Source organism: Hypomesus nipponensis, chromosome 1, assembly GCF_054491055.1.
Source record: "Hypomesus nipponensis isolate SF chromosome 1, ASM5449105v1, whole genome shotgun sequence".
Taxonomy (NCBI): domain Eukaryota; kingdom Metazoa; phylum Chordata; class Actinopteri; order Osmeriformes; family Osmeridae; genus Hypomesus; species Hypomesus nipponensis.
This window is the reverse complement of record NC_140361.1, coordinates 7,590,087-7,734,265: the sequence shown is the minus strand read 5'-3', so window position 1 is coordinate 7,734,265 and position 144,179 is coordinate 7,590,087. Positions and strand designations below refer to the sequence as shown.

General features: G+C 43.7%; 6 protein-coding genes across 13 annotated transcripts; 2 read left to right on the top strand and 4 right to left on the bottom strand.

Annotated features, from left to right (window-relative positions):
• The first annotated feature begins 41,663 nt into the window (after positions 1 to 41,663).
• dele1 (DAP3 binding cell death enhancer 1) lies at positions 41,664 to 47,086 on the top strand. 4 transcript variants are annotated; one of them, XM_084677803.1, is made up of 12 exons: positions 41,664 to 41,858; positions 42,277 to 42,385; positions 42,751 to 42,853; positions 43,022 to 43,175; positions 43,296 to 43,499; positions 43,632 to 43,711; positions 43,907 to 44,000; positions 44,151 to 44,293; positions 44,973 to 45,131; positions 45,377 to 45,451; positions 45,712 to 45,865; positions 45,995 to 47,086. In XM_084677803.1, exons 1-12 carry the CDS (start codon positions 41,828 to 41,830, stop codon positions 46,240 to 46,242), a joined length of 1,554 nt encoding a protein of 517 aa, XP_084533929.1. In that variant the 5' UTR covers positions 41,664 to 41,827; the 3' UTR covers positions 46,243 to 47,086. The 4 variants fall into 4 exon arrangements, with proteins under 4 accessions (XP_084533929.1, XP_084533771.1, XP_084533842.1 ...); XM_084677645.1 differs by having other exon boundaries at positions 41,680 to 41,858; positions 42,012 to 42,385; XM_084677716.1 differs by having other exon boundaries at positions 41,693 to 41,858; positions 45,992 to 47,086.
• Positions 47,087 to 47,406: 320 nt separating this feature from the next.
• Positions 47,407 to 73,645, top strand: LOC146302312 (amyloid beta precursor protein binding family B member 2-like). 3 transcript variants are annotated; one of them, XM_084677074.1, is made up of 15 exons: positions 47,407 to 47,658; positions 50,163 to 51,411; positions 52,513 to 52,694; positions 53,083 to 53,223; positions 53,358 to 53,443; positions 53,775 to 53,835; positions 55,226 to 55,372; positions 55,674 to 55,801; positions 67,743 to 67,857; positions 68,611 to 68,649; positions 69,183 to 69,258; positions 70,349 to 70,429; positions 70,675 to 70,790; positions 71,545 to 71,727; positions 72,038 to 73,645. In XM_084677074.1, exons 2-15 carry the CDS (start codon positions 50,187 to 50,189, stop codon positions 72,209 to 72,211), a joined length of 2,754 nt encoding a protein of 917 aa, XP_084533200.1. In that variant the 5' UTR covers positions 47,407 to 47,658; positions 50,163 to 50,186; the 3' UTR covers positions 72,212 to 73,645. The 3 variants fall into 3 exon arrangements, with proteins under 3 accessions (XP_084533200.1, XP_084533278.1, XP_084533119.1); XM_084676993.1 differs by lacking the exon at positions 47,407 to 47,658 and adding an exon at positions 49,555 to 50,044 and having other exon boundaries at positions 72,026 to 73,645; XM_084677152.1 differs by lacking the exon at positions 68,611 to 68,649 and having other exon boundaries at positions 72,026 to 73,645.
• Positions 73,646 to 94,606, bottom strand: LOC146302311 (putative methyltransferase NSUN7). 3 transcript variants are annotated; one of them, XM_084677350.1, is made up of 13 exons: positions 94,115 to 94,606; positions 93,051 to 93,448; positions 87,945 to 88,003; positions 85,173 to 85,300; positions 84,817 to 84,969; positions 83,853 to 84,036; positions 82,623 to 82,854; positions 82,269 to 82,412; positions 82,055 to 82,156; positions 80,403 to 80,532; positions 79,753 to 79,885; positions 74,593 to 74,881; positions 73,646 to 74,489 (listed from the first exon to the last, which is right to left on the bottom strand). In XM_084677350.1, exons 2-13 carry the CDS (start codon positions 93,382 to 93,384, stop codon positions 74,002 to 74,004), a joined length of 2,376 nt encoding a protein of 791 aa, XP_084533476.1. In that variant the 5' UTR covers positions 93,385 to 93,448; positions 94,115 to 94,606; the 3' UTR covers positions 73,646 to 74,001. The 3 variants fall into 3 exon arrangements, with proteins under 3 accessions (XP_084533476.1, XP_084533566.1, XP_084533393.1); XM_084677440.1 differs by having other exon boundaries at positions 93,051 to 93,416; positions 94,115 to 94,603; XM_084677267.1 differs by having other exon boundaries at positions 93,051 to 93,419; positions 94,115 to 94,602.
• Positions 94,607 to 96,306: 1,700 nt separating this feature from the next.
• LOC146302310 (neuronal acetylcholine receptor subunit alpha-9-II) lies at positions 96,307 to 100,702 on the bottom strand. The gene is made up of 6 exons (XM_084699032.1): positions 100,654 to 100,702; positions 100,218 to 100,363; positions 98,657 to 98,811; positions 98,319 to 98,499; positions 97,333 to 97,684; positions 96,307 to 97,079 (listed from the first exon to the last, which is right to left on the bottom strand). Exons 1-6 carry the CDS (start codon positions 100,700 to 100,702, stop codon positions 96,307 to 96,309), a joined length of 1,656 nt encoding a protein of 551 aa, XP_084555158.1.
• A 2,760-nt stretch (positions 100,703 to 103,462) lies between these two features.
• On the bottom strand, positions 103,463 to 107,040 carry LOC146302309 (ubiquitin-conjugating enzyme E2 K). The gene is made up of 7 exons (XM_084699031.1): positions 106,663 to 107,040; positions 105,617 to 105,710; positions 105,302 to 105,360; positions 105,048 to 105,130; positions 104,747 to 104,846; positions 104,250 to 104,378; positions 103,463 to 103,885 (listed from the first exon to the last, which is right to left on the bottom strand). The coding sequence occupies exons 1-7, from the start codon at positions 106,723 to 106,725 to the stop codon at positions 103,811 to 103,813; spliced, it is 603 nt and encodes a 200-aa protein (XP_084555157.1). The 5' UTR covers positions 106,726 to 107,040; the 3' UTR covers positions 103,463 to 103,810.
• A 10,028-nt stretch (positions 107,041 to 117,068) lies between these two features.
• LOC146302308 (neuronal acetylcholine receptor subunit alpha-7-like) lies at positions 117,069 to 141,194 on the bottom strand. The gene is made up of 10 exons (XM_084676785.1): positions 141,012 to 141,194; positions 137,566 to 137,720; positions 129,833 to 129,972; positions 128,019 to 128,063; positions 127,120 to 127,229; positions 121,733 to 121,980; positions 120,639 to 120,833; positions 120,076 to 120,162; positions 117,949 to 118,058; positions 117,069 to 117,684 (listed from the first exon to the last, which is right to left on the bottom strand). The coding sequence occupies exons 2-10, from the start codon at positions 137,624 to 137,626 to the stop codon at positions 117,085 to 117,087; spliced, it is 1,596 nt and encodes a 531-aa protein (XP_084532911.1). The 5' UTR covers positions 137,627 to 137,720; positions 141,012 to 141,194; the 3' UTR covers positions 117,069 to 117,084.
• Between the last annotated feature and the right edge of the window lie 2,985 nt (positions 141,195 to 144,179).

The following is a 144,179-nucleotide window of genomic DNA, read 5'->3' as shown; positions in this document are numbered from 1 at the left end:
AATTAAAACGATTTTGTAAGAATGTGTGTTCCCACCGTAACTAATTCCCAAATTTATTAATACTTCGAAAGATGGTTTGGGGTAGTTATTTATTCAATTTAACACTAATCTGGAGCCATTTTTTTTCCGATTTAGAGTCTTCATAGAGCCATTACCACATAGGTCACCATTTCTGACGGCCGTCAGAATGTGTGACCCACCAAAAATTAAAACGATTTTGTAAGAATGTGTGTTCCCACCGTAACTAATTCCCAATTGTATTAGTACTTCGAAATATGGTTTGGGGTAGTTATTTAATCAATTTAACACTAATCTGGAGCCATTTTTTTCCGATTTAGAGTCATCATAGAGCCATTACAACATAGGTCACCATTTCTGACGGCCGTCAGAATGTGTGACCCACCCAAAAAATAAAAAATAAATTTAAGAATGTGTGTTCCCTCCATAACTAATTTCCAAATGTATTAATACTTCGAAAGATGGTTTGGGGTTGTTATTTTGTCAATTTAACACTAATCTGGAGCCATTTTGTCCGATTTAGAGACATCATAGAGCTATTACCACATAGGTCACCATTTCTGAAGGCCGTCAGAATGTGTGACCCACCCAAAAAATAAATCGATTTTGTAAGAATGTGTGTTCCCTCCGTAACTGCTTCCCAAAGATATTCAAACTTCGAAAGATGGTATGGGGTAGTTATTTCAACAATTTAACACTCATCTGGAGAAATGTTTTACGATTTAGAGTCATCATAGAGCCATTACAACATAGGTCACCATTTCTGACGGCCGTCAGAATGTGTGACCCACCCAAAAAATAAAAAATACATTTAAGAATGTGTGTTCCCTCCATAACTAATTTCCAAATGTATTAATAATTCGAAAGATGGTTTGGGGTTGTTATTTTGTCAATTTAACACTAATCTGGAGCCATTTTGTCCGATTTAGAGACATCATAGAGCTATTACCACATAGGTCACCATTTCTGAAGGCCGTCAGAATGTGTGACCCACCCAAAAAATAAAACGATTTTGTAAGAATGTGTGTTCCCTCCGTAAATAATTCCCAAATGTATTAATACTTCGAAAGATGGTTTGGGGTTGCTATTTTATCTATTTAACACTAATCTGGAGCCATTTTTTTCCGATTTAGAGTCATCATAGAGCCATTACAACATAGGTCACCATTTCTGACGGCTGTCAGAATGTGTGACCTACCAAAAAAATAAATCGATTTTGTAAGAATGTGTGTTCCCTCCGTAACTGCTTCCCAAAGATATTCAAACTTCGAAAGATGGTATGGGGTAGTTATTTCAACAATTTAACACTCATCTGGAGAAATGTTTTACGATTTAGAGTCATCATAGAGCCATTACCACATAGGTCACCATTTCTGACGGCCGTCAGAATGTGTGACCCACCAAAAATTAAAACGATTTTGTAAGAATGTGTGTTCCCTCCGTAACTGCTTCCCAAAGATATTCAAACTTCGAAAGATGGTATGGGGTAGTTATTTAATCAATTTAACACTCATCTGGAGAAATGTTTTACGATTTAGAGTCATCATAGAGCCATTACCACATAGGTCACCATTTCTGACGGCCGTCAGAATGTGTGACCCACCAAAAATTAAAACGATTTTGTAAGAATGTGTGTTCCCACCGTAACTAATTCCAAAATGTATTAATACTTCGAAGGATGGTTTGGGGTAGTTATTTAATCAATTTAACACTAATCTGGAGCCATTTTTTTCCGATTTAGAGTCATCATAGAGCCATTACAACATAGGTCACCATTTCTGACGGCTGTCAGAATGTGTGACCCACCAAAAAAATAAATCGATTTTGTAAGAATGTGTGTTCCCTCCGTAACTGCTTCCCAAAGATATTCAAACTTCGAAAGATGGTATGGGGTAGTAATTTCAACAATTTAACACTCATCTGGAGAAATGTTTTACGATTTAGAGTCATCATAGATTCATTACCACATAGGTCACCATTTCTGACGGCTGTCAGAATGTGTGACCCCCCCAAAAATTAAAACGATTTTGTAAGAATGTGTGTTCCCACCATAACTAATTCCCAAATGTATTAATACTTCGAAAGATGGTTTGGGGTAGTTATTTAATCAATTTAACACTAATCTGGAGCCATTTTTTCCGATTTAGAGTCATCAGAGAGCCATTACCACATAGGTCACCATTTCTGACGGCCGTCAGAATGTGTGACCCACCAAAAATTAAAACGATTTTGTAAGAATGTGTGTTCCCACCGTAACTAATTCCCAAATGTAGTAATACTTCGAAAGATGGTTTGGGGTAGTTATTTAATCAATTTAACACTAATCTGGAGCCATTTTTTTCCGATTTAGAGTCATCATAGAGCCATTACAACATAGGTCACCATTTCTGACGGCTGTCAGAATGTGTGACCCACCCAAAAAATAAATCGATTTTGTAAGAATGTGTGTTCCCTCCGTAACTGCTTCCCAAAGATATTCAAACTTCGAAAGATGGTATGGGGTAGTTATCTCAACAATTTAACACTCATCTGGAGAAATGTTTTACGATTTAGAGTCATCATAGATTCATTACCACATAGGTCACCATTTCTGACGGCTGTCAGAATGTGTGACCCACCAAAAATTAAAACGATTTTGTAAGAATGTGTGTTCCCACCGTAACTAATTCCCAAATTTATTAATACTTCGAAAGATGGTTTGGGGTAGTTATTTAATCAATTTAACACTAATCTGGAGCCATTTTTTTCCGATTTAGAGTCATCATAGAGCCATTACAATATAGGTCACCATTTCTGACGGCTGTCAGAATGTGTGACCCACCAAAAATTAAAACGATTTTGTAAGAATGTGTGTTCCCACCGTAACTAATTCCCAAATTTATTAATACTTCGAAAGATGGTTTGGGGTAGTTATTTAATCAATTTAACACTAATCTGGAGCCATTTTTTTCCGATTTAGAGTCATCATAGAGCCATTACAATATAGGTCACCATTTCTGACGGCCGTCAGAATGTGTGACCCACCAAAAATTAAAACGATTTTGTAAGAATGTGTGTTCCCACCGTAACTAATTCCCAAATGTATTAATACTTCGAAAGATGGTTTGGGGTAGTTATTTAATCAATTTAACACTAATCTGGAGCCATTTTTTTCCGATTTAGAGTCATCATAGAGCCATTACCACATAGGTCACCATTTCTGACGGCCGTCAGAATGTGTGACCCACCAAAAATTAAAACGATTTTGTAAGAATGTGTGTTCCCACCGTAACTAATTCCCAAATGTATTAGTACTTCGAAAGATGGTTTGGGGTAGTTATTTAATCAATTTAACACTAATCTGGAGCCATTTTTTTCCGATTTAGAGTCATCATAGAGCCATTACCACATAAGTCACCATTTCTGACGGCCGTCAGAATGTGTGACCCACCAAAAATTAAAACGATTTTGTAAGAATGTGTGTTCCCACCATAACTAATTCCCAAATGTATTAATACTTCGAAAGATGGTTTGGGGTAGTTATTTAATCAATTTAACACTAATCTGGAGCCATTTTTTTCCGATTTAGAGTCATCATAGAGCCATTACCACATAGGTCACCATTTCTGACGGCCGTCAGAATGTGTGACCCACCAAAAAAATAAAACGATTTTGCAAGAGTTTATGTTCCCTCCGTAACTGCTTCCCAAAGATATTCAAATTTCGAAAGATGGTATGGGGTAGTTTTTTCAAGAATTTAACACTCATCTGGAGCCATGTTTTCCGATTTAGAGTCATCATAGCGTAATTGAAGTGGTTTTACAAGCTCCGTCATAGGTATGCAGGCAACCGTCCGCTCCCACCGGGAGTCGAACTCATCACCTTTGACTTCCCAAGCGCCACCACTAACTACTAAGCCAACGAAAAACCTAGTCATCAATGACGCGGGTGACCTATTACATACTTGAGGAGTGAGTTTCAACACACCGGCTACATTAGCACCATTATCAAATAGGTCACCATTTCTGACGGCCGTCAGAATGTGTGACCCACCGAAAAAATAAAAATATTTTTTAAGAATGTTTATTTTCCCGTAACTGCTTCCCAAAGATATTCAAACTTCGAAAGATGGTAGGGGGTAGTTATTTCAACAATTTAACACTCATCTGGAGAAATGTTTTACGATTTAGAGTAATCATAGAGCCATTACCACATAGGTCACCATTTCTGACGGCCGTCAGAATGTGTGACCCACCAAAAATTAAAACGATTTTGTAAGAATGTGTGTTCTCACCGTAACTAATTCCAAAATGTATTAATACTTCGAAAGATGGTTTGGGGTAGTTATTTAATCAATTTAACACTAATCTGGAGCCATTTTTTTCCGATTTAGAGTCTTCATAGAGCCATTACCACATAGGTCACCATTTCTGACGGCCGTCAGAATGTGTGACCCACCAAAAATTAAAACGATTTTGTAAGAATGTGTGTTCCCACCGTAACTAATTCCCAAATTTATTAATACTTCGAAAGATGGTTTGGGGTAGTTATTTAATCAATTTAACACTAATCTGGAGCCATTTTTTTCCGATTTAGAGTCATCATAGAGCCATTACCACATAGGTCACCATTTCTGACGGCCGTCAGAATGTGTGACCCACCAAAAATTAAAACGATTTTGTAAGAATGTGTGTTCCCACCGTAACTAATTCCCAAATGTATTAGTACTTCGAAAGATGGTTTGGGGTAGTTATTTAATCAATTTAACACTAATCTGGAGCCATTTTTTCCGATTTAGAGTCATCAGAGAGCCATTACCACATAGGTCACCATTTCTGACGGCCGTCAGAATGTGTGACCCACCAAAAATTAAAACGATTTTGTAAGAATGTGTGTTCCCACCGTAACTAATTCCCAAATTTATTAATACTTCGAAAGATGGTTTGGGGTAGTTATTTAATCAATTTAACACTAATCTGGAGCCATTTTTTTCCGATTTAGAGTCATCATAGAGCCATTACAATATAGGTCACCATTTCTGACGGCTGTCAGAATGTGTGACCCACCAAAAAAATAAATCGATTTTGTAAGAATGTGTGTTCCCTCCGTAACTGCTTCCGAAAGATATTCAAACTTCGAAAGATGGTATGGGGTAGTTATTTCAACAATTTAACACTCATCTGGAGAAATGTTTTACGATTTAGAGTCATCATAGAGCCATTACCACATAGGTCACCATTTCTGACGGCCGTCAGAATGTGTGACGCACCCAAAAATTAAAACGATTTTGTAAGAATGTGTGTTCCCACCGTAACTAATTCCCAAATGTATTAATACTTCGAAAGATGGTTTGGGGTAGTTATTTAATCAATTTAACACTAATCTGGAGCCATTTTTTCCGATTTAGAGTCATCAGAGAGCCATTACCACATAGGTCACCATTTCTGACGGCCGTCAGAATGTGTGACCCACCAAAAATTAAAACGATTTTGTAAGAATGTGTGTTCCCACCGTAACTAATTCCCAAATGTATTAGTACTTCGAAAGATGGTTTGGGGTAGTTATTTAATCAATTTAACACTAATCTGGAGCCATTTTTTTCCGATTTAGAGTCATCATAGAGCCATTACCACATAGGTCACCATTTCTGACGGCCGTCAGAATGTGTGACCCACCAAAAATTAAAACGATTTTGTAAGAATGTGTGTTCCCACCGTAACTAATTCCCAAATGTATTAGTACTTCGAAAGATGGTTTGGGGTAGTTATTTAATCAATTTAACACTAATCTGGAGCCATTTTTTCCGATTTAGAGTCATCAGAGAGCCATTACCACATAGGTCACCATTTCTGACGGCCGTCAGAATGTGTGACCCACCAAAAATTAAAACGATTTTGTAAGAATGTGTGTTCCCACCGTAACTAATTCCCAAATTTATTAATACTTCGAAAGATGGTTTGGGGTAGTTATTTAATCAATTTAACACTAATCTGGAGCCATTTTTTTTCCGATTTAGAGTCATCATAGAGCCATTACAATATAGGTCACCATTTCTGACGGCTGTCAGAATGTGTGACCCACCAAAAAAATAAATCGATTTTGTAAGAATGTGTGTTCCCTCCGTAACTGCTTCCGAAAGATATTCAAACTTCGAAAGATGGTATGGGGTAGTTATTTCAACAATTTAACACTCATCTGGAGAAATGTTTTACGATTTAGAGTCATCATAGAGCCATTACCACATAGGTCACCATTTCTGACGGCCGTCAGAATGTGTGACGCACCCAAAAATTAAAACGATTTTGTAAGAATGTGTGTTCCCACCGTAACTAATTCCCAAATGTATTAATACTTCGAAAGATGGTTTGGGGTAGTTATTTAATCAATTTAACACTAATCTGGAGCCATTTTTTCCGATTTAGAGTCATCAGAGAGCCATTACCACATAGGTCACCATTTCTGACGGCCGTCAGAATGTGTGACCCACCAAAAATTAAAACGATTTTGTAAGAATGTGTGTTCCCACCGTAACTAATTCCCAAATTTATTAATACTTCGAAAGATGGTTTGGGGTAGTTATTTAATCAATTTAACACTAATCTGGAGCCATTTTTTTCCGATTTAGAGTCATCATAGAGCCATTACCACATAGGTCACCATTTCTGACGGCCGTCAGAATGTGTGACCCACCAAAAATTAAAACGATTTTGTAAGAATGTGTGTTCCCACCGTAACTAATTCCCAAATGTATTAATACTTCGAAAGATGGTTTGGGGTAGTTATTTAATCAATTTAACACTAATCTGGAGCCATTTTTTTCCGATTTAGAGTCATCATAGAGCCATTACCACATAGGTCACCATTTCTGACGGCCGTCAGAATGTGTGACCCACCAAAAAAATAAAACGATTTTGCAAGAGTTTATGTTCCCTCCGTAACTGCTTCCCAAAGATATTCAAATTTCGAAAGATGGTATGGGGTAGTTTTTTCAAGAATTTAACACTCATCTGGAGCCATGTTTTCCGATTTAGAGTCATCATAGCGTAATTGAAGTGGTTTTACAAGCTCCGTCATAGGTATGCAGGCAACCGTCCGCTCCCACCGGGAGTCGAACTCATCACCTTTGACTTCCCAAGCGCCACCACTAACTACTAAGCCAACGAAAAACCTAGTCATCAATGACGCGGGTGACCTATTACATACTTGAGGAGTGAGTTTCAACACACCGGCTACATTAGCACCATTATCAAATAGGTCACCATTTCTGACGGCCGTCAGAATGTGTGACCCACCGAAAAAATAAAAATATTTTTTAAGAATGTTTATTTTCCCGTAACTGCTTCCCAAAGATATTCAAACTTCGAAAGATGGTAGGGGGTAGTTATTTCAACAATTTAACACTCATCTGGAGAAATGTTTTACGATTTAGAGTAATCATAGAGCCATTACCACATAGGTCACCATTTCTGACGGCCGTCAGAATGTGTGACGCACCCAAAAATTAAAACGATTTTGTAAGAATGTGTGTTCCCACCGTAACTAATTCCCAAATGTATTAATACTTCGAAAGATGGTTTGGGGTAGTTATTTAATCAATTTAACACTAATCTGGAGCCATTTTTTCCGATTTAGAGTCATCAGAGAGCCATTACCACATAGGTCACCATTTCTGACGGCCGTCAGAATGTGTGACCCACCAAAAATTAAAACGATTTTGTAAGAATGTGTGTTCCCACCGTAACTAATTCCCAAATTTATTAATACTTCGAAAGATGGTTTGGGGTAGTTATTTAATCAATTTAACACTAATCTGGAGCCATTTTTTTCCGATTTAGAGTCATCATAGAGCCATTACCACATAGGTCACCATTTCTGACGGCCGTCAGAATGTGTGACCCACCAAAAATTAAAACGATTTTGTAAGAATGTGTGTTCCCACCGTAACTAATTCCCAAATGTATTAGTACTTCGAAAGATGGTTTGGGGTAGTTATTTAATCAATTTAACACTAATCTGGAGCCATTTTTTCCGATTTAGAGTCATCAGAGAGCCATTACCACATAGGTCACCATTTCTGACGGCCGTCAGAATGTGTGACCCACCAAAAATTAAAACGATTTTGTAAGAATGTGTGTTCCCACCGTAACTAATTCCCAAATTTATTAATACTTCGAAAGATGGTTTGGGGTAGTTATTTAATCAATTTAACACTAATCTGGAGCCATTTTTTTCCGATTTAGAGTCATCATAGAGCCATTACAATATAGGTCACCATTTCTGACGGCTGTCAGAATGTGTGACCCACCAAAAAAATAAATCGATTTTGTAAGAATGTGTGTTCCCTCCGTAACTGCTTCCGAAAGATATTCAAACTTTGAAAGATGGTATGGGGTAGTTATTTCAACAATTTAACACTCATCTGGAGAAATGTTTTACGATTTAGAGTCATCATAGAGCCATTACCACATAGGTCACCATTTCTGACGGCCGTCAGAATGTGTGACCCACCCAAAAATTAAAACGATTTTGTAAGAATGTGTGTTCCCACCGTAACTAATTCCCAAATGTATTAATACTTCGAAAGATGGTTTGGGGTAGTTATTTAATCAATTTAACACTAATCTGGAGCCATTTTTTCCGATTTAGAGTCATCAGAGAGCCATTACCACATAGGTCACCATTTCTGACGGCCGTCAGAATGTGTGACCCACCAAAAATTAAAACGATTTTGTAAGAATGTGTGTTCCCACCGTAACTAATTCCCAAATTTATTAATACTTCGAAAGATGGTTTGGGGTAGTTATTTAATCAATTTAACACTAATCTGGAGCCATTTTTTTCCGATTTAGAGTCATCATAGAGCCATTACCACATAGGTCACCATTTCTGACGGCCGTCAGAATGTGTGACCCACCAAAAATTAAAACGATTTTGTAAGAATGTGTGTTCCCACCGTAACTAATTCCCAAATGTATTAATACTTCGAAAGATGGTTTGGGGTAGTTATTTAATCAATTTAACACTAATCTGGAGCCATTTTTTTCCGATTTAGAGTCATCATAGAGCCATTACCACATAGGTCACCATTTCTGACGGCCGTCAGAATGTGTGACCCACCCAAAAAATAAAAAATAAATTTAAGAATGTGTGTTCCCTCCATAACTAATTTCCAAATGTATTAATACTTCGAAAGATGGTTTGGGGTTGTTATTTTGTCAATTTAACACTAATCTGGAGCCATTTTGTCCGATTTAGAGACATCATAGAGCTATTACCACATAGGTCACCATTTCTGAAGGCCGTCAGAATGTGTGACCCACCCAAAAAATAAATCGATTTTGTAAGAATGTGTGTTCCCTCCGTAACTGCTTCCCAAAGATATTCAAACTTCGAAAGATGGTATGGGGTAGTTATTTCAACAATTTAACACTCATCTGGAGAAATGTTTTACGATTTAGAGTCATCATAGAGCCATTACAACATAGGTCACCATTTCTGACGGCCGTCAGAATGTGTGACCCACCCAAAAAATAAAAAATACATTTAAGAATGTGTGTTCCCTCCATAACTAATTTCCAAATGTATTAATACTTCGAAAGATGGTTTGGGGTTGTTATTTTGTCAATTTAACACTAATCTGGAGCCATTTTGTCCGATTTAGAGACATCATAGAGCTATTACCACATAGGTCACCATTTCTGAAGGCCGTCAGAATGTGTGACCCACCCAAAAAATAAAACGATTTTGTAAGAATGTGTGTTCCCTCCGTAAATAATTCCCAAATGTATTAATACTTCGAAAGATGGTTTGGGGTTGCTATTTTATCTATTTAACACTAATCTGGAGCCATTTTTTTCCGATTTAGAGTCATCATAGAGCCATTACAACATAGGTCACCATTTCTGACGGCTGTCAGAATGTGTGACCTACCAAAAAAATAAATCGATTTTGTAAGAATGTGTGTTCCCTCCGTAACTGCTTCCCAAAGATATTCAAACTTCGAAAGATGGTATGGGGTAGTTATTTCAACAATTTAACACTCATCTGGAGAAATGTTTTACGATTTAGAGTCATCATAGAGCCATTACCACATATGTCACCATTTCTGACGGCCGTCAGAATGTGTGACCCACCAAAAATTAAAACGATTTTGTAAGAATGTGTGTTCCCTCCGTAACTGCTTCCCAAAGATATTCAAACTTCGAAAGATGGTATGGGGTAGTTATTTAATCAATTTAACACTCATCTGGAGAAATGTTTTACGATTTAGAGTCATCATAGATTCATTACCACATAGGTCACCATTTCTGACGGCTGTCAGAATGTGTGACCCCCCCAAAAATTAAAACGATTTTGTAAGAATGTGTGTTCCCACCATAACTAATTCCCAAATGTATTAATACTTCGAAAGATGGTTTGGGGTAGTTATTTAATCAATTTAACACTAATCTGGAGCCATTTTTTCCGATTTAGAGTCATCAGAGAGCCATTACCACATAGGTCACCATTTCTGACGGCCGTCAGAATGTGTGACCCACCAAAAATTAAAACGATTTTGTAAGAATGTGTGTTCCCACCGTAACTAATTCCCAAATGTATTAATACTTCGAAAGATGGTTTGGGGTAGTTATTTAATCAATTTAACACTAATCTGGAGCCATTTTTTTCCGATTTAGAGTCATCATAGAGCCATTACAACATAGGTCACCATTTCTGACGGCTGTCAGAATGTGTGACCCACCCAAAAAATAAATCGATTTTGTAAGAATGTGTGTTCCCTCCGTAACTGCTTCCCAAAGATATTCAAACTTCGAAAGATGGTATGGGGTAGTTATTTCAACAATTTAACACTCATCTGGAGAAATGTTTTACGATTTAGAGTCATCATAGATTCATTACCACATAGGTCACCATTTCTGACGGCTGTCAGAATGTGTGACCCACCCAAAAATTAAAACGATTTTGTAAGAATGTGTGTTCCCACCATAACTAATTCCCAAATGTATTAATACTTCGAAAGATGGTTTGGGGTAGTTATTTAATCAATTTAACACTAATCTGGAGCCATTTTTTCCGATTTAGAGTCATCAGAGAGCCATTACCACATAGGTCACCATTTCTGACGGCCGTCAGAATGTGTGACCCACCAAAAATTAAAACGATTTTGTTAGAATGTGTGTTCCCACCGTAACTAATTCCCAAATGTATTAGTACTTCGAAAGATGGTTTGGGGTAGTTATTTAATCAATTTAACACTAATCTGGAGCCATTTTTTCCGATTTAGAGTCATCAGAGAGCCATTACCACATAGGTCACCATTTCTGACGGCCGTCAGAATGTGTGACCCACCAAAAATTAAAACGATTTTGTAAGAATGTGTGTTCCCACCGTAACTAATTCCCAAATGTATTAATACTTCGAAAGATGGTTTGGGGTAGTTATTTAATCAATTTAACACTAATCTGGAGCCATTTTTTTTCCGATTTAGAGTCATCATAGAGCCATTACAACATAGGTCACCATTTCTGACGGCTGTCAGAATGTGTGACCCACCAAAAAAATAAATCGATTTTGTAAGAATGTGTGTTCCCTCCGTAACTGCTTCCCAAAGATATTCAAACTTCGAAAGATGGTATGGGGTAGTAATTTCAACAATTTAACACTCATCTGGAGAAATGTTTTACGATTTAGAGTCATCATAGATTCATTACCACATAGGTCACCATTTCTGACGGCTGTCAGAATGTGTGACCCCCCCAAAAATTAAAACGATTTTGTAAGAATGTGTGTTCCCACCATAACTAATTCCCAAATGTATTAATACTTCGAAAGATGGTTTGGGGTAGTTATTTAATCAATTTAACACTAATCTGGAGCCATTTTTTCCGATTTAGAGTCATCAGAGAGCCATTACCACATAGGTCACCATTTCTGACGGCCGTCAGAATGTGTGACCCACCAAAAATTAAAACGATTTTGTAAGAATGTGTGTTCCCACCGTAACTAATTCCCAAATGTATTAATACTTCGAAAGATGGTTTGGGGTAGTTATTTAATCAATTTAACACTAATCTGGAGCCATTTTTTTCCGATTTAGAGTCATCATAGAGCCATTACAACATAGGTCACCATTTCTGACGGCTGTCAGAATGTGTGACCCACCCAAAAAATAAATCGATTTTGTAAGAATGTGTGTTCCCTCCGTAACTGCTTCCCAAAGATATTCAAACTTCGAAAGATGGTATGGGGTAGTTATTTCAACAATTTAACACTCATCTGGAGAAATGTTTTACGATTTAGAGTCATCATAGATTCATTACCACATAGGTCACCATTTCTGACGGCTGTCAGAATGTGTGACCCACCCAAAAATTAAAACGATTTTGTAAGAATGTGTGTTCCCACCATAACTAATTCCCAAATGTATTAATACTTCGAAAGATGGTTTGGGGTAGTTATTTAATCAATTTAACACTAATCTGGAGCCATTTTTTCCGATTTAGAGTCATCAGAGAGCCATTACCACATAGGTCACCATTTCTGACGGCCGTCAGAATGTGTGACCCACCAAAAATTAAAAAGATTTTGTTAGAATGTGTGTTCCCACCGTAACTAATTCCCAAATGTATTAGTACTTCGAAAGATGGTTTGGGGTAGTTATTTAATCAATTTAACACTAATCTGGAGCCATTTTTTCCGATTTAGAGTCATCAGAGAGCCATTACCACATAGGTCACCATTTCTGACGGCCGTCAGAATGTGTGACCCACCAAAAATTAAAACGATTTTGTAAGAATGTGTGTTCCCACCGTAACTAATTCCCAAATGTATTAATACTTCGAAAGATGGTTTGGGGTAGTTATTTAATCAATTTAACACTAATCTGGAGCCATTTTTTTTCCGATTTAGAGTCATCATAGAGCCATTACAACATAGGTCACCATTTCTGACGGCTGTCAGAATGTGTGACCCACCAAAAAAATAAATCGATTTTGTAAGAATGTGTGTTCCCTCCGTAACTGCTTCCCAAAGATATTCAAACTTCGAAAGATGGTATGGGGTAGTTATTTCAACAATTTAACACTCATCTGGAGAAATGTTTTACGATTTAGAGTCATCATAGATTCATTACCACATAGGTCACCATTTCTGACGGCTGTCAGAATGTGTGACCCACCCAAAAATTAAAACGATTTTGTAAGAATGTGTGTTCCCACCGTAACTAATTCCCAAATGTATTAATACTTCGAAAGATGGTTTGGGGTAGTTATTTAATCAATTTAACACTAATCTGGAGCCATTTTTTCCGATTTAGAGTCATCAGAGAGCCATTACCACATAGGTCACCATTTCTGACGGCCGTCAGAATGTGTGACCCACCAAAAATTAAAACGATTTTGTTAGAATGTGTGTTCCCACCGTAACTAATTCCCAAATGTATTAGTACTTCGAAAGATGGTTTGGGGTAGTTATTTAATCAATTTAACACTCATCTGGAGAAATGTTTTACGATTTAGAGTCATCATAGAGCCATTACCACATAGGTCACCATTTCTGACGGCTGTCAGAATGTGTGACCCACCCAAAAATTAAAACGATTTTGTAAGAATGTGTGTTCCCACCGTAACTAATTCCCAAATGTATTAATACGTCGAAAGATGGTTTGGGGTAGTTATTTAATCAATTTAACACTAATCTGGAGCCATTTATTCAGATTTAGAGTCATCATAGAGCCATTACCACATATAGGTCACCATTTCTGACGGCTGTCAGAATGTGTGACCCACCCAAAAAATAAATCGATTTTGTAAGAATGTGTGTTCCCTCCGTAACTGCTTCCCAAAGATATTCAAACTTCGAAAGATGGTATGGGGTAGTTATTTCAACAATTTAACACTCATCTGGAGAAATGTTTTACGATTTAGAGTCATCATAGAGCCATTACAACATAGGTCACCATTTCTGACGGCCGTCAGAATGTGTGACCCACCCAAAAAATAAAACGATTTTGTAAGAATGTGTGTTCCCTCCGTAAATAATTCCCAAATGTATTAATACCTCCAAGATGGTTTGGGGTTGCTATTTTATCTATTTAACACTAATCTGGAGCCATGTTTTCTGATTTAGAGTCATCATAGAGCCATTACCACATAGGTCACCATTTCTGACGGCCGTCAGAATGTGTGACCCACCCAAAAAATAAAAAATAAATTTAAGAATGTGTGTTCCCTCTGTAACTGCTACCCAAATGTATAAAAACTTCCAAAGATGGCTTGGGGTAGTTAGTTCATTAATTCACACTAATCTGGAGAAATTGTTTCCGATTTAGAGTCATCATAGAGCCATTACCACATAGGTCACCAATTTTTGACGGCCGTCAGAATGTGTGACCCACCAAAAAATAAAACGATTTTGTAAGAATGTGTGTTCCCTCCATAACTAATTTCCAAATGTATTAATACTTCGAAAGATGGTTTGGGGTTGTTATTTTGTCAATTGAACACTTATCTGGAGCCAATTTTCCGATTTAGAGACATCATAGAGCCATTACCACATAGGTCACCATTTCTGACGGCCGTCAGAATGCGTGACCCACCCAAAAAATAAAAAATAAATTTAAGAATGTGTGTTCCCTCCATAACTAATTTCCAAATGTATTAATACTTCGAAAGATGGTTTGGGGTTGTTATTTTGTCAATTTAACACTAATCTGGAGCCATTTTGTCCGATTTAGAGACATCATAGAGCTATTACCACATAGGTCACCATTTCTGACGGCCGTCAGAATGTGTGACCCACCCAAAAAATAAAACGATTTTGTAAGAATGTGTGTTCCCTCCGTAAATAATTCCCAAATGTATTAATACTTCGAAAGATGGTTTGGGGTTGCTATTTTATCTATTTAACACTAATCTGGAGCCATGTTTTCTGATTTAGAGTCATCATAGAGCCATTACCACATAGGTCACCATTTCTGACGGCCGTCAGAATGTGTGACCCAGCCAAAAAATAAAAAATAAATTTAAGAATGTTTGTTCCCTCCATAACTAATTTCCAAGATGGTTTGGGGTTGTTATTTTGTCAATTTAACACTAATCTGGAGCCATTTTGTCCGATTTAGAGACATCATAGAGCTATTACCACATAGGTCACCATTTCTGACGGCCGTCAGAATGTGTGACCCACCAAAAAAATAAAACGATTTTGTAAGAATGTGTGTTCCCTCCGTAAATAATTCCCAAATGTATTAATACTTCGAAAGATGGTTTGGGGTTGCTATTTTATCTATTTAACACTCATCTGGAGCCATGTTTTCTGATTTAGAGTCATCATAGAGCCATTACCACATAGGTCACCATTTCTGACGGCCGTCAGAATGTGTGACCCACCCAAAAAATAAAAAAATTATTTAAGAATGTGTGTTCCCTCTGTAACTGCTACCCAAATGTATTAAAACTTCGAAAGATGGCTTGGGGTAGTTAGTTAATTAATTCACACTAATTTGGAGAAATTGTTTCCGATTTAGAGTCATCATAGAGCCATTACCACATAGGTCACCATTTCTGACGGCCGTCAGAATGTGTGACCCACCCAAAGAATAAAAAATAAATTTAAGAATGTGTGTTCCCTCTGTAACTGCTACCCAAATGTATAAAAACTTCCAAAGATGGCTTGGGGTAGTTAGTTCATTAATTCACACTAATCTGGAGAAATTCTTTCCGATTTAGTGTCATTATAGAGCCATTACCACATAGGTCACCATTTCTGACGGCCGTCAGAATGTGTGACCCACCAAAAAATAAAACGATTTTGTAAGAATGTGTGTTCCCTCTGTAACTGGTACCCAAATGTATTAAAACTTCGAAAGATGGTTTGGGGTAGTTAGTTCATTAATTCACACTAATTTGGAGAAATTGTTTCCGATTTAGAGTCATCATAGAGCCATTACCACATAGGTCACCATTTCTGACGGCCGTCAGAATGTGTGACCCACCAAAAAATAAAACGATTTTGTAAGAATGTGTGTTCCCTCTGTAACTAATTCCCAAATGTATTAATACTTCGAAAGATGGTTTGGGGTTGCTATTTTATCTATTTAACACTAATCTGGAGCCATGTTTTCTGATTTAGAGTCATCATAGAGCCATTACAACATAGGTCACCATTTCGACGGCCGTCAGAATGTGTGACCCACCCAAAAAATAAAAAATAAATTTAAGAATGTGTGTTCCCTCCATAACTAATTTCCAAATGTATTAATACTTCGAAAGATGGTTTGGGGTTGTTATTTTGTCAATTTAACACTAATCTGGAGCCATTTTGTCCGATTTAGAGACATCATAGAGCTATTACCACATAGGTCACCATTTCTGACGGCCGTCAGAATGTGTGACCCACCCAAAAAATAAAACGATTTTGTAAGAATGTGTGTTCCCTCCGTAAATAATTCCCAAATGTATTAATACTTCGAAAGATGGTTTGGGGTTGCTATTTTATCTATTTAACACTAATCTGGAGCCATGTTTTCTGATTTAGAGTCATCATAGAGCCATTACCACATAGGTCACCATTTCTGACGGCCGTCAGAATGTGTGACCCAGCCAAAAAATAAAAAATAAATTTAAGAATGTTTGTTCCCTCCATAACTAATTTCCAAGATGGTTTGGGGTTGTTATTTTGTCAATTTAACACTAATCTGGAGCCATTTTGTCCGATTTAGAGACATCATAGAGCTATTACCACATAGGTCACCATTTCTGACGGCCGTCAGAATGTGTGACCCACCAAAAAAATAAAACGATTTTGTAAGAATGTGTGTTCCCTCCGTAAATAATTCCCAAATGTATTAATACTTCGAAAGATGGTTTGGGGTTGCTATTTTATCTATTTAACACTCATCTGGAGCCATGTTTTCTGATTTAGAGTCATCATAGAGCCATTACCACATAGGTCACCATTTCTGACGGCCGTCAGAATGTGTGACCCACCCAAAAAATAAAAAAATTATTTAAGAATGTGTGTTCCCTCTGTAACTGCTACCCAAATGTATTAAAACTTCGAAAGATGGCTTGGGGTAGTTAGTTAATTAATTCACACTAATTTGGAGAAATTGTTTCCGATTTAGAGTCATCATAGAGCCATTACCACATAGGTCACCATTTCTGACGGCCGTCAGAATGTGTGACCCACCCAAAGAATAAAAAATAAATTTAAGAATGTGTGTTCCCTCTGTAACTGCTACCCAAATGTATAAAAACTTCCAAAGATGGCTTGGGGTAGTTAGTTCATTAATTCACACTAATCTGGAGAAATTCTTTCCGATTTAGTGTCATTATAGAGCCATTACCACATAGGTCACCATTTCTGACGGCCGTCAGAATGTGTGACCCACCAAAAAATAAAACGATTTTGTAAGAATGTGTGTTCCCTCTGTAACTGGTACCCAAATGTATTAAAACTTCGAAAGATGGTTTGGGGTAGTTAGTTCATTAATTCACACTAATTTGGAGAAATTGTTTCCGATTTAGAGTCATCATAGAGCCATTACCACATAGGTCACCATTTCTGACGGCCGTCAGAATGTGTGACCCACCAAAAAATAAAACGATTTTGTAAGAATGTGTGTTCCCTCTGTAACTAATTCCCAAATGTATTAATACTTCGAAAGATGGTTTGGGGTTGCTATTTTATCTATTTAACACTAATCTGGAGCCATGTTTTCTGATTTAGAGTCATCATAGAGCCATTACAACATAGGTCACCATTTCGACGGCCGTCAGAATGTGTGACCCACCCAAAAAATAAAAAATAAATTTAAGAATGTGTGTTCCCTCTGTAACTGCTACCCAAATGTATAAAAACTTCCAAAGATGGCTTGGGGTAGTTAGTTCATTAATTCACACTAATCTGGAGAAATTCTTTCCGATTTAGAGTCATTATAGAGCCATTACCACATAGGTCACCATTTCTGACGGCCGTCAGAATGTGTGACCCACCAAAAAATAAAACGATTTTGTAAGAATGTGTGTTCCCTCCATAACTAATTTCCAAATGTATTAATACTTCGAAAGATGGTTTGGGGTTGTTATTTTGTCAATTGAACACTTATCTGGAGCCAATTTTCCGATTTAGAGACATCATAGAGCCATTACCACATAGGTCACCATTTCTGACGGCCGTCAGAATGTGTGACCCACCCAAAAAATAAAAAAATAATTTAAGAATGTGTGTTCCCTCTGTAACTGCTACCCAAATGTATTAAAACTTCGAAAGATGGCTTGGGGTAGTTAGTTAATTAATTCACACTAATTTGGAGAAATTGTTTCCGATTTAGAGTCATCATAGAGCCATTACCACATAGGTCACCATTTCTGACGGCCGTCAGAATGTGTGACCCACCCAAAGAATAAAAAATAAATTTAAGAATGTGTGTTCCCTCTGTAACTGCTACCCAAATGTATAAAAACTTCCAAAGATGGCTTGGGGTAGTTAGTTCATTAATTCACACTAATCTGGAGAAATTCTTTCCGATTTAGTGTCATTATAGAGCCATTACCACATAGGTCACCATTTCTGACGGCCGTCAGAATGTGTGACCCACCAAAAAATAAAACGATTTTGTAAGAATGTGTGTTCCCTCTGTAACTGGTACCCAAATGTATTAAAACTTCGAAAGATGGTTTGGGGTAGTTAGTTCATTAATTCACACTAATTTGGAGAAATTGTTTCCGATTTAGAGTCATCATAGAGCCATTACCACATAGGTCACCATTTCTGACGGCCGTCAGAATGTGTGACCCACCAAAAAATAAAACTATTTTGTAAGAATGTGTGTTCCCTCTGTAACTAATTCCCAAATGTATTAATACTTCGAAAGATGGTTTGGGGTTGCTATTTTATCTATTTAACACTAATCTGGAGCCATGTTTTCTGATTTAGAGTCATCATAGAGCCATTACAACATAGGTCACCATTTCGACGGCCGTCAGAATGTTTGACCCACCCAAAAAATAAAAAATAAATTTAAGAATGTGTGTTCCCTCTGTAACTGCTACCCAAATGTATAAAAACTTCCAAAGATGGCTTGGGGTAGTTAGTTCATTAATTCACACTAATCTGGAGAAATTCTTTCCGATTTAGAGTCATTATAGAGCCATTACCACATAGGTCACCATTTCTGACGGCCGTCAGAATGTGTGACCCACCAAAAAATAAAACGATTTTGTAAGAATGTGTGTTCCCTCCATAACTAATTTCCAAATGTATTAATACTTCGAAAGATGGTTTGGGGTTGTTATTTTGTCAATTGAACACTTATCTGGAGCCAATTTTCCGATTTAGAGACATCATAGAGCCATTACCACATAGGTCACCATTTCTGACGGCCGTCAGAATGCGTGACCCACCCAAAAAATAAAAAATAAATTTAAGAATGTGTGTTCCCTCCATAACTAATTTCCAAATGTATTAATACTTCGAAAGATGGTTTGGGGTTGTTATTTTGTCAATTGAACACTTATCTGGAGCCAATTTTCCGATTTAGAGACATCATAGAGCCATTACCACATAGGTCACCATTTCTGACGGCCGTCAGAATGTGTGACCTACCCAAAAAATAAAAAATAAATTTAAGAATGTGTGTTCCCTCCATAACTAATTTCCAAATGTATTAATACTTCGAAAGATGGTTTGGGGTTGTTATTTTGTCAATTTAACACTAATCTGGAGCCATTTTGTCCGATTTAGAGACATCATAGAGCTATTACCACATAGGTCACCATTTCTGACGGCCGTCAGAATGTGTGACCCACCCAAAAAATAAAACGATTTTGTAAGAATGTGTGTTCCCTCCGTAAATAATTCCCAAATGTATTAATACTTCGAAAGATGGTTTGGGGTTGCTATTTTATCTATTTAACACTAATCTGGAGCCATGTTTTCTGATTTAGAGTCATCATAGAGCCATTACCACATAGGTCACCATTTCTGACGGCCGTCAGAATGTGTGACCCACCCAAAAAATAAAAAATAAATTTAAGAATGTTTGTTCCCTCCATAACTAATTTCCAAATGTATTAATACTTCGAAAGATGGTTTGGGGTTGTTATTTTGTCAATTTAACACTAATCTGGAGCCATTTTGTCCGATTTAGAGACATCATAGAGCTATTACCACATAGGTCACCATTTCTGACGGCCGTCAGAATGTGTGACCCACCAAAAAAATAAAACGATTTTGTAAGAATGTGTGTTCCCTCCGTAAATAATTCCCAAATGTATTAATACTTCGAAAGATGGTTTGGGGTTGCTATTTTATCTATTTAACACTCATCTGGAGCCATGTTTTCTGATTTAGAGTCATCATAGAGCCATTACCACATAGGTCACCATTTCTGACGGCCGTCAGAATGTGTGACCCACCCAAAAAATAAAAAAATAATTTAAGAATGTGTGTTCCCTCTGTAACTGCTACCCAAATGTATTAAAACTTCGAAAGATGGCTTGGGGTAGTTAGTTCATTAATTCACACTAATTTGGAGAAATTGTTTCCGATTTAGAGTCATCATAGAGCCATTACCACATAGGTCACCATTTCTGACGGCCGTCAGAATGTGTGACCCACCCAAAGAATAAAAAATAAATTTAAGAATGTGTGTTCCCTCTGTAACTGCTACCCAAATGTATAAAAACTTCCAAAGATGGCTTGGGGTAGTTAGTTCATTAATTCACACTAATCTGGAGAAATTCTTTCCGATTTAGTGTCATTATAGAGCCATTACCACATAGGTCACCATTTCTGACGGCCGTCAGAATGTGTGACCCACCAAAAAATAAAACGATTTTGTAAGAATGTGTGTTCCCTCTGTAACTGGTACCCAAATGTATTAAAACTTCGAAAGATGGTTTGGGGTAGTTAGTTCATTAATTCACACTAATTTGGAGAAATTGTTTCCGATTTAGAGTCATCATAGAGCCATTACCACATAGGTCACCATTTCTGACGGCCGTCAGAATGTGTGACCCACCCAAAAAATAAAAAATAAATTTAAGAATGTGTGTTCCCTCTGTAACTGCTACCCAAATGTATAAAAACTTCCAAAGATGGCTTGGGGTAGTTAGTTCATTAATTCACACTAATCTGGAGAAATTCTTTCCGATTTAGTGTCATTATAGAGCCATTACCACATAGGTCACCATTTCTGACGGCCGTCAGAATGTGTGACCCACCAAAAAATAAAACGATTTTGTAAGAATGTGTGTTCCCTCTGTAACTGGTACCCAAATGTATTAAAACTTCGAAAGATGGTTTGGGGTAGTTAGTTCATTAATTCACACTAATCTGGAGAAATTGTTTCCGATTTAGAGTCATCATAGAGCCATTACCACATAGGTCACCATTTCTGACGGCTGTCAGAATATGTGACCCATCAAAAAATAAAACGATTTTGTAAGAATGTGTGTTCCCTCCATAACTAATTTCCAAATGTATTAATACTTGGAAAGATGGTTTGGGGTTGTTATTTTGTCAATTGAACACTAATCTGGAGCCATTTTTCCGATTTAGAGACATCATAGAGCCATTACCACATAGGTCACCATTTCTGACGGCCGTCAGAATGTGTGACCCACCCAAAAAATAAAAACATAATTTAAGAATGTGTGTTCCCTCTGTAACTGCTACCCAAATGTATTAATACTTCGAAAGATGGCTTGGGGTAGTTAGTTCATTAATTCACACTAATCTGGAGAAATTGTTTCCGATTTAGAGTCATCATAGAGCCATTACCAAATAGGTCACCATTTCTGACGGCCGTCAGAATGTGTGACCCACCAAAAAATAAAACGATTTTGTAAGAATGTGTGTTCCCTCTGTAACTAATTCCCAAATGTATTAATACTTCGAAAGATGGTTTGGGGTTGCTATTTTATCTATTTAACACTAATCTGGAGCCATGTTTTCTGATTTAGAGTCATCATAGAGCCATTACAACATAGGTCACCATTTCGACGGCCGTCAGAATGTGTGACCCACCCAAAAAATAAAAAATAAATTTAAGAATGTGTGTTCCCTCTGTAACTGCTACCCAAATGTATAAAAACTTCCAAAGATGGCTTGGGGTAGTTAGTTCATTAATTCACACTAATCTGGAGAAATTCTTTCCGATTTAGAGTCATTATAGAGCCATTACCACATAGGTCACCATTTCTGACGGCCGTCAGAATGTGTGACCCACCACAAAATAAAACGATTTTGTAAGAATGTGTGTTCCCTCCATAACTAATTTCCAAATGTATTAATACTTCGAAGATGGTTTGGGGTTGTTATTTTGTCAATTGAACACTAATCTGGAGCCATTTTTCCGATTTAGAGACATCATAGAGCCATTACAACATAGGTCACCATTTCTGACGGCCGTCAGAAAGTGTGACCCACCCAAAAAATAAAAAATAAATTTAAGAATGTGTGTTCCCTCCATAACTTATTTCCAAATGTATTAATACTTCGAAAGATGGTTTGGGGTTGTTATTTTGTCAATTTAACACTAATCTGGAGCCATTTTTTCCGATTTAGAGTCATCAGAGAGCCATTACCACATAGGTCACCATTTCTGACGGCCGTCAGAATGTGTGACCCACCAAAAATTAAAACGATTTTGTAAGAATGTGTGTTCCCACCGTAACTAATTCCCAAATGTATTAATACTTCGAAAGATGGTTTGGGGTAGTTATTTAATCAATTTAACACTAATCTGGAGCCATTTTTTCCGATTTAGAGTCATCATAGAGCCATTACAACATAGGTCACCATTTCTGACGGCTGTCAGAATGTGTGACCCACCAAAAAAATAAATCGATTTTGTAAGAATGTGTATTCCCTCCGTAACTGCTTCCCAAAGATATTCAAACTTCGAAAGATGGTATGGGGTAGTTATTTCAACAATTTAACACTCATCTGGAGAAATGTTTTACGATTTAGAGTCATCATAGATTCATTACCACATAGGTCACCATTTCTGACGGCTGTCAGAATGTGTGACCCACCCAAAAATTAAAACGATTTTGTAAGAATGTGTGTTCCCACCATAACTAATTCCCAAATGTATTAATACTTCGAAAGATGGTTTGGGGTAGTTATTTAATCAATTTAACACTAATCTGGAGCCATTTTTTCCGATTTAGAGTAATCAGAGAGCCATTACCACATAGGTCACCATTTCTGACGGCCGTCAGAATGTGTGACCCACCAAAAATTAAAACGATTTTGTTAGAATGTGTGTTCCCACCGTAACAAATTCCAAAATGTATTAATACTTCGAAAGATGGTTTGGGGTAGTTATTTAATCAATTTAACACTAATCTGGAGCCATTTTTTTCCGATTTAGAGTCATCATAGAGCCATTACAACATAGGTCACCATTTCTGACGGCCGTCAGAATGTGTGACCCACCAAAAAATAAAACGATTTTGTAAGAATGTGTGTTCCCTCTGTAACTGGTACCCAAATGTATTAAAACTTCGAAAGATGGTTTGGGGTAGTTAGTTCATTAATTCACACTAATTTGGAGAAATTGTTTCCGATTTAGAGTCATCATAGAGCCATTACCACATAGGTCACCATTTCTGACGGCCGTCAGAATGTGTGACCCACCCAAAAAATAAAAAATAAATTTAAGAATGTGTGTTCCCTCTGTAACTGCTACCCAAATATATAAAAACTTCCAAAGATGGCTTGGGGTAGTTAGTTCATTAATTCACACTAATCTGGAGAAATTATTTCCGATTTAGTGTCATTATAGAGCCATTACCACATAGGTCACCATTTCTGACGGCCGTCAGAATGTGTGACCCACCAAAAAATAAAACGATTTTGTAAGAATGTGTGTTCCCTCTGTAACTGGTACCCAAATGTATTAAAACTTCGAAAGATGGTTTGGGGTAGTTAGTTCATTAATTCACACTAATCTGGAGAAATTGTTTCCGATTTAGAGTCATCATAGAGCCATTACCACATAGGTCACCATTTCTGACGGCCGTCAGAATATGTGACCCATCAAAAAATAAAACGATTTTGTAAGAATGTGTGTTCCCTCCATAACTAATTTCCAAATGTATTAATACTTGGAAAGATGGTTTGGGGTTGTTATTTTGTCAATTGAACACTAATCTGGAGCCATTTTTCCGATTTACAGACATCAGAGAGCCATTACCACATAGGTCACCATTTCTGACGGCCGTCAGAATGTGTGACCCACCCAAAAAATAAAAAAATAATTTAAGAATGTGTGTTCCCTCTGTAACTGCTACCCAAATGTATTAATACTTCGAAAGATGGCTTGGGGTAGGTAGTTCATTAATTCACACTAATCTGGAGAAATTGTTTCCGATTTACAGTCATCATAGAGCCATTACCAAATAGGTCACCATTTCTGACGGCCGTCAGAATGTGTGACCCACCAAAAAATAAAACGATTTTGTAAGAATGTGTGTTCCCTCTGTAACTAATTCCCAAATGTATTAATACTTCGAAAGATGGTTTGGGGTTGCTATTTTATCTATTTAACACTAATCTGGAGCCATGTTTACTGATTTAGAGTCATCATAGAGCCATTACAACATAGGTCACCATTTCGACGGCCGTCAGAATGTGTGACCCACCCAAAAAATAAAAAATAAATTTAAGAATGTGTGTTCCCTCTGTAACTGCTACCCAAATGTATAAAAACTTCCAAAGATGGCTTGGGGTAGTTAGTTCATTAATTCACACTAATCTGGAGAAATTCTTTCCGATTTAGAGTCATTATAGAGCCATTACCACATAGGTCACCATTTCTGACGGCCGTCAGAATGTGTGACCCACCAAAAAATAAAACGATTTTGTAAGAATGTGTGTTCCCTCCATAACTAATTTCCAAATGTATTAATACTTCGAAGATGGTTTGGGGTTGTTATTTTGTCAATTGAACACTAATCTGGAGCCATTTTTCCGATTTAGAGACATCATAGAGCCATTACAACATAGGTCACCATTTCTGACGGCCGTCAGAAAGTGTGACCCACCCAAAAAATAAAAAATAAATTTAAGAATGTGTGTTCCCTCCATAACTAATTTCCAAATGTATTAATACTTCGAAAGATGGTTTGGGGTTGTTATTTTGTCAATTTAACACTAATCTGGAGCCATTTTTTCCGATTTAGAGTCATCAGAGAGCCATTACCACATATGTCACCATTTCTGACGGCCGTCAGAATGTGTGACCCACCAAAAATTAAAACGATTTTGTAAGAATGTGTGTTCCCACCGTAACTAATTCCCAAATGTATTAATACTTCGAAAGATGGTTTGGGGTAGTTATTTAATCAATTTAACACTAATCTGGAGCCATTTTTTTCCGATTTAGAGTCATCATAGAGCCATTACAACATAGGTCACCATTTCTGACGGCTGTCAGAATGTGTGACCCACCAAAAAAATAAATCGATTTTGTAAGAATGTGTGTTCCCTCCGTAACTGCTTCCCAAAGATATTCAAACTTCGAAAGATGGTATGGGGTAGTTATTTCAACAATTTAACACTCATCTGGAGAAATGTTTTACGATTTAGAGTCATCATAGATTCATTACCACATAGGTCACCATTTCTGACGGCTGTCAGAATGTGTGACCCACCCAAAAATTAAAACGATTTTGTAAGAATGTGTGTTCCCACCATAACTAATTCCCAAATGTATTAATACTTCGAAAGATGGTTTGGGGTAGTTATTTAATCAATTTAACACTAATCTGGAGCCATTTTTTCCGATTTAGAGTCATCAGAGAGCCATTACCACATTGGTCACCATTTCTGACGGCCGTCAGAATGTGTGACCCACCAAAAATTAAAACGATTTTGTTAGAATGTGTGTTCCCACCGTAACAAATTCCATTATGTATTAATACTTCGAAAGATGGTTTGGGGTAGTTATTTAATCAATTTAACACTAATCTGGAGCCATTTTTTTCCGATTTAGAGTCATCATAGAGCCATTACAACATAGGTCACCATTTCTGACGGCCGTCAGAATGTGTGACCCACCAAAAATTAAAACGATTTTGTAAGAATGTGTGTTCCCACCGTAACTAATTCCCAAATGTATTAGTACTTCGAAAGATGGTTTGGGGTAGTTATTTAATCAATTTAACACTAATCTGGAGCCATTTTTTCCGATTTAGAGTCATCATAGAGCCATTACCACATAGGTCACCATTTCTGACGGCCGTCAGAATGTGTGACCCACCAAAAATTAAAACGATTTTGTAAGAATGTGTGTTCCCACCATAACTAATTCCCAAATGTATTAATACTTCGAAAGATGGTTTGGGGTAGTTATTTAATCAATTTAACACTAATCTGGAGCCATTTTTTCCGATTTAGAGTCATCAGAGAGCCATTACCACATAGGTCACCATTTCTGACGGCCGTCAGAATGTGTGACCCACCAAAAATTAAAACGATTTTGTAAGAATGTGTGTTCCCACCGTAACTAATTCCCAAATGTATTAATACGTCGAAAGATGGTTTGGGGTAGTTATTTAATCAATTTAACACTAATCTGGAGCCATTTTTTCCGATTTAGAGTCATCAGAGAGCCATTACCACATAGGTCACCATTTCTGACGGCCGTCAGAATGTGTGACCCACCAAAAATTAAAACGATTTTGTAAGAATGTGTGTTCCCACCGTAACTAATTCCCAAATTTATTAATACTTCGAAAGATGGTTTGGGGTAGTTATTTAATCAATTTAACACTCATCTGGAGAAATGTTTTAGGATTTAGAGTCATCATAGAGCCATTACCACATAGGTCACCATTTCTGACGGCTGTCAGAATGTGTGACCCACCCAAAAATTAAAACGATTTTGTAAGAATGTGTGTTCCCACCGTAACTAATTCCCAAATGTATTAATACGTCGAAAGATGGTTTGGGGTAGTTATTTAATCAATTTAACACTAATCTGGAGCCATTTTTTCAGATTTAGAGTCATCATAGAGCCATTACAATATAGGTCACCATTTCTGACGGCTGTCAGAATGTGTGACCCACCCAAAAAATAAATCGATTTTGTAAGAATGTGTGTTCCCTCCGTAACTGCTTCCCAAAGATATTCAAACTTCGAAAGATGGTATGGGGTAGTTATTTCAACAATTTAACACTCATCTGGAGAAATGTTTTACGATTTAGAGTCATCATAGAGCCATTACAACATAGGTCACCATTTCTGACGGCCGTCAGAATGTGTGACCCACCCAAAAAATACAACGATTTTGTAAGAATGTGTGTTCCCTCCGTAAATAATTCCCAAATGTATTAATACTTCCAAGATGGTTTGGGGTTGCTATTTTATCTATTTAACACTAATCTGGAGCCATGTTTTCTGATTTAGAGTCATCATAGAGCCATTACCACATAGGTCACCATTTCTGACGGCCGTCAGAATGTTTGACCCACCCAAAAAATAAAAAATAAATTTAAGAATGTGTGTTCCCTCCATAACTAATTTCCAAATGTATTAATACTTCGAAAGATGGTTTGGGGTTGTTATTTTGTCAATTTAACACTAATCTGGAGCCATTTTGTCCGATTTAGAGACATCATAGAGCTATTACCACATAGGTCACCATTTCTGACGGCCGTCAGAATGTGTGACCCACCCAAAAAATAAAACGATTTTGTAAGAATGTGTGTTCCCTCCGTAAATAATTCCCAAATGTATTAATACTTCGAAAGATGGTTTGGGGTTGCTATTTTATCTATTTAACACTAATCTGGAGCCATGTTTTCTGATTTAGAGTCATCATAGAGCCATTAACACATAGGTCACAATTTCTGACGGCCGTCAGAATGTGTGACCCACCCAAAAAATAAAAAATAAATTTAAGAATGTGTGTTCCCTCTGTAACTGCTACCCAAATGTATAAAAACTTCCAAAGATGGCTTGGGGTAGTTAGTTCATTAATTCACACTAATCTGGAGAAATTGTTTCCGATTTAGAGTCATCATAGAGCCATTACCACATAGGTCACCATTTCTGACGGCCGTCAGAATGTGTGACCCACCAAAAAATAAAACGATTTTGTAAGAATGTGTGTTCCCTCCATAACTAATTTCCAAATGTATTAATACTTCGAAAGATGGTTTGGGGTTGTTATTTTGTCAATTGAACACTTATCTGGAGCCAATTTTCCAATTTAGAGACATCATAGAGCCATTACCACATAGGTCACCATTTCTGACGGCCGTCAGAATGCGTGACCCACCCAAAAAATAAAAAATAAATTTAAGAATGTGTGTTCCCTCCATAACTAATTTCCAAATGTATTAATACTTCGAAAGATGGTTTGGTGTTGTTATTTTGTCAATTTATCACTAATCTGGAGCCATTTTGTCCGATTTAGAGACATCATAGAGCCATTACCACATAGGTCACCATTTCTGACGGCCGTCAGAATGTGTGACCCACCCAAAAAATAAAAAATAAATTTAAGAATGTTTGTTCCCTCCATAACTAATTTCCAAATGTATTAATACTTCGAAAGATGGTTTGGGGTTGTTATTTTGTCAATTTAACACTAATCTGGAGCCATTTTGTCCGATTTAGAGACATCATAGAGCTATTACCACATAGGTCACCATTTCTGACGGCCGTCAGAATGTGTGACCCACCAAAAAAATAAAACGATTTTGTAAGAATGTGTGTTCCCTCCGTAAATAATTCCCAAATGTATTAATACTTCGAAAGATGGTTTGGGGTAGTTATTTTATCTATTTAACACTCATCTGGAGCCATGTTTTCTGATTTAGAGTCATCATAGAGCCATTACCACATAGGTCACCATTTCTGACGGCCGTCAGAATGTGTGACCCACCAAAAATTAAAACGATTTTGTTAGAATGTGTGTTCCCACCGTAACAAATTCCAAAATGTATTAATACTTCGAAATATGGTTTGGGGTAGTTATTTAATCAATTTAACACTAATCTGGAGCCATTTTTTTCCGATTTAGAGTCATCATAGAGCCATTACAACATAGGTCACCATTTCTGACGGCCGTCAGAATGTGTGACCCACCAAAAATTAAAACGATTTTGTAAGAATGTGTGTTCCCACCGTAACTAATTCCCAAATGTATTAGTACTTCGAAAGATGGTTTGGGGTAGTTATTTAATCAATTTAACACTAATCTGGAGCCATTTTTTTCCGATTTAGAGTCATCATAGAGCCATTACCACATAGGTCACCATTTCTGACGGCCGTCAGAATGTGTGACCCACCAAAAATTAAAACGATTTTGTAAGAATGTGTGTTCCCACCATAACTAATTCCCAAATGTATTAATACTTCGAAAGATGGTTTGGGGTAGTTATTTAATCAATTTAACACTAATCTGGAGCCATTTTTTCCGATTTAGAGTCATCAGAGAGCCATTACCACATAGGTCACCATTTCTGACGGCCGTCAGAATGTGTGACCCACCAAAAATTAAAACGATTTTGTAAGAATGTGTGTTCCCACCGTAACTAATTCCCAAATTTATTAATACTTCGAAAGATGGTTTGGGGTAGTTATTTAATCAATTTAACACTCATCTGGAGAAATGTTTTACGATTTAGAGTCATCATAGAGCCATTACCACATAGGTCACCATTTCTGACGGCTGTCAGAATGTGTGACCCACCCAAAAATTAAAACGATTTTGTAAGAATGTGTGTTCCCACCGTAACTAATTCCCAAATGTATTAATACGTCGAAAGATGGTTTGGGGTAGTTATTTAATCAATTTAACACTAATCTGGAGCCATTTTTTCAGATTTAGAGTCATCATAGAGCCATTACAACATAGGTCACCATTTCTGACGGCTGTCAGAATGTTTGACCCACCCAAAAAATAAATCGATTTTGTAAGAATGTGTGTTCCCTCCGTAACTGCTTCCCAAAGATATTCAAACTTCGAAAGATGGTATGGGGTAGTTATTTCAACAATTTAACACTCATCTGGAGAAATGTTTTACGATTTAGAGTCATCATAGAGCCATTACCACATAGGTCACCATTTCTGACGGCTGTCAGAATGTGTGACCCACCCAAAAATTAAAACGATTTTGTAAGAATGTGTGTTCCCACCGTAACTAATTCCCAAATGTATTAATACGTCGAAAGATGGTTTGGGGTAGTTATTTAATCAATTTAACACTAATTTGGAGCCATTTTTTCAGATTTAGAGTCATCATAGAGCCATTACAACATAGGTCACCATTTCTGACGGCTGTCAGAATGTTTGACCCACCCAAAAAATAAATCGATTTTGTAAGAATGTGTGTTCCCTCCATAACTAATTTCCAAATGTATTAATACTTCGAAAGATGGTTTGGTGTTGTTATTTTGTCAATTTATCACTAATCTGGAGCCATTTTGTCCGATTTAGAGACATCATAGAGCCATTACCACATAGGTCACCATTTCTGACGGCCGTCAGAATGTGTGACCCACCCAAAAAATAAAAAATAAATTTAAGAATGTTTGTTCCCTCCATAACTAATTTCCAAATGTATTAATACTTCGAAAGATGGTTTGGGGTTGTTATTTTGTCAATTTAACACTAATCTGGAGCCATTTTGTCCGATTTAGAGACATCATAGAGCTATTACCACATAGGTCACCATTTCTGACGGCCGTCAGAATGTGTGACCCACCAAAAAAATAAAACGATTTTGTAAGAATGTGTGTTCCCTCCGTAAATAATTCCCAAATGTATTAATACTTCGAAAGATGGTTTGGGGTAGTTATTTTATCTATTTAACACTCATCTGGAGCCATGTTTTCTGATTTAGAGTCATCATAGAGCCATTACCACATAGGTCACCATTTCTGACGGCCGTCAGAATGTGTGACCCACCAAAAATTAAAACGATTTTGTTAGAATGTGTGTTCCCACCGTAACAAATTCCAAAATGTATTAATACTTCGAAATATGGTTTGGGGTAGTTATTTAATCAATTTAACACTAATCTGGAGCCATTTTTTTCCGATTTAGAGTCATCATAGAGCCATTACCACATAGGTCACCATTTCTGACGGCCGTCAGAATGTGTGACCCACCAAAAATTAAAACGATTTTGTAAGAATGTGTGTTCCCACCGTAACTAATTCCCAAATGTATTAGTACTTCGAAAGATGGTTTGGGGTAGTTATTTAATCAATTTAACACTAATCTGGAGCCATTTTTTTCCGATTTAGAGTCATCATAGAGCCATTACCACATAGGTCACCATTTCTGACGGCCGTCAGAATGTGTGACCCACCAAAAATTAAAACGATTTTGTAAGAATGTGTGTTCCCACCATAACTAATTCCCAAATGTATTAATACTTCGAAAGATGGTTTGGGGTAGTTATTTAATCAATTTAACACTAATCTGGAGCCATTTTTTCCGATTTAGAGTCATCAGAGAGCCATTACCACATAGGTCACCATTTCTGACGGCCGTCAGAATGTGTGACCCACCAAAAATTAAAACGATTTTGTAAGAATGTGTGTTCCCACCGTAACTAATTCCCAAATTTATTAATACTTCGAAAGATGGTTTGGGGTAGTTATTTAATCAATTTAACACTCATCTGGAGAAATGTTTTACGATTTAGAGTCATCATAGAGCCATTACCACATAGGTCACCATTTCTGACGGCTGTCAGAATGTGTGACCCACCCAAAAAATAAATCGATTTTGTAAGAATGTGTGTTCCCTCCGTAACTGCTTCCCAAAGATATTCAAACTTCGAAAGATGTTATGGGGTAGTTATTTCAACAATTTAACACTCATCTGGAGAAATGTTTTACGATTTAGAGTCATCATAGAGCCATTACCACATAGGTCACCATTTCTGACGGCTGTCAGAATGTGTGACCCACCCAAAAATTAAAACGATTTTGTAAGAATGTGTGTTCCCACCGTAACTAATTCCCAAATGTATTAATACGTCGAAAGATGGTTTGGGGTAGTTATTTAATCAATTTAACACTAATCTGGAGCCATTTTTTCAGATTTAGAGTCATCATAGAGCCATTACAACATAGGTCACCATTTCTGACGGCTGTCAGAATGTTTGACCCACCCAAAAAATAAATCGATTTTGTAAGAATGTGTGTTCCCTCCGTAACTGCTTCCCAAAGATATTCAAACTTCGAAAGATGGTATGGGGTAGTTATTTCAACAATTTAACACTCATCTGGAGAAATGTTTTACGATTTAGAGTCATCATAGAGCCATTACAACATAGGTCACCATTTCTGACGGCCGTCAGAATGTGTGACCCACCCAAAAAATAAAACGATTTTGTAAGAATGTGTGTTCCCTCCGTAAATAATTCCCAAATGTATTAATACTTCCAAGATGGTTTGGGGTTGCTATTTTATCTATTTAACACTAATCTGGAGCCATGTTTTCTGATTTAGAGTCATCATAGAGCCATTACCACATAGGTCACCATTTCTGACGGCCGTCAGAATGTTTGACCCACCCAAAAAATAAAAAATAAATTTAAGAATGTGTGTTCCCTCCATAACTAATTTCCAAATGTATTAATACTTCGAAAGATGGTTTGGGGTTGTTATTTTGTCAATTTAACACTAATCTGGAGCCATTTTGTCCGATTTAGAGACATCATAGAGCTATTACCACATAGGTCACCATTTCTGACGGCCGTCAGAATGTGTGACCCACCCAAAAAATAAAACGATTTTGTAAGAATGTGTGTTCCCTCCGTAAATAATTCCCAAATGTATTAATACTTCGAAAGATGGTTTGGGGTTGCTATTTTATCTATTTAACACTAATCTGGAGCCATGTTTTCTGATTTAGAGTCATCATAGAGCCATTAACACATAGGTCACCATTTCTGACGGCCGTCAGAATGTGTGACCCACCCAAAAAATAAAAAATAAATTTAAGAATGTGTGTTCCCTCTGTAACTGCTACCCAAATGTATAAAAACTTCCAAAGATGGCTTGGGGTAGTTAGTTCATTAATTCACACTAATCTGGAGAAATTGTTTCCGATTTAGAGTCATCATAGAGCCATTACCACATAGGTCACCATTTCTGACGGCCGTCAGAATGTGTGACCCACCAAAAATTAAAACGATTTTGTAAGAATGTGTGTTCCCACCATAACTAATTCCCAAATGTATTAATACTTCGAAAGATGGTTTGGGGTAGTTATTTAATCAATTTAACACTAATCTGGAGCCATTTTTTCCGATTTAGAGTCATCAGAGAGCCATTACCACATAGGTCACCATTTCTGACGGCCGTCAGAATGTGTGACCCACCAAAAATTAAAACGATTTTGTAAGAATGTGTGTTCCCACCGTAACTAATTCCCAAATTTATTAATACTTCGAAAGATGGTTTGGGGTAGTTATTTAATCAATTTAACACACATCTGGAGAAATGTTTTACGATTTAGAGTCATCATAGAGCCATTACCACATAGGTCACCATTTCTGACGGCTGTCAGAATGTGTGACCCACCCAAAAATTAAAACGATTTTGTAAGAATGTGTGTTCCCACCGTAACTAATTCCCAAATGTATTAATACGTCGAAAGATGGGTTGGGGTAGTTATTTAATCAATTTAACACTAATCTGGAGCCATTTTTTCAGATTTAGAGTCATCATAGAGCCATTACAACATAGGTCACCATTTCTGACGGCTGTCAGAATGTGTGACCCACCCAAAAAATAAATCGATTTTGTAAGAATGTGTGTTCCCTCCGTAACTGCTTCCCAAAGATATTCAAACTTCGAAAGATGGTTTGGGGTTGCTATTTTATCTATTTAACACTAATCTGGAGCCATGTTTTCTGATTTAGAGTCATCATAGAGCCATTAACACATAGGTCACCATTTCTGACGGCCGTCAGAATGTGTGACCCACCCAAAAAATAAAAAATAAATTTAAGAATGTGTGTTCCCTCTGTAACTGCTACCCAAATGTATAAAAACTTCCAAAGATGGCTTGGGGTAGTTAGTTCATTAATTCACACTAATCTGGAGAAATTGTTTCCGATTTAGAGTCATCATAGAGCCATTACCACATAGGTCACCATTTCTGACGGCCGTCAGAATGTGTGACCCACCAAAAAATAAAACGATTTTGTAAGAATGTGTGTTCCCTCCATAACTAATTTCCAAATGTATTAATACTTAGAAAGATGGTTTGGGGTTGTTATTTTGTCAATTGAACACTTATCTGGAGCCAATTTTCCGATTTAGAGACATCATAGAGCCATTACCACATAGGTCACCATTTCTGACGGCCGTCAGAATGTGTGACCTACCCAAAAAATAAAAAATAAATTTAAGAATGTGTGTTCCCTCCATAACTAATTTCCAAATGTATTAATACTTCGAAAGATGGTTTGGGGTTGTTATTTTGTCAATTTAACACTAATCTGGAGCCATTTTGTCCGATTTAGAGACATCATAGAGCTATTACCACATAGGTCACCATTTCTGACGGCCGTCAGAATGTGTGACCCACCCAAAAAATAAAACGATTTTGTAAGAATGTGTGTTCCCTCCGTAAATAATTCCCAAATGTATTAATACTTCGAAAGATGGTTTGGGGTTGCTATTTTATCTATTTAACACTAATCTGGAGCCATGTTTTCTGATTTAGAGTCATCATAGAGCCATTACCACATAGGTCACCATTTCTGACGGCCGTCAGAATGTGTGACCCACCCAAAAAATAAAAAATAAATTTAAGAATGTTTGTTCCCTCCATAACTAATTTCCAAATGTATTAATACTTCGAAAGACGGTTTGGGGTTGTTATTTTGTCAATTTAACACTAATCTGGAGCCATTTTGTCCGATTTAGAGACATCATAGAGCTATTACCACATAGGTCACCATTTCTGACGGCCGTCAGAATGTGTGACCCACCAAAAAAATAAAACGATTTTGTAAGAATGTGTGTTCCCTCCGTAAATAATTCCCAAATGTATTAATACTTCGAAAGATGGTTTGGGGTTGCTATTTTATCTATTTAACACTCATCTGGAGCCATGTTTTCTGATTTAGAGTCATCATAGAGCCATTACCACATAGGTCACCATTTCTGACGGCCGTCAGAATGTGTGACCCACCCCAAAAATAAAAAAATAATTTAAGAATGTGTGTTCCCTCTGTAACTGCTACCCAAATGTATTAAAACTTCGAAAGATGGCTTGGGGTAGTTAGTTCATTAATTCACACTAATTTGGAGAAATTGTTTCCGATTTAGAGTCATCATAGAGCCATTACCACATAGGTCACCATTTCTGACGGCCGTCAGAATGTGTGACCCACCCAAAAAATAAAAAATAAATTTAAGAATGTGTGTTCCCTCTGTAACTGCTACCCAAATGTATAAAAACTTCCAAAGATGGCTTGGGGTAGTTAGTTCATTAATTCACACTAATCTGGAGAAATTCTTTCCGATTTAGAGTCATTATAGAGCCATTACAACATAGGTCACCATTTCTGACGGCCGTCAGAATGTGTGACCCACCAAAAAATAAAACGATTTTGTAAGAATGTGTGTTCCCTCTGTAACTGGTACCCAAATGTATTAAAACTTCGAAAGATGGTTTGGGGTAGTTAGTTCATTAATTCACACTAATTTGGAGAAATTGTTTCCGATTTAGAGTAATCATAGAGCCATTACCACATAGGTCACCATTTCTGACGGCCGTCAGAATGTGTGACCCACCCAAAAAATAAAAAATAAATTTAAGAATGTGTGTTCCCTCTGTAACTGCTACCCAAATGTATAAAAACTTCCAAAGATGGCTTGGGGTAGTTAGTTCATTAATTCACACTAATCTGGAGAAATTCTTTCCGATTTAGTGTCATTATAGAGCCATTACCACATAGGTCACCATTTCTGACGGCCGTCAGAATGTGTGACCCACCAAAAAATAAAACGATTTTGTAAGAATGTGTGTTCCCTCTGTAACTGGTACCCAAATGTATTAAAACTTCGAAAGATGGTTTGGGGTAGTTAGTTCATTAATTCACACTAATCTGGAGAAATTGTTTCCGATTTAGAGTCATCATAGAGCCATTACCACATAGGTCACCATTTCTGACGGCCGTCAGAATATGTGACCCATCAAAAAATAAAACGATTTTGTAAGAATGTGTGTTCCCTCCATAACTAATTTCCAAATGTATTAATACTTGGAAAGATGGTTTGGGGTTGTTATTTTGTCAATTGAACACTAATCTGGAGCCATTTGTCCGATTTAGAGACATCATAGAGCCATTACCACATAGGTCACCATTTCTGACGGCCGTCAGAATGTGTGACCCACCCAAAAAATAAAAAAATAATTTAAGAATGTGTGTTCCCTCTGTAACTGCTACCCAAATGTATTAATACTTCGAAAGATGGCTTGGGGTAGTTAGTTCATTAATTCACACTAATCTGGAGAAATTGTTTCCGATTTAGAGTCATCATAGAGCCATTACCAAATAGGTCACCATTTCTGACGGCCGTCAGAATGTGTGACCCACCAAAAAATAAAACGATTTTGTAAGAATGTGTGTTCCCTCTGTAACTAATTCCCAAATGTATTAATACTTCGAAAGATGGTTTGGGGTTGCTATTTTATCTATTTAACACTAATCTGGAGCCATGTTTTCTGATTTAGAGTCATCATAGAGCCATTACAACATAGGTCACCATTTCGACGGCCGTCAGAATGTGTGACCCACCCAAAAAATATAAAATAAATTTAAGAATGTGTGTTCCCTCTGTAACTGCTACTCAAATGTATAAAAACTTCCAAAGATGGCTTGGGGTAGTTAGTTCATTAATTCACACTAATCTGGAGAAATTCTTTCCGATTTAGAGTCATTATAGAGCCATTACCACATAGGTCACCATTTCTGACGGCCGTCAGAATGTGTGACCCACCACAAAATAAAACGATTTTGTAAGAATGTGTGTTCCCTCCATAACTAATTTCCAAATGTATTAATACTTCGAAGATGGTTTGGGGTTGTTATTTTGTCAATTGAACACTAATCTGGAGCCATTTTTCCGATTTAGAGACATCATAGAGCCATTACAACATAGGTCACCATTTCTGACGGCCGTCAGAAACTGTGACCCACCCAAAAAATAAAAAATAAATTTAAGAATGTGTGTTCCCTCCATAACTAATTCCCAAATTTATTAATACTTCGAAAGATGGTTTGGGGTAGTTATTTAATCAATTTAACACACATCTGGAGAAATGTTTTACGATTTAGAGTCATCATAGAGCCATTACCACATAGGTCACCATTTCTGACGGCTGTCAGAATGTGTGACCCACCCAAAAATTAAAACGATTTTGTAAGAATGTGTGTTCCCACCGTAACTAATTCCCAAATGTATTAATACGTCGAAAGATGGGTTGGGGTAGTTATTTAATCAATTTAACACTAATCTGGAGCCATTTTTTCAGATTTAGAGTCATCATAGAGCCATTACAACATAGGTCACCATTTCTGACGGCTGTCAGAATGTGTGACCCACCCAAAAAATAAATCGATTTTGTAAGAATGTGTGTTCCCTCCGTAACTGCTTCCCAAAGATATTCAAACTTCGAAAGATGGTATGGGGTAGTTATTTCAACAATTTAACACTCATCTGGAGAAATGTTTTACGATTTAGAGTCATCATAGAGCCATTACAACATAGGTCACCATTTCTGACGGCCGTCAGAATGTGTGACCCACCCAAAAAATAAAACGATTTTGTAAGAATGTGTGTTCCCTCCGTAAATAATTCCCAAATGTATTAATACTTCCAAGATGGTTTGGGGTTGCTATTTTATCTATTTAACACTAATCTGGAGCCATGTTTTCTGATTTAGAGTCATCATAGAGCCATTACCACATAGGTCACCATTTCTGACGGCCGTCAGAATGTTTGACCCACCCAAAAAATAAAAAATAAATTTAAGAATGTGTGTTCCCTCCATAACTAATTTCCAAATGTATTAATACTTCGAAAGATGGTTTGGGGTTGTTATTTTGTCAATTTAACACTAATCTGGAGCCATTTTGTCCGATTTAGAGACATCATAGAGCTATTACCACATAGGTCACCATTTCTGACGGCCGTCAGAATGTGTGACCCACCCAAAAAATAAAACGATTATTTAAGAATGTTTGTTCCCTCCGTAACTGCTTCCCAAATGTATTAACTTCGAAATAGGGTTAAGGGTTGTTATTTCAACAATTTAACACTCATCTGGAGCCATGATTTCCGATTTAGAGTCATCATAGAGCCATTATCACATAGGTCACCATTTCTGACGGCCGTCAGAATGTGTGACCCACAAAAACTACATAAAATAAGAGTTGTAAGAATGTTTTTCCCACCTTAACTGCTTCCAAAATGTATAAACATTTCGAAAGATGGTCTGGGGTAGTTATTTCATCGATTCAAACTAATTTGGATCCATTTTTTTTTATTTAGAGTCGTAATAGAGCCATTACCATAGAGGACACCATTTCTGACGACCGTCAGAATGAGTGACCCACCAAAAAAATAAAACGATTTTGTAAGAATGTGTGTTCCCTCCGTAACTAATTCCCAAATACTTCGAAAGAGGGTTAAGGGTTGTTATTTCAACAATTTAACACTCATCTGGAGCCATGTTTTCCGATTTAGAGTCATCATAGCGCCATTATCACAGAAGTCAACATTTCTGACGGTCGTCAGAATGTGTGACCCACCAAAAAAATACAACGATTTTGTAAGAATGTGCGTTCCCCCCGTAACTACTTCCCAAATGTATTAATACTTCGAAAGATGGTTTGGGGTTGTTATTTTATCCTTATAACACTAATTTGGAGCCATTTTGTCGATTTAGAGAAATCATAGAGCCATTACCACATATAGGTCACCATTTCTGACGGCTGTCAGAATGTGTGACCCACCCAAAAAATATAAACGATTATTTAAGAATGTTTGTTCCCCCCGTAACTACTTCCCAAATGTATTAATACTTCGAAAGATGGTTTGGGGTTGTTATTTTATCCATATAACACTAATGTGGAGCCATTTTTGGGATTTAGAGTTATCATAGAGCCATTAGCACATATAGGTCACCATTTCTGACGGCCGTCAGAATGTGTGACCCACCCAAAAAATAAAACGATTATTTAAGAATGTTTGTTCCCTCCGTAACTGCTTCCCAAATGTATTAACTTCAAAAGAGGGTTAAGGGTTGTTATTTCAACAATTTAACACTCATCTGGAGCCATGTTTTCCGATTTAGAGGTATCATAGTGCCATTATCACAGAGGTCACCATTTCTGACGGCCGTCAGAATGTGTGACCCACAAAAACTACATAAAATAAGAGTTGTAAGAATGTTTTTCCCACCTTTGCTGCTTCCAAAATGTATAAAAATGTGTGTACCCCCAAACCCCAAACCACCTTTCGAAGTATTAATACATTCGGGAATTAGTTACTGAGGGAACAAACATTCTTAAATAATCGTTTTATTTTTTTGGTGGGTCACACATTCTGACGGCCGTCAGAAATTGTGACCTATATGGTAATGGCTCGATGACTCTAAATCAGAAACAATGGCTCCAAATTAGTGTGAACTGATAAAATAACTACCCCAAACCATCTTTCGAAGTTGTAATACCTTTGGGAAGCAGCTACGGTGGAAACACACATTCTTAAATCCTTTTTTTTAATGTATTTTTTTTGTGGCTATGTGGTAATGGCTCTATTACGACTCTAAATTTTAAAAAATGACTCCAAATTAGTTTGAATCGATGAAATAACTACCCCAGACCATCTTTCGAAATTTTAATGCATTTTTGAAGCAGTTAAAGTGGGAAAAACATTCTTAAATCTTTTATTTTATGTAGTTTTTGTGGGTCACACATTCTGCCGACCGTCAGAAATGGTGACCTCTGTGGTAATGGCTCTATGATGACTCTAAATCGGAAAACATGGCTCCAGATGAGTGTTAAATTGTTGAAATAACAACCCTTAACCCTCTTTCGAAGTTAATACTTTTGGGAAGCAGTTTCGGAGGGAACAAACATTCTTAAATAATCGTTTTATTTTTTTGGTGGGTCACACATTCTGACGGCCGTCAGAAATGGTGACCTATGTGGTAATGGCTCTATTACGACTCTAAATTTAAAAAAATTGCTCCAAATTATGAAATAACTACCCCAGACCATCTTTCGAAATTTTAATACATTTTGGAAGCAGTTAAGGTGGGAAAAACATTCTTAAATCTATTATTTTATGTAGTTTTTGTGGGTCACACATTCTGACGGCCGTCAGAAATGGTGACCTATATGTGGTAATGGCTCTATGATGAGTCTAAATCGGAAAAATGGCTCCACATTAGTGTTAAATTGATAAAATAACAACCCCAAACCATCTTTCGAAGTATTAATACATTTGGAAATTAGTTACGGAGGGAACACACATTCTTACAAAATAATAGATAAAATAAAAATTGTGGGTCACACATTCTGACGCCCGTCAGAAATGGTGACCTGTGTGGTAGTGGCTTTATGGTGACTCTAAATCGCAAAAAAAGTCTCCAGATTAGTGTAAATTGATTAAATAACAACCCAAACAATCTTTCGATGTTTTAAACATGCTCCCTAACACGATTCTGCAAACTAGCATTTCCCCTATTTGAGACGAATGTTGAATGTCGAAGATGAATCTAACTTTACCTTTGCTCATGCACAACAGTATTGACTTGATTATTTAAGTTATAACTTAGTCTTTGGTTAGGCAATCTAGTAAATTGGAAATCTGAATTGGTTTATCTGATCAATAAACAAAATACATAAGGGATAATTTATAGAACTCCAGTCATCATCAGGAAAATAACCCCCGACAGGGGGTTACAGCTTTGTTCTGAAGGGGCTTATTTCTTATTGAATGACCGGGGACGAAATCTGCTGGGGAGTCTGAGGGTAACCCCTTAAAACATTTCCGTACAGAACACCAGTATCAGTAAAATTTAATTATGAGTATGATAAGATTTTGTATGGTAATTTTGGACAGCGTGGCTGCCTTTTTTAGCGTAGAATATCTATATTTTTAAATCAATATATTGAGGGGGGACATTTTGACTACATTTGAATATTGGGGGGGATGTGTCCCCCTCGGTTTGGGAAAAACTATGTCCGAACATGAGTTGTTCGGACCAATGAAATTGTAAAGGCGGGCTTTCTACGAAGATGGACAGATGATCAACAGTAACGTAATCAACTACGTCACCAAAGAGTGCTTGGGTTGAATTCGTTGTCAACAAACAACATATTACGTTGCTCTGATTGGTTGTAGGTGTATCAAATTGAGCGAAGAGGCGTTTGTTTTACGGGTTTGGTTGAAACACACCCCATACTCACAGCGCAACGGAGAGTTAGCAGACTCATTCTGACTAGAATTATGAGTATGACAACGTCAGGCTGTGTATTTTCATTACATTAGTGTAATCTTTGGCCACTAGATGTCACTGCAGAGTAAATGACCTTCTATTTTCACCTTACGAGATTTCCTCATTTCCGGGTGTTGCCTCAAAATATCTCGTGACGCTTTATTTTCGTACAGAAGTGGTGAAGTCTGGCTCTCGGTGGGATGGGGACTAAACTCCACAGTAAAGAGTCGAGAAAACGTCCAAGAATTTACTAAAATGCTTAACTTGGACCGCCTAGGAAACATTTCGTCTCAAGCCTCGCTGTAGCTACAGGAAACATGTGGAGAGTGCAATGGTTTGTTGGAAGAAGTGAGTAAATTATGTGTGTGTTGGCTAATGCGGCTAGCTACTTTCAAGCTTGCTAGCACCAGAGAGTCAGCCTTTGTTTTTAGTTTTTTCTTGTATACTCAGTTATAATTTCTGATGTACCACAATACCCAACACAATGCTTTCACTTTCTAGCCCATTGCCAACCGGTCTGTTCTGGTTTAAGATGTATGGAAGGTTGACACAACAGAAGTTGCGACACAACTTGAAGGACAACTCTTAGTATACTAGGTTCACAATACGTAACGGTTACAGTAACGTGATCCATCAGGAGACACTAGACAATGTGCACCCCAGAGATAATGCATACAATTACATCTGCAAAATCACATCTTTGTCATGTGTGTACTCTGCCAACGCTTTCGGTTGCAACTGTCTCTTTCACCTCCCAACCCCACAGTTCTAAGCCGCAATGCCCCCCTGCGCCTCTCTCAGAACCACCATGTGGAGGACGAGGTCATCAACACCTCCACTCTCCTGTCCACCTCTCGGCACAACTCTGACCCCAGGTAGCTCCACATCTGACTGTTGTATCCTCTGTGTGTATGCTGCCAAAGAGTGCTTAGTGATAAACTGCATGCATATAGCTCACAAAAAAACAAGTGAGGAAACTCTTGTCGCTTAACTCCCTCCTTCCAAGCCCCAGAGCCTACTTTTTACAGGAGGTTGCATCATCCCCCAGTCCACTGCATAACATGCTAACCGTGCTGTTTGGGGAATAGAGGACAAACCCTCTCCCTAATTCAAACCCCTGTTCTGAGGGCTCAGTATTAACAGCTGACTTAGTCACAGGCTGTAAACTGCTGGGCGTGAAAGTGTTTTGAATCGTACTTCTTTTCTATCTCGTTTTATAATCTCTATCTGTATCTGTCAGTTCTCAGAAAGGAGAGGATGGAGAGAAACAGAAGAAGAGGAAGACCTCTCAGTTCTGCAGTGCCGGGCTCCCCCGTTACACAGCGCTGGACGCCGTGGGCTTTGTAAGACCCCGCTCCTCTATGCCCCTCCTACTCCAATACTTCGGATTTAGCTCAAGAGTATCAAAACAGTCGACAACATCTTTATTACTTCCAAACAGTCTATAATCATTTTACACATACGTATTTTGCACATGTGTATTTGATGATGATGATGATGATGTCGTTCAGGGAGCCGCTGCGGTGCTGGTGCTGCAGATCTGCAGGAGGATCCACTCCCAGTTCTCCTCGCGTGCTGAGCCCGGACATGGCCCTGCCCCTGCAATTAGTCAGCCAGTAACAGCTACCCTCCAGAAGTGTGGCTACCGCGTTCTACTGGAGATCCGTAAGTCTACCTTTACCTTCCAATCTCGAGTCACGAGCCACCTGGCATCTCTGGTGTACACTAAAAAAACAACACTTGCAACTTAATCCAGAGGTCCGATCTTCCCTACTCTGTGTTCAGTGTCTAGACGCGATGTCCTGCCCAGAGGGAGGAGTGTACGCTGCCTGTGGGGGGCACCAGAGACACAGATTCAGACCCAAGCCCAGACGCAGGGTATCAGCAATGAGGCCAGCAGTAGCTTGGACCACAACCTGGACCTGGATCATCTGACATCTCATAGTTCCTCATCTCACCAGCAGCTGAGTCAGGAGTCTTCAGCATCAGGTATGTCTTCAGTGAAGGTACATTTGGTTTTGAGATTGCGTCAGGGTTCATCTCCATCACTCATCATTCCTTTGTAATCATATGACAGACTAAGTTGTTTTAAACTAACTTGGTATTTATTCATGTCTTCAGAAGAGTCTTCTTTGTCCGAGTCATCCCTTCCTGAACACCAACCAGGAGACAGGAAACAGCCTGAGCAGGAGGATGACCAGGTTAGTTTTCAGCATAATGACTGCTCCTTTCTTTGCTTTGTTCTTTTAATAGTATGGTATTTACTTTGCTTTGATATTTTCAGATCTGAACTTCAGTTGTATATAATCCAAAACCTTAAACATGGAAACTTGGATCATCAAACCTTAAACTTAGTCATGTGAAAGTGTTTCCTGTCATGTGTTTGTGTTGTTCAGGACTTCCTGTCGCCAGAGGAGAAGGTTGCGGGGGCAGCGCTGGACTTCAGACAGGTGGCTGACTCCAGCGTCCCTGTTGTCCTTAACATAATCGGTAATCACAGCGAGAACATAAACCACTAACTTTGTCAGGGGGTTAGAAGGGAGCCTTGACTTAAGTCTGTCATTGGTGTGCCAAAGATGACTTCCTGGTTGTGTGAGGTCACTTCCGGTGTGGAACTTCCTTTTCCTGTGGCTGCTGCAGGTCTGGAGAGCGCTAAGAGTGGCGACTATGAGGCAGCCTTCACGTGTTTCCTGGCTGCAGCTCGCCACGGCTACAGTAAAGCCCAGTTCAACACGGGGGTCTGCTATGAGAGAGGGCGTGGAGTAGGGAAGGACAAGGGGCAGGTAAGAACACACACACACACACACACACACAAATACAGCCAAACACGCACACAACAGATTATAAATACACACTCATAGGTATACATTCATGGACACTACCCCCAGTTCTCACATACAAATGCTTAAGCATGCATTGCCTAACCTACTTTGTGTATTAATGCTGATTCTTGTTGTGTTCATCTTCTCCCCTGTATCTCTCCCTTCACCCTCTCTCCCTACACCCTCTCTCTCCCTACACCCTCTCTCTCCCTACACCCTCTCTCTCCCTACACCCTCTCTCTCCCTACACCCTCTCTCTCCCTACACCCTCTCTCTCCCTACACCCTCTCTCTCCCTACACCCTCTCTCTCCCTACACCCTCTCTCTCCCTTCACCCTCTCTCTCCCTTCACCCTCTCTCTCCCTTCACCCTCTCTCTCCCTACACCCTCTCTCTCCCTACACCCTCTCTCTCCCTACACCCTCTCTCTCCCTACACCCTCTCTCTTTCTATATCCTCTCCCTTTCTACACCCTCTCTCTCCCTACACCCTCTCTCTCCCTACACCCTCTCTCTCCCTTCACCCTCTTTTTCCCTACACCCTCTTTCTCCCTACACCCTCTCTGTCCCTTCACCCTCTCTCTCCCTACACCCTCTCTGTCCCTACACCCTCTCTCTCCCTCTCTTCCTTTGCCTCTCCAGGCGCTCAACTTTTACAGCCAGGCAGCAGCAGGGGGACACAGCCAGGCTCAATACCGATACGCCAGACTCCTCCTGAGCTGCAGGGGGCAGCAGAGTGCAGAGGATCTGGACAAAGCCATCCATCTGCTGGAACAGGCTGCCGTTGCAGGACTCACACAGGTGAGAGTTCAGAGATCAGTTGGAGGTGTTGAAATCAAAGCCACATGAATTTTGCCCCCACTGACTCTTTCCTCTGGTTCCTTATTCTGTCGTTGCTCTCTCTGCTCATGTTCCCTACTCATCTCCTCTTTCCCGTCTTTTTCTTCCTCTTCTCTCTTTCGCCGTATCTTCCCTTCCTATTGCTTTACGTCTCTTTTTTTATTTGTATTTTTTCTCTCTCTTTCCATCCTCCCATCTTTCCTTAGGCTCAGGTGTACCTAGGTTCAGTCAGAGATGGCTGCATGTCTGTCCACTACCTGAGGATGGCAGCGGAGACAGGGGCAAGTGCTTTCTTGGTCCAGTTGGAAGACTACAATTATCCACTCAGTGTTGATCATTTTAATGTTTACTATCTCTAGAGAAGTATTAGACTATACATTTCACTTTAGAGCAGTTTATTATATTGACTGACTTACACCTCTTTTGAGAATGTTATTGACTTGTGTCCAGAAAATATTACACATCCTGATAATATCCTGATGATAATCAGAGATAAGCTGAATGATTGCTCATTGTCACCGGGTCTATGTTGTCTGTGCAGGACAGTGACGCTCTGCTGTTCCTGGGCCAGTGTTATGAGACAGGCTTCGGGGTGCAGAAGTGTCCAAGGACAGCTATGAATTTCTACAGGAAGGCTGCCCGGGCCGGGAACAGGCCGGCTCAGAGACTGCTGGTGCCCCCTGGTGGAGCAGAGGGTGACGACACATATTTACAGACATGATGGCCAACATAACTCGTGCAAATCATGCACTGCATGGAAACACTGATTCTCCGCTCTCTCTCCCCCTCTCTGTCTCTTTTTTTACTCACTTTCTCTCCAGCAGAAGAAGTCCTGCGCTCCATCCAGTCTGCCCCGTCTTTCCCTGTGGCCGGCGTCCTCCTCCAGCCCCTCTCCACCCTCGCCAGTCCCCCCTGCCCCTCTGCCTCACCCACCCTGCCTCTCACCCTTCCACACTCCTGGAGCACGGGGAGCATGGCCCCTCTGCCTCGCCTCTCTTCTCTCCCCCTCCACCTGCACACCCTCCCCCCTGGCATGGAGAGCAGCCCCTGCAGGTGGACCATCGGGGTGTGATAAACAAGCTAGCACTTAGCCAGCCCAAAGTGATCTAACCCACACTTAATGTAACAAAGAGGCTCAGATATCCACAGTGTGCGTTATTTTAGTATAGCCGTTTAAAGATATATATGTGGTTTTTGTAAGAGTGAAATTTGACCTCCTGTGACAACCAGTTAGGTGTCAAGTTCAGACTGTCGAGAGAAAACATGCTAAATGTTTGTCACAGATTTGAGCGTTAAACTTGTCTGGTTTTGGCTGTTGTGTCTGAGTCAGTTGAGGCTGGATAAAGGAGGATAAGGAATAAATAATGGTCAACGTGTGTAAATACCATGCTAGTTACAGGATAAGCTCAAGTTTTTTGTTTTGTTTTTCGGTTTACTGACAAATGTAGGGGTGAAGATATGCATGTATATGTAAGTGTGGGTGATTTTGTTTTGTTTGTGTGTCCAGAAGGCTTGTGTCAAATGACTAGCTCTCTTCAGCTATAGTGTTTTTGTACTTCTTGTTTTTGTATTACTTGCTGCCTAATCATAGCCAGCAGTCATCCCGTTTTATATGGTCAGCTTCCCTAATAGGAAGACATGTTTCTTAAAGCTAGAAAGACGAGTTTGGGACATAATGTGCCTTTGATATAGCTTTCTTAAGGTCTCCTTTACCATCCCTTTGTGTCAGCTGAACAATATGCATACCTGTCTGCAACTTTGCGAAAGCGTTGTGTTAGTTGACAAAATTTCACTTGTAAAATCAAAGTATAAAGGCCAAAGGAAATGAACACATTTTATGATGTGAATGTTGAGGAAACACTACTGTTGTGAAACGCACAAGTTGCTCACTATCATTAAAGCCATTTTAATACTTATTTTGCTGATTCATGCATTATTCAATACATGGCAGCGTTCCTTTTATTTTAAATGTGTACTTTTTGGAAACTATTATGGCACATTTAAAAAGGTAATTAGGTCGATACAAGTTCGATTGAAAATACATTATAATGGTTTGCTCTTTCGGCAGAGGTGGAATTAAAAGATTCGATCACTTGTGAGAGCGCTAAAAACGTATGTTACATGACGTAATCGAGTATTAGAAGTGGAATAAATAGGACTCAACATATTTATTATACTGTAGCCTACCTCTCATAGGCTTAATGTTAAGGGTAACTCTGCGTCTGCTGCAAGCGGGCTTGTGTTTTCAGTGTGTCCTGTTCGCTGATTGGGTTGTTGGAGCGCCGGAACGACGCGACGCTTCGGGAGGCAGTGGCGCAGAGAGAAAGCGGTACCAGCACGGGAGGAGACCGGAGAGGGTGATGTGATGTGATCTTATACGGGTAGATACGGGAGGACTGGCGCTTAAAAGCGGTTGTCACTCCGTTGTCCTCTAAAACAGTGTCGTCGTTGGAACAGTGAACCTTCAGAGACCCGGGTTTCCAACGCGGTGAGTACATTCATATTAGGTGTGTTTGCGTCCTAGTGCGGTGATGTGTGACGTTACCAGGCATAGACATAGAGGAGATTTATTGCGTCTGTTCGATATCGACAGTTCCTTAGCTTGTTTCCTGTATTGACAACTCCTGTCACCTTCATCTGCAATATGTAGCCTATATTGCGTTTAGATTAATTTGATATCGTTAATAGTCTACTGTCGAGGGAAAGGTTCCTTAACGTGACAGTGTGGAAAAGAAAGATGCAAACATACTCCACCCATGTCAACACGATAGACATCGCCGACTGTCGACCACACTTTGTTAAGTTGACTTGTTCTAGTTTGTCACTGTCTTTAAACATCCAGATGTATCAGGGGTATATATACGCAGTAATACTAGGTTGCCCTATAAAGAGTGTCTCAAGTTCATAGAAAATTGTGATTGATGTAGGCTATTATTGTTGTTTCTTTTAGGCCAGGCCTGTTGCAGTGATGAGTGATACCGTACAGTTTAGGGCGCAGCTGTACTTTGAGTAATCAATGAATCATTTATAGACAACTTTTACTTCTCATCCCATAACATTAGCTCTAAATAAACTAAAATAATTGTACTTTCCATCATGATCCGAGACCGAGATTGTGTTCCTGTTCAGCTCGTTCACCTTATTGAGTATTTGCCTTCGGGCTACCTGTTGGCAGGTGAAGATATCTGAGTGCCGTTGAAAAGACCTGAGTGAAAACAAACACAAACAAACCTGTTATATAGTACTTGCTGTGAGAATATTGATTAAACTCCTTTTGCCAACATCATAGAGATAAATGATTAGCCCTCTCGCCCTTGCAGTTGCACTCTGAGTACACTATGTACCAGTCACAACAATGGGTTACTTTTACATTATAATTATATAGATGTCAGAGGTTCAACACTGTAACATCCTGTGCTGTAGCATGCAGGGTCTCGTGAATGACCTCCAGTGAAGGCGACAACAACAGATTTATTGAAGACAGCGGTTTAATTGCGTCCATGTACCCAATGCCCTGGTGGAAACTGCTGTGTCATTGTCGACTCTTCTCCATTATTACAAATACATCCTCTTTTTCTATCCATCTCTCTACCTTTTTCTCGTCATCTCTTTATCTCTTTCTCTCCTCTCTCCCTATCTCTCTCTTTCTTTCTCTTTCTCTGTTGGTAGTGTCTGGATGTATATAACTAAGATTTAGTTGCACAGTCAGGGGGAAAAACTTGCTATCTCAGTTTGGATCAAGCATCTAACTCTGAGAGTCAGTAAGTCCATAAAGATTTCTGACATCTGATAGCATGTTTTGGGGGATTACTTGTAACTGTTGCTAAGCAGGACCTGTCACCAGGTCTTGATGTGAACCCAGTTAACCTTCTTGATCTTAGAGTCAACCTTGCTTATGTTATCTACAAGTTGTTGAGGGGGTGGAGGGTGAGGGAGGGTGAGGGGCAAACACATGAGGGTCCCTCATGAACCAACCCAGGGATTCTGCTTATCTCACAGGTCCTCTCTTTCCCAAGGCCTTGTCTCCTTTTCAGATCTGCTGTGCTTGTGTTCTCCATCTTTCCATGACCCAGACTGGCAGCAATGTGCTTGTCTATGTATCTGTTACACTGTGTATGAACATGTATGGCCAGGCAATGTTTGTGTACATGGGTGTGGTGAGTTAGTGTGTTTGTATTTGTATCGAATGACACAAGGTATAATAAAACATAATTGACAAGAACTACAACTCCCAACAGTCCAGAATCAACAACAGCTCTTGGTGGCATCAGAACTGACATCAATCCCTTTATCCTTCCTCTTATTTCTCTCACTCCCCATCTCTCTTTTTGTCTCTCCCTTGATCTCTCTTTTTCTCTCTGTTTTCTCCAATAGATATGTACATTAGTGATAATGACATAGATTAAAGCCCCCTATCCTCAGCACTGGCAGGCCCCAGCAGTACTGGACAGGGATGTCAAACCTTCAGTCTGGAGTCTGCCATGAAATAGTAACATCAAAAGAGGCATCGGCCAAGTTTTGACTCAATGCTTTAAAACTGTGTGATATTCTCAGCAGAATGCGTGTTAGCCTGCACACATGGTTCTACAGAGAACCTCTTAATGCGCCAATAGAACCTTCTACCATTGGTTGATCGGATGTCAGAAAGGGCGACAGTCAGAACTTTTGAAGGCATGTGAGTGCCATGGCATCAGGTCATAGACCAGTGAATGATACCAGGTCTAGTGTGCGTTTACAGATCTTTGTACTGTATATACACTAAACAGGCTATACACTGTGTATGTGCATGTTATATAACTTGCCTTGGTGACCAAGGAAAATTATCTGATGATCCCGACTCATCACACACAGGAAGATGACTCATACTGAGCCTGGTAAGGAAGTACTGGATGAATAGATGATGTCATCAGTATCAGATATTAGAAGACTGTGTGTGTGTGAGTGTGAGTACCCCTGCCTGCTCTCTGAACAAGGCCTCCCTCTCCTCCTTAGGTCTTTTTGTACCTCTAGTCAGCCATGATGTCCATCCAAACCCCTCCCCTCTCACGAAGTGGCTCCTCCCCCTCCTCTGTTGGACTGGCCAATCGCAGTGCCCCCTCGGCCGCCCCACCCACCTCCCTAAGCCTGCGCTCCTCCTATAACCAGCTGCTTGGGCGTGATGTCATCAAAGAGTCGGTCGGCATGGAGACGGGAAGCTCTGCTACATTGCCGAAGAGTCGGCATAGATACGCCATGACCAGTGTGCGTAGTGCCATGGGACTGAGCGACCCACTTGCCAGCCAGCAGGCCCGGAACCAAGCCCCCACCCGGGGTAGGGGCCTCCCCACCAAGTCCTCCTCCTCATCAGCCCTCTACTCCTCTTGTTCATCCTCCTCCGCCTTCTCCTCCAACAACAACCCCAAACTGGCCAAGAACGGAGCCAACCTGCAGCGTCGGGCCGAGAGCCAGCAACAGGAACTCAACAAGGCCCACACAGAGGTCAAGGGTCAAGAAGACGACTTCAACCTTACCTCTGATTGGCCAGAGTTCGGAAAAGATAACTCCCAAGCCCCGGCCCCCTTTCGCAGGAGGACCAAAAGCTTCCTGGAGTACCATGAGAAGGACCTGGGGAGGCTGGATATGTCTGGCTGGGGGATCAAAGAGAAGGGGAGGGGGGAGAAGAATAAGCAGACCAGCCCAGAGAAGGAGCAGGCCAGCCCAGACAAGGAGAGGGACACCCAGGAGGAGGAGAAAAAGAGGAGCAAGCAGGACGTGAAAGAGGAGGAGAAGGAGGAAGAGGGTGATGGGGAGGCAACCCCCACCCCGTCACTGCCTCTGCTGCCGCTGATTGAGAGCCCCCCCTCTTCCCCCCAAAACTACTGTCGCCCCGTGGAGTACAACATCCAGGCTCCATGCCCTCCCCAGGCCCGGGAGGAGGTCACAACCCAGGTCCAGGGTCACCCTCCTGGGCTGGAAACTCCCCCCAAGCCCCCCCGGAACTCCCAGGCCCCCAGGGTGGTCAAGGTGGAGATGCACCCCAACAATGAGAATGTGTACCTCAAACGCCCCCTAGCCACCCCCTCTCACCAGGCCAGGGGTGAAGATGGCATCCCTCTCCTGTCCCAGGCCCCTCTTGGCCCCTCAGACCCAGATGGAAAGAGAGAGGGTCCTGACGTGCCGGAGCCCCCCTCAGAGGACGAGGACTCCAGCTGGACCACCCTGTCCCAGGAGACCCCCTCCCCTCAGACCCCCAAAGACACTGGTGAGTGTGTTTGTATGTGTGTGTGTGTGTTTCTTGTATGGGTCTGTGTGTGTTTGTTGCTCTGTCCGCTTTGAGCTCTGTTTCTCTCTGACACCCCACCCCCACTTGCTCTCTAAATGTCCCTCTGAATGTGTCTCTCCTATTTCTCTGTTTCTGTTTATTTGCACCTCTCTCTCTCTCTCTCTCTCTCTCTCTCTCTCTCTCTCTCTCTCTCTCTCTCTCTCTCTCTCTCTCTCTCTCTCTCTCTCTCTCTCTCTCTCTCTCTCTCTCTCTCTCTCTCTCTCTCACAGTGAGAGCTCTTGTCTAGCACACTTTGTCTTGTCTGGAAATCTCCCAAAAGCCTCTCCTTCAGCAGACGGGGGTCACTGCAGCAAAGCGTTTTCTGCCCCCTGTGGACCACTGTAGTCAGCAGGCTGGACAGGAGAGGGGGAGTCAAAAGATAGCAGAGGAGGACGGCAGGCAGGGGGTACTAAGAAAAGGATTGTAAGAGATACAGGCAGGTTTAGTTCAGAGGGAGAAGATGAGAAAGGAGAAGGAGGAGAGAACAAGATGTCAGGGGAGTGGAAGGGAAAGATGGCAAAAGAGAAGTGAACAAGATAGATAGCAGAGAAGATAAAGACAACAAGGAGAAATAGATAGGGAAATATAGCAAAGGAGGAAAAGGAAGAGGGAGAAGGAGTGACGTACATAGCAGGGGAGAAGAGGCAGAGAGGACCCTGTCCTTTGGGTGCTACAACAGATGAGCCTGGGGTTGCTATGACAACAGAACCTAAGTAGGGAAAGAATGACCATTGCGGAAATGGACCACTGAGTGTGTGTGTGTGTGATTATGTGTGTATGCTTTTGTCCTGTGTGTGTGTGTGTATGCAGGGCCGGTCCTTCCTACAGGCGACATAGGGGGTGCTGCAGCTGGGGGTGCTGTTGATACATTTGGCCTAGGGCACCAGATGTGCTAGGACCAGTACTGTGTGTATGTGTGTGCCTGTCTGTATTTTATATGTGTATGTCTAATAAAATGTAAGTATGAATACACTATGTGTGTGTTTGTGCTTGTTACTGTGTGTGTGTGTGTGAATGTGTTAACGTGTGCATCCTGTGCAGCAGATGTGTGGTCTGATGGGGACCTCCCCCCAGGCTGGCGTGAGGTCACTGATGTGTCGGAGGTCTACTTTTGGCACATCCCCACCGGAACCACTCAGTATGACCGACCTGTTGCCCAGGGCAACGAACACACACACCCCAACCCTGACTCCCAGTTGGACACACTGAGACCCCCGAATGAGGTGAGACCACTCCTGACACAAGCCACATTATGCTGTGTGTGGCTGATACTAACATATACAAAACCTTGTTTTCCTTGTTTAATTGTATCTCTCTCTCTGGTGTAAACAAGGAAAACCTTGCTTTCCTTGTTTAATTTTATCTCTCTGTCTTCCATCCTCACTTTTCTTCCCTCATTCCCATCCTCTCAAGATCCTCACTTTTCTTCCCTCATTCCCATCCTCTCAACAAATCACTTCAACACTTATTGAGGATGAATAAATAAGCACTAGTACCAAAACCAGATAAGAACAAAGTGTATAAATAATAAGTATATGCATTATAAGGGCACCTTTACAATAATTGCTAAATATCTCTCTCGCTCTCTCTCTGCCCCCCAAACCTCCACAGCGTCCCAGCAGCTTGGTATCAGACAGCTCTGTGGAGCCCGTCCCCTCTCCCTCTCCCTCTCCCTCCCCCTCCTCCCCCTCCTCCCCCTCTGATGTCATTGTGGCCAACCGCGGCTTCGACAACACCACCTATACAGCCAGTGTAAGCCACGCCCCCCCTCTATCCGCCACCTCAAAAGGGAGGCATCCATGATAGTAAATTGATGATTGACAGCAACTGACAGCCTATGAAATAAGTGACAGAAGATCAGACCTGAACTGTCTGTGTGTGTTCAGGAGCTGAAAGACTACCCCGTCTACCCTGACCCTAGCCTGAAGGCCTTTGAGGGAGCGACTCTCCGTTATGCTTCCCTGAGACTGAAGTAAGACACGCGCACACTGGGCATTATCCTCTCCAGAACCTGAACAGGTGTCATTGAAACATAACATGTATTCTCCAACATGCTGCAGTTTTACAAAAAGGGGAGAAACAGTGAACACCCAACATGTTGAAAAAACCTTTGTTACCTAAGTTAGCGACAAAGCAATGAGCAGCTTATTTACTTGAATCTTCAAAATAAAAGCAGGTACGTCTGTAGCTAGGGTGTCCATTTATTACATAAGGAAATGTTCAGTTTAAACTGGCATATGTATATCATGTAATGTACTCCATGTACAGTATTTAAAGTAATCCTCTCATGTCTCTCTCTCCAGCCCAGCAGCAGAGTTTGTACCAGTAGACCTGAACAGTAACAGCACTGACCCAGAGGTGCAGGTGAGACCTGTTATACATTTATTTGTCTCCCAATTATAGGTAAAGTCTACACATTTTCAAAAAGATCTGCATACATATTTTAGCATCTGTAATCAGGAATCAAAAAGTGAAAGAAATGTCATTATCGGGTCCGAACGAATCTGTAATGCCGTGCTAGAGCATGGACTATTGTTCCTACACAGTAGCCTATTGGCATGTGGCACAACATACATGTAGTACCACGCCCACCTTGTGTGTGGAGGTCCGTGACAGTAGGCTGCAGTGTGAACTGTAGGGTGTCTGTGTTCTCACCAGCTCATTGTGGTAAGCTGTGTACTGTAGGCTCAATGCAACCGAGTACAGCACATCTACCCAAGACATTATCACAGAGCAAGGAGGCATGGAAACGTATTTGAACCAGACCTGGGACTTCAGGGAGCTGCAGTGTTTGGCATGACGTAATGTCCCTGCCCACCTCTCTCACTGTGATACTGCCTTCCTGTGGCGGCTTGGAGATTTACTGCTTCTTGTTAGTTCAGATTAAGGTTTTGCTGCCCTCTGCTGGAATAAAAGTGTACATCCATACTCTGTCCTCATGGTGGTAAGTAAGGAAGGGCGGGAGAGAGAGAGAGGTATTCTGGGATGACGTAATCACCTGTAAAAGTTGGATGAGGAGTGCTCGGGAGGTCTATAAAAACAGAAAGGGAGGAGAGGAGCCGAGGAAAGAAAAGGAACATGGGGAGAATGCAGAAGAAAAAAACATGGAAGAGGCCATGTTGGGATGCCTGTATGAACAAACACTGACTATCACTTTGGGAGTATCTCCTGTGAACATCACACAGTGCCCCAGGGACACCTTAATACACAGACACTCGTACATGCCTGTTAGTCTCACTGTGTTGTTTGCTCAAGATGGCTTGTGAGGGAGCGTGAGAACACAGCTCTAAAGGGAGTCATGTGATCCCTCATGCTGTGGAGGAGGGAAAAAGAGATGGAGGGATGTTGTCCTGGGGAAAGATGGAAAAACAAAATGGAAAGTGAGGATGTGAAAGAGGGGGGATAGAGGTGTGAGGGAGGAAGGGAGGGAGGGAGAATATTTGAGGAAGAAGGGATGGCTGCAGGCCATAGATGTAACCAAGGAAGCTTTATTTGTGGTTCTGAGCCTTGAGCGGTTCATATGCCTGCAGCACTACACACACACACACACACACACTCACACAAACACACACGCACACACACACACCCTTATAAGTAATACATACTGTACTCAACACGTATTCTCACTCTGTGCTTTGATGACTTTATGCTGGCCTGTCCCCCTACAGACGTTTTACCAAAAAAGACTTCAAGACGAAATCCCTCTGAAAATGTGTGTGTGATACATTCCAGCGTTTGTGTGTGTGTGTCCTAGTCGTTCCCGGTGCGTTCGCTGGGCTGGGTGGAAATGGCGGAGACGGACCTGTGTGAGGGGCGGAGCAGCCTGGCGGTGCACCACTGCATCAGACAGCTGTCCTACTGCAGGAGGGACATCCGAGACTCTGCTGGGGTCTGGGGAGAGGTGAGAGCACCGGGAGAGGACGGGAGGCATGGGTGGGTGGGTGGGGGATGACAGGATGCATGATTGGGTGGACAGGCAGACAGACAGACAGACAGACAGACAGACAGACAGGCAGGCAGGCAGGCAGGCAGGCAGGCAGGCAGGCAGGCAGGCAGGCAGACAGACTTATAACACTGTGTCAGATGAGTGGATGGGTCATTTGAATGCACAAATAGATGAATGACCGATTGCTGGTCCCAGTTGCGTTTGTCGTTAGTGAAACAGGCGTGTCCATTGATGGGGTTGGTTTGTGTGCAAACAGGGAAAGGGCATGCTGCTGGTGCTAGAGGACCGCACGTTGACCCTGGTTGACCCAGATGACCATAGCCTCCTACACTCCCAGCCAATCAGCAGCATCCGCGTGTGGGGTGTCGGCCGTGACCACGACAGGTAAGGGGAGGGGCCAGAGTGTCATCACTACTTGTAGATTATACACATATAAAAACTGTTCAAGATGGAATATGTGTAAACATCACTGTTTCACAGGAAGGCCCAGGAATTCTTCCCAAACATACAGCACTTTGTTAGCTACCATGTTTACAGGCAGTATATTAGAGTGTGCGAGTGTGCAGGCTCAAACACTTGTCCACTCGGGGAGGTTTTGTCTAAAGGGAGTGGCCCTTCACCTTGTCACACAGTATTAACCTGTCAACACTGATAGATGAATTAAGCAAAAAGGTGTTTTTGTGTGGGAGCTGGGAAAAGATTTGTTACCGAGCTATTTTAACCAAGACTGTTTTGTGCTGTTTCAGACTCTAAGGGCATACTAGACAGTAATTTGATTTTTGGTGTGTGTGAGTGTGTGTGTGTGAGAGAGAGAGAGAGAGAGAGAGAGAGAGAGAGAGAGAGAGAGAGAGAGAGAGAGAGAGAGAGAGAGAGAGAGAGAGAGAGAGAGAGAGAGAGAGAGAAAGAGAGAGAGAGAGAGACCTCATTGTGGGTGTTGAGTCATGGTGGTATTAGATCTTCTGCTCTGTGTTAGAGAGGATTGACCCATGTGAGAAAATCGAACAAAAGATGTCTGGCTTTTCTGATCTTTTTCTTCATCCCTCCTCTTTCGCCCTCTGCCTTTTTCTGTTTTTTTTAAAATATGGAATACTACAGAACTTTCTCTCTCTTTTGTTCGCTCAAGCACACTCAGACACACTTACTTTCTCTCTTATTCAGTATCACCCTTTCTCTGTCTCACACATTTTTATCCCTCCCTCTCTGTCTCTCTCTCTCTCTCTCTCTCTCTCTCTCTCTCTCTCTCTCTCTCTCTCTCTCTCTCTCTCTCTCTCTCTCTCTCTCTCACTCACTCTCAGGGTTATAAAACTTTCAGGAACTGCTGTCTCTATGGTAATGGCAAAAGCATGTAGCTGATGTGATATGTGAAGGGGTTGACCCAGCCTAGCTATTCCATGTCACGATTTCCTCCCTCTGTCCTTCTCTCCGTTCTCATGGCTCGGTGCTTTCTCTACCCGTATCCCTCCCTCCATCTCTGATACCTCTCCCTGTTTGTCTTCCTCTTAGTACATAGAAAACATTACCATGCCTGCCTAATTTACATACAACAGTGATATGTACTTATGCAGAGTGGTTCCTACACTGATTTCTGTATCCATTCACAGCGATTCTCCTTCCACTAAGAGCATTTTTGATGGTGTTGTCAAAATGCTAAGTGTACCATGTTTTAAACATAATGTTCAAAACATCTCTGTGACGATAAATCTATATTGCTGTTGCCTTTTACCTTTGTGCCCATCTCAAGCTACCCTGAATGTGTTTTCTTCAAAGACAGTTGAGTTTTTTTCCCCCTTGCTTTGTGCTGTCAAAATGCACAACATTCAGCTTTTCAGTCTACCTTTGGGAAACATCAGTGAGTGTGTTTACTTTTACTGAAGTGAAATGTAGTTTGGTTTTGGGATTATCTTGAGTTCACAGTCACAATGCACTACTTGATTTGGTCACTGGAGTGCGCTGTAAGCACAGATGATTTACTAGACAGTCCACTATGGTCACAGAAAGAGGGATAGGTGGTTGGTGTTGGAATGTGAGCTTGGAAGACATAGGTCTATTATTTAGTGAGTCTGGGGGATCTAATGGTGAATGTACTGGGATGCAACTGGAAGTGTGTGTGTGTGTGTTCTGAGCAGATCACAGCCCAGATGTGAGGTGATTGGACCAGTGAGATAACAGGTGCGGGAGAAAGTGCTGTTCTCAACATTTTTCTTGTCCTTTTAATTACATTAGAGTCTCAGAGACTCTAAAAGAAAATGAGAAATTAAGAAAGAAAGATGGGAAGAGGGCAAGAGAAATGGTGATGGATAGAGAACAGGTAAAGAGATGTTGTATGTTTTCCTTTGTTGTGTACAAGGACTTTGCAGAGTCAAGCAAGGAGACAAGACTGGACCTCCCAGTAACTCCCCCCCGATCCCTGCTGTGTGTGTGTGTGTGTCCCTGCTGTGTGTGCATGTCCCTGTGTTTGGGACTGGAATATCCCCTCTTCTGTACTGAATGTTCCCTGTCTCTTTCTCTCTCTCTCTCTCTCTCTCTCTCTCTCTCTCTCTCTCTCTCTCTCTCTCCTTCTCTCTCTCTCTCTCTCTCTCTCTCTCTCCTCTCTCTCTCTCTCTCTCTCTCTCTCTCTCTCTCTCTCTCTCTCTCCCTCCTTCTCTCTCTCCACCCATTCTCTCAGTTTGATTCAATATGAATGAGCCCCCCTGTCTCCTGGGGGGAGGAGAGGGGGGGTGAAGTCATGAGGCTATATCTAGATCACTCAGCAAGTCTGAGTATGTGCATGTACACATGCACGCCTGCATGTGTGTGTGTGTTTGTGTGTGAACACGTGGGTCTGAACAGATGAAGTCATACGTCTATATATGGAACACGGTGTGTGTGGGTCCCCAGTTCTCTTGCCCTATCCCCGTCTTCCTTGCTCTAGCGCTATTTCCACCCTTTGTCTCTACTGCTCTTTCTGACTGTCTCTCCTGCCATTGGCTGCCCCTCTCTCTGTCTTCTTCTCCCTCTTTTTCACCCTCTCTCCCTTTGTTGGTCTCCTCAACATTCTCCGACTGTGCGTGCGCGCGCGTGTATGAGGGTGTGTGCGAACACAACCCTTCCCCTCCCTGCAGCAGAGGAAGAAAGAGGTAGAAACACAAGGGTGCGAGGTGGTGGAGAGGACGAGAAACAGGAAAGGGTGACCAAGAAAGAGAACGGGACAGGAGCAGAACTCCTGGTGCTTGAGCGAGGGAGGGATAGAGAGTTAGGGAGAGAGGGGGTGGGGACAGTGAGAGACAGAGGTAGAACCTTGCGGAGGACTCTGCCTGCGTGAGAAGGAAAGAGAGGGAGGGAAAAAGGGAGAGAGGGAGAGGCAGGGGCAGTGGAAGGAGTGCCAGAACGCGGAGAGGAGGAAAGGGAATCTGAAGGATTTTAAAGAAAAGAGAGAAGAAGAAAAAAAAACGAGGATTGGAGGGCGGGGGGCCGGAACGGCGACAACGAGGAGAAGGTTTTCCTCCGGGTGCCATGGCGATGGGGGTGTAGCAATGTCACTGTGGCGACGGAGCTAACGACCCGGGAAAGTACTCAGCACTAGCGGAGAGGATGTCTGAAAGCGTGAGTGAGCCCTCCTCCCCATCCCTTCCTTCTCCACCGTTTTTTTCTGTTTCTCTATCCATCTTCTTCTTCCCCTCTTTTTAAACTCTTTGGTTGCCTCTCTGTCCTTCTATCCCAGCTTCCTTGTTTTACTCTCAATCCCTCTCTTTGTTATCTGCCTGGGTGTGAACATTTTACTCTGCTCTGCTCTTGGTCTTCAAAGGTTCCTACCCTCTCATCTTTATCTCTGGCGTTCTCTGTCTTTCTTTCTCTCTCTTGGCGGTCAGCATTGGCAGCTCCATCCATACCTCTCCTTCCTCTTGGTTTCTCCTCTCTCCTTCTCTCCGCTGTAGCTGGGAGCTATGGGAGCAGTGTCTGTGGCTGCTAGCGTAGATATGTAGAAACTGAGTCAGGATAAGATCAGAACAAAATAAATGGACAGAGTGAATAAAAGAAGGATTGGGTGAAGAGGAAGGCGAGAAAGATCAGGAAAGGAAGATAAATAAGAGAGAAAGAAATAAACTTGGTTGTTTGAAGGGATTTGTAGTCTGAATTGATAGCTGTTTGTTGATTTTTAAACTGAACTGGTATTTTTTCTGTTCTACAAACTGTATCTTGTTTTGCAAAGTAACTTGGAAAGGTGTGTGTAGAGAACATATCCTGTGTGGATGAAGTGTGTTTTGCAGAATAGCGAAGTTTGTTGTTTAAAGTGTTTTGCAAGGAAGTGTGTGCTTCTCTTTCTACTGAGTGTCCTGAAAGGAGTGAAAGATGAAGAGAGTAATCTCTCTCTCTCTCTCCCTCCCCCTCCCCTCCCCCCCCTCTCTCTTTCTCTCTGTCTCTCTCTCTCTGTCTCTTTATCTCTCTCTCTCTCCATCTCTATCTATCTATCTCTCTCTCCCCCCCCCTCTTTCTCTCTCTCTCTCTTTCTCTCTCTCTCTCTCTCCCCCCCTCTTCTCTCTCTCTCTCTCTCTCTCTCTCTCTCTCTCTCTCTCTCTCTCACTCTCTCCCTCTCTCTCTCTCTGTCAGACTCTGCAGAGGTTGTTCATGTTCAACCAGTAACCATATGTTTCCCTATCTTCAGTCTCTCCTGCTAGCTCAGTAACCCTACCCCACTGGTGATTGATGGCTTATACCGTGTCAGTGGGTGTGTGGGTGTGTATGTGACTGAGTGCGTGTACGCCTAATGTTTTCACTCATTAGGTATTAAACTCCATTATTTTCCCCCATTCTTTCTAATGGTTCATAAGATCAGCTTGTTTAGCCAGAGGACACTCCTCAGTCTTGTCCAGACAGTCATGTCATCCATATTCATTTGTGGGCAGCAAGGGTAGGGTGTGTGTGTGTGTGTGTGTGTGTGTGTGTGTGTGTGTGTGTGCATGTGTGTGCGTGTGTGTGTGTGTGTCTGTGTGTGTGTGTGTGTGTGTGTGTGTGTGTGTAGGATGGAGACGCTGCTTGTTGATTCCACCCGCCTCTCGACACCTGACTTTCCATGGACAGGGGTTTGACGTGGTGAGGAAAGGTGGTGGAGGGGGGATTAGGTGCTGATGTGTTCTGGCAGATATGATTGACCTTCTACTATAGGGCTGGGAAAAGCTCAGTGCGTAGAGCACTTTCCTGCAGATCAAGCGGTCACATGTTCAAAGTCCCCCTGCACTGTTTGTAGCTTTGAATACAAGCATCTCTTAAAGGAATAACACCCTGTTTTCAGTTAATCAGCAAACAGCTTTGGCTTCATGTGTGTGCAACACGTGTTACAGCTGTCACCCCTCCCCTACTTGCTGAGTTCCGATGTCCCACTTGGCCATAGCTCATTGGCCGGTCAAACCCTCCTACCTTAATTAACATGCGAGTGCCTTAAACAGTCCAAAGGGACGATGGTAGAACACCCAGACCCACTCAATAGATGCCAGAGTGATGGATGCTGTTTCCTTTCCACTCAGGCTCTGGTCAGAGCCCCTCTGAAACATCTCTCTTTACCCAGAAGTCATCACTCTGCCACGGCAGCTCCCTCCATTTACCCACAATTCATCACTTCCACAGGGCCCTCGTCCTGCTGTGAGATGAGTCTCTGTCCGCCCTCAACGCACCACTCTCATCCTCTAAAGAGTCATTATACAGGGGGAAGCTCTCGCTCTCCAGTCTACAATCATAACTCACACACACACACTCACATACAAATATGTTCAGTCCACACCCAGACAACCTGATTTCACTTTTTTCATCTATGATCTCTCTTGCCTTTTTTCTCTCCTTCAATCCATTCCCTCCCTCCCTCCCTCCCTCCCTCCCTCCCTCCCTCCCTCCCTCCCTCCCTCCCTCCCTCCCTCCCTCCCTCCCTCCCTCCCTCCCTCCCTCCCTCCCTCCCTCCCTCCCTCCCTCCCTCCCTCCCTCGTTCTCTCGTTCTCTCTCTCTCTCTCTCTCTCTCTCTCTCTCTCTCTCTCTCTCTCTCTCTCTCTCTCTCTCTCTCCCTCCCCCCTCCCCTCTCTCATTCTCCCTTAATATTGCTATTTATCTCTAACTCTATCTACTCCCTCCCTCTCTTTCCATTTCTTTCTTTCTGCCCCCCATCATTAGCATGATTAGGCACACCTGCTGTAATCCCTGTCTCTCTGACAGATTACAGCTTCTGTCCCTTGTGTGGATCCGTAACCCCCCTCCAGCCTCCCTCACCCCACAAGCCAATAAATCTCTACATCCTCACGGCTGCATGGCTGGCTGGCTGGCTGGTTGACTAGTTGACTGGCTGGCTTACTAGCTGGCTTTTTGTGGATGATTTGCTGGGTGGCTCTTTGGATGGCAGGTTGGTTGGGTTCAGTCACCTTCCTATGTGGTAGCATAACTGCTCACACTCACTCACACACACATACACACACAAACACACACACACACACACATCACACATTAGGCCACAGTCATGTAAGGTAAGAGTACAGTGACATGTCAAAGGGGACTTCAACTTTTAGTCATATAGCACACATGTACACACACTCAAACACACAAACACATATATACCCAAACAGTGCATGCGTACACACACACACACAGCCCAGGGCAGTGTGATGTATAAATGATCAGAGACCAGAGAACTGCAGGACATCTTCCTCTGGCTCTCATCTTGTTCTTCTCTTCTGCCCCCTGCTTCTTTCTTCAGCCCACCCACCAACCCTATCTCTCTCTCTCCCTCTCCCTCTCCCTCTCCCTCTCCCTCTCCCTCTCCCTCTCCCTCTCCCTCTCCCTCTCCCTCTCCCTCTCCCTCTCCCTCTCCCTCTCCCTCTCCCTCTCCCTCTCCCTCTCTCTCTCTCTCTCTCTCTCTCTCTCTCTCTCTCTCTCTCTCTCTCTCTCTCTCTCTCTCTCTCTCTCTGTATGTGGGTTTTCTCTATGTTCTCTTTTGCTCCATCCCCCCTCTCCCTACCCACTCCCCTCGCCAACCAACCAACCAACCAACCAACCAACCACCCACCTAGCCCTGCTCTTAAATATGTAATGGTTTCTGAAGCATTTTGACACACAGGTTCCTTGTTACCCCTTCCACTCCTGCTCTCCTCATCTTCCAACTTCCACCCCCCTTTCTCCTCCCACCACCTCATCCCCCACCCCACTTCTCTCTCTATCTTTACAGAACTGGGTCAAATCCATGTATGCTCAGAACAGAGGGCTGTAGATGTTTTCTCATAAGACATATTTTCATCTTTGCAAGCCCCCCCCCCCCCCATCCTCCCCTCTCTTTCTTTCTCTCGCTCTCTGTCGTAAGTTGTAAGACCTCTCAGCTTCTGTGAGGTGGACCCAGCTACATGCCGCTGGCTGCGTGGTGTGTGTAACACTCCAGTGACATATGCACAGGTCCCTCTCTCCAAGCCTCTACTGACAGCTTTATTTTTACTCTGACTTAATTTCGTCCCACTTCTCTGCCGCCTCAGGCTACAGTATATTGATGATTGGGTGTCTGTGTGCGTTTCAGAGAGATAGAGAGAGGTTGAGCGTGCATGCTGTTTTTTGATAGAGTGTGTGTGCTTGCATGAGTGTACAGTATATTAGAGAGACAGAGTGTGAGTGTATGCCATTTGTATATTGTGTTAGAGAGAGCCAGAGGGATAGTGTGTGTGGTAGACCAAACAAGAGTGTATGTATATTGTGATGCAGTGTATGCCAACCCACATACACCCCCTTAGCCCAGGGTAGAGACAAGTCTCGTTACAAAGTGTGTATCATTGCTGTAAACAACTTGATGGTGCACAAAGGTAATTAAGCTCAGGCATTAGACATTAGCGCTAATTGCCGTGGGCCTTGACTAATTCTCCAGGATGGAACCTCTGTCTTTCTGACAGCATTTCTGGGCCTGCACGCATACACAAACACACCAACACCAATGCTATCAAGTAGGTATGTACAAATCCACACTTGCACAAACCCATGTGCGCACATAAACACAGTTTGCCAGAACATCAGGCGTATTCTAGGACACTGCAATAGTACATTAGGTGTATTTTAGAACACTGCAAGACTAGAACTAAAAGTCTAAAACTAGAACACTGGAACAGAAATCCAGCTGAGTTCTAGAAAACGGCTAAAATACTTTGGCCTTGCCTTGAAAATGTCAACAAAACATGAACTGTATTTCAGAACACAGCAATTTATTTACAAAACATAATTTTTCCAAACATCATTCAGACACATTCCATTGTGTAAGGAAATTGGGCCAGATCTTTGTTCCATTTTCAGAGATGGTATCCATCCTTTTCCCACCTGTCCACCGACCCAGCAGTTGTTGGTTATTCTCTTTAAAGTGTCAGAGGGCTGGAAGGGACTGATTAATTTATTATGATTTATTCACCAGGGGGTTTCTCCCCCCTTTGTTGATAGAGTTCAGTGCTCGTCCTCTTGTTAAACCTGGAGCGATGCCAAACCTGCACCGGGCAAAGCAGAGTCAAACTGGAGTCAAACTGGAGTCAAACTGGAGTCAAACTGGAGTCAATTTGGTGTCAATCTACAATCAAGGGATCTATGTCTGGTGTTGAAATACCTTTCCACTTCTTTCAACAACTCTGGCCAAACACACCTCAGTGCCTGTGTCATTCCAAGAGTCAGAACACCCCCTGATTCATTTACATAACCTACATTTGCATGGTCATCATTAGCATATGTAACGTCATTTGCATATGTGCTGGCACTTTGGAAACGCCATGTAAAGCTGTTTGATAATTGCAGTCTCTGTGAAGTGTGAGTGTGCGCATGTGTGTGCAATGGCTCGTGGCTGTGCTCCCTCAGTAGTGTGTGTGCGTGACAGATGGCGGAGAGGACACGTCTCTTCTGAATAATACAAAGTTACAGAGCTTGTGGAGTGGGGAGAAAACCGATAGAACAGTTGGAAAGGAGCTCTGTGATCATTGCCCAAAGAGAGAGAACCCACGACTGCAACCAGTCACCCCTCATTTCATTCTGCTTGGCTCATTAGACTAGATTTCAGTCATCGTCCATCCCCCTCCCCTCCCATTTGTGCCTCACATATACCATCTCACAATATGCCCTCCCCTCCTCCTTTTACAGTCACCTTCTGGAGGGGGGGGGGGGGGGGGGGGCTCAGCCAACTTAGAGAGAGAGAGCAATAGAGAGTGGGAGGGAGGGAGGGAGGGAGGGAGGGAGGGAGGGAGGGAGGGAGGGAGGGAGGGAGGGAGGGAGGGAGGGAGGGAGGGAGGGAGGGAGGGAGGGAGGGAGGGAGGTGAAAGAAAAGAACAGGATAAAAGGTGAAAGGATGGTAATAGACGGGTAGAGGGGACTGGTGAGATGTCTTTCCCTACCTAAGTGGTGTTTGTCCAGGGTGCCGTTAGCTCTCTGGGATGGGGGTCAATGTGACAGGGAATCATGGAGAAGCTATTTGTGGGTGGGCATCAGGTGTGCTGGTGGGACACACTGGCAGCTAATGACCTCTCACATCTCTCCACTCCTCACCGTATTAAATTGACATTTCGGTGTGTGCATGTGTAAGAGACAGAGAGAAGATGAGCAAACGGAGCGAGTAATGGACAAGTACTTCATACCTACATCGTCTTTGTGTCTGGTGTTTCTGTTCTGCCTGTACACAGTCTTCCCGTGTGTAGTGTTTCTGTTCTGCCTGTACACAGTCTTCCCGTGTGTAGTGTTTCTGTTCTGCCTGTACACAGTCTTCCCGTGTGTAGTGTTTCTGTTCTGCCTGTACACAGTCTTCCCGTGTGTAGTGTTTCTGTTCTGCCTGTACACAGTCTTCCCGTGTGTGGTGTTTCTGTTCTGCCTGTACACAGTCTTCCCGTGTGTAGTGTTTCTGTTCTGCCTGTACACAGTCTTCCTGTGTGTGGTGTTTCTGTTCCGCCTGTACACAGTCTTCCTGTGCGTGGTGTTTCTGTTCTGCCTGTACACAGTCTTCCTGTGTGTGGTGTTTCTGTTCTGCCTGTACACAGTCTTCCTGTGTGTGGTGTTTCTGTTCTGCCTGTACACAGTCTTCCTGTGCGTGGTGTTTCTGTTCTGCCTGTACACAGTCTTCCTGTGTGTGGTGTTTCTGTTCCGCCTGTACACAGTCTTCCTGTGTGTGGTGTTTCTGTTCCGCCTGTACACAGTCTTCCTGTGTGTGGTGTTTCTGTTCTGCCTGTACACAGTCTTCCTGTGTGTGTTTGAGATTCCACCCCATGCTGGGAGGAGACCTGGCAGCAGTAACACTTGTGTGATGTCTGTCTCTGTACAGGCCTGTTTAAACCAGCCAGCTGTCTGTCCTGCTGCCTGTTCCTCTCTGTTCTCTGCTAAGTGGAGCATCAAAGACGAGAGATGTTTGAATTAACCCTCCTCTCAGCGCCCTGGGGACTGATCACTCACTGTCTTTTTGGAGGGTCGCTTTTCTTTTCTGTTCTGTTCTTTCAGTTTATTTTGGACTATTCTGGTAAATGCTAATTATGTGTTCTCTGTTCTATTTTGTTCTCCTCTTCTATACGAGATTCTGCCCTACTCTATATACAGACATACAGACTACTCTATATACTGGGATTCAGGGAAACTCAATCTTAAAATGTTATTCTCGTCATTCTGTTCTATTCTGTAAATGTAGTAAACGTCGTACCTCCTCACCGCTCCTCACCTTCCCCTCTGAATACTGCTGGGGAGGACGGGAGAAGCAGTGGAGGAGAGAGGGAGGGAGGGGGGATGAAAAAGAGGAATGGAAGATTAAAGGCAGAAAGCAGAGAGAGGGATGAAAGGGTAGGGGGGAAAAGGTGGAGGGAAATAGGGAATTGGGGAGGATGGAGGTAGATGGAAAACAGACAGAGAGTGGTGTGTGGTTGTCGTAGCTGCAGCTTGTGTGTGTGGTGAAGATAGGAAAAGAGAGAGAGGGGGAAGGAAGGAAGTCGGCGACATTTAGTTGCATAGGGGGACAGGTTTAGTGCCAGTATCAGAGTGTGTGTGTGTGTGTGTGCACGTGTAGCAGGCATCCTATTGCATGTGAGGACAGATTTAGTGTGTGTGTGAGAGTGAGACAGGTTTAGTTTCAGTGTGTATTCTGGCATGTCAAACAGCAGAGGTGTGCAGTGTCATCATGGACTGGAACACTAAGCTCTTCCTGTGGAATGAAAAGCACACAAAGCTGAGGCTTCACACACAACACACACACACACAGGGCCAAGGTGGATTCTGTGTCATTGTGTCTATAGAAATAAGCCTGACTTATTCCCTCTACATATATTATGTATTAATACTGCTTTTACTTCCTCCCTCTGTCCCTTTCCTCATTCCTTCCTACATCCTTTCTTCCTCCTCTTTCTTTCCATGTCAATCCCTCCTTTGTTCCCTCTGCTTCTCTGGACCCAGAGAGAGGTAAATGGTGGTTCCTTGCTTTTCACCTCCTGTGATTTTTTGTGATTACTGTGTCAACTCCTTCATTCCTGCCCCACTCACCTGCCACTTGTCCTGTCTGCCGCCTGACGGCAATGAGTCCTGGGGTCACACCTGCTCTTTACAAACACACACAGGTTCAATCCCTGAAGGCTCACACACACATTCACTCGCTAAATCAGCAGTCTGGTGTAGCCCATGGGATGTTTGTTTCAGAATCACAGCCTCTGTTCTCATTTGGACTGCAGACATCATAGAAAAGCCATTTGTAATGCAGACCCGAGGCCACTCCGGTGCTGATGTGACACAATGCTTAAACGTCCCTGAGCGGAGCGCAGCCAAAGTACTATCGACCCCAAGTGTGTGAAGATGCAATTAGGCATTAGACAAGGCCCTGATAATGGACTCATAAACAAAGCAATAACCACAATGATCAAAGATGTTTGGCATACCTGTAGGAGTGTGTGTTTTTGTGCTATGTCCTCCAGCATGTATGATATTTAGCCACTTAGCACCACTCTCCTTTACCTCTGTATGTTGTGTGTGTGTGTAGAATTTCTGTGTTTGTGGTTCCGTCTTCCTCTATAGGAGTCACCTCTGTTGCATGTGTGTTCTGTGTACTTGTCATGTGGTACCAAGACAAAGCTGTGTTCAACCTGGGCTGTCAGGCGTCTGTGTTCAGTTCAAACACAGCACTTTGTGTTTCTGCTCATGTAGGCAGGTCTCTATGACCTCCACCTGAGATTTCATGGACTAACAATCTAATGAAAATCTAGTCTGCTCCAGACATTTCACAATGTCCTTTAACATCTTAACATCAATAAACACAATAAAAAAAAATTATATGTATATACTGTATGCACACTCAAACAGCCATTGATATTTCTGTGTATTCATGTTTTTCTCCCGTGATCAGGGATTTTGCCTATGTGGCGAGAGACAAGAACACACGTGTGCTAAAATGCCATGTCTTCCGCTGTGATACCCCCGCAGAAGCCATAGCAACAAGTCTCCACGAAATCTGCTCCAAGGTAAGTGTCATTGCAGAAGTAGTGGGAGAGAGGGAAGACAGAAACAGGTCTGCATGCCTGTCCTGAATGCAGTTCTGCAGAGCTGAAAAAGGCCAAGTCACGAGAGAGAGAGAAAGAGAGGGAGAGAGAGAGGGGGAGAGAGAGAGAGAGAGAGAGAGAGAGAAAGGGGGGAGAGGGGGGAGAGAGAGAGGGGGGAGAGAGAGAGAGAGAGAGAGAGAGAGAGAGAGAGAGAGAGAGGGAGAGAGAGAGAGAGAGAGAGAGAGGGGGAGAGAGAGAGAGAGGGAGAGAAAGGGGGAGAGGGGAGGAGAGAGAGAGGGGGGGAGAGAGACGGGGGGTGAGAAAGAGAGAGTAGGGGGAAAGAGAGAGAGGGGGGAGAGAGAGAGAGGTGACATGGTACTGCCTCTCAGGGTTTGGAAAGTCCCGCTGGCCCTGAAAGTTGTGAAATTGAGTCCCAGTCACGCACTTACCACTTCATATGAATTTACCATTGGCAGTTTTAGTATTATAAACCCCTCTGTATTAAGAAGTTGTTATACTTTCTACTTGAGACAGAAACAAGTTGAAGATTCTCTTAAGGCTATTTAGAAAGTGAATGACCTTGAAAAGGACATTCCAGACAGGAAAGTTAAGATGGCTGCTTTCTGTGTTCTGTATGAAGACGATGTGACCTACTTAAAAAGGACACAATGCCTTTCTTGTTTACCTTTTTTTGTGCTTCTTTTCATATCTTATGCAATTTTTTGTTGATTTAAGGGACCCAGCATTGAAGAAGGGAGATATAACTTAATCAAAGTGACTCACCGATGTGTGTATGAAAGTGTCTCAGCCCACACTACAGAAAAAGGACAGTAGGACACTGCAGCACAGAAACTTAGTGACCCCAGCCCTGTCTGGTGTGCAGCGTCAAGTGTGTGTGTTCCCCTGTGAGCCGGAGAGTTGCCGACTCACCGCAGACTTTGATTAATGACACCCACAATTAATCAACTATCTGTAGAAGAGGAAGGGCCATGCAGCACATGGCCTGCACTCTGTAAACCGCTGCAGAGAAAAGATGGAGGTAGGAGAGGGGGAACAAGGAGATAGGAGGGAAAAAGGAATGCATATGTACTGACTGGAAAAAAATGTACTTCAAAGAACACCCATTGACCGATACACAGTCAGTGGATTCTACTTGATTTCCAGTTTGCGCATGAACACATGCTTTGAAGTTTCTACAGATTTCATGTTCACTTGTGAGGGCAAGTAAGCTGTGTGTTTCTGTTCTTCTCTGATCTCTGCACCTCATCAAGCTTCTCTAACACCTCTTTCTTCTTCCGCTCCTCTAGATTATGGCTGAAAGGAAGAGTGCCAAGGCTGCTGCTGGCAGCTCAACCCAGACGGGTTCTGATGTTCCCCTACAAGGTACACGCACACACACACATTCTGTTTCGCACACATCCTATTTGAGTCGCAATATTTCATCGTAAAAACCATTACCGGAATTGGATTGATATCTCATCATCTCCTCAATGCTGTTTCCTCGGCAGTTTCACATGACTTAATTCATGTATGAAAGCGGGAATGAATAAGCGAATGTGTCGCATTAGAAGTTATTCTCGTCGGAGGCTTTGCTTACATTGGAATTATGCTGACAACGGGACAACGCTCATGATAGTCTTGCAGTGTTCTCGCATTGTTAATGATATTCTACTTTCAACAAGTCTCAACACATCTTTCCCACCAGATAATTACAGCAAAAAGAACCCTTTCCCCCCTATAACTTTACATAGGTCTCAAGATCTGCTGACTTGGAGGAAAACCTCTGTGTGGAATATAAAAGTCATATATATCGGCGGCAAGCTAAGCAACCAACCTCATTAAAAGCTAATTAACACTCCTTTGGAGCGAGGTCCTGCTCTCCTCAGCTAGCACCCCTGCGAACAGATCAAAGCTATCATTGGAGGAGCACCGCTCACTCGTGTTGTTACAGTGACGACACGGTTGGGTTACCAGACACACAAAAACTCAATTTTCTTTCATTCTCTTCCTCCCCCCCCCCACCCCATCGACCTTTAGTTCCACCCCTCCTTCTGCTCGGCCCCAGGGCCTGAGCCTATTAGCGCGTGGGTTGTTATTTCAGTTTTGACGGATGTGGGGTGCTGTGCTGGTTGAAACATCTTATCGTCTGTGTCTGTGAATTGAAAGCTTCCCTCCTACCCCTGGGCAGGGCTTTAAATAGACGTGTTTTTCATCACGGCGTTTATTACAACAAGCCTCTGAAGTTCGGCCCACTTATTTGATTAACTGTATTCCTTTTCTTTCACATGACCTAATTAGAACCAACATCCACCACAATATTGAATATTCACAAAAGAATCTGTTTATTTTTGTTGTCTCATGCAATTATAAAACGCTTAACTCCAATGTCTTTACTGGGCTACTGTGTGATCCCAGTGGGACAGTGTCTGTGTGTGTCTTCCTGGTATCTGATCGCTGTCTTCTTCTTAAACAGAGTTTCCCATTCCAAAGACTGAGTTGGTGCAGAAGTTTCATGTGTTGTACTTGGGGACGACATCCGTGTCCCGCCCCATAGGTAAACCCCTCCCCTTTCCCCATATCACAAACCATGACACCTGCTCATATTGTTGAATATGAAATGTACATAATGCAAATTATAAGTTAAAGTAAGTCAATTTCACCTGCCTGCTAGCTTAAAACCAGCCTGGACTCCAAAAACGTAAGCTGAGAGGACAGGCTGCTTGACAAGACTGTAGGAAATGTCCTTTAGCCATGTCCCAGGCCGTAGCTGACCCATCGCTAACCTGTGTCCTTCCCCAGGTATGGACATCATCAACGGGGCCATCGAGAGCCTGCTGTCCTCCACTGGCAAAGAGGACTGGACCCCTGTGATCCTGAGTGTGGCCGACGCCACCGTCGCCGTCATCAAGGAGAAGGTAAGCACATGATCGCTTTGTCATCACACCTTAGGAAAACTAACTTGGGTGAATGGAAGGTTTGAGATGATTAGAGGCCTGGTTGAGTCAAAGCTTTGTGATGTAGGACAGTGGTTTTTGTTTGTTGTTTTGTTATGCCCTTTTAGGACATACTCATGTCTCAGACAACCTACAGTCAGGTCTCAGACCTCATGTTCTAAAGACCTCAGGTCTCATAGAACAACTCAGGTCCTCAGGTAAACCAGATGTATGACACTGGGTATGTGCATATATCCAGGTCACATAACCACTCAGGTTTTCCATCATACTACAGTCTCATACCTACAAATGTTAGGGGATCCCTTGAGGTGTGAGATCTTAGTTGGAGGTGTGAGACAGCCCTGCAGTTGTTTTTAGATTCAAATTTGACACAGGAGGTGCAAGACCTGAGCTTCAAAACTTTCAAAACCAGAGGGTGAAGTTTGATGTACGAGAAGTGAGCTTCAGGGCTGGATATCTGAAATCTAAGGTTTAGTGTACGCGACCACTGATCACTGTCTCAGATCTCTAACGAGATCTGTGTAGATCTCGTATGATCGGAGGTCTGAGATCTCGTGTGATCAGAGGTCTGGGAATGAAAACATCCAGTCTCATAGGTCTGAAAAAACCTGGGGGGTTTTTGTTTCGTTTTTTCGCAACATACGACTATAACTTGGGCATTTGTGGTCCAGTATATTTTCCCCATCTCCTTAACTCCCATTGGCCCTCTTCACAGGAAGAAGAGGAGGAAGTGTTGGTGGAGTGTCGTGTGCGTTTCCTGTCCTTCATGGGCGTAGGGCGGGACATTCACAGCTTCGCCTTCATCATGGACTCTGGGAACCAGCACTTCCAGTGCCATGTGTTCTGGTGCGAGCCCAACGCAGGGAGCGTGTCTGAGGCAGTACAGGCTGCGTGTGTGGTGAGTTTCTGCTTCTAAAGATATCTCCACACTTACAGTATGCACACGCACACACACACACACACACTATCAAGCATTTACGTCACCACACAACTCCAGATTCTGATATTTAGTTTTGCAGGAAAACTGAACACACCATCATTACTCCAAACATTTAGAACTCACCCGCTCCCAAATACAGAATTATCTCCCATCTTTCCTCCTAATGAAATCTCTCCCCCTTCCCCCCCTCCCCCTTTCTCCCTATCCCTTCTACACGTCCTCCTCCTCCTCCCTCCCCCATCCTCATTTTCCTTAGCTGCGCTATCAGAAGTGTCTGGTGGCCCGCCCCCCCTCCCAGCGAGCCAGCTCCTCCTCCTCCACCTCCCAAGTCTCCTCCGACTCCGTCACACGCCGTGTGACCACCAGCGTGAAGCGTGGTGTCCAGTCTCTTATAGACACTCTCAAACCCAAGAAACAGCCATCAGAACTCCCCCAGCAATGACCGACAGCACAGTCCTCACCCCCGAGCAGCCTGCACCCCCAACCTGCGGCTGTCACTCACCCGTCTCCACGACTACAACCCCCACGGAATGTTTGCCAGCCATGGTAACAAACGATGTACATATATGTTAGCTCTAAGAGACCGAGGGAATGTGGAAAGAACTGTCATCTGCTCGAAGACAAAAATACAAATGAATGAGTCTGTAAATGAACAGGAAGAGGAGGGGCAAAGCTACAGAGAGATGCGCAGCCAACTCGTCACCAGTGCAAAATACCACTGAACTCAGTTACATGATCCTGACCAGGCAACTCTACTGTAGCCATGCCAACTACTGAACTGTCAAACAGTTTGGATCATGGAATCCATTGACCCGATATTGACAAACACATCTAAACATTCTCTTGTCTCTTCTCGTATTTAGAATGTTGACAGAAAAAGGCTTCCCCAACATCGACCTACACAACAACAGTGAAAGCACATAGCTACAGTAGCTTTGCTAGTAAGCTAAGCAGCCATTGGAAAATGAGCAGGTGGAGTCAACATTAGGGTAGTGTGCACTGAGGTTTTGAAATATCTACCAGAGAAGCCAAAACAAGCATCCACGTGTAGTACACACTAGACTGGTAAGAGTGACTACTACACCCTGGTAGTAGCTGTCCATCATCTACCCACATTTTCTATCCAACTCAGCTGGCCATGGAGAAGCAGCTGTTCCAATAGTGTTTGGCACAAAATACGTTCTGTAGTATTTTAGGAAGTGCTGTGTCTTCGGTACGAAATTGAAACTGTTAGAAGGGTAGAAGCCATTATGAAATGGCAAAAGGCCATGTTGAGCCCTATGTATGACAAACAGGAAACAGACTGAATCAATATCCCTGGGTTGGGGAGGGTGGGGGGCGGGGGGGTCATCTGATTGTACTAGGTAAAGATTGTACCTACATGGTGATGGGAGGAGATGTTGTGTACAGATATGGATTTAGGATGGGTGTTGCTATTGCATGTGTTTAAATCCTGAATGGAGTGTGTATTGTGATGAAAGAGGGGATGGGGGTTGGTGTATAAACACAGACATAGATGCGCAGCACAAAAGCAGAACCCATTCGTGGTCCCCCCCCCCACCCCCCCCCCCACCCACACACACACACACATACACACACACACACACACACACACACACACACACACATACACAGTGTGATACACAGTGTCGCCCTCACACTGCTGGAAGCCAGACCACGCTCTCTTCGAGACACAGATCCACAAGCACTCTTGCTGAACTCTGAATGCAATCCAGTCCAAGAAGAAGAAAAAAGGAAAAACACACCAACACATGTGAGAAAATACTGTAATTCATCTACTCTTTGTCACTCATCTTGACACCATGTAAATGTGATCTGTTGTGAGAATAAAAATGCATTACCGTGAACAAGGGAATGGCTTCTTGAATGGGCGGTTTTATTTTCATCACAAGCTGTCATGTTTCAGGTCATTAAAAAGCTACTATCAGTGAGGGAATTACAGTCACATGACAGAGCAATAGAGTTTCAGCCTATGGTAAGCTTGTTTCTTTGACAGATGCACAGGAAGACTATCATAGAGTTTAATACTGACAGAATTATGGACTGTGTGTTTCATTTATCAAATTGTGTATGTGATTTACATGTGTTACAATATGTCTGAACTATGCTTAAATGTTTAATGTATTTCAGAGTATTTGGCCAATGTTCACGTGTGTATGTCTGAGTGTGATGTACTGTGTGTGTGTGTGTGTGCTCAGTGTGGGCACCCTCTCAGAGCCAGGGTCTGTTCTTTTTCACCGAGGCGTCCTTGTTGATGCTTCCACTGGAGCGGGTGAGGGGCACCTGGAAGGCCGGGCCTCTCCACTGGTTGTGAGCTATGGCGGGGCTGCTCGTCTGGCAGACCGGAGGGGGGGGCAGAACCTGCCTGCTGGGAGAGGAGAACTTAGGGAAGAGGACCAGGGGCAGGGTCAGGGTCACCGGCTTCATGACCTCCTGACGAGCTTGGGGCTGTCCGGGGTCCACCGTCTGGGCCGGAGTGGAGTCAGCTGCGGGGGTGTAGAGGTGAGGAGCGGGGGCCTGGGGGGCAGTGGGCTTGGACGGGCGGTGCTGTTTGCTGGAGGTGGAGACGTTGGTGAGGCGAGTCATACTCTTGCGCGAGGGGCTGGTGGTTGACTGGAGGGTGGAGTATGGGGACAGGTTGGAAGCGGTGTTGGAGGGGATGGTGTTGGGAGGGCGTTGGTGACGAGGCTTGCCTTTTCCTATGTGTGAGCGGGTTTTAAGAGAGGCAAGGACAAAATAGCTTGTATACAGTAGATGTCTAAACGAGTATTCAGACTTCAGGCTTTGATCACACGTCCTTACCTCGTGGCGACAGCCGTCCTGCATTAGCCAATCCCCGAGGCCCGATCACCGGGGCAGAACTACTGCCCTTAGTCTCACGGTTCCTGAGCTCCATGACCCTGGATTGGGAGCTGGTGGTGGCATGTGGGCGTGTCTGAGGTGTACGAATGGGACCCGTAGGAGCCTGGCGGTTTGGTTGACCATGCTTCTCCTTCCTGGTTGGCCGGGTGGTCTTGATGCCGTCCAGTATGCCTGTGGCTGCGGCCCTGGCGAGCACATCCTCTGTAGACTCCTGCTGCTGCGCTTCAGGCTGCCAGGAGAGAACAGAGACACAATTTCAATTTTCAAAAAATCCATCCTCCTTTCCCCGGAAAAACACGGAAACCAGGCCAGGTTTCGGCTACGTAGGAGAAGATATCACCTATCCAATTATCTTTAGATCAAAGATTACCCCAGGGTACAGAGAGAGAGGAAATCTTTTTGGAGTTTGAATAGTGCCAAAAAGCCCAAAATGCAATCAATCTGTCTTGTTACTGTCATGAACGCAGGATAGAGAAGGTTGAGGCACCAACCTCCTGAAGGATATACTGGAATGGTAGTATGCCTAATGAACGCTGTCTAGTCATAACTCGAATGTCGGCAGGTGTACAGATATAAAAGAGCATATAAAAGATATAGTTGCAAGGAGTGTCGTGTCCTATAAGTAGGACAAAGAGGGTGCATGTACTACAGTACAAGGTGTGTATGTACAGTACTGTTGAGAACAGTATACCTTATGGTGCCAGCAGCAGGAGAGAGAGCGAGCGAGAGAGCGAGCGAGCGAGGCACCATGTCCTTTCTGCTGGTTGCAGGGTCACCTGCTGGCTCAGCACTAGCCCACACAACGGCCTGCCGAGGCTGAATTATTCACACACACAAACGCACACCCTCATAGAGGTGTGCATGTGTGTGAAAGAGAAGGGGGGGCAGAGTGAGCAGTCTTGTGGGGGTTGCCCTGAATGTGTTGATGCTAACTCACGCAGACAGGGGGCGCTGAATAATTCATCAGCAACCCTCCCTCCCTCCCTCCCTCCGCTTCCCTCACCCCTTTAAATCTTACATCCTCTCCTCGCAAGTTTTCAACCCTCTTAAATCTGTCGTTTCCCTGGCCTGCACACTCAGCTGAGCTTGTTGTAAAGGACCTGAAGCACAAGTTTCCCACCATCATTTACATCTCTTACAGTTTCTTGGACAGATCTGAATCTACCTCACTCACTAAGAGGCTTTTTGTGTCTCACTTCACCTTTCACTGCACCCGTCTCTGAATCTTCCTCTGCACCTCTCTCTTTCTTTTTTATCTATCTCTCTCTTTCTATCTGTCTCTGTCTCTCTCCGTCTCTCTTCTCTCGGCAAAGGTACTCTCTTGAACTCGACAATTTTACAGAGTAACAGCTTGACTCTCCCCTAAACCTGCAGCACCCACTCCTGGTTAGCTTCAGGGACATTTCACTTCAGCAGTCAAGCAGAAAGTCAGACTGGAAGGGGGACCTTTTTTTTGTGGAGATCTCATTTAGGCAGGACCTAACCATAGAGTAGGGATCAGTGATGAGCACATCTATGTTCTGTTCTGTCCTGCTACAGGCTGGACCAGTCTCACCACATCAAATAAGCAGTTGTTTATTATCCCAGGTTGTTCTTGCATGGAGAACCCGTTAATAAAAGCATTTTACTGGGCCCAAAACAACGCCCACTCCCACAGAGATTGCTTTTGCACACTTATCTAATTGCAATTTTTTATGAGGCTTTTCGAAGTGCCACAATAACTTTTGATTAGCCGACTTTATTGCAGGTAGGGAAGCTGCCTGTTTGGGGCGCGATGATGGCGGTTTGATGATCTTTTCATCCTTGTCGGTGGAGGTATAAACGTGATGGATGGCCTGGAGACGCCAGATGCCAGGTAACGGGAAGAGGACTTGGTCGCACCCTGAAGGGTGAGAATAGCTTCATAATCTTGCGCGTCGTAAACTGGAGATTTGATTTTCATAAGAGGCGGCGTGTCGTAAACAGGAAAACATACAGGGGATTTTCGAGACATTGAGGAGCTGCAAGGAGGTTTTGTAAGCAAGCCAGTCAGACATCAGTGTAGCTAGACATCCAGCATGCTACAGTAGGCAGCAAATGAGGTAGCTGTATGGTGAACCATCCATCCATCCAGCCATCATCCTTTCATCCATCCAGCCATGCTCCGACCCTACCCTAATTTCCACTGCAGTCCACTTAGCATCTACAGCCTAGTAAAGCACAGCTTAAGCTGCCATGGTAGATGCCTCACTTAACACCCACCCAGAGCACCTGGGGGGGGTCGTGAGGAGGAGACAGAGGTCATAAACCTATAGAAGGAGATTCAGATACACCATCTAGTTGGGGTGGGCTAAAAAATCGATTCACATATGAATCACATCGATTCACAAATGTCACAAATCTATTTTTTATGTAAGCATATATTGAATCGAAATTTGATTCCAAATAGATTTCTAATCGAATTGTGAGATACCAAAATATTCCCATTTAGTAGTGTCATAAGGGCAATTACACTGTCTTGTTGAAAGTAACTTTGCGGGAACCCTCTGTGGCTTAGTGGGTAAGCATGTGTACCATTGAGTCTACTGTCAAACACGGTACCCCTGGTTCAAATCTCATTCAATCCAGTTGATAATTAATTTAACTGATATAAATTAAGTAATATATATGTTGCCAAAATATTCCCACTCCTACTATTTAGGTTAACTGACAGAGCCTGCCATAACTCCCTTATGTGAGAGTGTGTGTGTGCCTGTTCCCTGAACCCCTCCTACTGTGGATTTCACATAAAGCCAGCCAGCCAGCCAGCCAGCCAGCGAGAGAGAGAGAGAGAGAGAGAGAGAGAGAGAGACAGAGAGAGACAGAGAGAGAGAGAGAGAGAGAGAGAGAGAGAGAGAGAGAGAGAGAGAGAGAGAGAGAGAGAGAGAGAGAGAGAGAGAGAGAGAGAGAGAGAGAGAGAGAGAGAGAGAGAGAGAGAGAGAGAGAGAGAGAGAGAGACCTCATTGTGGGTGTTGAGTCATGGTGGTATTAGATCTTCTGCTCTGTGTTAGAGAGGATTGACCCATGTGAGAGAGAGAGAGAGAATTGGAAGGAGCTTCTCTTTGCCCTTCCTCTCTCTTCTTCTCCCTTCCTGGAGTGTGACTCTGGGACCTACTCTTGGGCCTGTCTGAGTCCTCTGATCTTACCTTCCCCCCTCTCTCCCTCCTTCAGATCCTCCTTCTTCCCATCCCTCCATCGAAACCTCCAAGGCTGAACATGCCTGTCTCCATGACCCAGACACTGATCTTTTCACCTTCTGATCTCTCTCTGTCTCTCTCTGTCTCTCTCTCTCCTTCGTTCTGTGCTTTGTTGTTCCCTCAGGAGGCAAGAAAAAGGCCTTGTTCCTATGTCTGTGACCAGACACTTCTGATCTCTCTAACCTGTTTCTCTTGTATGACTCTCCCTCTCCCTTCCTCGCACTCTTTCATAGCCTATCTCTCCTGTGTCTGCCCTAGCACCTGTCGCCATCCCTGTTCATTTTCACCTGATCCCAACTGCAGCTCTGCCATTTCCTTATTCCCGGAGCTCACCTTGTCAACACTCCAACGTTTGCCTTTCACTCATCCTTCCATTTCCACCCTCCCATCTCACCTCATCCTCTCCACTTTCCTCGCGGCTGCTCCTCGCCTCCTCACCCCCTCCCCTCTCATTCCAACTCTTTTCTCCCCTCCTCTCACACACCCTGCTCCGTCAGCCCCCCCCCCCCCACTTTCATCTCTCCTCGCCCCTACATCCTTTTCCCTTCTCTTTTTCTCCCCTTACCATCTACTCTCTGTTCTTCCCCCCTTCCCTTCTTTCTTTTTCTACTTCTCTAATGTCCTCTACCCACTGTTCTCCCTCCCTTGGCGTCTATTTTGCCCCATTTTTCGATACTTTCCTCCCCTCATCGCTCCTTTCTTCTCTTCTCACCTCACCTCCTTCACTCTCCTCCACCCCACTGTACTACCTCCCCTCTCCACTGGCAAACATCTCAAATCTCTCACCGTGCTGTGCACAGCCTCTGTGCTCACCCCAGCTCTTGCACCCGGTTACAGGGGCTGACAGGCGCGCTCTTAACTCCCTGTGTATGTTCCTGTCAGGCAGCCAGGCGCTCCGGCTCCTCTGACAGAGCTCTAATAACCCTCCATAGTCTCCGTCTCACAGAAACGCGACGATTTCTTTCTCCGTCCTGAGATATTCTTTCTACCTTTCTCCCTCCCTCCCTCCCTCTGTTCTCTCTCGTGTTTCTTCCTTATCAGTCTCTATCCCATTTTCACTTTCCATTCCCCTCCTCCTCCGTCACACTCTCCCTCCCTCCCTTCTTGCTCAGCGTCGGGTTATTTCGGGGACCAGATGAAAGTGGAGTGTGTGAAGGATGGGTGGGGGAGGGGGGGTGCGGGGGAGTTACTCGCAGACGGTAAACGAGGGATTATTTGGTGGATGTGCACAGCTCAGAGCATCACAGGAGGCGGCACGCCCACCCCCCCCCCCTCACCCAGGGGGACGGAACGCACAAGGGCCTTTGTTTTCATGACACTTTGAACGTTGACCATATCAAGTAGGAATAACAAAGTCAGCCAGCCAAACACAGAGCCTGTGGTGCTGTGTGAAGCCTGGGTCATCCTGGTGCTTGGATAACCCCCTCCAGCACTTACACTGAGACTCAGCTCTTTCTCTGGAGAAAGCCCTGGAGCCCTGGAGCGACATACAGAGACCCACACACTGCAATGCAAGCTGGGGATTTGGGGGATGTTTTCTCTGAGCTAAATATGGTTCCCCCAGCGGTGCAGTCCAGTGCCTGGTATAGAACACAACTAGATCTTACAGGGTGCTACGACCCAACCCAGTGAGGACAAACAAGGACAGTTCCCTTCCCAGGTCCCCTGCTGGAGACCCGGGAAAGGAGGAGATGCATGTATATGAGTTCCTCACCTCATGCTGGAGAGAGTGCTGATGCTAAGCCTATGGGCTTCCCTCTCTAGTCTTCAGAGGGAGCTGATGTTCTGATGTATGCCGTAACTCAAAATGTGTGGCATGAGACGCAATTACAGCTATTGTGTGCACTGCAGCAAGGTGCACCGTGTGTGTATGTGTGTGTCTCACCTCTCTGGTGAGCACAGCCAGGAAACAGCCGTTACTGTGCTCCGAGGGCTCCAGTCGGAAGAAGGGTCCATCTGCAGCCCTCTCCCCCCCCGCCTCGCCACGGAGAGCAGACACGAGCAGGGAGGAGTCGGGCCTGAACGCACGCACGCACACACACACACACACACACACAGTGTGTAAATACCCAGAAACATGCAGTACTCATGCACATCACAAACACACACACAGGAGGTGGGGGGGGGGGACACAAAACACAGAGTAAATATATATCTCCTCAGAGAAAGAGGCAAAGCAAAAGCCATCCATACCAATGATGTGAAAGCCTGTTTCATTCCCAGTAGCCTGGGGCAATCTAGGCCTCATAGACGGCCGGGTAAATGTAGAAAGAAAGCTGTGTGGATTCAAGTCCACACCAACTGTGGAAAACTGTCAAACTTCTGACGTCCACGGCAAGACAGGACATTAGGTATGTACAGTACATGGACTATTGTCTGAGGAAATATTTAGTTTCCTGCTTCAGTCAGAGACTGAGTGATCTTTAACTGGACATGTTGGCTTTTCTTCAGCCCGAGGGGAGGAAAAGACAGACTCAAAGAAAGAAAATCAGGTAGAAAGAGTAGAAAAAGAGACAGACTGTGTGTGTGTTTTACCTGAAGGGCTGTTCTTTCAGCTCCTGGTCTGGTGATGGCCTGTTCTGCTCCAGAGCTCTCGCTAACACCCCCTCGTTCTCCTCTGGGTAGGAGGAGCAGGTGGAATATACCACCACCTGCACCTTAGAGACTGCACACACATACACACACACACACACCATGAATATATACTGTACATACTGTCTTGACATAAACATACACAACAATGAAACGGTGCCTTTAAAGGACCAAAAACAACCACAAAGGAACATCCATTTTAAGTCTAATTAAATCTGAGCTTGACATAGGCAAAGAGAAATGTAAGTCCTAAATTGTTATTTCTTTCTGATTTCACAGCACACTGCATAAATATGATTTCTGGTTCCTTTCTTTTCTATTCTTCAAAGAAAAATTCTCACCAAAGGGTTTTCCAACCCAAAAGTTCTTAAAATATTCCATTCTTTGAACAATGTTGGTCTGAAACATTGTTTGTTTCATGTAGCTTGTGCTGCTCATAGTACAGCTGTGTCAAGCTGTTCAAACAGTCATTCATCTGTTGTTTACACAGTGCCCATTTCTATAGCTTTCATGTCTTTCTTTCCGACCAATTACAACAAGGCGTGAGACATTACCTCAGAGCTGACAGGGTTACATACTGTAGAATTTAAGCTCAGTTTACTAGAGCACACTTTCATTTACTGCAATGTTTACATCCAAGGCTAAGCCTGATGAAGACCTTGACGGTTGGAGTGTTGCAGTAATATAAGACTGAGGCATTATCCAGTTTGTAGTTGTTGTACTTAGCTTTAAATACCCTGCAGGTGGTTATGGCAGGTGTGTGTATGTCATTTTCTCTTCTGACAATGCTAACTATACACTTATATTACTTCTATTATGTATTATATTGCTGTATTGCTGTATAATGGATGCCTAATTTGTATATATACCACACTTTTTATAGTGATGTCGCAAACCTCATTTCCCATTGGTCCAAATGATACCAACTATACAGCTTCTTTAAATTCAGTTCCCCTTGGCACCCCTTGCGTGCAACGTATTGTGGTTTCCTCCACATTGTGCAGCCTGTGGGATGTGTGTGTGTGTGTGTGGAAAGACCCAGCTGTTCATCACCTGTGGGCCTACGGCAGAACTACAAACTCCCTTCCACCCACTCAGAGCCGGGCAGTAAGGTCGATTCTCACCTGCCGTTTAATTAACGGCCCTGTTAGAAACCATCTACGGCGGCAAAACTGCTTCAGGGCACAATCAATGGTTGGTGTTATTAGAGAGACTAGGCTCGCGCACGCACTCTCTCAACAGATATTGATATAACCCTGACTAAACACAGAATTATGTTGAATGTCACAATAATACCTGTACAAATGTTCACGCACCTGTGCCCCTGTGCCCCTGTGTGTGTGTGTGTGTGTGTGTGTGTGTTGGCTCTTGCCAGGATCAGTATGGTGGGCCCCAGCAGGGGAATATTAGCATACCTAATTAACACTGAGGTGCTCTCACAGGGAAACCTGGGGCTCTGGTCTGATAATTAGGAAGTGTGTGTGTGTGTCTGCAGCAGCATGTGTGTCTGCTGCAGCATGTGTGTCTGCAGCAGCATGTGTGTCTGCAGCAGCGCATGCTTGCACGTGTGTCTGGGTCGGGTCACACACACTCACACTTCAGGGCATGATCGATGCTCTTCTTCTGTTGTGCCACCAGTGCATCCAGCTTAGTCTGGGCTATGGCCCCCTGGGATAGGTCTTGGAGTAGGTCTGTGTCTAGCAGGGAGGGGGAGGGGGGCAGAGACACCCATTACCTTGAATCAGCATAGGGTTCCTTGCATTAAGGTTTCAGTGCTCTGGCTGGTTGTGTGTGTGTACAGGCTGGTACCTCCATTCTCCTGCAGTATGAAGTCTACAGGGTTGCTGAGCGCAGACACAGAGCACTGGGGGAGCAGCAGGATGAGCCGGACCCTCTGGAGCCTGGGATCAGCCGGCTCCACAGACAGGAAGCTCTCCGGGATCAGCTTCACATCTGGGGAGGGAGGCACGCACAGGAACAAAAGCATACCTTCCCTCCCATAAACACATACAACATGGGACACACACACGGGACACACACGCACACCACATTGGGTACTCGCGACGTCACTCCGCGCACGTCACACACCGACACACACACACACCGACACACACACAGGCACACACTCTTGGGAGACGCACACAGACGTAGTGTCCCACGTACTCTTGCAGCCCACGTTGGCGAGCGTCTCCTGTAGCTCCTCCCTCTGCTCGGGGGGGCGCTCGCCCACGCAGACGGACACTCTGGACTTGCTGCTGCGGGGGGCGTGGCTCGGACCCAGCAGGGAGGCGGTGTGGGCCACGGTGAGGCCCGACGAGCAGCCGGCCACCAGGACGTCCCCCTCAGGGGCCAACAGGGGCCGCACCACGTAGGGGCCCACACAGCACGACTTGTCCTGACACGCACACACGGGAACAGGGGACTACTTACACGAGACGACGGACATGCCCGAGAACAGACGTGGAGAAGGACCAACAACAGACACACGGTGCCTGTGACAGACACAGATGGACAGACAGGACAAACAGACAGACAGACAGAGAGACAGACAGACAGAGTGACAGACTGACAGAATGACTTCTGTGTACAGAAAAACAAGGTTAAAGTAGAGAGAGAGAAAGAAAGAGACGTGGTGGTTTAGACGGGAAGAGAGGTGGCTTAGAAACGGGAGGAGTGTGTGGTGAGGAGGGGATGGAAACCGAGTGGAAGGAGAGAGCGAGAAAGAGAGAGAGAGAAATAGAGAGAGAGCGAGATGAGAGAGAGAATTGGCAGCCAGTGCAATCAGATTACTATGGAGATGTCCTTCAATCAACGTAACCTCTCTCCAGAGATAGTGCTGAACGTAGCACAGCCTCTCAGACCAAGCTCACAGCACTCCTGACTCAGTATCCATATCACCGTGTTTGCAGAGGAAAACGAGGGGGAAAGAAGAAAAGAGCAAGGGCATTTAGAGCGGAGGGGGCGAGGGAGAGGAAGAGAGAGAATGTGCGAGGGTGAGAGAAGAAGTGATTAATTTTAGCAGTGGTATTGAATGCTTAATTGAATTTGGCTACATAATCAGATTTCACAAGCTGGCGTGCTAGTGTGGCGTGTGGAGTTTACGGGAGTGAAATGAAATAGCAGGAGCTCCTCTGTTGCACAGAAACAGGAGGGTGTTACAGATGACCTCAAGGGAGTTTTCAGAAGATTATGTGTTTTTCGGATTTATTTGTCCATTTGTCGGTTTCAGAAACATTTTGAACAAGTAAAGATATTTAAGAGGCACATAAAATGAGCAAATAACCCATTATACTGTGTTCTCATTCATTTAAAGAGCGCGAGCCTACATGAACAGAGGCCCGCTGGGAAATGTTGTTTTAGAGGCTTCTCTGTTCTCCCTGCTTCCTGTAGTACCTGGATGATGAGTTTGTATTGGCTGAGCAGCCTGGTGCGGTACAGGTCAGCTTTGACCGGGGCAGGGAACACCAGCATGTCGTCGCAGTGGGGGTCCCGGCAGAAGGTCTGCCCCTCCAGCTGCCTGACAGAAGTCACCTGGGAGAAGCCCTCTTGCTTCAGGACCCTGCACACCTCGTCAAGGCTGACCAGGGAAGGGGGCGGGCGGGGCGAGAGGGGGCGGAGGGGTAGGAAAGAACAAATGCACTCATTACACTGGAGTGTGTGTCTTGTTTTATCATGTAAAATCGTTTTCTATAACCTTTACTGAGGCCTCTGTCTACTACCACTGCGTAACAATGACATGTTACAATATTTTGTGGGCTTGAAAGGTAGTCAGTCAAGAGCAAAACACACACATACACACACACTCACACTGTGCCAACCCCACAGGTGACCTCCACAGTCCCAGACCTTGCTGAGGGTTGTTGCTGATTGGATCTGTCCACCGCAGTGGGATTTACACCCTAGTGAATCAGGCTGTCTGTACACACACACACACACATACATACACACACAACGTGCCCACTCACCTCACTCATACACACGCGTACACAGTCTGTGGTTTAATGGGATGTCAGCAGGCCACCTGGACCATAAACCACTGGACAACCCCCCTGCCTGACCAGTGTGTGCATGTGTGTGTGTGTGTGTGTATGTGTGTGTGTGTGTGTGTGTGTGTATGTGCAGTATACATATGTGTACCATTTGTCTCTATCCATGTGGGTGAGTGTACATACGAACTGTCTGTGTGTGAACATTTACACATCCAGAACATGTACTCTGTGTCTGTGTGTGTTCGTACGTACAAGAACTGCCTCCGTGTGAGCACATAGTTAACACATGTACTTTGTGTGTGTATCTGCGCGCGCGCGCGTGCGTGTGTGTGTACGCACGGCTGCTGTGTGTGAGGGAGTGCCCTGACCTGCTCCTGAGTGTGTTGACCCAGGCGTAGAGGGGCAGGCTGCTGGCTCTCTGCTGCTTCCTCCTCACACTCTCAGGCAGGATGCAGTCGATGGTCAGCAGGTCGTGCTTGATCCTGCAACGTGCCAGGGAGGCTGCCAGCTTGGTCTTGAACCTCAACACACACACACACACACAGGACCCATGAAGGAGACAATGTTACATCACAAACTAATTACGAAAGCGACGTACACATCGACACACACAGGACCCATTGAGGAGACGATATAATATCACAGTATTAGAAAGTAAGCTGCACGTCAACACACACACACACACACACACAGCACTTCCCTGCTCTTCTCCCTCATGTTGTACCTGAGAAGACAGCTCTCTGTGTCTCGAACTTCCTGTATAAACTCCTCCCCCGGGCACTCCCGCGGGAAGAACTTCCTGTCCTGGAAGTCGTAGAGCATCACGGCCACCAGGCTCATGAGGTCGTCCGGCTGGAGACAGACATGCATCGGACGGAGAGATAGGAAGCATAGATTGGACAGGAGAGATAGAAAAGAGAGATAGAGCCTGCAGTCCATCAGTAAGACAGAGGGACAGGGAGCATGGAGATATAGGATCGATAGCACTGGCGGTCCACTGCCCGTCAGCTAAAAAGGAACACATGGCAAAGATAAGATGGATGGAACTAGAGAGGTGGACGAAAAGATAAATAGACTCTCTACTAGCCATCAGCTCCAGAGGGGAAAAACTGAAACTAGATATAGGACAAGATAGACAGAACTGACACACTTCATCGGTGTACTTTCTTTCTGGGAACAGTCAAAAGCTGAAATTGCCTGAATCAAGGCACACAGCCCAGAAATAGGATGGGAGGCCAATTGTCCCCTGACTCGAGAGAGAAAATGCTGCGTAGAAATAGGATAGATAGAACTGACACACCTGGATGGTCTAGCATAGTGAGGATGGATAAAGGCATCAAGCTCTCTAGCCCAACTGCAGCTTAGATACAGAGCAGGCCTGCCAGTGAGCCTGACACACACACACAATCCAGCATTCACTCACAAAACCCTCCTGAACTCACAAACACTGCTGCACTCGCCCACCTGTACTCAGGCACACAGCAATGGGATATCCTGCTATGACCTGGCTCCAGCCTCTTAATTAAACACAGGAGGAAGCCACACTCCCTCACTCCCTCTTTCTTTCACGCTCTACCTCTCCACTGCCCCTACCTCTCTCCGTCTCTCTTTATCTCCCTCTGCCTCCCTCTGGGTGAGAGGCTTTGGAGGCAGATGGTGTTGCTCGGCAGCAACAGATTGCCGCAGTGTCGCCGCTGGGATAATGGGGCGAGAAGCTAATATGCTACACTAGCTGGCTGTGCCCGGGCTACGCTAGGCTAACGTGCACGCTAACAAATTAGCCGAGCGCTCGTAATTCACTTGGTAGGTTTTTAATCTGTTGTTTTGGAAAGGTCGATATCGGGGACAGGTGTTGGATCCAGCCTCTCCTCCTCCTCCTCTCCTTCCCTCGCGCCCTCTACCAAGGTTGAACCCTTTGGGGGCGGGCAGTTACAAATTCCCCATCTGCCGTTGCTTGGCAACAGCGTCCCGCCAAGGGATAGCGGCCCGGAGAGCAAACAGGTCGTCACGTCACCGTGGATACCCAAGGCCTGCACGCTGTGACATGGTGTCACAACACTTAGAACTGGGCATGCTCTCAACACCGCCTGGTGTGGGGGCTAGTTAGTCACACTGGGTGTTGTAGTCCTGACAGGGAGGACTTGATCACACATGAGTGGTGATGTTACCTATTCAACACTGTCAGCTGGGCTTGGCTCTGCTGTGTCTCTCAGTAAACACTGTACATGCACTATGTACATTTCCAACGGCTCTCCTCCTCCTTCTTGGCCCCGGAAAGACAGCTTTTTCTCTCTGTTAGCATCAACTCCTCACCCAACCCACAGCGGGCCTATCTACATCTCCATCTCTCCTCCTTTCTGCTCTTCTTCCCTGCTTCCCTGCCCTCCCCTATTCCCACCACCCTTTCCATTCCCCCCGAGATCCTCTCTTCCTCTCAATCTCCCTTTCTCTCTCTCTCTATCAAGGTTGAACTTTATAGATGGCAGGTGGATGTAAAAGGGGCCGAGAGGGAGTTCTAAAGGAGCGTCTCTTTGTGTCTGGCCTTTATTGTGTGTCTGCCGGTGGGGTGCAGAATAACGACCTGCCACTGAGAAGCATGGCAACCCATTCATATCAGACACGGTCATAATTCACCTCACACAGGTACAGTAGGTGTGTGTGTGTATGTGTGCACCACGTGTGTGTGTGTAGGTGTGCACCGTGTGTGTGTGTGTGTGTGTATGTATGTTTGCACGTAGGTGTGTCAGCTGCTCAAAACACTCCATGACAACTGTATTTAAACACACAACACTCTGCTCCTGGTTTTAGGGACTGGTCATGTGCTCCATGGAACAGTAATGTGTAAAGACAGTTCCTTATCGAAGTACTTCGCTTATTTCAAATGGCACCAAATGTTCTAACTGGAGCAAGCCCCCCCTCCCCCCAACCCCTTCCAGTGCCCCCTTACGGAGCTGCCTCCCATCCCCCCCATCAGCTAAACGACTAACGGAGTGTTCCCTTTACCATCTACCAGCCGGGACGTTTCATGGCTGAGCTGGGAAACCTTCAGCTTTTTTACAACCGCCTATGGCGGAACTAATTACATTCAGCCCAGGTCCCAGACATGGATGAGCTGGGACAAGGGGTGTGGTGTGGTGGGGAGTGGAGAGCTGTTGAGGAGGCGCCTGGACAGCATTTTGATGTCATAACTAATTAATGGTCTGTTTTGTTTGAGGGAAGAAGTGATAAAGCAACAAATAGACCTGGACGGGCTGCGAGGCGGTCTTTATGGCTGCTTCAGAAGGGAGCGATAGTCATTTCATGGAGGATGAACCCAGACACGAAGACTTTCTGTGAGTTGATGAAAGCTCAGTATGAACGGAATAATCATTATAAGCGAAACTGAAAAAAGGGGTTTGCATGTCTAAAACAGCAGGGAATTAATAGAGAAGGCTCTGTGTGTTCCTACTTTGACAAAACGTTGCAGCTATTCTGAGAAGAACCATTTTTTACTCACCATTGGCTGAGAGAAGTAGAAGCAGCTGTCAATCATGATGTCCTCCAACAGTTCTTGATCTGTAGGAGGGACATATAAAACTAACATTTAGAGACAGGACAGACCATGACATGAGAGGACATGAGCGTTAAGGATAGAAAATGTGAGTATAGAGGTAATGTGAGAGGAGAGTAGACGAAAAGAGAGAAGGGGATATTGAGGAGATTTCAATCATTCTGTGTCTAATAGATAATGATTCACAACGGCCCAATCTCGTCTCTATCTCTAATTATCTCCCCGGCCCAGTCCAGACAGGTTCATTTGGGGGCTGCCTGAGAGTGATACTAAGAATTACCTCCTAACCAAGCGATTGAAATGATTAAGGAGTTAAATCCATATCTAATGAAGAACACTTTTCTGGAATGGAGGTGAAGGTTCCTGGAGGCAGAGAAGAATAAATAATATGACCGTAATTTGAAATGATAATTCAATTATACAGGATTAAGAATTCCAATTCAACGCTCATTTGTTTCCTTTTAATCAAGTTAATCAGGTTCTATTTAAACCATTTAGAGTCATTCATTTAGGAGGTTTGTGTCTGAGACTGCTAGTAGCATCTGGCAATGGCATCCATTGATTCCAAACACAGCAGTGATGCTTCTTTCTTTGGAGCGATAGCATTAATACACATGATGATACAACAAACCAGATAATCTTTTTTTTGTTTGTTTATCTAGTCTGGTCTATCAAAAGGCTGTAGCCTAGATAGGTAGCTACTAAACAGGCTGCCCTTATCTAGAGGCCTCATCTCTGGGCTCCTGATGGGTTTCCTGTCTCATCTGGTCCCTGGGCCGGCCTGGCGGAGATATCACCAAGGCAGCATCTGTCTCCACGGCCGCAGGAAGCCGCTTTCTGGCTCTCACACAGGAAGTCTGTTCCCGCTCTTTCCACGCCGAACTGTGGGCTCCCCTTCCATTCCGTCGAGGGGAGAGACGACAGCATTTTTTCGCTCTATCTTGTTTAGGATTAGAGAACAGCTGTTTCTACAAGCCTCTGTGTTTGTGGTGTGATTTTCCTACATTATGAACGGAATCGTCGGTAGAATTGCCCAATGCACGGCAATGTTCCAGATAATCTTGTTAAACAGCGTTTTCTTCATTTGGAGAAATCCTCTTTATCCCACAGGATTTGTGTGTGTGTGTATGCGTGTTCAGCGTCCTGCTTGTCCTCTAATCCTGAGTGACACACATGACTCTTCTCTAAGTGGCGCTGGGAGGTGACGACCTGACTGGGACCAAAGGCAGAGCCATGGCAACGGCAGACACCACTGCTGCCGGCCTATCACAACATCACAAATCACACTGGGATGTTAACTGCATGTTGAGCTTGGGCCAGATAAGCCACACATACACACACAAACACACACACAAAAGGTGTGTTCTTTTTTTTAGGGTAAACAAAAACGTCTGTATGCTTTGCCCTAAGCTAATTTACAGTAGCCATATCTCAACCAGTGTTTACTAGTTCCACCCAATAGAGCGGGAGGTGGTAAAGATAAGCTCTAGGCCGGCTCCACAGAGTGAGGCTCAACAGAGCCACGGACAAGCCTAGGTTCGTTGGTCCATAGAGGTCATTGTCCTGGTCGCCCCATAAATCACACCCAGGAGACGGGGGGAAACACAGAGGAAAAATCACCTATAAATCTCATACAGCGGAAGCCATTATATACCCGACACACTGCTGAGCTGGGTTGTGAGCAACCACAAAACTAACGACTCTTCCAAGCTCCAGGTGAGGATCGAGAGTTCTCAGCTCTGCTTTGCGCTCTTCAAAACCTTTTCTTTAGTCAAAAGGGTTGCCAATCATGAAATCCTTGCATTAATTCTGAGAAAGTAAATATATTTTTTAGGATTACCAAGGACGACATTCAGGAATTTACCCTTAAAACCATCAGCCGGGGGGGGGATGTGAGTGTGGGGGAGTGGGCGGTTCTGAAAGGTTTCTTTTGCAGTGCGAGTATCCAGGTAACACAATGACCTGGTGAGTGTTGATGGCCACAGTCAAATAAATCCACACTGAAACAAAGCCTCTCTCCGGATCCAATTCAACTCTGTTCTGCATCTGTACACCCCACTTCACATGAATCTGGTCAAACCTGGGCAAACGCAACAAGAACTTTGGGATGAGTTTATTCACATGATCAGCCTTGCATTGGATGACAGAGATGGCTTACATATTAGAGCTGGGGCCCATTAGCTGGCACTGTGCTGGCATAAGCTTTCTCAGGGTGAGTGAGCGCCATGCCAAGGGCAGGGCAGACATGTTCTCCCCTCCTGTGGCCTGAAACAAGCAGCTCCCCCTGGTTAAACAGGCCCCTATCCATCCTCTCCCTTGATCCCTAACTTTCTCTCTTTACGTTCAGCCCTCATTCTTTTTCTATCACTGCACCCTCCTTTCTCCCCTGAATACACATACCTACACTCTCTCTTTGTGCCTCCCTCAAGCCTCTCTCCCTCCCAAACTACACTCAATCTACCCTCCCACCCAAACACCATACCTCAACCCTCCCAAAAACCATCCCTCAACCCTCCCTCCCTCCACCCTCTCGGGTTCCTTCCAACTTCCATCAGAACTTCTTTGTAGCCTCCCTCTGTACCCTCCATCCACCCTACTCTACCTCTCTCTCTCTTCCTCCACACCCCTGATAGAAGGACACAGCCGTCTGTCTGGCAGCGCTGGCGGCTACCGTGGACAATGAGGCAGAAACACTCTCAGAGGGACAAAAATGGAGGGAGCGATGGAGGGAGCGATGGAGGGGAAGGTCGCTCACAAGGTCGTCGGCTGCATTTAGCCAAACTTTGAATTCACACATGAGTTGCTTTGTATTAAGCAAGAGTTTGGGGACTTGAGAGTACTTTACAGTCACTCAATAGGATGTTGTAAAAGGTTGGGGGAGGAGTGGGGGGGGCTGCAAAAGATGGGTCGGGGAGTTACAGAGGTTGAGAGAAAGGTTAAGGGTAGTCCAAATGAGAGGGGGGAAAGAAAGACATATGGTAGATATGGGAGCAATGGCAAAGATGCAAAAGAGTGACATGGGAAACAGAGTGAGAGGAACATGCACAGCTGACAGAACCTTCCGTCTGGACACACACGAACGGGGAGGATACCCCTCAGGGACCAAACGTCAGCCACCATCCAGAGTCAAGCGAAGAGATACAGGGTCTCCCGTGTTACAGCTGGGTGACTGAGGTGTGGTGGACCATATCAACAAGTCAGGTTCTGCTGGCATATTAATGGGACATAACATAGCCCCTCTGTGTGCAGGTTGTTATGGAGCTCTGCTCATCTGATAAGGGTTTGTATCCCCTGATCAATACTACAGCTCATTGATATTTTTCACTAGACGTTTTTTTTCCGCTGGTAGAGCATTTTCTTTGAGGTTAACAACTGACCTCAGCTCGATGTTGGATCATTGTCATTCCCAGGCGGCACGCGAAGGATCAGTCCGGCGGGGTGCAGGTGTGTGTGTGTGTGTCACTAGCATATTGATTTGTGCAGTGGTGGTCAGCCCTGTGAGTGGGAGGCTTGGGAAAGATTAACACCAGATGCACAGCTATGCCATTTCAAATCTTCCAATCATTCACCACCAACTACCTAAAGTTAAATTACAGTTCAACAATACTCGGTCAACAAGCAGATAGCTTTCGTCTCTCTATCCAACCCCCCCCCCTTTACTCTGGCAAAGATGAAGTCATTTCTATAGATGAGCCATTGGGCCAACAGGCCTTCATTGTGGTAATGAATGCAGCCACACAAACACTGTGCTTCCTCGATCTTCTCCATTATGGGTGGCCAAATTTAAGACCCGAAAAAACGTGCCACCTGGAAGTACGAGTTGATTATAGCGCAGCGCTCCCTGAATCGGTCTGGTGGTCTACTTGGAATCCACATTGTTCGCTTGACATGATCATCTCTCTGTGACATTATCTCATCACTAACTGACTCTCAAAATGAGTCTCCTTTTTCTAGGAAAGGAGGGTGGAAGAGGAGCAGAAATTACTGGAATAACAGCAGTTCAGATGATAATGAGGGACTGTTAGTTTTACTAATAAAGCGTAAACAAAGATGAGATTGAAATAGAAGAAACTAATAGAGATAATATAGACTAATAGAGATAATTTCTCACCTAATGGACCGAGCCAGGTAGGGTTAGGACTTGAGGTTAGAAATGGGTTTAAAATTTGGAATACACCAAAATCTAACTGGCCAATGACACTTTTATCCAAAGTAATTTGCAGGTATCCCACCTACGGAATATACCGCAGGAGACTACAGACTAATTATGGGCTTTCAACCAATTACGTTTTGATATTCCTAACTACGCATCATCCAAAATAGCCTGACCTATGTAAAAGTGTGACCTATGCACCTTTAAGTCACAGCTCTTATTGCCAATTTAAACAGTACAGCCCAGCAGCCCCGGACCTTGAGGCAACAGAACATTAGAATGAGATAAGATAATTATGGGATAGGTAGGTAGGCAGGGCTGGTCCAGGTGCAGAGGGGGGATAGTATGGAAGCACAAAATCATTCAGGACTACAAGGATAGGCTGACTAGGCCCACCTCTCACACCAAGAGTGAGATAAATCGATTCAATCCCAGAGCCTGTGCTGACAGCCCAAACCCCCACCCCCTTATCACCACTGAGCTGATCACACACGCCTGTGCGTTTGGCCACCCAGCCTTAGGCCCTGGCTCCAAAGATAGCAGATTATGGGTCAAATTGATTTTTTTTTTTGCATCGCACGGAATCCCCCCCGGCCATCTGAGGATTTTTCTGTCTTTCGCTTTTCCTCCATCATCCTATCAAGAATCAATCCACTTGTCAATTAACTTCCCCCGGGCTGTTCATTCTCATTTCCAAATTGTGGTGTGTTTGTTTCTCAAATCAAATTGGTTGAAGTTGCAATTTAAAGCCCTGGAAATTGATCAAATGGGGGTTATCCGAGTTCCTGTGTTAGATGTGTCTCAGGAGACATATCCACTTTCAACCAGCATAATATAATAGGTCATCAACATCAGTTTGTGTGTGTTCTGTGAGAAGTGTGTCACTTTGGCTCACTTACATTTGAGTGCATTGAAGGCGAGCTCATAGGCACTGCGCTGGGTCACTTCATCTTTTGCCCCTGGCACAGGAAGCCCCGACTTCTTGCCAAAACTGACCAATCGGTGGGCCGCTGGCTTCTCCTGGTGAGTGTTCTGGAAAATAGCTGCGGCCAGCAGGTAGACACTGTCTAGGAATCCCCACTGGCCCTCAACAGGTGTGGGAAGGACTGGGTTCTCCTCTGACTCCAGGTTGGTTCTATCCAGGAGGGTGAGGTCTTTGAGGCCAGAGATCTGGGACCCACCACTGGTCCTGGACACAGAAGACCGCTGGGACCCCACGCTGTGTTTAACCATCTTTTCGTGTCCACGCCTTGAAAATGCCACGCCTCCTGTCAATAAAACTCTCACCACTTAATAACTGAAAGAAAATAAAAACACTTTAGCAAATGATAGAAAATGTATATACATTAATTTCATGAAGTTAAAATATTGTAGATAACAGGTTGTAGTTGGCTGAACTGCATGCTGAGAGATTTTGCACTTAAAATCTGAATCAGAATCAGTTTTTGGTCTCAGGTATCGAATTAAACCAGTCAGGATCTGACTAAACAAAATAGCAAAATCCATTTTTTTTTATCCCTTTGCTACAGTAGCCTATACATTTCCATAGAAATGTACACAATTCCAGTATAATGACGGACAGAAATGTTGCTGGTAACTACGCTAGCCAATCAAGACAAAACAGATTATTCTCATACAGCTGTAGCCTAATATGAAGCTAATTAAAAGTTTTGCCTAACTTTAAGTAGCTACTAAATAAATAATGACGCTAAATTAATTCACCTGCAACCTACATTTAAATCAAAGACAGCAACAGAATCACAGACACAGATCGAAAGCCACGCTGTTTGAGATAGTAGTACAAGTGGGTAGACATCGATCAAATAAATGCCTGTCAGTACAAGTACAGGTACATGCTACTCCTAGGAGTATAGGAGGAGGATTGGTTGTACTATATGCAGCAGTCAGAGCAACAGATTTGAGCAAGCTAGTGCTAGCCTACAACAGAAGCGGTAATATTTACCGTAAAGGGAGGAGTCCTTGACTTTTTATTCTTTCCGAAGTCCAGTATCCGCTGCCAGACATTCTCATTTTACATGATGATTTTCAGACGAAAACGTTTCCCAGCAAATATTCGTCCACAAAAACTTTTACATAACAAGCAAGCGAACTTCAGCACCACGACACTGGTGTCACTGTGATTGAGTGGCTCTAACCTTGTACTGTAGCTTTAAGTTACCTTGCAACCCGACTTCACCTGCAAGTGAGCTGAAATCGCTCAAACAATGTTTAGCCAATCTCTAACCCTTAAGCATATCAACCGTTACCAATATGTTCACACAGACGAGCAAACAAGTTGAGTTTGATAACAAAAACAAATTGGAGGAACACCTTGGTTGAGGGAGCTTCTATCACCATGGTAACTATATGCAAATTAAGTGGAGTTGAATCCCACACTTGGATTTATGCACCGATTTGAAATACTGTTCAAATAAAGCCCTATTCCTTGCCATAGACATAGTAAACCTTTTTGTAAAATACAATTTCGCATTTTATATTTTCCTCCCTACAGGTGATATGGGGATGCGGCGCTCTTCTGTCAATTCTGTCTTCTGTCAAAAAGGTCTGTCAATTTTGCAAGCAGCAGTCTATAGCCATCGAGTCCACTTAACGCAAATTTCAAGGTTCCCAGTTCCCACTTCTGACCGGCTCCCGAGTTTTTGTAGCGTTTATAAGGGCCCTGTTGGGTGGCGCAACTGCTGCAGATACTATAACTAAAATAGAATGTAGCAACTGGAGGAAATTCTCTCAGAGCTCAAGTGTGATTTTCACTTAAATGAGACAATCACTTAGGAGAAGAGGATCAGACAAGATGACAGCTTTCATATGAGTGATGAAACTGCTTTTCCATCAGGGGTGGCACACGATTATAGCAATATACAAGCCAGCATTTAGAGACTAGAAGATTCTCTTTCAGTAAAGGTGAGACGCTAAGACGATAATTGCAAGGATTTTTTTTTATTACTGACTAATATTTCGAACAATCCCCATCAGACAATGTAGACACACAATGAAACACGTCAAGCACACATGTTCTTAAATGAAGGCTACCATGAAAAAGAACACTGTCTGTTCTGATTTGTTATACTTCTAATATATGGGTAGGGTATAGCAGCTACTGATTTATCTGAAGTCATTTCGTTGAAATATTTCTATGCCCACCACTCCAGTTATTACCGTTCGTCAGGTGGCCTGCTGCATGACAGAACCCCCTTGAGTTAGCATGATTGAAACATGACTGCCCTCTGCTGTTTAAACTAGTTACTACAAGCAAGATAAACGGAAGACTCTAATGGGTAGCACCTAAGTGAGGCGAGAAGCGAAGAAAAAAACAAGATATGAAAGACTTCTTACTACTATATTGAAGAAACCATGGTCACATAATTTCCATCCCACATTAAGGATCATGCTGTCTTTAGGAAGTGTGCCAGAGAATTCACACCACTTTAACTATTACGAACACTTACCCACGCACATACAGTATATTTTACTTCCTTTCAAGTTTCGGGTCTTTGGAGGGGGTCAACCTCAAAGTGCTGCATAATTGATCCACCATATTACCTTACATCTTCACAGCCCTGGTCCCTGTTTGGAAACAAAGCTCTGACATTAACTATTCACCAGATGATTTTGAACAGAAAAATGATTCCAGGTATGAGATCCAGAGCACACTGGACCCTGCTCTCTGTCTCGGAGATCAGGCATCTGATTTCACACTGGTGAATAAGACATGTGCCGCATCTAATGGTTATTTTTTCCCCATGGCTGTTAAAACATGATAGAGGATCGGATTACCAGCCTTCTGAAGCTAAAGGGTTGTATGTAAGTGTATGTGTATGTGACAGTGACGACTGACAGTCCAGGTAATGACTGTGTTTACTGTTTGTATCCTAACTATTGAGTTACAATACTGTAAAAAACATTTAATCTGTCTGCTGTTGGCTATTATTGTTTGAAGAACCTGTTGTATGAGCACACTGTTAGTATTGTGTGTGTGACCGTTTATTACATTTTCACATTTCACATCAAAGATAGCTGTGTTGACATCAAAATGAAGGCAAAGCTTTCACACATTACACCATATATATACAAAAAAAACAGAATGAAGATGTTGAAAGAGAGAAATATTATTTATTTAGACAAATGATCAGTCTGTCATGGCGCCTTGCCGATTATGAGGATGCTCATTAGGAAGACCATGATGAAGAAGATCCACATGAAGAACCTGTCCATCACCTTGGCAACCTTCTTCCACTCTGCCGCCTTGGCACACGTGGCCCGTTGTTCCCGGAAACAGTTGGCGATGTAGTCCACGTTTCGCACTAGCTTGGAGTCTACCCCGGGCAGGCTGTATCCGTTGCTACAGAACACACAGGGGCCAAAAGTCACCGTGGCGACGGTGACGGCGGCCGGCTTTTGGTCCTCGGGGCAACAGAGGGGGGCCTCCTTGGAGCATCCCCCCTGGGAAGAGTGGTTCCCGTTGGGCTGGAAGCCCTCATATGTCACCGGTGGAGAGTGGAAGATGCGGTTCTTCTCATCCCGAGTGATGTGGTGCTTCTGGGGCTTAGCCCTAGGGTGGTGCTGGGGTTTGGGGGTCTGGGGTCGGGGCCGTTTGGTAGGAAACTGCTCCTCTCGGCTGTTACTACAGCATCCCAGTTTACCGTTGGCCCGGTGGGGAGGGCTGAGGTTCTGGTGCTGGAACTCATCCCCGGCTAAGTGTGAGGAGGAGGAGGAGGGGGAGGGGGGGGAGACACAGTTTTCTCCCACTTCGTAGACAAAGAAGATCTTGGACATGTAGTCGATGATGAGGACCTTGGCCCATTGAGGGACAGGCTTGGCCTCGGGGCCGCAGAAGTGGATGTTCATGATGAAGATGGTGAGTGCGGTGGAGGCTGTGATCATCGTCATGGTAGCAATGTAATACTTCCCTGGGAGAGAGGATGGAGGAGAGGAGTTGAGTGTGGCCTTTATGGCTCTTCAGGTTTGTGTGTGTGTGTGTGTGTGTGTGTGTGTGTGTCTATGTATGAGGAAGCAAAGAAAACAGAGATGGCATAACGAGAGACTGTACTATCATTAAAAAGGGATTGTGCCAGACACTCATTCACTCCCTCCTTCCCTCCCTCCATCTGTATCCCTCCCTCGCTCCTGTCATCCTCCTCCCTCCCTCCTTCCCTCCCTCACCTATGAGCGGCACGCTCTCGGAGGGCGGCATGCTCTCGGCCACCATCAGCTGGAAGACAGTGAGGGCCAGCAGCACGGTGACGCCCAGCGACACCTTCTCCCCGGAGTCGGCCGGCAGGTAGAAGCCCAGAGGGGCCAGGAAGGAGATGAGGAAGCAGGGGAGGAGCAGGTTGAAGATGTAGAAGGAGGAGCGTCTCTGGAGGAGCACGGTGTAGGTGATGTCGGGGTAGGGGTCGGAGCAGCAGCCGTACATGATGACGTTCTTGGTGGCGGGCATCCCGTGGCACTCCCACTCCACGTTCTCCACGAAGTCGGACAGGTCGCCGCTGTCCATGCCCATGGCGATGTCCACCTGGGGGGAGCCGGGGGGGAGGGGGAGGAGGAGGGGGAGGGGGAGGAGGAGGAGGAGGGGGAGGAGGGGGAGGAGAGGGAGGAAGAGGAGAAAGACAACATGAGAAAGATAGGCAGGGGTGGAGCGAGAGTGAAAGTTTGAGAACGTGAGAGGATGTAGTGTGTGCCATGTTTGGTGCGGTTTAGCACTGAAGTCTACTTAGGCAACACAAACTCACTCTCTCTCTCACACACACTCACACAGACACACAAACATGGGGTCTCCAATAGCATGATGACATCACCGCCCACATAGTTGAGTGTGTCTGTCTGCGGTGAGACAGAGAGAGGGGATGAGTGTGTCTCATCCTCCTCCTCTTTCAGGGCACCCAGGTCAGTTACCCTGCTGCACTGACAATAGGGCACTTAACATGTATATGTACTTGTACTTGAGAGTGTGTTTTTCTGTGTGCATATGTGCTTGTGTGTGTGTGTGTGTGTGTGTGTGTGTGTGTGTGTGTATTATTGTGTGTCAGCTGTCAACGTGCCGTTTGTCAGTACACGACCAAGTTAACTTGGTCACACGTGAACCCTTGTGTGTCTGCATGTATGAGTGTGTGTGTGTGTATGTATAAGTGTGGGTAAGCTTGCGTAACCTGGTTGCCATTGTAGGTCCAAGAGCCAAAGGTGAGGTTGCACTCCTGACTGTCGAAGGGGAAGTAGGACACGTCCACCACGCAGGAGCTCTTGGTGATGGCGGGGGCGTCCCAGGTGATCTCCCCATTGTATCTCAGCACCACGTTGGTGTCCATGGGCCCCGAGAAGTCATCATCAGCCCTGAGGAACATGTGTCCACTTGATCCTACTTGAAATACTTCTGTACTTGACTGATACTGCTTGGCACCAATGGGAGTCCCAAACTTTCACACTCCCATCAACCTGACACTCAAGCCAGACACTCCTGGGATGTGTGTGTGTGTGTGTATTGGCGTACTTGTTGTAGAGGACCAGGTCGGGCCGCCACACGAGGCTGCTGGGAATGCGGATAACCTCCAGGCCATCATAGTCCTCCTTTTCCCACTTCAGATAGGTATCATACCAGGTCTGCCTGATCCACAAGTACGCTATCAGAACCTGGTTCCTCTCATCCTACACACAGACACACACACATACCAGTGACATTCAGATGACACACAGGCACATACAGGTGACACACCAGTAGCACAAATGTGGAAATAAAGGTGACATATAGACACATAAACAGGTGAAATTCAGGTGACAAAGAGGCACGTGGGTCTGCTGTATAAAAATGTTATTTATCAATATTTTCGATTTGTCTGAATAATTACGCTCCAATCATTATGAATGTGTTAAGAGAATATTCATGTTGGTTGAAGTAATCGAATATCATTGATAGTTCATAAAGTATCTATAGATTTCTTCTAAAGCACAATCCAAATTTAGGTGTTATATTAACCCCCCCCCCCTCCCCCTACACACACACACACACACACGCTCTCACACACATTCCCTCAGTATTTGTTTTTCGATCTCTCTTGCTCCCTCTGTCACACAAACAGACCCTCATTAGTGTTTAGCATCACACGGTAAGACATTTATCAGAGTAAATGTCAGCCTAACTGAAACCTAACCCCTGCTGTCAATATCAAGTGGATGAGGAGGTGGCCGGCTGGAGGGTGAGAGGCTAATGCTGCCAGGGTCTGACACATGGCTTCACCAAATCAGGTAACCAAGGAGAGCTTTACCCCCCTGGGTAACGGGACACTGAAGCACACACACACACGTAAAAACAATTTCATCCTTTGTCTATGTTATCTTCTATGTAACTCTCTCTCCATCTCTCTCACACACACACATAGGAATTGAGGGTTGACAGAGCAGTGAACCTGAGCAGAAATGGGAGCTGTCTTAGTAACAGTAGGCCAGTACAGTAGGAGGTCTACTGCTGCCTGCTGTCACACACACACATCAGCACTGGAACCATCAATGTCTTCTCTGAGGGTTGACCCTGGGTTTCAGGTGTTGACATATATGGGCATCAGTAAAGCCCTTGATGACCTTTATACATGCATATAAACATGACTATATACACAACAACCAGTACAAAACTACAACCCACCAGCCAAGGAGATGTCACTGGGCCAACATAGAACAAAGCAACATAAAGCAACATCCATCCAATGCCAATGTACTCTTTATAAAAAGTATGCTGTAGAGCTAAAATATAATTTACAAAGTAAGTTATCCCTATAATTTAAATGAAATGATGTTTTCCCCTTTTTAACGTAAAAGCTGAAGAGACGGTGTCATGCTAGGGATACCCGTTACTGTTCTGTGTACCTGCATGAAATCCTATTTCAAATCCCTTGAAAGACAATGAGAGAGAGAGAGAGAGAGAGAGAGAGAGAGAGAGAGAGAGAGAGACAGACAGACAGACAGACAGACAGACAGACAGACAGACAGACAGACAGACAGTGAAAGAGGTGAGAGAAGGAGAGAAGGAGAGAAAGAGGGGGGGGACCCTGGTGACCCACCATGTCTTTGATCTGGGACAGGGTTATCTGCAGCGTGACGTTGAGGGCCTTGTCCGTGTCTTCTACCGGCCGCAGGGCGTTGGAGTAGTTCTCCATCAGGTCGTTGAGGAGCTGCTGAGCATAGCGACCCTGTGCTGAGTGGGCCACTACGGTAACACAGATAGTAGAATACCTCCTCTACATTATTACCAAGCATTGCTCCAGTATACCTGTGCACAGTGATATTAATATGTAGTGTTATTATGTGTGTGAGTGGTAAGAAACTGGCTTCCTACTAGGTGCATACATGCCATTTGTGCATCAGAATTGTGTGGTTTCTGCTTTTGTTAGGGTTAATTCCAACAAGATATAATGTGTAATGAATTACTTGTGACATTTCAGTAAAATGCTTGCAGCTGAAAACAAGTTCCGCAACAGATACAGATATTGTGCTTACCTTCAAGCAACAGCATCGCAAAGCAAAATACTGGGACTATCCTGATCATTTTCGACAAAAACATCCTAAAGAAAACGATAGGAAGTTCCAGCGACATAAAAAAGCGCACCTGGGATTAATTCCCATCTGGTTTACAGGACTCCCGTTCAACCCCAATTGAACTCAGTTGTTGATAGCAGCACAGTAATATCCGTTAATCCTTCTCGCACTCAAGACAGCCGCCTACTGCTGGCAGGGGCAGGCAGAATGCCCGTTCAAATAAGCAATAGGACCCCGGCTATCACGTAGCAAGCGACTTGAGGGAAACCAGATGCTCCTGGAGCCCTGGACCATCGGCAAGTAGCCTGCCGAATATCTATTCAGCTGTCAATCAAACGGTGGGCTTGCGTGGGCCACTATATAGGAGCGATTATGCGCGGAAGATAGGCCTACACTTTAATGCCATTTCAGTGAGCGGTTTATTGTTCTGAAATAATAGCATGCATATCATGTTTAGGCAGTCACTTATGGAAGCAAATCAGTGACACAATGTTTAAGAATGTGTTTCAGTGTAAAACATAATTCTGATAAAAAAAATATAACAAAATTCAGGATGCTCAAATTCAAATGGTGAAATTCAGATCACATGGCTCTTCATACTAATGTATAGGTTCAAAGGAATGACATTTTAATGCAGGTAGCCTGCGCGTAGGGTGGGCTACTCAGACAGGTCGAAAACGACAGCCTTTCTGATCAGCAGTTCTGAAAACGGACCATAAGTTCACATGCATACAAAAGACGAGTTTAAAACCTATATGTATGAACATCTAAATAAATGTTCTCACCAGATTGGAAATATTACTCTTATTGTTTGTCAATGAAATGAATGGGGGAAAAATCCCCCACGTACCATTGACTATTCTGGTGGCGACAGCGCATCACAAGTGTACAGTACGGGCTTTTATAGTTTTACAGACTGGTCCAACACAATAACGAAAATCAACGAGAAAAATCACTGTTGCCTATCCATTCTTTCTGCATAGGATTCACAGACCTGGTGGCCTGCTGCCAGAGAGATATTTATCAGGCAAACTAGAGAGGTACAAAACGAGCTTTTGTCACTCGGGATGTCTGTGGGGGAACCTGAGGCTGGGCTTGCCTGCTGCTCGATGGCAGGTGTCGCTCTGGCATATGGGCAGCGGGAGGGGAACCTGTACGGGGCCCTAGTGGACCGGTTTGGGCGCCAACAAGCCATGACACAGGAAAGCTAAACACGCATGAACAACACTGACGAGAGAAATATTGAGTGCGGGAAGAAGACATTGGTACACAAAAGCGTCAATACACATAGGCCTACATACACCACGTCCTATAGGCTAAATGTGCATATTGAACATGGGACAAGCGCACATACCTCCCAGCAAAAGTATAAGCCTGGATAGGCTGCAATATGTTGATGAGAACCATGCCAAGGCCTCTCCTATAATAAAGATGGAGAGTTGTTATAGTGAGGCTGGCTCAAACACAACATGCTGCCTAACCTGCCATCTGTTTCTGTCCCTCCCTATTCCTCTCACCTCGCTGGATACATCTCTGCAGTTATGTGAAATGTAGAATTACTGCACCCACAGTATGCAAGCTCGTCTTTAATCATTAGCCATTGGAAGGAATTGTTTTAATCATTTCAATTCGGTTCATGTTAACGCATCTTTAGGTGCAGCTCTGCCGAGAATACAAGTAGCCTACGCATTCATAATATTTCCTGCATTCATCTTCATTAATTCGCTTGTTCTACTTTCTTTGACTGCATAAATCCCTATAGATTTAGTTCCCCTCAGCCTCATGAATTTAGATCTTCACTAGATCTCTCTCTCTCACACACACACACACACAATACATAAGATACCTCCTTTTTAAAATGCTGTATCCTGTAATATGCGGTAATTATTATGCCGGTGTGTGTAATACGCCTAATAATAATAATAATACAAATTTAGGAACGATGCAAAACTTATTTTACACAGACTTTAATAGCTTTATTTACAGATGAAATATTTTTTGACATAGTTTATTCTCTGTTGGCGTAGTTCAGTGGATGCAATATTTTTCAAACCTTTTTTTCCCCAGTCTCATTTCTGCTTGAGTTGCGTAAATCTGTGAACAGTGACGTAAGAGAGCGTAACTGTTTTGATTTATTTCTTTTAAAAACGGGAATCCAAATGGATTCCTGTGGGAGGCAAGAACCAAAAGGGGGGAGGAGGGGTTGAAGAGTGAAAGTGAAAGTAGCCATGATAGAGGACGCGGGAAGATGGAAGGTTACCCGTAGGTTGGGAGGGGGTTACCTGGACATTATATGGGTGTGGCTACTGCAAGGTAACATCTGTGATGCATGAAGTGCTTAGAAAAGGTGTGTAAAATGTCCAATCATCATTGCCTGGCATCTGTCCCACCATACTTGACAGAAAAAAAAGAAAAAAAAAATGTAGGCAAAGAAAGTTACGTGGGGCGCTACGCTGTGAGGCGGACACAAAAAATGAGAGAGCGGGGTGGCAATGGCACTTGGCTCAAGGAGGGGGAGGGGATCAGACATCTTACTGAGGTGCATGATGGAATGTTGAATGTCAGACGGTGTAGTAGAGAATAGAGAGAGACAGACACAGAGAGAGAGAGAGAGAGAGAGAGAGAGAGAGAGAGAGAGAGAGAGAGAGAGAGAGAGAGAGAGAGAGAGAGAGAGAGAGAGAGAGAGAGAGAGAGAGAGAGAGAGAGAGAGAGAGAGAGAGAGAGAGAGAGAGAGAGAGAGAGAGAGAGAGAGAGAGAGAGAGAGAGAGAGAGAGAGAGAGAGAGAGAGAGAGAGAGAGAGAGAGAGAGAGAGAGAGAGAGAGAGAGAGAGAGAGAGGAAGGAGTGTGATGCAGAGCAGAGGGGGTGGCAGATGAGGACGTGTAGGAGGTGTCACGATGCAGAGGAGAGGCCGTTGACGGATGGACGGATGGAACGGGAGTGGGAGGGTCCGCCACGAGACACAGGGATCAGAGGTGAGGAGAGACAGCAGAGAGGGTTAGACAAAGGGGAGAGAGGATGAGTGTATGTAAAGGTCAGATAGAGGACAGAGATGGTGTGGTGGGGGGAGATTGGGCAGTCCTGGGTTGGGGTGGGGGTGGGGAGGCAAGGGTTGGAGATTCAGTTGCTGAGCAGTAGCTCTGTCGCCGTCTCCACGTCCCAAGATTTCGACGACAATGCCACTATTACTGCATTCTGTGGACAGAGAGAGAACATAGCCTCCTTTGAACTATTATGGAAAGTGAATATATACACCATCACAAAGAATGCAATCTCACAGGTTGATATGTATTACAAAGCTTAATACACCTGTAGAAAGACCTGGGTCAACACAATTTGAAACCTTTTCAAATAACTGTTTGAGTCAGCAGGGTCTGGTGGTTGTGTGGGTTGTCTTGGATAATAGCCCATTGGTTCTACCATGCTACACAAGAGCAATCAAGCACTGATACATTAAGCAACTCACGTGATTCCAAAATACTTTTTTTGGGATCAGGATACGTAAAGACATTCGAGGGAAGGAGTTGGTTTAGAAGATGGTAGACACGGTCCTACTCACTTTGTCGAAGCCCATGGCACAGAGTTTATCTATTTTGCGGGTGTACTCTGGACTAGACACAGGAGCCCCAGCGTACACATGGGACCAGAGCCGAGCCGTCTGTTTGAACATCTCTGGGTTCTGCTTATACTGAGAGGGAGAGAGACACAACAGCAGAAGAAAGAGGAGAGGGAGTGGGTGAGAGAAAGAAACAGAGGGAGAGGGAGAGAAAGAGACAGATGGAGGAAGTAGGGGGGGGGGGGGGAGAGAGAGAGAGAGAGAAAATGAGAAGATAGAGGCAGGAAATGTCATTGGTTGAAATCCCAGCAGGACAGAAGCCTGCACCCTATCAAGCTCAGCATAGCAGTGAGCAGTGACGGGAATAAAGCAACAGAGTGGGATCAAAGATGAACAACAGGGAGCCATCATAGATGTAGTGAAAGGCTGAAGCTTGATGATGAGTCATAAATGTGTACACAAACGGGTAAACAACACCCCTGACACACACTTCCTCTAACCTGATTTGCCACCACAGCATCCTGTGGGTCGTCTGGTTCGGCAGCTGCCAATAAGGCTTGTAGTGACAGGAGCACCGTCCTAAGTGTCATGGCTGCCGCCCTGCAACACAGATAGACACAATCATGCCATTCTGCCCCCTGGTTCCTTTCCATTCATCATTCAATAGTCTGAAAGACTGGATGTAATTAGTTAAGTATAAGTACAATCAAGGTGTGAGAAACCATGGCATAGGGTCCAGTCAGCCTAAAAAACTAGTTAAAAGAAGTCATGCCCTCTATGACTAAGCTTGCTATGACTCACCATTGGTCTTTAAGAATGTCCAGACATATTGCACCTGTGACTGAGCTGATGTTGGGATGCCAGATCTTGGTGATAAATCGAACCTGGAGGGAGAGTCCATAGGGGGCCGGGTTCATTAAAAAGTAACAGTTTGAGTAAAAAAAAAAACACATCAATAATAAATTATAAAAATAAATCCTCACTAGGCTGAACTAGATATAATTGAAATCCTATTTGCAGACAGAAAATGTATATTCCATCATACATGTACCTACCTTAGGAGGATTGAATGGATATGTCTCTGGAATTTTTATTTCTAGTTGGTATCTACCACCTGCAAACAAAAAATAAAGATGTGATGTTATAAAGACCTGAACTCTTGTCTTGAAATCCAAAGTTAGAACTAAACACAGGAAACAAAGCATTTATGCAGCACATACAGCCTACAGCTACTGCCTTCCATCTTCCATCCTGCAGTAATCTATCCAGCCCCAGAACAACATGCCCCTACAGAGAGGGCTGATGCCTGACAAGCCTCTGGGGCTCGGGTCCCAGGACAGGTAAGCTGTATACCCGCCTGGTAGTCTCACCTTCATATGGTGTGTCAGGTGGCCCTGCAATCTCCCCCTTCAGCTCTGTGAAGTTCTCGTCCACCAGGTCCACCTTTATCTGGTTTTTGCTTGTCTGTCAGAGTAGAAGAAACATAAAGAGGAATGAAAAACCTTTTTTTAATAACGTGCGCAAATGTAGGGAGAAGGCCTTTTTCTGCAAAGGTAGAAATGAATTCCATGCTACACACATTAAAACAAACAGCTTAATGATGGGGTTCTGAACACATGTGAGCTAATGTTTCGGCAGGGAACAACAGCTAGCTAACTAACACTATCAGCCTTTGTCATTCCATGATGCACTGTGTCAGCCTAGATTTAACCACCTAAAGGACAGGTAACACAACATAGCCAATGCGGCAGAAGTTGACACGACTGAACGTGGCAACACAGGGAGGCATGATAGCTTAAGAATGTTAGCGACAGACTAGCGTGTCAAGCCTAACAACACAGACTGTAGCCAGCCAGCTAGCTTAATGGCATTGGCATTTAACGCTAAAAGTCAGTGAGTACTTCACCCAATTTCAAAACATAGCAATCAAGCTGTATAAGTTTCCTAATCTTGCTAATTTAATTTCCAAGACACCAAGCTTGCTTATCATCTATCTTAGCTTTGCTATATAAATGAATGGAATCTGGCCTAATACGTTTAAGGGTAACCTGGCTGCAGACTCAGGGGGATTTCCTGTACTGAGACGAGTCTCGGGCAAGGCTGGCTGCGCCAGCAGTAGCTAGTACTAGCTACATAGCATTGCGCGAGCTAAGGTTACTGACAACAGGAACCGCATACTAGCAAAACAAGTAACACCGTGCTGCAAAAAAGGACAGCTAGTTAGCCGATCTTAGCTTACGGCAAGCTACAAACCACATAGACAAATGCTTAATAGCGCAATGTCTTTGTTTCATTTACCCTAGTAGCATGACCAACAAGATGATAATTTGTGTCATTTTCAACACAAGCTTGCTAGCTACAAAACATGAGCTCCAGCTCCCTCATTCACTACCTATTATGAAATTACACAACCAACCTCCTCGCTTTTGAGAACCTCTTTGAATTCCCGTTTTATCCTCTGAACCGCGATGTTGGCCATGATTCCGCCGTGTTTCGGTCGGAGGTGAACAAGATCCTCTTGCTCAGGCCTCACTTGGCTAGCCTTCCTTTCTACCTAGCGAATTTGCAATCACTCTCCTCTCGCACTTTCGCTCTTCGTCTCCAGCTATGCCTGGCAGTCAGATTTTAGGTCCGTGCAACAACAACAGTTGCGAAGATAGCGTGAGCCCTAAACGGAACTTATAACATAAAACTGTACACCGGAAAAGAGAATAAACATGTGTCTTTTTTTGTAATAATGTAACAATTTTCGAAGTTGACATTCGGTGGTGGTCCTAGAAACATTTTAATACTAGCAGCATGCAATCTGACAAGCAGGTCATGTGATTTCCACTGCTGTCCCCAACGCTGTATGCCATTGGTTGATGCCATGGCTCACCATAACCTTCCTCGGACAGCTATGCCTTCATAAACAGACTCGGGAATTTCAGTTATTAATCTTGAGACATGTAATCTGCCTTTGTTTTGCTCCTGACAACTCGGTGCAGGTTAAACAAGGATAGGACCATGAAGTCATGTGTCATTATTTGTGCAATCTGTCTCTACAAACCCTTCTTGGGATTAATGGTCATGAAAGAACGTCCATGCAAAGAGATCATAGTAGATGACCTGTCTATGTCTAAGTCATTATTCCAAGGATCTGTTTAGAGTAGGCCTACAGTGTGTGTATGTCTTTTTAGCTAACTATTCAGGCAAGATTAAGTCATAATAATCTTGCTCTGTAATTTTTTTTGTAGGACATGAGGGCTATCATTTTCCTGAGAAAAAAGCTTAATCAAAGTTCCATCGTTTATATGTGAGATTCAGAAATGCTTCCTACACTTAAATATCCCAAAAAACAAACAAAACAAAGCAACACAAATATGTATTTTTCGACAACAAACAAAAAAGATTTGTGTTAAAAAAATTCAATTTATTACGAAGATTGTAGTGTCAAATACTTCCATTGTAGGTTGAGAGAACTTGGGTCTTGTGTTCTCCAGATTCCAGTAAGGCAGTGTATGGCCTGGACATGTCCAGCATCCATAACAACTTCCTATGCAATGACAATTATACTGTATGGATACATGTTCTATATTTATAGACATATAGATATACATATCATTACATTATATAATACATATAATTACAGAAAACATAGAATTGTAAGATATTTAAATGCAAGTCATTTTGTGTTCAGATTAGGAACACTTATAGGGAAATGCATTCCTTTAGAAGGCAGTGCTGTGCTGCTCTAGGTTCTCCACCAGAGTGCGACATACTTTCATAGTTTAAGTGATCAACACCGGCGGTCTTGCATAGCAAGGAGTGTCAGTCTGAGGGTAATTCTTCTTTTCTCTTGTCATCCAGTGGAAAGAGGATAAGGAATGTGTGGCAGGTAATGGTGTGTTAGTGTGTGTGTTACAGGTAGTTAGTCAGTTGAGTTAATGCAAGTGCGTACCAGTCACACACACAAAGCCCATTAGTGTGACTTTGTGTCCCTAATCAACTGACATACATTGGGACAGAACGTGAATATATTTGTCCTCACATTCAATTCACTCAAACACACAAGGACATTTCCCATCTTCCTTGCGTTAATACTGACATGGCAAGCTTAGTATTTGAAACTATTTTAGTGAGGGCAATATTTCATTTTTTAACATATAAATTTTTTCTTGAATGAATGTTATCACAGGAAATGTTTCATTCACAGTAGGTTTATGTAAATGCAACACTGCAGTTAAAGTGTTTTTTCTGTAATTTGGTAGATCCATTGCCTGAAGGCCAGTGAGTCAGAGCCTTGTGCATGTCTGTGGCTTGCTAGCGTGTGCAGGCTTCTTTTATTTTCAGAGACACTATTTTTACTGTTGTCTCTACTGCACCTGCTGCCACACTCTGTGATCAAGGTGAGACAGGAACAAAGTGACTCTGGACGTCCCTCAAACTCTGTGTGTATGCGTGTGTGTCCGTGTGTGTCCGTGTGTGTGTGTGATGACTGAAAGAGCTGTATGTCTGTATGTTATGGATGTCTTATCTCACAGACAGTAGCCATCAGACCTTGCTGTCCTGGGATGCTGAGTTTACCAGTACCTCCATCCCTTCCTCAACTCACATTTTCCATCTCCACCAAAAGACCAAAATGTCTACAGCCTCAAAGATGTCATAGTGACAGCTAACCCATTGTATGAATGGGCCATTATTCTTTACAGTTCCAGGTGAAGGTAAATGGAGTGAAATGGGAGCCAAAATCTACTTACTGAAATAAATCTTTAGAGATGTGCATTACACATGTAAACGGGTGACAGTTTATGAAAGACACTGTAGCAGTGTTAGCTTAATCTCCATTTTGTTACTTATGGTATAGAGTTGTTTCTGTAGTTTCAATTGAGATGTGTTTTATTCAGTCATTTTACCTGAGCAACTTATTTCACATCTACAGGATCCTCTGGAAGAAGATTTTAACATGACACTTCCAAACTCTACCTATCAATATTTCCACCCACACACACTTATGTTAAGTTCACTTGCAGTACTGACTGAAATTGGATGTGAATGTACAGGTGACAGAGTGGATAAATGTCGAATGATGTTGTTGGAATGCACAACAGGGATCAAAAGAAAATGTTATAACAGCTACAGCTGTCCTGCCTCCCTTGTCTTCTATCCACAACTGAACTCTGATCCTATTGGTTAACATGGGCGAGAATAGCGTGCATGCAGGCAAAAACAGGCCAGGGACCAGAAACATGTTGGAGTCTTATCATTACTGATAACCAGAGGGCTTTAGAGAGATGGCCTTCAAGAAGCAGCGCTGCTGGGAACAGGAATGTAGCCTAACCTGATTTGCGCGATCATAAAGTGCATTGAAGCGTGTGAATTGAATGTGTTTTTTTGTTGAATTTATAGAAGCACTGCAGGACGTGGACAGTGTGGTCACAGTTGTGCCATGTGTTGATACATAATGGTCTCCACATGGATGATAGTGTCCAGGATAGAAAGTGTGCAGTGTAGGCCCAAATATTCTGTGTGTGAGTGTGTGTATGTGTGGTTTTCAGGTTAAGCACAGAGGTCCGGCCTGTGTGGGACCAGTCTCCCGGTGGCTATGCTACACTGACACTGAAAAGGGGGGGAGGAGAGGAGATCTATAAACCCTTCCCCTTTAAAGAAGAAGGACAACCAAGAACATGTTGTATACTCTTGGACAGTTGCCAATGTATTTGACATACCCTAGCTTTCTAATGAATTCAAACTGAAACCACAGGGCCTCTGCTTACAATAATCATTGACTCTAAGTATCTGAATGTCCCAGACTCATAATCCAAATGGACATCCACAGATGACTTTAATTCCAAGGGATTATCTACAATTTGCACTGTATCATCTCATGTCTCCATAGAGAGAGGGGGAGAGATGGAGAGAGAGTGAGAAAGAGAGAGAGAAAGGAAAGAGTGAGATGATGAGAGAGCCCAGGATGGACTCACTTGACTCAACCCCTGCTGTTGAGAGTAATGGTGGAGGACACAGCATTAGCATGTGCATTTAGTGTCCTGTGGAGACCACAGATTGAGATTATACCAGGTCACTTACTAGCAGTGTGTGACTGGACAGGCACACTGCACACATCACTGCCAACCGAGATGCTGATGCAACAAACTAGCTTGAAACGTTTAACAAAACTGCAGTTTGAATCAGTTCAAAATGTGTCTGACATATCTGCATATTTTCATTTTACATAATCCCAAAGGCAGCATATCGGGAGAAGTAAGTGAATATGAAATGAAATTGACTCATATAATGACTCATGTAATAATGAGATAGCTTTCCCGTCTTTTGTGATGACCTCATATTTTTTTTTTTACAATTCATCTGATTTTGCAAGGCCTGCTGACATTGATCTGCTTGTGGAGTAAAAAAGCTTTTATGGTTTTTAACACTATGCTCTTTGCACATCAGGACGACCAGAACACGTGAACAGCATCTTAACACTAGTATATCTGGACTGCAGATGAACTGGGATTTGCCTTTCTGTTTACCTATTGTTCTTAATCCTCTTTGCACGCTGTGGGATTGACTTTGATAAACTGTGTTTGAATATTTTGTTGTCTTCTGTAATTTTACATTCCTGGCTACTGTGTCCATTTAACTTCCCTCTAACTAACTAACTAACTAACTAACTCACTCACTCAGTAACGCAATCAGTTGTTCATGGTATTGTGGGTGACCTTGTAACTCTAAACATCACCATCTCATCTATACTCCCTCATGGTGTGTAGGGGGGTATACAGTAGTAATGACAGGAGTCCTCCCAATACAATCTGGGTCTCCATCAGTTCCGTCTGTGTTTACCTCCCGCGATTATGTTGTGGTTTCCATGGCACTAGTGTTATAATAGCAGCTTGGTAACTAAGTTCCCGAATCACCAAGGTACCCATCAATGGTCCCAAGAAGCAACACAACCCCATAGCACTCTGGGTCCACAACACAGCTTCAAATCATCCTGAAGTACAACAACACCAACAAAGCTTCCATCTCTCTCTCTCTCTCTCTCTCTCTCTCTCTCTCTCTCTCTCTCTCTCTCTCTCTCTCTCTCTCTCTCTCTCTCTCTCTCTCTCTCTCTCTCTCTCTCTCTCTCGCTCTCTCTCTCTCTCTCTCTCTCTCTCTCTCTCTCTCTCTCTCTCTCTCTCTCTCTCTCTCTCAGTCTCTCTCGGTCTCTCTCTGTCTTTCTCTCTGTCTCTCTTTGTCTCTATTCATGTTACTCCGCATGTCTCTCCTATCCCTTGCCCATCTCCTGAACCCTCTGGGTCATTGTGTTTGGACTCCACGGCAGACAGCCCAGATTCATACACTGGTTCACCTGCTGCCTCACACACAGCCCTCCAGCCTGCTCAAGGCAGAGGAACTGTGAGGGCGCAGCAGGTGAGGGAGGTGTGTGTGTTGCATGTCCTTGAGTGTTTGTATGTGCGTGGTTGGGCACAGTTAGAGTGATGGTGGTTGTGAGTGTGGTTGGAGGGGATTGGGGGTGTGTGTTGTGACTTGTGAATAAGGCACCAAGATATTCCTGCTCCCAATAAGAGCTTTTAGGTCTTGAGATGCCAATCACTGTGTACATTTTTTTTGAAAGAGGGAGAGTGATGGAAGAGTGTTTTTTTAAAGAAGTAAAGATTGGTGAGTTAAGTTGTATGAGAAAATAAAGATCAAATCTGGTTTACAGTAATGATCTAGACCAATTGCATTTCAATTACTTTAGCATTTTCCAACTCCTATCACATTCCCAATTCAAAAATGTTCCAATGAAAGAAAAATAAACTTGTTTCTGTACAAATCATTTGCATATCACCAGGCTGCACTGTTCCCATATTGCAGACAACATTAGTTTTGGTACAGTGATCTGGGCAATTTTCACATTGGTATCAGTGTGTGGGTGTGTGTTTGTGTATCTACATGTTCATATGTGTATGGCTGTGTGTCTGCATGCATCAGTCTGCATGTTTGTGTGTGTATTTGTCTGCAAGGGACTGTATGTTTGTGTGTCTGTATGTGTGTGTCTGTGCGTATGTCTCTGCTTGTCTGTAATTGGGTGTGTGTGTATATGTGTGTGTGGTTGTGTGTGTGTTTGTGTACGATGCTCTCCTGGAGTACACAAGCCTCTTGCTGTGAGGAAGGGGTTTGCCAGGCAGCACAAGGCGCTGGAGCATGAAACAAATCCTGTTCCAAACAGACGGGAGCCACTGTCACAGGAAGTGATGTCATTACATTCTGCATCCAGACAGGAAGAAATTATTCTTTATCCTTTCTAGTTTTGCAGAAGCGGCATAGTAGTGTAAGAAAGTAAAAAAATAAGGATGGTTCTTGAATCCTGGACTTCCTACAATATAATCCCACAAGGTGAGTAAGCAAGGGAATGCTTCAGGCAGCATCTTAAATATACACACACAGACACACTCACAGAATGTGTGTCCTGTCACAATCTTTCTCATAAAGCATATCTGCCAGCCCAGCATTTTAGCAAGTCTGAAGGTCTCTGCCATATCAGACATTGGAATATAATTAAATTCCACAGAGTTCATCTTTGAATCCATGGTTTCAGCCTCTTCTTTCCTGGCTATTCTATCTGCATTGTCTTGCACCTGACCTGAGGTGTGTGAGACCATATCTCAACAGAGTCGGCTTAGGACTTCATCCTGTAGTCAACAAATTCCTTTATTTCTACCTTGAGATACCGTACAGTACTATTGTTTGCTACAGGAACTTTGACAATGCTAATATCTTTTTTGGTGAATGATGAAATACAGCCACCAAACTATGCTTGCCAGAATAGACCGTTTGACTAGTGTTCACTGTGATCTCCTGTGGTCAACAGTAAACACACACACACACACACACACGCACACACACACACACGCACACACACACACACACACACATCAAGGAGTAGCACATAGGCCTTTTTGAGCACAACCTCCACCAGAGCTCCCTACTATTTTTTCGAAACAAGAAACAAAACATCATCATCACAACCACGTCAGCTGCACTTGTTTACCCACTATCACCTTACTCCCTGTGGAAGGCTCTCCAGACTTCCTCGGTGCTGAAGAAATGAGGCGTCTCTGATTTAATATTTCAGGAGTTTGGGGAAGGGGGGAAAGGCTTGGAGGAGGGGGGCTATGAACCAATGTTGTTACACACCTCCCGGGGTGGTGGTGACGTGTTTGTGTCATGGAAGTGGCATGCGCTTACATCCTAGTCTGTTTGTTTTGCGAAAGAGATACCCCGTTACACGACAAGAACTCTCATAGTCCCTCACCCTTCCTTTTCATGTTCAACTCAGTTTTGGAAGTAAGGTACAGATTACATAAAGATTATGTTGTGAGATAAAACAAGGATTTCATGTCTAATCCGGAATTATCTAATTTGGGAAGTACTGTACTTAAAGTGTGTCATTTCCTGTTCACAAACTCTGTCACACCTGGATTAGGATGGAGGAGAAAAGCCCCTCAGAGAATAATACAAATCTCTCGGCCTCACGCACACACACCTGAACACAGCTGCAGGCATGTCTGGTTGTCTCACGGCATCAGCAACTCACACAACCTGAGCCTTGTTTTGTCACCTCATTTTTGTGTGTGGATGCAGCCTGCATGTGTTAATGAGTTAATGTGTATGTGTGTTTACTGAAATATACTTCATCATACACAGAGGAAATTGATGGATATTATGTAAGTTAGAGCACACAATCAACCGTGTTCAACCTTCAGTAAAGAGAGGGCATCTCATTCCCAATTCTCATTCTTAGCACTTTTTTCTGAAACATTTGATGCTGTAGCTCAATAACATATAGCTACTTTCAAATCTATGGTATGAAGGAGAAAGAAAGGAGAGTTGCTGCAGGGTGCGTACTGTACAGTCTGGATACGGGGCACTATTCTCTGCTTAGGGCTGAGGTCAGCAAATACAGACAGTAGCACACACAAACACACAAATATAGACTCTCTTTCACACACACACACACACACACACACACACACACACACACACACACACACACACACACACACACACACTTGGTGGTGAGACAGAAGCTGAGGTAAGCAGGCAAAGGTAGTCAGAAAGCTCTGGCACACACAGATAGGGATTAACTCATATAGAAGAGGGTATGTTTGTCACCATGCCAACAATACTGAGACGTAATGAGTCCATATTTAGAGCTGTGCACAAATAAACGCGTATACACATACATACACACACACAGTGTCAAAGCTGAATCGTGTTACAAGTATCTGACATTCCCAGGAATGTTCCAGAAAGTAAAGCTGGGAATGAGAATGAAAGTGATTGTACACACACACTTTGACCTGTCAATTTATCTATTTCTCTGTCCAGCCCCTTAGCCCTTATCTTTCTACATCTCCCCCTCTCTCTCTCTCTGTCCCCTCTGCAGTTGTTGTCTCCCTCTATCTCACTCACTTTCTTCTACACAGTTCAGAAATCCTCAAGGTACTCATCTCATTCTCTCAAGCGTACACAAACACATTCTTCTCAGATTCTATCATCATCCACACCCTGTGAACATATGGCTCTTATGAGTAATTCCGCTCAGTCTGTGTGGTTAGCCTGTGTGACATCACCATCTAAATCTCCTCTTCCACTGCCAGATTCAACCAGACCAAGAAGGGACTGAGTTACCTCCTCATTGCTGTAAGTCCAAAACTGGAAACAGAAGTAAATGTGTCAAATCCACAGAAAAGAAGTTCAAAAGCAGTGGGTTGAGATCATTTAGTAAACTGAGGAGAAGAATGGTAGTCTCTATTCAATGTCAATGTGATGTGGCAGTGCAGTGTATGGGTGCAATTAAATTAGCAATTTCTTGCATACATAATCCTTGTCTACACTGCTCTACTTCACAATATAAACACTCCAGTCTGGACCACAGTAGTACAATCTTTCATTCTGATAACTCTTATGGAAAGTTTTTTAAGTCTTACGTCACATGCTAGCTTTTAGAGGGAGTCAAGGAGATGAGTGAATATACTGGTGCTACTTGTTGTATGATGGTGATGTACTAAAAACATGTTAGCTCTCCCTCTTTGTCTTTCTGCTTCATCCCCTCCCCTTCACTCCATCCTTCTCTGACATCATCGGATGAGACGAGTACTGCGGAGGGCACAGAGCAGATGGAGGACGTGAGCAGTAAACTGCGGGACCATGAATGTGTTTCTCTCACATACACAAACAAAGGGGCGCGTGGCATTGTGTGGAGAGCTGTTGTCGTTTCTTGGATCCTCACAGGAGGAACAGTCTTCGTCGACCACAATAAGAGACAACAAGGGCCAGACTGGTTTAACATCAGGGATGATGTGAATCCACAAATGTCCTTACACTGATACGATGTTCTAGAAGAAGCCTCAACCTGCATGGTACCAGCTGTCTCACTGCAGTTCAGATTTTAATGTTAAAGTTGAATACCCCTATTTTTGACCTGTCCTTTTCTCTCGGAGAGGTCCACCCTTGAGTGATGACAGGGTTGTGAGTAAGTCAGGAGTGACCAGACACAGAAACAGCAGTCATACCGCTGCAAGCGTTCCATCACACACACACCGTAGATAACTTCATGACCTTGTATAACGAGGAAAATAAAACGTTTCTTTATTGTAAATGAAACAGTTATGATGTTCAGCCCTTTCCTTGAATATTAAACACAGAAAGAAACCCAGGCATGCATACACAAACACACACACACCGAACCTGGTCAGCACCGTGATGGAGCATACATGAGGTTTATTAAGGTGAAGAAAATAAATAATAGCAACAGACAGAAACAGATCAAGACAGGATAACTGATAGCAACGATAACCAAGACCATAGGATGTGTTATCACAGGGATTATGATGCAGAATGATTGACAGCTGTGGCATCACCCGGGTGCGTCATTGAATCAGTTCCACCTAGTACGTTAAAATGGGGGCGTGGCTTAGAGCATTAGCTCGTCTGCTGAGGAATCTGTCCACCTTTCAGTTCAGTTATTGCTCAGTGGTACTAATAGTTTCTTTTGCTTCATCAATCACTTCCTCCTCCAATTAACAGGTAAACATCCTGCTGCCTCTGGCCCGTCACTGAAAGGTTCTGTGAAGAGTTTTGATACATCACAGATATGGTTAAATGTGTGTAGACAATGTAAACTGCATACCACCCACCTGTAAGAGAATTAACCCATTGTAGAAATACAAAAAAAAAGATTAATGTACATCTGAACTTAAACACATTAAAAGTAGAAACAGACAAATACAAGTCACAGTGAAACATCTCTGTATGGACTCTTACAACAGCAGTGCTACAGCAGGTTGTCCACAAGGGTTGAAAGTTTAAAGGGCATCCAGGATTGAACAATTCAATTGGTTGATTAGTTATGTACCAAAATGATGACACACTAGGACAACCTGGTTGGTAGGGGAGCAATTGTGGACTACCCTGCCTTGATTCATATATACACCTACAGTATTTACAGTAAAACACTGGTATATGAATAAAACACATATTTACACAAGTTTGTTAATAAGACAAAAATCAGGCCAAATCCCACACCTTTCCTGTGTACTTATCCTCTCCTTTAGTCCCTGCCTCGTCCTCCTCCTCTTTGTTTTATTCAGCATTTGTCTCAAATTGCCAACTTATCTCTTTCCTTTCTCTCACTCATTTAAGACATCTCACTGCACTTCTCTACCTCACTGCTTACTACAGTCTGTAACTGACTAACTGTACACTGCCACCCATTTCCTGTGTCATTCCTCATTTTCCCTCCCTCCCTCCCTCCCTCCTTCCCTCCCTATATCCTCCGCTTCCATCACACTGTCACGGGCATCTATGTGAAGTCTTTGGAGACGGCCTCAATGAAGTTGGGCGCCGCCATGAGGATGGTGAAGGTGCAGATGATGGAGAAGAGCGAGAACGCCACCAGGCAGAGGCGGTCCACCACCGCCGCCGCAAACTTCCACTCGCTGCAGATGGCCTCCTCCTCGTCCTGGCTGCGGAAGCGCTGGGCGATGTAGGACACCTCCTCCAGGATACGCAGCACCTCTGGGGGGGGAATCCCCAACCCCACTCCCATGCCCCCCAGGCCTATTCCTCCACTGGAGCCGCTCCCAGGTAGCTCCAACCCCTCCCGGGTGGAGCTGTGGGCTTGGGGCGGCCCCAACAGTACCCCTGAGTCACTGGAGGGGGGGCAGGAGGGGTAGCTGTAGTAGAGGCTCATGTTGCCGTTGGAGGTGCCTGTGGGGCAGGGAGGGCAGACGGGCTGCGAGAGGGGCACAGAGAGGCCGGGCAGGGTTCCCAACTCAATGGAGCTGGCGCTGGAGTGGTGCTGCGGAGGGTGGCGGTACTTGTAGCCGGCACGCCTGCGCTCCTCACCGGGTTGTTTCATACGCAGGAACCAGGCGCACCAGTTGAGGAGAACTATCCTGACCTGCGGAGATACCACGCGAAGTCAGAGAGGATGGAGCACACACAGTGCCACGAGGATGAAGATGAGGATGAGGGAGATGATGAGGATGAGGGTGATGATGATGAGAGGTGATTAAGAACACAAGGATGATGATGGGCGAGTGAGACATTGTGAAAAGGAGTTGACGATGCTGATGATAAAGAGGAAGATGAAGATTATGGCAATATTGACAATAATGAAAAATCATCGAGGAAGAACATCAAGATGGTTCTGACAGACACTCACCCACTTAGGCATCTTGCCCCCTCGTGGGTCATGATGGTGGAACTGCAGAACTATAACTGTCACCACCACAGACATACCCACAATCATCATGGTGCTGGCAAAGTACTGGGCTACAAAACAACAAAAGAAATAAAAAGTACATATCACTGTATAATATATCACCTTTATATACATTATATTCTAAGCACAGTTTATAAAACATTGACAGTCTTCCTGCTGCTGACTGTGGAGGCTGACTTCTCTCGCTCTTTCAGAATTTTTCAGAATGAAGGGGGGGTCAGAGAAGGGGAAAAGGGGGGTCAGAGAAGGGCAGGAGGAAAAGCAGGGGGAGGGAGCTCCAGCTGAGTGTAAACTAACCCTAACCACCAAATCCATCACCCTCGTAGGCTAGCCCACCGTCCTCTCCTCCCTCCTCCGTCCCTCCACATCTCTGTCTCTAGCCAACAGTTTCTAAAGTCTTCAGACAACCGCCAAGGGCAAGGGTCAAAGTGGGGTTATCAGGGAGTGGGATTGCTCTTGGTCAGAGGAGGGAGGAGGAGAGTAGAAGGAGGACAGGAGGAGGAGGAGAATTAAGTTCCTGGCGTAATATCATTGGTCTTTTATAATGTACTCAGCAAATGACAGCAAATTGTCACAAGTGAGGATTGTAATTGCACCTGATGAGGCCTCTATGTTGGACGGGAGTTTGGGGGAGTTGGACTGAAAGAGCCCAGTGTTGGACAGTCTGGGCAGTGGTGCCCCTGTGGACTGGCAGACTGCTGACTGTCATTGTCCTTCACTTACTGCACACTGTCCATCTGGGCAAGTCAGCATCACACACACACACACACACACACACACGCAGAGACCTACTTTACCTACTGCAGGCACATACATGCACCCACCCACACACCCACACACACACAAAACTATTATAAGCCAGTTAGAGTGAGACCCAGAGCAAGGTGCTGGCATCGACACTTTAGAGGACATCTTATCTGCTACTACTGAGATGCACATCACCACTCCCCAAAGTAAATACCTTCTGCATTTTATTTCAGATTTTACAGACGACTACTATAACCCATGTGTGTGCACACACATACTTTGCATTCAGTTGATGGCTTGATTTATTTGTATTTGTCTACTGGCCTGTACTGTAACGGTATAAAGTCTTACGAGTAATCTTTATGTGAATTCCATGTAGTTCAATGCTGTGGTATGATTCACCTTTATTTGACTCCTAGGAGCTTTTAAGCACTAGAGCTTTCCTGTGGTCAGTGACAAATAAAAACAGAGTGGTTTCTGTATTGATACGTCATAAACACAGACTAATGAAGCATTTCTTAACAGGGAACATGCTCTGTTAACTCAATGGAATCAAGCACACACACTCACACACACAAAGCCAAATTCACTAACCAACTTGTGATGTATGAAATCTTTCTTTCATAACTACTTTGCCGTTAGGTAGATGTAATTATACTTTTAAATAGATACCGTGGATACCTTTATGGAAACTTATCCCACAAACACACACTTGGTTAGCCTGAAGTAAAGTTGGTTGGCAGCTGCATTAGCCTCCTATCACGCCTGTGACATCAGCAGCTCCCAACAGCATCAGAAGCCTTTGAAGTGTCTCTCTCAGAACTTCACCCCTAAAGGGGTATCCATCTCTACCTCTCTCTTGCCATCCATCCATCATTCCTGGCCTCTGCTCTTCTCTTTTCCTCTTTTCCCTCTCTACTGGGAAGCCTGTCTTGTCACGACTCACTAATGATGTTGACAGAATCATCATCCTGATTCTCAGACACACAAACACACACACACACACACTTACAAATTCCGATTTTGAAGAGATTGGGTCTGACAGTGTGTTTGACAAGTTAATACACGGCAAGTCAAAGCAAACTCTACTATAGACTCTAGGAGGAACACACACATCTTGACTCTACTTCCTCAACTCTCTGTAACTCTGACGATTACTTTTATATTATCTCTGTCCATTTCTCTCCATATATATATATGTATACATTCACACACACACACACACTTACATACACACACAGTATATACTGTGTATTGCTCTTTCTCTCCAATTCTTTCTCTCTCTCTGACTTACTTTCATACACATGAAAAATAACCTACCAATGAGAGGCACAGAGTCAGAGGTAGCCGGCATGATCTCAGCCACCAATAACATGAAGACCGTTAGAGACAGTAGCACAGTAATACCTGGACAGACAGACAGAGAGAGAGAGAGAGAGAGAGAGAGAGAGAGAGAGAGAGAGAGAGAGAGAGAGAGGAGGGGGCGAGAAATATGAAATGGGATTATCAAACTCATCCATGTTTGAAATTATTCGTGGAATCAGTTACGTAAGTGATCAGTTATATCCACGCGACTAAATCCATTTGTTAGACACACTCATCTGACACACTAAAGATCTGCTGCAAACATTCCACAAAAACACTGAGAAGTTTGCAGCTATAGCGATCTATTTGTCAAATCAGAATTCTGAAATTAACAAGATGGATTCCAACTGATGATATTCCACAATTAATGGAATTTATGATTCACGGTTGAAGCTGAGCTACATTGATTGATTGGTTGATGGATTGGTTGATGGATTGGTTGATTGATTGGTTGGTGACAAGTATATCTACTTTGTGGTTGGTCGGCTAAGCTACTAGCTGATTGATTGGTTCCTCACCCAGAGAGATCTTCTCTCCAGAGTCAGCGGGCAGCAGGAAGACCAGCAGGGCCAGCCCAGAGATGAGCACACAGGGGATGAGCAGGTTCAGGCCGTAGTACAGCGTCCTCCTTCTCATGGTCACCGTGAAGGTAACGTCAGGGTACGGCTCCTTACAGCAGTCATAGTACAGCTCGTTACGCTTGGCTGGCACTCCTGGGCACCGAGAGAAACACACATACGCAAGCACCCGCATGCACAGGTACACACATTGGTATCCAGGGTGCTATTTGGTAGACAGTGCCATTTTCCATATGGTACACAGGTTGAAAAGAATATCTTGCTCTTTATTTTCATATGTCAACTATTGTCTGCCCCCAACAAATATCCAGCTTCCACCTCAGGGACACCCCCCCTTCCTATCGCAGATGGGACTGTCTTGGCCAGGCCAACTGTCCCAACTCCTCTACTCCCTATCCTAAAAAGTGTGACACATCCCCACTGTGACAAAGTGAGACAGAGACACAGATAGAGAGTGAAGGAAAGAGAGAGGAGGATAGAGTGAGGGAGAGGGAGAGGGAGAGGGAGAGGGAGAGGGAGAGGGAGAGGGAGAGGGAGAGGGAGAGGGAGAGGGAGAGGGAGAGGGAGAGGGAGAGGGAGAGGGAGAGGGAGAGGGAGAGGGAGAGGGAGAGGGGGAAAGAGAACAAGAGAGAGAGAGAGAGAGAGAGAGAGAGAGAGAGAGAGAGAGAGAGAGAGAGAGAGAGAGAGAGAGAGAGAGAGAGAGAGAGAGAGAGAGAGAGAGAGAGACTGTGGCAACGGACAAATATACACTAGAGATTGTCAGTGTTGACAGAATAGGAGATACACAGAGTGACAGACAGGACAGATTGGACAGGCTGGAGCCAGTGAGAAAGAGGGAAATAAAGGGAGAAAAAGAGAAAGGGAGTTCAAGTTTGAGGAGAGCCACTTCTGAGCTGTTTGAAGAGAGATATACTGAGAGAAAGAAACCGTGTGTGTGGCCATTGGAGAGGGAGACAAAGAACGAGAAAAAAGGAAAGAGAAAGTGTAGAGTAAACATAGCGCTTCAACCTCTAAGTCTCTGCTCTGCTCCATACCTACGAGGTCCCACTCCCCATTGGGGATATATGTAGATATGTCCACGTCCAGCATCTGCAGGTCCAGCAACCAGCCGTTGTGGGTCCATGAGCCAAACTTGAGGTCGCACTTCTGCACGTCAAAGGGGAACCAGCGCACGTCAATGTAGCAGGTGCTCTTCAGGATGCCCGGCGGAATGTACTGGCAGTAGCCCGAGGCGTTCACCAGCACGTTGGTGTGGAAGGTGGCGTCGAAGCGCTCATCGGCACTGTGGAGAAGAGGAAGGAGGAGAGGACGAAGGAGGAGAGGAAGAAGGAGGAGAGGAAGAAAGAGGAGAGGAAGATGGGGGAGGGGTTGGAAAATGACTGAGACAGTTTTCATACCAGCACCGACATGGAGAAAATCACAACTACACATTCAATTATTGCCTGGAAAATTAGGCAAAAAAAGGCTACAAGCCCAAGATAAGGCCACCTCTGGCCCACCCAGGTGAAACTATGTCGCGTTCTGGCGAGCTGCTATGATACATGCATTGAGACAGAGAGGAAAACAAGATTATAAGCATACTTCCAATTACAGTCCCCTGCAGTAGAACAGTCAAGTTACTTTTAAAAGGCAACATTATATTTACACTCGTTTTCAGCAAACTGTTAAGCACCATCAAGCCTGCATATGTACAGTACACAAATACTCACAGATGAGTACACGTACACACCAAAAGGCACAAATTCGAACCCAAGGCCACTATCCACTACTCTTTCATAAAATGGTTATTTTATCAGCCTCTGGGCACTTGAAGAACAAATACGGTACCGTGACACACACACACACACATCTCATCTCAGGCAGATCCTGAGATGAGACTAAACCTGTGTATGAGTATGGTACATAGAAACCCACTTAGTGCCAACAGCATTGTGTGCCAACTTCACGCTGCATGGTCTTCTCCTGTCACACACACACACACATAGAAGCACACACACGTAGAAGCACACACACATTGAGGCGCACACACACACACATTGGGAAACTGAAGAAGTCATTGTAACAGACGTTACATCCTTAATGTAATGGTTGACGGGGTCGTGCACAGGGAGCTTGAACATGTGGAAGGGATTGTGTTCTTCCTCCTGTCCTTCTCTGACGGCCCAGTTTAAACATAATGAGCCCCTCCCTTCCTAACTGGCCCATAGACAGTGAAGACCCATTCAAGCATCTGACTGACAGATACATTCTTACCCCTATCAACAGCCACTTATCCTCCAAACACCACAGCCAGAAGCCTCTAAGAGAGATAAGGAAGACCCTCTGAAGCACTCACACACTTGTCAGACGGACAAAAGAAAGCTTGCCCTGCCTGGAGAGGTTTAGCGCATTCCTCTTTTCTCTCCCTTCTTTCCTCTCTCGAGTTTGTCCTTTCACCCGATCACATTCAATGATCTATTCAAGGTTTAGTAGTGTAATTCATGTCTATTGTGGGTGCTGTTGTGGAGAGTGGGTGAGGCAGGAGATAGGGCAGAAGGTTGGGGACGCACGGAGGAAGCTGTGTCGCCGGCAGCATTGAATTATTCAGGGTCTAGCTTTATTGTATAAGAATGCCTGTCTGCTCTACCGCTGCAATCAGCACTTGCACACATAAGCTAATGTATAGTGTGTATGTGTGTTAACATAAAGAACACACATTTCCACTGTCACTACGTAAAAGGCAAAAAGGTAAATCAGAAAGGTTTCGTAAACACAGAAAGACAGGATGTTTTCAGACCGAACACACATTCACAAACAAGCCCACAGGAGAGACACACACCTTACATAAGGATACATACACACTCACATATGACAGGCCAGGTGATAGCCCTGGGAGAGAACAGAGTGGGGGCCCCACATTAGAAACACACACACACAGGGCAGACACACACACACACACAGGGCAGACACACACACACAGGGCAGACACAAAACGTCCGAGACATGCTGGGACAGGGAGAGGGGACAAGGAGTCTGGCTGACACAGAGGAAGTGGACCAACAATGGAGGTAGTGACAGGTTCCTGTACCCAGGGAGGTGAGTCACCATACTGTCCTGTCTCCTCACTCAACACCTGGATCTCCCGCCTCCTGTACCGTCACGCACACAGGCACACACCCACACACAGGCACACACACACACACACATACACACACACAACCCGCTAAAGGGGAGCTGTGAGAAATGAAAAGGAAAAGAGATACGGCTACAGCAAAACACAGAGGGAAGCAGAAGCTAGAGAAAAGAAAAGACCCCTAAGAGAAGGGAAAAGAACATTCCCTGGGGAGCAGAGCAGAGAGGGTGGGAAAGAGTGAGGGAGAGTGAGGGTGAGAGAGCGAGAGAGAAAGAGAGAGAGAGAGAGAGAGAGAGAGAGAGAGAGAGAGAGAGAGAGAGAGAGAGAGAGAGAGAGAGAGAGAGAGAGAGAGAACGAGAAGAGGGGGAATGGCTGATGCCATCCTGTGTTAGGGTTAGGCCAGAGTTATCCATGCATGTCACTCATGAACATCAATGCTGATGTGTCCAGAGAGCCCTGGGGTCACAGGCATCTTGTGACTCACAGGCATCTCGTCAGACAGCCCCGGGGTACAGTAGGAGCAGGACACCCAGTACACCTCCACCCACTGATCTCTGCTGCACTGACTGGAAACAAGACCTCGTCAGGATCTTTGAACAAAAATAACCATAAATACTGTGGACAACATGCTACAGAGATGAAAGGAGATGAAAAGAATAAGAGGCAGGTAGAGGAAAGTCAAGCAAGAGGGGAGAGCGTGCTGCAGCGAGGCTGAGAGGTGATGAGAGGGATGATCTTGCCCCTCTCTGAAACACAGCATGCTTGCTTACCTAACAGTCCCATTCTTAATCATGGGTTAAAGCAATGTTTGAAAAATCACACACTCGCACCTGCACACACACACAGCCCACACCCCACATCTCTGGTATTGACAAACAGATGGAGACCAGTATTTGCTAGTTAGACAGCAGCAGGCTGTGTATCCCTGGTTGTCTACTATAATTTAGCTCAGGTATTAGATCTAAGCACACACAAACACTCCAGACAATTATTATCACCAGATCTATTGACACCCAGTCAAACTCAATTAAAACAGCAATTAGTCAGGTCACTCTCTGGAAACATCAGTCTAGTTGACACACACTCTAGGTGGGGATTTAGACTCTATATCTGCAGTACTGTTTGTGTTTAGCTTTATGTGGACTGTCTCTGTACTGAATCAAATACATGTTACAAGTCTGCTTTATAGGGTAAGCATTGGAAGAGCATGTTACACTATTACTGTAGATAGGTACCTCACATCAGAAAAGCTCAATCAATCCTGGGTAATGATTTGGATGTAGCCTACTTTGTGCTAGATTCTGTTAGTGTTCCGTCCTCTTGCAGAGTTCTGTAGGTCAGAAGGGACAATGACACGATGTGTATGTAAGCAGCATCTCATCAACCTAAGCTGGGTGGTGGCTGTCCTTGGTCTGACTGATCTGCTGTGAGGTGAGACCACTGGCGTGCGTATCTCTGTCTCTTTCTCAGTCATTGTTTCTCTCTGTTCTGTTTCTCTATCTAGCTGTCTCTCTTTCTCTTACGTTGTCCTCTGACCACTCCAGGCTTCCAGGAGACACCAACTCAAAAAAGGTGATTCTTATTAGTGTGTGTGTTTGTGTGTGTGTGTGTGTGTGTGTGTGAGAACATAAGGGGGTGACGTTTATGCTGTTTGAACTGTTTGTGAGTTTGTGCTTCTGTGTATGAGTTTACTTGTCAGAATAGCCAACAACAATCATAATCTAACCAACGTACACATACTCTCACCAACATTCTGTAAAGAAAACAATAGAAAAACATGTCTGAGACATTTTGGACAGCCTTGTCATCCCTGAAACGAACTCACAACAAGATGAGTTAGTTTTGAAAGCAATGAATGAATGAACAACAGTCAACACGTTGTTTAGCTTGTTTTTCTGCGCCTTCATGAGTGGGTGTGTCATTTCCTGTCATCTGCACTTGTGTGCTCCTTAATGCATGCCATATTGGAAATGGGCTTTTTTTGATCCAGCACTCATGATATTAAACTGAGCCATTAACCTCGCATTACACACAATAGAAGAGAACAATGGGCCAGGGAGACGCTCTCGTCTGAAAAGCATACTAATCAGTCTGGATTCCTCTGCTATTCACTACAGCCATGCTGGCGTGTTATTGGTTGCACACTGATGGTTAGGTGTTTAATGGTGTGAGTTGCACCATTAAAATGTGTTTGTGTGTGAGAGCCAGAGCATGTGTGTTTAGGTTTCTCTGCGTGTGCGTATTTGTGTGTGTAGGTGATTTTGTATGTGCTCATCAGGAAATAATGAATCTGGTCATGCATGTGTGTGTCCACTGAGTGTATCATTGTAGGAGAGAGTAAATTCTAGCTGTCCTTTGGGGCTGTTGGACCCTTAGAAGACCTGCTGTAAAAATGATTCTTCTAATTAAATTCTTCTAATTCAGGATTTCACTGAGATCTGTTAAGCACTCACTGAAGTTAACCCTATCTATGACATACCTATGTAATTCCATTTATACAAAAATCTGATGATTAAGTCGGAGACGACCATGGGTGTGTGTGTGCGTTTGTTTGTGTAACAAGGCAGAGAGAGAGAGAGAGAGAGAGAGAGAGAGAGAGAGAGAGAGAGAGAAAAAGTGAGAGTATAATCTCCATTGTAAAAGCAGGGCTTTTAAAGATACAGATTAATTCCCAAATCACTGTTGTGTTCCCTCTAATCCTATAGAGGTGGGTGCTGTGATTGTAGTCAGGTTGTGCTGTTGGTTTGTTAATCACACCCCAGTCAGACCCCGCCAACACTAACAAATTCTTCTTCTAGGAGATTACTTTTGCCAACCGACAAAACAGAGATTATACATAGATATACTTAATGTCATCAGTTTCCATTGACTGAGAAATGTGACAGGAACTCTGTAGGAACAGGTCAGGAGAGAAGGATGGGAGGAAAGGGGTGAAGAAGGGGTTGATATGCAGAGTGCAGTGGATCAGACTTGAGGAACAATACGGGTCACATGTGGAGAAGTGAAAGAGGACAGTGGAGACGGGACGAGAGCAGAGACTGACTGGGCCTGACCTCTTGTAGGTCTTTGGATGACAGCAGAGCCAGAAGGGATGACAGCAGGGGATGAGTGGAGGAGAGGAGAGGGGGATGAGAGGAGGAGAGGGGGATGAGAGGAGGAAAGGGGGATGAGAGGAGGAGAGGGGATGAGAGGAGGAGAGGGGGATGAGAGGAGGAGAGGGGATGAGAGGAGGAGAGGGGATGAGAGGAGGAGAGAGGATGAGAGGAGGAGAGGGCGATGAGAAGACAAGGGATGCCGACAAGTTCTGACCTGTTATAGAGCAGGATGTCAGGGGTCCAGATCTGGCTGGAAGGGAAGCGCAGGTTCTGAACCCCGGGGTACTGTTCTGGGTTCCAGCTCAGATAAACATCTGTCCAGTACTGGTGGCAGGGAGAAAGGGTGGGAAAGAGAGAGGATGAAGAGAGCGAGAAAAAGAAGAAAAAAAATAGGGAAAGAGAGAAAATTACAAACAAAAAATAAAAATGTACACAAGAGATTTGCTCCCTTCCAGAGCTGTCTGTCAGTTGAACCATTATGACAGATGTCTTTTCTCTCTCTCCTGACAGCACCACAGCTAACTGTCATTAATATGGCTCTGTCATCTGCCTGGGTGCCAGGGCCAAACCCCCCCAAGTGTAGTTAAGCAAACCAAAGCCAAAGTTGCAAATTACTAATATAAACACAGAGTTATTGGATAAGATATTGTGATTGGCTGATTGGATGGCCAGAATTGTTGGGATGATTTTGTAATGTGGGTATCATGGCAGAAAGGCTTGCGGTGTCCAATCAATGAGTGACTAATGGAAGGCGGTTGTTAATTAGATGCAAACTGTAAAGTGCCCAGTGTCCCTGGCTGATTGTGAAGACACACAAAAGCATGTCTGTATATACAAACGCATGTCTGTATTTACAAAAGCATGTCTGTATATACAAAAGCATGTCTGTATATACAAAAGCATGTCTGTATACACAAAAGCATGTCTGTATATACAAAAACATGTCTGTATATACAAAAGCATGTCTGTATATACAAAAGCATGTCTGTATATACAAACGCATGTCTGTATATACAAAAGCATGTCTGTATATACAAAAGCATGTCTGTATATACAAAAGCATGTCTGTATATACAAAAGCACGTCTGTTCACACACAAGCCTCTGCACTTACAAGCTGCAACCAGGCATTTGTCATCAAGACTTGGTTCTTCTCATCCTGATAAAGGAAAAAAAGAAAGACAAGAATAGGTCAGTATAATATGATACTGTTCTACAGTAGAAACAAGAATGTTTGTGTGTGTGTGTGTGTGTGTGTGTGTGTGTGTATGTGCGTGTATGTGTGTGCATGCCTCAACGCAACGCAGAACAACTGAGCTGTGAAACGTCTCTAAAACTGGATTTATGTAACCCCAGTTCTTTCCTTTGCATTAGGTTCAGTGAAGACATCAAACATATTAGGTGCCCTATTTAAATCTAAAACAACAAGCCCTATGGACCTAAACAACAGCAAAAACGAAGAGCAGAGGCATGGCTGTGGAGGAGCCAGAGCTGAAACAAACAGCTTCATCTGAGGAAGAGGGGCCAACCCTAGCTCAACTGCTGTGTTAGATCGACACGTCAAACAGGCTTGGCTCTCTCAACTGTTCTCCTCGCTTTCTTTCTGCTGTGCTCTGGGTCAATGTCACAATTTAAATGTCTGTGTATGTGTGTTTGTATGTGTTTTTCAAACCTGAAGCCAGATAGTGGGTGGCATGGGTGTGGTTGGGTGGGAGCAATAACATTTGGGTAAAATGTTGGCAATTTGTGAAGAGGCAATATTTAAAGGTCCATTGATGTACTGCAAAACAAATGTGTTCTCATACTTTACCATTTGGTAACACACCTACACACATTTCATCATCATACCAGAGTAGATCACAAAAGCCACACAAGTCTTTCCATGTTTCTTGCTGACTTACTTATTGTAACAAATATCTACAGTATGGGGAACAGAGAGACAATCAAAGTCTGCGGAATTCACATGCGTGACAAAGTACACATCGACAGATTTAATTGGCAGAGTAATTAGGAAGCAATTAACAGATATCAAAATGTTCCTCCTTTCTTTTCTCAGAAATTCTTGCTAGGTTTCAGCTTAGTCACATTGTAGCTTGTATGGACTGTGCTAGCCTGACCAGTTGCAGTATCTGTAAATGGACTATGCTAATCAGAAACTGCGATACCAGCTGAGATCACACTCAGCGATTTAGAAACATTCCTGCCTTTGAATAGGGTCTGACAGCAAATTAGGCAGCCTTGCTATTGTCTGAAAGCTGGAGAAGGTGAGCTAGCCTCATGTACTATCAGGGACATGGATCACAAAGGACTGCTGATAACATTGCATAACTATTTTTGTGGTAAGCTGGGCGTCTACACACTACTTGTACACTATGCACACACACATCCACACACGTGTGAACACACACACTCGCTTACACACACACACTCGCACACGATACCCAGTGGAGCGGAGGCAGCTGTGCTCGTCCGGTTAGCCAATCAGGGTTAAATCATGCATTGAGCGAGTGCCAGTCAGGACCCCTGGGCCTCTCACCATCTGGGCCCTGCAGACTAGCCCCAGGACTAGAGCACAGACTAGACCAGACTAGCCCCAGAACTAGCCCTGCAGACTAGCCCCAGGACTAGAGCAAAGACTAGACCCAGAACTAGCCCTGCAGACTAGCCCCAGGATTAGAGCACAGACTAGCCCCAGAACTACAGCACAGACTATCCCCAGAACTACAGCACAGACTACACCAGACTAGCCCCAGGCCTACAGCACAGACTATCCCAAGAACTACAACACAGACTACACCAGACTAGCCCCAAACTCGAGCTCAGGAACAAACCAGACTACTAGCCCATGAACCAGATCACATACTATATCAGACTAGCCCTCTTACACACATACACGAGACTCACACATGCACACAGACTCACACTTACCACATCTATGATCTGCAGCAGTGTCATTCCTAGTTCGACCAGGATGGCCGAGGAGTCGTTGACCACTGGCCTCTCCAGACGGTTATAGTTGGCCATCAGCTCATTGTACAGCCTGCGCTGATACTCCCCCTGAAGAGAACCTGAGGAAAGAAAACACACTCAATTTCCCTTTATAGAGAAACATAAATTGCCCAAGTCGGTCAAATGAGCATGCTCCAGAGAAAAGCACTTTAATCAAGTGATCCCATAAGCACGGTTAGGTACTAGAGATAAAGAATGTGTCTGCACTGAAGGTCCTAGGCTGTGGTTAGGAATATGGTCTGTAGGTAAAGGCTGCATTCCAATTCAGCAGTTAAGTACCTTTTCTTCTGGCCTGATAAAATGTCCTTACTGGCACAAGCGTAACGTTTCTGAAAGGTTTTGAGGGATTTTGCACACATTCGCCTATTTTATAAGCGGGTCCATGAGGCGAAAGTCTTTAGGTGATGGCAAAGGTCGTAGAACAATGGAGCAAGGAAACCAATTAGGACACAAAAAGGCTGAGGGGGAGAGCTGGTGTTGGTGAGATGTTCCCTCCTGAAGGTGGGGTGTTGAGTTGGCATGGCGTGTGCTTCATCCTGAAGGTTCCACTGGGTCAACAGTGATTAGGATGATGTGCTTTTTGGCCCAGTGCCGCCCCCCCCTCTCTCTCTTTGTACATCCTCCTTCCGTGCCCTCTCTCCTCTCTTCTTTTAGTCTTTCCAAGTGTATCCCCAATCCCTTCCTCCTCTTATTTAGCTTGTTTCTGGGTACGGTGTCGGGCAATGGGAGTGATATTTAGAAAAAAGGGGGAAAAAGACTACCGCAAGCACCTGTCTAATTGACATAATGTTGTTCAACTGCTAATGGACATTGAAGCATTAGGTACATATGAGATCCACATCTGGACAGGGTTTATAGAGAGTGTATTAGACACTTTATTACCAGGCTCAGTTCAGGGTTCATTTACACATTTCTTTGCACAGCGGACCCAAGGACCCACTTATGCGAGCGCTCACACACTCACACACTGGTAGCGTGAGAAGCAAAGAGGGAAAAACAGAAAAGAGTAGCAAAGAAGAAATGTGAAAGTGAGAAAGCAAGAGAAGATTCCAAAAATAAAAGAGAAAGAGATTAGTGTGTGTGTGTGTAGGGTGAATGTGTGTGTGTTTCTTTGGCCTGGAGTCCTGCTGATGGGTGAGTTATAGCAGGATTCTGCTGGAGGTCAGAGACAGGAGGAGGAAGCTGCCCACCACAGCAAAACCACACTTTCACGCCTGATAAACCATTCAGACCACTGTTACAGGTAATCTCATATCTTTTATGCACTAACCTATTAACAAAGTACACATCTGACACACAAAGTGTGAGAGCATTCACGCACACAAATGAATATTGAATGTATGGTGTGGTGCATGCAGGCTTTGTAGAGGGGCTGCATTAGTCTGTTGTATTACGGTACTTTTATCTGGAGACGAGGAAATATGCAAATCCATACAGACCACATCTATCTATACACCCTGTCTAATCTTGTTACAATCTATCCACGTTATCATCACACAAAACAGCGTTCGGAAGATCTTCCACCACCTTCTCCAATGTTTTCCATCATAGAGTGAGACATAAACTGAGGTGCACAAACACACCTAAACTGATCAAGTCAATATTGCCAGATGAAAATGCCCCGCCATAGTTCCTCTATCCCCGCTTGTAATAACCTTCTGAATCGCTCTGAGAGCTGTAATGTAATACAATAAAATAAAACTTATTAAACCAACTTTAATTCACCAGCAAACAAGCAGCAAGATGCATCCACCTGGGACTCAAGGTTGGATGCCGTGTTGGTTGGTTGTCGCTTAGTTGTTGGTTTGTTTGTGGGTTTTTCTTTCTCTGAGCTAATTAAAGTGATATAAAAAAAGAGGGGTTCTCCATTCCAAGAACAGTGGGGTGCAACATCTGGCAACAATAAGAAAGGGGGGAGGGAAGGCGAGAGCATTCATTGAACATTTACTGGGGACCTATCTCCATCTCTCTATCTCTGTATTCTACTCATCCATCCCCCCACCCTCAGCTTGCTGTCTCTCTTGCTCATTAAAAGAGTCTGAGTGCCAACCTATTAAATTGCAGGTCTTTTACAGGTATCAGGAGTTCCAGAGCTGCTTTACGAGATGAAAGAAAAAATCCTTGTTTACATTCACACTTTAGGTTGGACTCTAAAGGGATATACAGTTGTAATCCAAGAGGCTTTGTGTAATACTTTATGAGTTGTGTTTCACACCGAACCCTGTGAAAGAGACTCCATCTCGCTCGACCACATATGTTTGTAGATCAAAGGCGTGTAAAATACCATGACCTTTCTCCGTTATTAACCAAGAAGTCGAAGACCTTACTTCTGATCTCTCTCTCTCTCACCTTACAATCATCGCAATCCTTCAAACTGAGGTCTGTTTCACACCAACTCTATCACAAATGAGAAGACTGCCATGCCAGGTCGACAGAAGGAAAGACAGAAAGAGAAAGAAAAAAGAAAGAAATGCTCCTTTCCCTAACCAGTGGATGGACAGAAACACAGTGTAAGAGGAGAAGATATACAGTAAGAAAGGGAGAGGGCAGTAAACTATTACTTCCTAATCTGGCCTTAATTCATCTCGACATGTGTCACGACCAACACTATAAAACTACCTCTCTGTCTCTTTCCCTCCCTCCCTCTGTCTCTCGCTCTTTGTAACTCTATCTCCACTTACACTTACACTTGTGGCCTCTCTCACACACTTTTATGCCTGTGTGTGGAGGGTGGGTGTACATACTGTGTTTTGCATGCATGCCATTCTTTTTTTAAACTCAAATAGCAAAGCTTTCTCCAAAGTTCTCCAAGAAGATATCTCTCTGTCTCACACACACACACAGACACACACAATAAAGTCTGTGTGCAATCTGTTACTCTGTGAGCGACAGTAATCATTGATCCTCTATCTGTGCCTCATCTCTCTCTCCGTGTCTCTCTCTCTCCATCTCTAGCACTACGGGGTGCGTTTTTTCACAACACGTCATACATAATCTCTCCACCTCCCCATCTCTTTTTTCTCCCTTGACCTCAAGCACCCCGACATGAGCGCTTTCAAACAAAAGTGGTGTTGCAAAAAATAGGGATTGATGCATTTTGTCTGGAAACCAAACATGTATTGGTGGCATCTACATGGGGTGTATAGATGTAGAAGTTCTGCTTTATTTCACACATTGTGTTTGGAACCAGAGACTGATTGTGATGTTCATGGGTGTGTGTGTGCGTAGATGTGAGGAGACCATGGTCCATGTTATAATGTGTTCCTCACACTGGGCTGATCTCCCCTCAAGCACTAGGAAAGTGGGTCTGTCTTTTGGGTAGCATCTGCAGAGAGTCACAGTATACTGTAGTTCAGACAATCTGTAGCTCCTCAAATACACCCATACACACTCACAAACACACAGACAGAGAGAGACAGCACACTAACATCGCTTTCTTTCATTCTCTCTCTATCTTTCTCTCACCCCCACAATTCAACACACATTATGTTGTACATTTCTCAGTTTCGCTCGCAAACACACGCACTCACACACACACAAACACACACACACGCACTCAATCGACACAACCCATCTGTAAATGTTTACTGGGTCACCAATCTCAGATGTGTGTCCCTCTCTGCTTCAGCTCAGACAGAGGCCACAGACAGAGCCAAAACCCATTCCCTCTCAGACAGACTGGCCATACACACATGGTTCCCTGTGGAGAGGACACCATGGCAGGGCAGACTAACAGAGCCAGGGTCCCCACAGGCAGAGCCCCCAGAGTGGGCTGAGTCCCTGAGGACAGCCAGCCAGGGGACTAACACAGCCTGCATTACACCCCTGTGGGGAGATGTTCATCAAAGGCTAAGAATAGACAGAAGACAGACACTCACTCATGCGATCACACACACACACACACTTCAAGGTACAGAATGTCAGGGCACAGAATAGAATACGAGAGTATGAAACATTAGTGGTGCTAAGTGAAAGGGTGATTAGGAACTAACCCTAAAAATATTACGCAAAGGTTTAAACTACTGTGTTTACAGAACGAGTGTTTCATTTGAACAGGTACATTTCTAAGGACCCTCATCTTTGGGGTGAAACAGGCAACACTTCCAGCCCTGCACCCTCAATCCTCAGATTCTCCAGGACTGATACACTTCATTCACACTCAAAAGCACACACGTGTATACACGCACACACACTTCATACGTGCACATCCCCTCTGGGGAGACATAAGAGGACAGACAGATATAAGTAATGGGTCCTATTTATCTTCTTTTTTTTTAACTTAAGACCTAGACTTTCATGGCTGTCCTTTTAACTGCCTGTCAGAAAACCAGCCCCAAGGTGAAGAAATAAAGGACTTGTGTCGCGATAATGTCAAACGATCCGTTATGAATACTAAACAGCTCTGAATGATGTAGGCATGCTCATTAATAGGGGTGTGTAATGTAATGTGTATCGTAACCTCTTAAGTGCATGATAAGCTAGCATAACGCTGTGTAGATAGAAGTCCTTGATCTCGTTACAACTCACAGGAATCCCAGAACACGTCGAGCAAAACTCGAGGTCAAACTTAAGTGTGAGAGCCAACCCGATGCCACTGTGACTGCCACGCAGTTATTACATTACATTACATCTGACCCACCAAGTTAAAGCGTTAACCTTGGAGTGTACGTCTGAAGGCAGACTCTCTGGTGTTCCAGTGGGTGGTCAGGAACCTCCAGCAGCGATGGAGCCAGAAGGAGAAGACCAGCTACAGATGTTCATCACCTCCTTTTGTGTCATAACAACCGTGCACGCTACTGCTCTCCCTGACCTAATTCAATACCCAGCCCATAAAAAGGCGGAGAGACAGACAGAGACGGGGGGGGGGGAGATACCGGTAGGCAGGGTAGACTGGTTACATTTGCAAATATCCCAAAAAGAGAGAAGTTCCAGAGACAAGGAGGAGGGGAGAAAGGAAAACAAAAATAGACAGAAAAGGGGAGTTTCAGAAGCAGGGGATAACAGTTTAAAGGACACACAAAGAAGAGGCAGCCAGAGGAGGGAAGTTGCAGAAGAACAGTAAAGCAGAGATGAGATTTTAAATAATGCTGCAAGAAGTCCATCCATTTTACATGAGGGCCCACAGTCACTATCTATAGCTGATAGGCACGTTATTGTGTAAGTGCGTGTACTGTATGTGTTTGTGTGGGTGAAGGCGAGCATGCGTTTGTCTCAGCATGGGTTCACAGAATGTACTCAGACTTTAAAGTCGTAGCCCCCACGATTACTATTCTGCACACGTGTGAGTATGTGTGTGTGTGGCATTGAAGAAGTGTGCGTGAGTGTGTGTGCATGCTAATGCTGAAGCAGCTGAGGAGGGAGTATCTCTTCGTTAACACCTCATCTTCCCTGTGTGACTGGTGAACGCCCCCCCCCCCACTCCCAACTTTCCCTCCCTGGCCAAGTACTTATGGGCTACCCTGGATGCTACATGTTAGTAGAATCACATATGCCCACTGCACTGAATAGAATGAACAAATGTCACTAGTTTTGTACTATCCTGCACTTTCTGAAATGTCTCTTATTGTGCATCTGTATCTAAATCAAAAGGTGACTCAACATCCACAAGACCGGTTGGTGTGGCTGGGGGGCTGGGGGACTAGGGGACTAGGGGGCTGGGGGACTAGGGGGCTGGGGGACTAGGGGGCTGGGGGACTAGGGGGCTGGGGGGCTAGAGGGTGGCGGGGGGGACAGGGGCTGGGGGGCTAGAGGGTGGCTGGGGGGACGGGGGGCTAGGGGGACTAGGGGGCTGGGGGGCCCGGGGGTGGCTAGGGGGCTTGGGGGCTGGGGGGGCTAGAGGGTGGCTGTGAGTTGGGGATTTAGAGGGGGGTATAATATAGGAGTGTTTCATAATCTATACAACCCCACTCGGACCCTATTTCTCCATCTCAGCACTCACACACATCGTATAATCCTAATCCATGGGCTAAAACCTACGACACAACAGTCGAATGCAGCCTATATCTGAACATCACATCAGTGCAGCTACATGAAACTGTATGAATATGCCCTGTATGCAAGCATGGCAACAGTGCATGTATGTAACTAACCACTGTACTGTGGGATGTGTGTGTGTGAAGATCTTGCTTCAAAGTTAGTTAGATCATGTATGGGGTATACCTGTCAACATTGGGCAGGGTATAAAAGAGACTATGTGGGCTCTACAGTATGCAAGCCACATAGTGAGTAGAGGTCATGGAAGATTTTTCTCGGGCGCCACATTCTGCCTGAATGATATGAAACCGCAAAAACACTCAATCAATAAACACTAGGAGGGGGAGGTGAGACTATTTACATAAACTACAGATTAAAGGAAGTGAGAGATGAGGAATTCTGGAGGAAGCAACTGCTGACCATGGAAGAAAGAGAAAGAGAGGGAGGGGTAGGAGGAGGAGGAGGAGAAAGAGAAGGGGGGAGAAAGAGTGAGGTGTTGCATGGGAATCAGAGTTGTTTATGGACAGGTGCCATCCTCTGTTTCCTCCAGATTGTATTGATCTCTGAGCCTTTTCCAAAAGAATGAATAATACAATCAGGGTTTCATAGGGAAAAAAAATAATCTGCATAATCAAATCTCACAATCTGTTTTCCCCAATGCGTCTTAGTAAGAACGTCTGGAGGTCGATTTGGACACAGTGAAGCAGCAGTGATTAATCCAAATATATGTTGTAAAATGTTTGGGAATTACACAAAACTGGTACAGCATTGCTTTATACACTGACGCTCAGATAAGGTCTTCGGAAACTAAGCAGACATCTCATTGAAGTTCAATAGGAGAGAGTATGACAGAGAGTTGCATGTAATATTAGTGACACAGATCACGTCTCTTTCTTTTCTTATCTCCCTCCCTCCCTTCTTCCATACTCCATCCACAGACAAGCAGTTGATCTGAACGGAGTGGATCGCTAAGGACAGGCAATCTGGATGTGTATTGGACACACACACAGAGCGAGAGGGAGGTTTATGCTGAGAGACAGACACACGCTGGAGACAGGCAATTCTGAGCCAAAACCCTTGTAAAGTCCCACTGCTGCGTCACAGTGCATAAAGTAAAGCACCCTGATGTCATTATTGCTGAGTGTGTATGTGTGGAGAAAGGGAGGTGGGGGTATTAATAGTAAATTACATTACAAAGATTGCAACACATGCATACATACTCATGCACAGTACCATATATTTAGTGGCAGTGTGCCTTTATAAATCAAATAAAAAGCAACACATTCAAGTGTTTGGTCTGTCACGATATTACCCCAAAAATACCATTTATTTTTAATTACATCAGAAGCCTATACAGCTAGAAAACATCAATGGTAAAAATAAGATCCGGCATCTGTATTGAAATAAAAGTACATTACTTATACCAGATAAATAACTTTGCCAAATACAGTGAATAAAAGCTAGTGAAGAAATTCAGATTTGTGTATAGACAAGGTCATCTGACACGACCAAGTTTCCTTCACTTAAAAACTTTCAACTGGACCCATCTGCTACTCTGTCCTGACCTGCATCAGGATAACTAAAAACTTGCATCCAAGGTGGTTTGACAGATAATAGTTTGTCACCTATTCCAAAAACGTTCTCATGCTTATTTCAGTAAAGTGAACCGTCGGACATACCTTTGAAAAAAAACACCATCCACAAATAGATCCCCATTGAACCAAACTTGCGGCACCGCATCCTTGCGTTCACACAGGAGTCCGACGCCCCGGCGATCCCTCAGTGACGACGGCAGGAGAGAATGCAGTCGCTTACCCCGGTTATAAGCATTTAGCTGGGGAGAGAGGGAGAGAGAGAATGAGGTACTACAACGCCTCAATGATTGTGAAGTTTTCAAGGTCCGCGCGTGCACGTTGCTTGAAACACATTTTCATGGATCAGGCAACAAACATCTGTCCAGCGACACCTTGAGTTCTTTGAGTTGTATTTGACTTTTTTTGAACCTGTATTGTATATATGTGGTTTAGTAAAATGTCTGGTTCCTTCTTATTTTCTCGCTGCAGTTATTTCGACTTTCGAAGCAACGCTTTCAATTATTTCAATTAGGTGCGCTCAGTTGCCGCTACGTCTTTACAAACTGGCTGGCACTCTTGCAGGATTACTTAACTAGCGCCGATTAGGAAAAGCATGAGCTTTCCCTAGTATCATACTCTAGAGCTCTGTGAAACTAGATCGTCCTGCTAGCAAGGTCAGAAATTGGTTAACAAAAAAGGCAAACACAGACACGGTTTTACCGAGGAGCAAAATCTGCTCTGTTTTCTTTTCCTTTCAAATGACCACAGTGTGGGTAATGTAGATGGAAAAGTTGCTAGACAATTTGGAGCACATTGTGATTATCAAAGTGCATGTTGTCATCCTGATATTATAATTAACTTAATTGTGCTCTGGTTTGTTTATTTAATTTTTGTCTCTGGCTATCAACTGACCTATTTTGTCCATCCCATAAATAATTTCGTTTTGACTATAATCCAGTAAACTATCGGAAAATACTGCACAACAGAAGTCTTGCCTATGGACTACTTATGAGACCTATGGGTTATTCCTGTCTTGGTTGCTTAAAGTAGCCTCCTGAAAAGTTGTTTGCTGTTAGTCTGAAGGCCCCGTCACACCTTAACGTTCTGGTCAACGTTCTATGATGTTAGAGGAAACGTTGGTAATCGTCCATGGTCGCTGGTATAGCGCCAGAGGAGTGTTGTTTGGACGCTGGTGACGCTATCGGCGGTAATCGGCGGTGATCGGCGGAGAACGCTGGTCCAAAAAAAAGTTTTGAACATGCACAAAAGTGCTAATAGTTTTCAGGGGTGTCTTACTGGTCGCTGTTACACGCTTCATGCGTCCCACCCACGCTCATGTGTTAGTCACATGCCAGATGTGTCCACCTCGCCCTAGAATGCTCAAAATTGAACGATCAGAACATTCAGAGAATGTTGACCAGAACGTTATAGTGTGATGGGGCCTGAGTTACTGGATCGCACCCCCTCCAGTGCTCAGACATGGTAAAACAGACCGTGAAGACATACGCTGTAGGAAAGGAGGAGCTTTGGGTAAAGCAACACTTCCATCCAGAAGCACTCCCCTCCACCCTCAACCGGAATGTTTTTGTAGATCTGTCTTTACAGAACCTTTTGTAGACAGGTTTCTGCAGAGTGACGTTTCGTAGGGATCTGAACCATACGTGTCTACCAGTCTTGTCTGAGACCACTCTGATCTATGCCATGTTCTGAAGAGAATGCTGCATCATATGACCGCCAAGCAAATTGTACATGTGCATGCGTTTAGCAGCTTGTCACAGATAGGGTACACCAAAACACCAGAGAATGTTCTCCATATCTGCTGCTGTCTCCACCCACGCTCTCTCCTTAGGGAGTTTACCCCACAGAGAGAGCTGTAAACACATACAGACATACAGACTTTCAGACTGAGCTGATGCCCTCATCCTCCATGTCTTTTCAAAGCACAACAATCTGTCACAAGGGGGTAGACTACTCAGGCGAATTCTACCACAGAGTCAGTGCACCAAACATCCAAAAGGTTTACACAATGCTGTACACACACACGCACACACAAATGCACACATCTTGCCACGCTCGTCTCGTGTGTGTGTGTGTGTGTGAGTGAGAGGGGGAGTGGGTCTCACAGTAGGAGGGGATATCCAGAGAAACAGACACTCAGTGACCTGATCTTCACCAGCAGGAGCCCGCTGAGACCTCATGATCCGATATGGCAGCAAGGCCCACAGACCACTGCAGTCAGCAGGGAGTGTGTGTGTGTGTGGATGTGTGTGCGTACGTGTCTGCAAACTTTTCTCCAGTGTGGAAGTGTGGAAAAGTACAGGATAAGTGAATGTATCAGAGAAAGGAATGGATGGGGAAAGGAGATCGTGTAATGTTAGAGATTGTGGGAGAGAGGGAACAAAAGAATGGAAGCTGCTGTTAATTTGTAAATCTTTTATAAATGAGATGTGCTGCGCTAATGGGTTTTAATGCAATAGCTTAGCATGCCTTTCTCTATTCTCCTCTCCCTGCCTGAGTGCTCTGACCAACAGACTTGCAGGTCAATGGAGCACATGCACAAGTGATGCTCTCTCACATACACACACACACACACCTTTCCCTACCATGCCCTGGGTATGTCTCCAATAGAGGTGTAAAAGTGATAGAATGAGGTCAAAGGAGTTTAGGGTGTTTATGTTTGTCTTTGAGGCCATGCCAGCTTTGATGTACCATTCATGGGGGGCTTCTATAATGACAGAAAGAACGCCGATCCCTGAGGTTACCCAGGTGTGTGTGCGTGTGTGTGTGTGTGTGCGTGTGTGTGTGTGAGAGAGAGATACAGTGTGTCAGAGACTGCTGACAGACAGTGATGAAATACTCTCTCATCCCTCTGAAACTCTACTATGTGAGACTGGTTCTGGCCATTCATCCTTGAACACAGGTAGGAAACAGTGTTGTTAACAAAGGCCCGAGAAAGGTTACACTTCTTCTACACACTTAAGACCTGACTGAAAAGGTCAGTGTGACACAATGGGACAGAAAGAAAGGAGAAAAACAACAAAAAAAGATTATAAATGAAGGCTGAGGAAAGGGGACATGAGACATATACTTTTTGGTATTTAGTTCAGGAGATGTGGAACTGATGTGTACAGCATGTGTGTGAGAGAGTGCATGTTAAGGCCCCGTCACACCATAACGTTCTGGTCAACGTTCTTTGAACGTTCTAATCGTTCAATTTTGAGCGATCTGGGGCAAGGTGGACACATCTGGCGTGTGACTAACGTGTGACTAATGCATGACTAGCGTGGGACTGACGCATGACTAGCGTGGGACTAAAACGCTGGAAAATCAGTGGATTCAGTTGTTCTGAACAGTAAACATCATGCTGCCTAGACGACGTAAGGATGCGAGGGGGGCTTCTGCTACTACCGCTGCTGCAAGTAAGAAGATGATAAATGCTGAAAGTAAGAAGAAGGCAAAGCCTCTGGACGAAGACATTGCTAGTGAACGACAGCACGAAGAAGAGCCCATCCGAGGTGTGACACCCCCTGAAGACCCTAATGAGGACCTACCAACCATGGAAGCGAGAGGGAAGAAGAAGAGGAAGGACTGCAGGATCCAGGACCGGGCGGTGGAGGATAATCTGGTAGAGTTTTTCCGCGATAACGAACTTCTGTGGAACTCCCAGAAAATAGATTACAGGAACAAGGCCAAGAGGCAACGAATACTGGAGATCAAGGCCACAGAGCTGGGGATCAGGGAGGACCACCTGTGGACCTGGTTCAAGTCCCTCAGGGACATGTACACTAGGCAAGTATTTATGTTTGAAATTATGAAAATGGCCATGACTTTAATAATAATGGAATTTATATACTTACCATACACTTACATACTTACCATAAACTTACCGTATGCTTATAATATCTACCAGGTTGGACAAGAAGAAGAGTGGGCAGGGCAAGCAAGAGTTGACGGAGAGGGAGTCATGGATAAAAAACAAATTTAGCTTTTTTCACCGTGCTGTCAACCACCGCTCGAAGCCCGTCCGGAGTGTAAGTATTGATGTGGATGTTGACCTAATCATATAATTATACTACAATATGGAATAATAAGTGAAAGACAAATGTATGTGCAATTGTTTATTGTCAATTTCCAAACATGTTGTGTTTACCTGTGTCATTCCGTGTCTTTCCAGTTGAAGGCGATTATGGCCGAAACTCACAGGGACCTGGAGGCTGAGCGGGCAGCGGCGGAGGAGAGGGTTGATGTTAATGAGTTTGCTGAGACCGTCCCCGTCTTAGAACATCAACCCAACCCAGCCCTGTTGGTGTCCTCTGACATGGAGACCCTCAAGAGGAAGGCCAAGGAGAGCGGGGAGATGCTGACTATGCTGCGTGAGCAATTCCCGCCTCCCGAGCCAGTCACCGAGATGACCACCTATGCCGCCTACATAAAAAGTGTGCTGCTGGGGCTGAGTGTTAAGGACTTTCGCCGGGCCCGGAAGGGCATCAACAAGGTCCTGAGGCCCTTCTGCGAGTCGGATTCATCTGACGACGACCGCGCCGCCAAACGCATTCGTCACACAACAACGCCAAACGTGTGCAACGTTTGTCAAACGTTACACAAACATTCTTCAGCATTATCCAGCGTTTAAAATTAAACGCTGGTCTCCATGAGAACTTTTGTACATGTTCAAAACTTTTTTTTTGGACCAGTGTTCTCCGCCGATAAAGGTCCCGTCACACCATCACGTTCTGGTCAACGTTTCTGAAAGTTCTAATTGTTCAATTTTGAGCGTTGTAGGGCGAGGTGGACACATCTAACGTGTGACTATAAAGCATGACTAGCATGGGACTGACGCATGAGGAGCGTTTAACAGTGACCAAGTGAGACAGCCCTGAAAACTATTTTCATTTTTTTTACTATTAGTGTGTGATGACGAGTCACTGGCTCGCGACGACGTGTGATGAAAGCAAACGATGAAAACGAAAACTAGTAACGACTTAGCCTGATGTTGTCATACTCATAATTCTAGTCAGAATATAAATCTGAGAACTCTCCGTTGACTACGGGGCGTGTTTCAAACGAGCCTGAACAACTAGAAAACCAGAATCTGGGCGTACCAATGAAATTACCAGGGCGGGCTTTATACGATGATGGACAGATGATCAACAGTAAGTAATCACCCACGTCACAAAAGAGCGCTTAAATTGAATTCGTTTTGAACAAACAACATATTATGTTGCTCTGATTGGTTGGAGGTCTATCCAATTGAGCGAAGAGGCATTTGTTTTCCAGGCTCGTTTGAAACACGCCCCATAGTCAAAGCCCAACGGATTCTGACTAGAATTATGAGTATGACAACGTCAGGCTACAATACGAGACCCTCCAGACCCAACTTCCCGACCAAATTATTTTGTGGGCGGGGAGAATTTGGGCTGGCAGACAGGCTAGTAACGACTCACTAACGATAGCCAAACGCGTGCAACGTTAGTCAAACGTTCCACAAATGTTCTTCAGGTGCCCAGCGTTTAAAATTAAACATTGAAGAACGCTGGTCTCCATGACAACTTTTGTGCATGTTCAAACTTTTTTTTTGGACCAGCGTTCTCCGCCGATTACCGCCAATTACCAGCCTCACCAGCGTCCACACAACACTCTTTTGGCGCTATTCCAGCGACCATGGACGATTACCAACGTTTCTTCTAACGTCATAGAACGTTGACCAGAACATTATGGTGTGACGGGGCCTTTAGATTACCAAACACTAAATGTTCTTGCTGTACCCATCAGTCTTGGTGAATCAACATCTTGTTCTTACTCAAGCATGGATGGAGCACATTTACGCCATGATGATTATGCCAGAGGTTTGTTATGATTATAACAATAAATTAGCATAATATAACACCGATATAATATTTGGATCCCAAAGGGCACTAAAGAGATATTCATACAAATATTCATACAAAAAGAGGAACACTACTTTTCTATGGAGGACCAAACCTGCCATATTTACAAATGAATGAATGAATAAATAAATGTCCACATCCATGCATTTAGACAGAAATAAACGAATATATATATTAATTAATGCACAATTGTCAATCAATAGTTACATATATTTTTATATTTATTTATTTATTTATTTTGTATTCATTTATGTATTGATTTATTGATTTATTTATTCATTCATTCATTTATATATTCTTTTATTCATTCATTTATTTATTCATTTATTTATTCATTCATTCATTCATTCATTGTTCCCAATATGATAATGAGAGGAGGCCAGTAGGCGTGGAAACTGATGTTCAGACATTGCAATCAATCCAGAGCCATAGATTCAATCTAGCTAACGCCTGGGACACACTGGCTGCGAAGCGCCCTGGAGCGCCACAATATACTATGAATGGCGCGATGCTGTTCACACTAGACGCGCATTTCTCCACGCCGGTCACCAAGCCTTTCACCTTCTCTGAGATTTTCTTTTCTACATGTAAAGCTGACATGTACATAAACATGGCATAGGCTACAGGCTATTTAGGCAACTTGTTGCTCCAACAATAACCGTCGCAACGGCTTCCCATTCCCAACATAACGTGGCAACGTTTGGCTTTTGTTGCCGTAGTCTTTGTAAAATATGTGCTATGGGGCATACAACTCCATTTAGGACTAAGCTACTTTTCATCTTCGATGATTAACTTTTTGTCGTCAATCTTCACAAATGTCTTTATTGGGGG

Coding starts and splice junctions, on each gene's coding strand:
- dele1 (XM_084677556.1), top strand. CDS start 42,216: ATGTGTGTACTCTGCCAACGCTTTCGGTTGCAACTGTCTCTTTCACCT. Junction 42,854..43,021: donor CGCTGGACGCCGTGGGCTTT/GTAAGACCCCGC, acceptor GATGTCGTTCAG/GGAGCCGCTGCGGTGCTGGT. Junction 43,176..43,295: donor CCGCGTTCTACTGGAGATCC/GTAAGTCTACCT, acceptor CTCTGTGTTCAG/TGTCTAGACGCGATGTCCTG.
- LOC146302308 (XM_084676785.1), bottom strand. CDS start 137,626: ATGCGGTGCCGCAAGTTTGGTTCAATGGGGATCTATTTGTGGATGGTG. Junction 121,981..127,119: donor GACATCCTGCTCTATAACAG/GTCAGAACTTGT, acceptor TCTTCTCCACAG/TGCCGATGAGCGCTTCGACG. Junction 118,059..120,075: donor TGACTCTGTGCCTCTCATTG/GTAGGTTATTTT, acceptor GTTGTTTTGTAG/CCCAGTACTTTGCCAGCACC.
- LOC146302312 (XM_084676993.1), top strand. CDS start 50,187: ATGATGTCCATCCAAACCCCTCCCCTCTCACGAAGTGGCTCCTCCCCC. Junction 52,695..53,082: donor CACTGAGACCCCCGAATGAG/GTGAGACCACTC, acceptor AAACCTCCACAG/CGTCCCAGCAGCTTGGTATC. Junction 69,259..70,348: donor TTCTGATGTTCCCCTACAAG/GTACACGCACAC, acceptor CTTCTTAAACAG/AGTTTCCCATTCCAAAGACT.
- LOC146302309 (XM_084699031.1), bottom strand. CDS start 106,725: ATGGCCAACATCGCGGTTCAGAGGATAAAACGGGAATTCAAAGAGGTT. Junction 105,711..106,662: donor AGGTTCTCAAAAGCGAGGAG/GTTGGTTGTGTA, acceptor CTACTCTGACAG/ACAAGCAAAAACCAGATAAA. Junction 105,131..105,301: donor ATCCATTCAATCCTCCTAAG/GTAGGTACATGT, acceptor CTCTCCCTCCAG/GTTCGATTTATCACCAAGAT.
- LOC146302310 (XM_084699032.1), bottom strand. CDS start 100,702: ATGATCAGGATAGTCCCAGTATTTTGCTTTGCGATGCTGTTGCTTGAA. Junction 100,364..100,653: donor TGCGATGCTGTTGCTTGAAG/GTAAGCACAATA, acceptor GTGTTACCGTAG/TGGCCCACTCAGCACAGGGT. Junction 98,500..98,656: donor GACCTGGTCCTCTACAACAA/GTACGCCAATAC, acceptor CATGTTCCTCAG/GGCTGATGATGACTTCTCGG.
- LOC146302311 (XM_084677350.1), bottom strand. CDS start 93,384: ATGGTTAAACACAGCGTGGGGTCCCAGCGGTCTTCTGTGTCCAGGACC. Junction 84,037..84,816: donor GTCAACACACTCAGGAGCAG/GTCAGGGCACTC, acceptor TTCCCTGGTCAG/CCTTGACGAGGTGTGCAGGG. Junction 82,413..82,622: donor CGCCAACGTGGGCTGCAAGA/GTACGTGGGACA, acceptor CTCCCTCCCCAG/ATGTGAAGCTGATCCCGGAG.